The 109,646-nt window shown below is 43.5% G+C and overlaps 3 protein-coding genes across 8 annotated transcripts; 2 read left to right on the top strand and 1 right to left on the bottom strand.

The window, feature by feature from the left end:
* The first annotated feature begins 575 nt into the window (after window positions 1–575).
* Window positions 576–14,280, top strand: LOC146614215 (protein NLRC3-like). Of its 6 annotated transcripts, none has more exons than XM_085377161.1 (9): window positions 576–664; window positions 749–850; window positions 1,979–2,057; window positions 2,219–2,405; window positions 5,213–7,013; window positions 10,644–10,817; window positions 11,888–12,061; window positions 13,534–13,580; window positions 13,742–14,280. In XM_085377161.1, exons 1-9 carry the CDS (start codon window positions 576–578, stop codon window positions 14,278–14,280), a joined length of 3,192 nt encoding a protein of 1,063 aa, XP_085233287.1. The 6 variants fall into 6 exon arrangements, with proteins under 6 accessions (XP_085233287.1, XP_085233288.1, XP_085233289.1 ...); XM_085377162.1 differs by lacking the exon at window positions 10,644–10,817 and adding an exon at window positions 7,322–7,495; XM_085377163.1 differs by lacking the exons at window positions 10,644–10,817; window positions 13,534–13,580; window positions 13,742–14,280 and adding an exon at window positions 10,255–10,428 and having other exon boundaries at window positions 11,888–12,080.
* Window positions 14,281–31,936: 17,656 nt separating this feature from the next.
* LOC146614214 (uncharacterized) lies at window positions 31,937–48,714 on the top strand. Its single transcript, XM_085378634.1, has 8 exons — window positions 31,937–31,982; window positions 32,959–33,060; window positions 33,222–33,389; window positions 37,802–37,992; window positions 38,455–41,269; window positions 41,420–42,800; window positions 43,974–44,484; window positions 48,628–48,714. Exons 1-8 carry the CDS (start codon window positions 31,937–31,939, stop codon window positions 48,712–48,714), a joined length of 5,301 nt encoding a protein of 1,766 aa, XP_085234760.1.
* A 435-nt stretch (window positions 48,715–49,149) lies between these two features.
* On the bottom strand, window positions 49,150–80,909 carry LOC146614213 (cadherin-12-like). Its single transcript, XM_085378776.1, has 12 exons — window positions 80,601–80,909; window positions 71,042–71,166; window positions 69,398–69,567; window positions 66,150–66,269; window positions 63,717–63,884; window positions 63,396–63,583; window positions 60,123–60,376; window positions 59,530–59,666; window positions 58,007–58,128; window positions 57,484–57,598; window positions 51,526–51,777; window positions 49,150–49,742 (listed from the first exon to the last, which is right to left on the bottom strand). The coding sequence occupies exons 1-12, from the start codon at window positions 80,907–80,909 to the stop codon at window positions 49,150–49,152; spliced, it is 2,553 nt and encodes an 850-aa protein (XP_085234902.1).
* Between the last annotated feature and the right edge of the window lie 28,737 nt (window positions 80,910–109,646).

Raw genomic sequence — 109,646 nt, 5'->3', positions numbered from 1 at the left:
CCAAAAAACCAAGTGCTATATAAAAATGTGCAAGGGAAGACAACAGCTATAAGGAAACCTGGGGCAGGAAGGGAAAACCACACTCTTGTTTGGTCACACACAGAAAACGTCCTCTCGCCACTCGAGAAAACACTCACGAACACACTCCAGGGGAAAAGGCAGGTTCTATTGACATGGAGAACATGGTTAGTAGCCAGGAAAATCACAAGAGACAAGGAATTAACTAGAGAGAGCTGGCATTGCAAAGACGAGTGTCGTACAATGATCCAGCGATGAGAAACACTGAACAGCCATCTTAAATAGTCACTGGTGAGTCAGGATGATGCACAACAGATTGATTGCAGTTGTGTTGGCCAGAGGCGGGAACCCGCAAAGAATTCTGCCACGGCAGATGAGGGTCAAGAGAAAAAGAGACAACAATAGAGCAGCGAACAGGAGACAAGACGGGGAGACATTGGGACAACAACAATATTGGGATGCAGGTTCAATAGATTAACAATGTGCACATGAATGATTTGTGTTTCCTCTGCAGGTGAAGGTAGAAAGTGTGTGTGAGCTGATGTGAATTCAGCAGCATGGATCAGTGTAAGGAAAGAGAGGAGGGAGTCCCTCGCTCTAAAACCACTCTGTGTGGGGAACATGAGAGCCAGACCAAAGCTCAGAGGTGAGATGACCATTTCTAACTGTCCATGACTCTTCTCCATGTCACAGCTCAGCACTCCCATCACTGCTCCATCATTATTCACAGGAACCAACCTGCACCTCCACCCAGCTCTGTGTCCTTACAGAGTGACTGGTCTGAAGACCGGCCCATTGATTTTAAAGTTCATCAGGCGTCTGCTGTGGAGAGGTGAGTTGTTAGGAACATGAACTCTTTGAGAGTTGATTTAACTGCTTGGTGTTGTTGTTGCTGCAATGCAAACATGTCATTACCTCAATCACATTTAAATTGTCTCTTAATAACAAGGCTTAGGTTTCTAAATGACTAGAATCCACTTCAGCAAACAGGAAGTGATCAGTGACAACAAGTGACAAAATTTTCAGAATAGGGCTGTCCCACCACCTGCCAACAACAGAAAACATCCCCATGTTTAATGCACAAAATAAAGACATCAAAAACACACTCTGCATTGAAGTATTTTATTCTAATGTGAACTAATGCAGTGCGTAGTACACTGAAAATGTCTCATTTGGTCCCCTCAAAAGAGGAATTCTGTATAACAAAAATACAACTTAGAAGATATCTGAGATGCCTTTGATGATCTTTAGTAAGAAAACACTATGACAAATATTAGGGTACTCAACTGGAGTGAGGCAAATGGAAAACTGCACATGCAGAAATAAATGTTCACTTGTCGGCAACTATTATAATGGAGGCTGAAGCCTGAACCTAAAGTGAGTGCAGTTCAGCAACCAGATCTGTGAGCTGAACTAAGTGGCAGCAACATAAGCCTGTTTTATATTTTTTCACATTTTTAAGCTATTGTTTAGGAATCATATCTCAAAATGGTGCAATATGAGATTGGTGTGACTGGGTAGGTGCGAGAATGCATCTGGAAAAATAAATGAAATTGCCTAATACAGGGGTGGGGAACTTCCGGTGTCCTCCCGGCTTTAGATGTGTCTTTCATCCAACAAAGGTTATTCAAATGGCTACATTACCTCCTCAACATGTCCTGAAATTTTCCAGAGGCCTGGTAATGAACTAATCATTTGATTCCGGTCTGTTGACCCAGGGTGATATCTAAAACCTGCAGAACACCAGAGTTCCCCACCCCTGGCCTAATATATCTGAGATACCATTTAAAGCTTTACAAACTTGATTGGGATTGCATTTTCTGAGAACTAACACAGAGAAGAAAACTTACTCATCTGTGCTCTGTCCTTGAACTAATTAGATTAGATTAGATAAAACTTTATTAATCCCTCGGGTGTGTTCCTCTGGGAAATTCGGTAATTCTCCTTGATTATGCCACAGAGTGGACCAGGAGAGCTCAGAGGTTCCCAGTGGTCAGTCTGCCCAGGAGCATCAAACACATCTGGACTCCATATTTATGGTCTGTACAAGTACAACAACTACTTTTACATCTATTCTGTTCACAGTCATCTCCATGCTGCTCTTTGTAGACCAGTGGATGGTCAGTGTGTCCAACATGGATCTGATGTTTGGCTCCATGATTTCAGTCTGATTGGCTCATTCATAAATATTCTGTTCCAGCTGCTGGAGGACAACATCATCACTTTTGTGAGGAACGAGCTGAAGAAGATCCAGAAGGTTCTGAGTCCAGATTACCCAGAATGCTTAGAGAGTCAGAGGAGCAGCAGCAGAGAGGCATTTATGAAGATCACAGTGGACTTTCTAAAAAGAATGAAGCAGGATGAGTTAGCTGACCGTCTGCAGAGCAGTAAGAGGATTTAACCTTCTGTGTCATGGTACTTTGTCTATGTCTATGTTTCTGGACTTTACTGGGTTGCTGGGTTATTGGAATATCCTATACCACTAGTTTCATGGTTGTGTTTACCTTATGTATAAAGTTTGCTATGGTTAGTTGTTAGTTAGTTAGTTCTGCTCTTGGTTATCTTAGCATTTTCCTCCCTAGGGATCTATTCTTCTCTTGGGTTTAGTCAGCATTTTCTTCACATTTGGTTTTCCCTTTCTGTCTTACCAGATAGTCTTCTTCTCATGTCTGTTTTTTCCCCTCTCAGTCCCTGTGGAAAGCCTGGTGTGTAAGTCTTTCTCCATAATTCCTGTTTTATTTTGATAGTCTCTTCCTGTTTCCCATCCCCTAGTTTTCCTATGTGTGGGTTTAAGTCCTCAGTCTCCCTTTTCTTGTTGTCCAGTTGGCGGTTTTCCCACATTCTGTTCATCCCTTGCTTCTAGTTTTCTAGCTTTAGCTGTCTATTCTAATTTACAAGGCATAAAGTCAAACATGACTTTTAAAAACACAAGTGTAGGCTTATAAGGCCACGAAGGTAAAAGCTACATTTTCCGCGAAAATTATGTCACTTCCGGTTCCGGGCACGTAATGTCAGACATACGATAGGGCTTTGGAGTTGACGTCACGCCACAATGCATTGTGGGAGCGCCGCGCCATCTTCCTGGGCCACTAATCAAAACAAACACACTATCTTGGAAGGACGATTGCTAGAAACATTCTTAAAGCAGTTTAAAAGAAAAAGGACGGTACAGAGACAGATTGCATCTGGATGCAAAGAGGCAGTACTTGCATAAAATTCCCTACATTGGAAATGTGGACCCGTGGAGTAGAAACCCTGAAGACCTACCGCTATTGACGTAGCCTGATATATTATCGTACCTTGTCTGTGGAGTCAGCGCGTACAAGGGGAACCAGTTTCGCAATTAGAAATTTCTGGAGGGACACATCCAATTCACCAAAGATTGGGTAGGTGTAGTGGGCCGCCCACTACACCTGTATGGCTGGAGTCACGGAGACCTGCACCCCTGTCGCTGCTCTTCTGTTTAATGTAGAACCAACAGTGTTGATCTGTGGCACAAGGACTGTTACAGATGAACCTGCATACTGGGTTTTGCTGGGGAATATGACCAAGATGCAGCCAGAGGTTGGCCCTAAGATGGACTTCTCCTCTTCAGCTGCCCAAAAAAAGGCTCTTGATCAAAACATAAACAGACCATCCGTAGTGACAGGTAAAAGGAGCCGTCCTCAAAAAAAGAAAAATCCCACCTGCTACGGTGGAGGAGTTGTCACCGCTATTGAATACTTTGCTGGAACACAGTAAAGCTGTGGGTTGTGGGAATGACCCATAATGTTTTATCTACTGTCTAGACTTATGCCTGAAGTGCACTGCCATGTAAATAATTTACATTTACTGAATATGTACTGACTGAATACCACTGTTCAAAAGTTGACTAAAGAAACAAACTAATTTTTGCCTTTTTAAAAAAAAATTAAAACCACTTTATAGATCATCATATCAGTTACAATGTAGAATCCATGCCATTTATAGTTTACAAATGACAAAATGTTCACATAAAATCATGACAGCGTTTACATGATAGCACCCACTGCTAACACTACTTAATTTACTGTACTTCTGAAACATTACTGCTATTTATACAGTACAAGACTTAAGAATATTTAACAGGAACAAGTTTCATTTTTCCCTGGTTTTACTACCATACTGTTCACCATCTTATCCAGAAGGGTCACCTCTTCACCCTCACATGGAAGAAGTAATCTGATTGGCATGGTGGTATGTTTGAAGCAGGTCTCTTGTGTAGCGCTGGAACTCAGTCACGATGTGTTTCATCCATTTCATAGGCTGGTTTGCCTGCAATAATGCCAAATAATTAGCAACTCTATAAATAGAGAGTAATTCTGCAAAATCACTCAGTAGGATGTTTGTTGTAATTTGCTATGACCTCAGAGTGCATCGAAAATAAAACTAATAGGCTATAAATAGTGATATGAACATATTTAGAACTTACCGGAATGAAAATGTCTTGAGCACCAACAGATATTTGGAGATGGAAGAGAACTGGATATCAGCTCGTCTCACAGCAGCTATCCAGGCTTGACGTCTTCACTTGGTAACATCCGATACATGAGCTCCCTCATGTTGCTTCCAGGTTGGGAAAGCATAAAAAGATATACCATTCTCAAGCTTATTCCCTTGCCGGTCGTGCGATCGAACATTACAGCCGACCACACAGCAAGTGCGAACCATGGCTGATGTGTGTGCTTTCGCTCCTCTTTTGCTTGAACTTTGTTTGGCCCAGAAAGATGGCACCTCAACCAAAAATCCTGGCCACGCCCCCTTTCGTTACATCACTCTCCAAAGCCCTTTAGTTCACACTGATGTCTATTCCAATGTAGGAAGTGCTATGATCGGATCGGCAAAGCGTGTTTCTGGAATATTGTGTTTTTGTTGCTGCCAGTGATTTTTACGCAAGTTTTGCAAAGCTATATATGGAAAGAAACAGTGACCTAGGACAAGCTGATGGCATAAGATGCAAGTACAACTCCTCCGGTTTCACATGCAAGAAAAAATTATTGCGCTAGCTTATGTGGTTCTACAGGCATTTAAAAATAGTTACGCAAAATGGAGCGTTCCCGCTCCGACTGGTTTTAAAGGATTAAATGTATTCAAACAGTGGTTTCTTTAGAAAATTAAACATGTAATTTGTGATTATTAAAACATAATTAGTTTCTATATATTGCTTTCCATCAAGAACACTTTGCTGCAGTTTGTCAGCATGAACTTAAATCTGCACTGAAGAAGAAGTTCCAGTGTGTGTTTGAGGGGATCGCTAAAGCAGGAAACCCAACCCTTCTGAATCAGATCTACACAGAGCTCTACATCACAGAGGGAGGGACTGCAGAGGTCAATGATGAACATGAGGTCAGACAGATTGAAACAGCATCCAGGAAACCAGACAGACCAGAAACAACCATCAGACAAGAAGACATCTTTAAAGCCTCACCTGGAAGAGATGAACCAATCAGAACAGTGCTGACAAAGGGAGTGGCTGGCATTGGGAAAACAGTCTTAACACAGAAATACAGCCTGGACTGGGCTGAAGACAAAGCCAACCAGGACATCCAGTTCATATTTCCATTCACTTTCAGAGAGCTGAATGTGCTGAAAGAGGAAAAGTTCAGCTTGGTGGGACTTGTTCATCACTTCTTTACTGAAACCAAGGAAGCAGGAATCTGCAGCTTTGAAGACTTCCAGGTTGTGTTCATCTTTGATGGTCTGGATGAGTGTCGTCTTCCTCTGGACTTCCACAAAACAACAATCCTAACTGATCCTAGAAAGTCCACCTCAGTGGATGAGTTGCTGATAAACCTCATCAGGGGGAAACTGCTTCCCTCTGCTCACCTCTGGATAACCACACGACCAGCAGCAGCCAATCAGATCCCTCCTGATTGTGTTGACATGGTGACAGAGGTCAGAGGGTTCACTGACCCACAGAAGGAGGAGTACTTAAGGAAGAGATTCAGAGATGAGGAGCAGGCCAGCAGGATCATCTCCCACATAAAGACATCAGGAAGCCTCCACATCATGTGCCACATCCCAGTCTTCTGCTGGATCACTGCTACAGTTCTGGAGGATGTGCTGAAAACCAGAGAGGGAGGACAGCTGCCCAAGACCCTGACTGAGATGTATACCCACTTCCTGGTGGTTCAGGTCAAAATGAAGATGGTCAAGTATGATGGAGGAGCTAACACAGATCCACACTGGAGTCCCAAGAACAGGAAGATGATTAAGTATCTAGGAAAACTGGCTTTTGATCAGCTGCAGAAAGGAAACCTGATCTTCTATGAATCAGACCTGACAGAGTGTGGCATCGATATCAGAGCAGCCTCAGTGTACTCAGGAGTGTTCACACAGATCTTTAAAGAGGAGAGAGGACTGTACCAGGACAAGGTGTTCTGCTTCATCCATCTGAGTGTTCAAGAGTTTCTGGCTGCTCTTCATGTCCATCGGACCTTCATCATGTCTGGACTCAATCTGCTGGAAGAACAACAAACAACCCTCAAATTCTCTAAATTATTTGACAAACCAAAACTTCAATCTCTCCACCGGAGTGCTGTGAACAAGGCCTTACAGAGTCCAAATGGACACCTGGACTTGTTCCTCCGCTTCCTCCTGGGTCTTTCACTGCAGGCCAGTCAGACTCTCCTGCGAGGCTTCTTGACACAGACAGGAAGTAGCTCACAGACCAATCAGGAAACAGTCCAGTACATTAAAAAAAAGCTCAGTGAGGATATGTCTGCAGAGAGAAGCATCAATCTGTTCCACTGTCTGAATGAACTGAATGATTGTTCTCTAGTGGAGGAGATCCAACAGTCTCTGAGATCAAGAAGTCTCTCTACAGATAAACTGTCTCCTGCTCAGTGGTCAGCTCTGGTCTTCATCTTACTGTCATCAGAAAAAGATCTGGATGTATTTGACCTGAAGAAATACTCTGCTTCAGAGGAGGCTCTTCTGAGGCTGCTGCCAGTGATCAAAGCCTCCAAAAAAGCTCTGTAAGTAAACATGTGACTATACTTTTAGTTTTTAAATATCTATTCTAGTTAAAAAAAACTGTCCTGTGGATTTTAAAGGGAAAAAAAAGAAGAAACTAAAAGCACTATCCCTTGAAATTTTAACGTATTTTAGATAGTATTTACAGTCAAATACAAGATGTTTTTAATGCTTCATAGCAGTAACACTGAACTGCTGCTAATCTATCTATTGTGATTGTGCGGCCCTATGAAATATCTAATAAAAATCCATTCCATTCTCCCAAACGTCTAGGACATGGTGATAAATGTAGGTGATTTTCTTTTTTCAGACTTAATGGCTGTTTCCTCTCAAAGAGAAGTTATGAAGCTCTGTCCTCAGTTCTCAGGTGTCAGTCCTCTAGGCTGAGAGAGCTTGACCTGAGTAACAACAACCTTCAGGATTCCGGTGTGAAACTTCTGTTTGCTGCATTACAAAGTCCACATTGTAAACTGGAAAGTCTGAGGTCGGCTAAATGTATAACTTTCGTTTTTTTACCCAGTCTAATCTGCCATTTTCCCTTGGTTAGGTTTAGGGATTAAATATCTGATCTAAATTATCATATTAAAATTTGGGACACATCGTCAGTAGAGGACCTTGGATTCATCGGCGTTTCGGCCATTATCACTAGACACGCTCATCCAAGGAGGCCCTGCCAGGGTTGATCAGGCCCTTGAGTGTGCCACTGGTTTATGTTAAAATTGTTATTTCTCTTCTTCTTTCTGCTGTTTAGTTTTCTACAGTTTATTCTATCTATTCAATGCACCTGAGAAATACTTACCTCTAAAGGTGAGCGTCATCCTTTTGTTCTTGTGCCTCACTATTTTTTATTATTTCCAAATCTCAGTCAATTGCTATATCTATTTGATTTTCATAAAGTTCAATGACAGTAATTACAGCCTGTTATATATGTGTGTATATATATGTGTACACACACACACACACACACACACACACACATATATATATACATATACAAAAAACACCCAGCACGCCCCTGCGGGCGGTTTATCCTTCAAGCTCGGGTCCTCTACCAGAGGCCTGGGAGCTTGAGGGTCCTGCGCAGTATCTTAGCTGTTCCCAGGACTGCGCTCTTCTGGACAGAGATCTCCGATGTTATTCCCGGGATCTGCTGGAGCCACTCGCCTAGTTTGGGAGTCACCGCACCTAGTGCTCCGATTACCACGGGGACCACCGTTACCTTCACCCTCCACATCCTCTCGAGCTCTTCTCTGAGCCCTTGGTATTTCTCCAGCTTCTCGTGTTCCTTCTTCCTGATATTGCTGTCATTCGGAACCGCTACATCGATCACTACAGCCGTCTTCTTCTGTATGTCTACCACCACTATGTCCGGTTGGTTAGCCACCACCATTTTGTCCGTCTGTATCTGGAAGTCCCACAGGATCTTAGCTCGGTCATTCTCCACCACCCTTGGGGGCATCTCCCATTTTGACCTCGGGACTTCCAGGTTATACTCGGCACAGATGTTCCTGTACACTATGCCGGCCACTTGGTTATGGCGTTCCATGTATGCCTTGCCTGCTAGCATCTTGCACCCTGTTGTTATGTGCTGGATTGTCTCTGGGGCATCTTTACACAGCCTGCACCTGGGGTCTTGCCTGGTGTGATAGACCCCAGCCTCTATGGATCTTGTGCTCAGAGCTTGTTCTTGTGCTGCCATGATTAGTGCCTCTGTGCTGTCTTTCAGTCCAGCTTTGTCCAGCCTCTGGTAGGATTTCTGGATATCAGCCACCTCCTCTATCTGCCGGTGGTACATACCGTGCAGGGGCCTGTCCTTCCATGATGGTTCCTCGTCTCCCTCCTCTTTCTTGGGTTTCTGCTGCCTGAGGTATTCACTGAGCACTTGGTCAGTTGGGGCCATCTTCCCAATGTATTCTTGGATGTTCGTTGTCTCATCCTGGACTGTGGTGCTGACACTCACCAGTCCCCGGCCCCCTTCCTTCCGCTTAGCGTACAGCCTCAGGGTGCTGGACTTGGGGTGAAACCCTCCATGCATGGTAAGGAGCTTTCTTGTCTTTATGTCAGTGGCTTCTATCTCCTCCTTCGGCCAGCCTATTATCCCAGCAGGGTACCTGATCATGGGCAGGGCGTACGTGTTGATGGCCCGGATATGTGTGTATATATATGTGTACACACACACACACACACACACACACACACACACACACACACACACATATATATATATATATATATATATATATATATATATATATATATATATATATATATATATATATATATATATATATATATATATATAGTATGTTGGATGTGCCACGCAATGCTCAATTACATTGGTGGGAACTAGTGTGTCAGCGCAGTTAGCTCGTTAACGTGTTGGCCGTCCAGCCCCATGCACGGGGTGATCCGCGGTAGCTCGTTAATGGAGATTTGCCGTGTTGTGGCTTTAACGTCATTTCAACGAGATTAACACTGACAGCACTAGTGGGAACACATCGAATATGACTGCACATTTACTCCGACAGCATCCTAGTGCAAAGACAAGTGGAAGTAGACAAAAACCAGCAGGCATGCTATAAACTTTACCCGAGTCATTTAGACAGCCGTTAGCACATGATTCTCCTTATGGGGACCTGATATGTTTAATATGCTGCTGAGAATATAGCCCAGAAGAAGCGTATAGTATAGCTTTTATTTTGGAAAGAGCCATTTCTCTGTAATAAACTCTCTTTTCCAAAGATGAGTGATTTCTCGATCAGATAGATTTATTTTTTTATTACTTTGTTGTTTCAGCAACATTAAATTTAAAAACTGTACTTTTGAGTTAAAATATATATTTATAATTTTAATAAATGACAAATTAAAAAGGCATGAACATTTTTTTGTATCGAAAAAATCGAACCAAACCATGAATTTTGTGTATCGTTGCACCCCTAGTATATATGTATATGTATGTATGTGTATATATGTATGTATATATGTATATGCATGTATGTATGTATATATATATATGTAGATAGATAGATATCTATATTTATAGACAAGCTCGGGTCCTCTACCAGAGGTCTGGGAGCTTGTGGGTCCTGTGCATTTTCTTAGCTGTTCCTAGAACTGCGCTCTATGGATGTGTGTGTGTGTGTGTGTGTGTGTGTATAGCCAAATCTAGAACCTCCTCATTGCACCATGAAAGTATTTTGAATCCATGATGTTTGATTTTATTCTTGTGTTCTTTATGTCTAGTTTGAGTAGCTGTTTCCTCTCAGAAAAAAGCTGTGAAGCACTGTCCTCAGTCCTCACCTGCCAAATCTCGAATCTGAGGGAGCTGGACCTGAGTAACAACGACCTACAAAATTCAGGAGTGAGGCTTCTGTCTGCTGCACTGCAGAGTCCACATTGTGCACTGGAAACACTAAGGTCCCATCCAACAATGTTATATTGTTCTTTAAATGACATGATTAACCAGTCTAAAGTAGCTAATAAATTTGAACTTAACATGTTTCTTGTTGTATCTCAGTATTTTTTAATTTCTTCTAAATCACGGGGAATTCCCACATTTCTGATGTGTTTAAAACAAGGCAAAATTTATTCCAGCCAGTCCCCAAACTGTTTTTGTGTTCTTTATTTTCCAGATTGAGTGTCTGTAACCTTTCAGAGAGAAATTGTGAAGCTTTGTCCTTAGTTCTGAGCTCTCAGTCCTCTAGTCTGAAAGAGTTGGACCTGAGTGACAACAACCTAGAAGATTCAGGAGTGAAGCTTCTGTGTGCTGGAGTTGAGAGTCCACAGTGTACACTGGAAAGTCTCAGGTCAGGATTCAACTCTCCATAATGTATAATCAAGCTTACAATTTCTAATAAATGTTTATAAAATTGTCAGGTGCATTTTATTTGCCTTTGGTTTGATTAGTAGACCCTGAATCATTGTCTGAAATATTTCCAAAACATCAGCAGGAATTTTGGACTCTTTTCTCATCGTCTCATGTCTTTTATTGTGTATAAGGAAGATTCAATTCAATTCAATCTTATTTATATAGCACCAAATCACAAAAACAGTCGCCTCAAGGCGCTTTATATTGTACAGTACAATAAGATAAATGTAATACTGGCATCCCCGTTGTGATCAACACCAATAAAATCTAAAACATTCTGATTCTGACTGATGCTGAAAAAACTATGTACATACTGACTAAAAAGGTTTCAGTTGATCTAAAATGCTCCAGCGAGTAGTGACTGTGAATAGAAAGTTAAAAACTGTTATTTCCAAATTGGCTTCTCTTCCTATGTCCCCCATTGAGTCTAGAATTAAAGTGTAAATTCTTGTTCTCAAATACAGTTTTGCCATTTGCAATATTATATGTTTGAGACATCATAGTACCCATATCTAAACAAAGCCAATTACTCTCAGTCTGCAAAGTTGAACTTTTTTAAAATGTTACAACAAACCCTCCCCACTATAATCTATGAATCTCTGAGTTTCTGTATTGAAATATCATTAAAATCACAGTAAAAACTGTTAACCCAGCAGCAGTGCAAAATTCAAAGTTGGAAAAAATCAAGAGGTGCATGGCCAAAGCAACACCAAAGTGAACCAGGGCCCTGTTTGCACTGAGGAGACAGAGACAATCTTTGCTTTTAAGATTACACCTCAAACGTTTTTTGTTTTGTTTTTTAAATTGAATCATATAGTTACAGTTGAATCAACAGTCCCTGAGCCTAGTTCTGTTGGACATCTCTTCCTGTTAAAAGGCAGTTTTTTCTGCCCAATATACCCAAGTAGAACTCCAATAAAATGTCTGTTTTTTCAGGCATTCTCTGTAATGTTGTAGGGTTTACTGCTACATAAATATTTATAGATTGATTGTTTTGTATCTCTGCAGTCTGTCATGCTGTCTGATCACAGAGGAAGGCTGTACATCTCTGGCTTCAGTTCTGAGCTCTAATCCCTCCCATTTGAGAGAGCTGGACCTGAGCTACAATCATCCAGGAGCCTCAGGAATGAAGCTGCTGTTGGCTGGACTAAAGGATCCCCGCTGGAAACTGGACACACTAAGGTATGAAAAGAATGTCTGAAGAAGAGGAAGAGCTGGAAATATCTTCTGTGTTGTTCAATCACTTGCTATTTGATTGATGCAAATGTGACAATGACACATGCCAGAATATTTTCAGAAACACAAATATTAATCAAACGGGATTATAAAGAAATACTAATCAGTGTGGTGTACAAAAAGGACTAATCCAGGACCAATATTCATAACTGGATTTTGCTCACCATTTATTAACCTGTTTGGATAGATGTCTGTATGTTTAATGGCATAGTCTTTTTAAAGAATAATCCCCTCCCTCACTTTTGACTGGATTCAAATTAGATTAATTTCTGTTTAGGGACAGTGCAAGGACTAAGCCTAAATTGATCAAAATGTTAAAAACAAATTATTGGTAAAGTTGTATTTAAGTGGACTGTGTGACAACCTAACAACCACAGGGAAATTATGTTGTGTTGTGAATTTATTATAAAAAAAAAAAAAAATCATGTTCCAGCTGTGGCATCCCACTAGATAATAGTGAAGACAGTGTACCCAGCCACAAGATCACTTGGGGTAAATGGCCCTTATTCACCATGTAACCAAGGGTCCTTGCATCTTGGCAACTAAGTTTAATCTAGATGAAGGGTGTTTGTCTCCTAGTGAAAACTGTTTAAGCATAGCCCCTCTTTTTTTATAAGTGCTGCTGATTTTGCCCTGGAGCATATTCTCTCGTCACAACTAGCCCTATGTGTGTAGTTTTGCTCTAAGAAAATATTTCATTTTTTACTCGGTTTGGACCTTCTTCACTTTTCATTAATTAGGTCCAACACCCACAGGATTTGCTGCCAAACAGCAGGTCAAAAGGAGAAATTCCTGCAGAGGTGTGGTGCACTTCCTAAACTGCAAACAAAAAAGTCAATTGCATTTCTTGTGAATTAATTTATGAATTATGACCTTTGAAGTCTTTTTGAGATGCTCCACCAACCTTTCACTCTGAGGCTGGTAGATGCTGGTCTAAATAAATCTAATGCCAAGTAATTTGTACTGTTCTTTCAGTGTGCAAGACATGAACGAGATGGCCAGTATCTCTTTAGGGATGCTAACTTGGGAGATTACCTGAAACAGTGCCAGCGTCACAGTCTTTGTAAAACTACTGTGCTGCAGCACTGACTCAAGACATCATGTTGATTAATCTTTTAGGACTAATACAAAGATAACCCTGTCTAGAGAAATGGCAGTCTGTCCTGTGCACATCTGATTCGCCTCAGTCATAAAGCAGGATGGGGCCAGACAATAAAGTCTTTAGAGAGGGTCATCTGTGCTGTGTTTCCTCCATCCGGGACCTGTAACAGTCTGGAATGAGGAAATGGGACAAACACATCTCTACAGAATTTCACTTTGATGAACACTATGAATGTTCATGTGTATGAGAGCCATGTAATGTACATGTGTGCATGCTGAAAGAGACTGTGCTGGTCTGACCCCCCTCCTCCTTTCAGGGTGGAGCCTGCTGGAGTCCGATGGTTGAGACCAGGTCTGAGGAAGTGTAAGTGTGTTTTTAATGGGATTCATGAAAACAAAGCAGCACACATTCAACCATCTTCATCATTCACATCTCTGATGTCAGGAGTCATCATCAAAGGGTCAATCAATGAACAGATGATGGATCAATAACTGCAGCTGGATTGTGTTTGTTCTCTCCATCAGATTCCTGTCAACTCACAATCGACACAAACACAGTGAACACAAACCTCCAACTGTCTGACAACAACAGGAAGGTGAAACGTGTGGAGGAGGTTCAATCATATCCTGATCATCCAGACAGATTTGATTACTGGACTCAACTACTGTGTAGAAATGATGTGACTGGTCACTGTTACTGGGAGGTCGAGTGGAGCGGAGACGTTGAGATATCAGTGAGTTACAGAAGCATCAGAAGAAAAGGAGGAGGTGATGGCTGTCTGTTTGGATTTAATGATCAGTCCTGGAGTCTATATTGCACTGATGATGGTCCTCAATTTGTCAGACACAATAACACAGGAACATCCATCTCCTCCTCCTCCTCCTCCTCCTCTGTCTCTAACAGAGTAGCAGTGTATGTGGACTGTCCTGCTGGCACTCTGTCTTTCTACAGAGTTTCCTCTGACACTCTGATCCACCTCCACACCTTCAAGACCACATTCACTCAAACTCTTTATCCTGGGTTTAGGTTCTTGTTTCCAGGTTCCTCAGTGTGTCTGTGCTGAGTTGAGTGTAAAGAGTGTCCTCCTGTTAGAGAAACATGTCATCACGAATGACATCATTAATGACATTAATACATTTGACATATGTTTCACGTATTATAGACCAACAAGGTATTTTTAGCAATTTAAATACAAGTAATCAGTTTTGGGCAAAAACCAGAAATTGGTTTTTGGCAGACGATCATTTTTTGGCACAACACCGGTCATTATTACACATGTAATTTATTATATAAAATATATAAACTAAATGCCATTGAAACTTATAGAATCTAATCTTTTGTTTTCTTTTTGTATATAGCACTTTATCAAACTGTTGTCTGCTACAGAGTTACAAGTATTATACTAGTAGTAATATAGCATCCACCATGTCCTGCTTGCATATTTCTGAAAACATCTTAGTGGTGTGGCAGCCATGGAGTGAGCCAGCCCTGCAAACCTTGTGGATGGACGATGCAGTGGACAGTGGGAGGAAGCATGCTAAAGTTCTTTGCAGACAACCCTGTGAGATTCTACAATCACCGACCAGAAAAGACAAACCGCAGGTCTCAGTTGCAGCACCCCATCTATTTCTGATCTTGCTCCAGCAGATTCAGCAACACTGCCAGAGACTTCCTGTAATCTATTACAGTTGTTACAGAAATGATCCAGGAACAGGTCACTCAGGTTAATCCTGTGTAAACAATGGTAAATATTGTTTTTTCATCTTTACATACTGTGTATTTGAAATATTCTGGTTTAATTGTTGTTATTTATTTTATTGCTATCAAATAAATATCCATGTAATATTGTTCATAGTTAGCGTTATGTTCATCATGTTAAAAATGCCTGTAAATCAAATTGAGTTCAGTATCAATTATTGTTTGTGTTAATCAATTTATTAATAACATAAAACCTTTAAACTAATGCAACACATATAACAATGTAACAAATATATTCAAATACAATACAATACAATACAACTTTATTTGTATAGCACGTTTAAAAGACCGGCGGTACACCAAAGTGCTTTACAATAAAAACAGGAAAATTAATACATTAAATAAAAGACAATTAACAAAGTACCACATATGTCATCAGGTAAAGGACACTAATTATACGGCAATAGAAGGAAATATAAGAACAAAGTACTAAGAACAGATATAGCTGAAAGATAAAGTACATAACTAGGAAATTGAACCAAATATAAAATAGGGACACTAACTAGATGGAAAGGCTATGTTGAATAAATGCGTTTTTAAACGGGATTTAAGAGATAAAACGGAGTCTGACGCACAGGTAGTGATAGGAAGGTTGTTCCACAGATTCGGTGCAACCAGGGCAAAAGCACGGTCACCCCTAGATTTACGTCTAGATCTAGGCTGAGCCAGGAGTAATTGGGCTGAAGAACTGAGGGCTCGCCCAGGGACATATAGACTAAGAAGACTGACAAGATAACGAGGGGCTAAATTATTTATAATTTTAAAGGTGAGCAACAATATTTTAAATTCAATATGATATTTTATGGGTAACCAATACAAATCAGCAAGAACAGGGGTGACAGAGGCATGCTTTCTAGTACCAGTCAGGAGGCGAGCCGCAGCATTCTGGACAAGCTGAAGTCTGTGAAGGAGAGCAGAGTGAAGACCAAAGTAGAGAGAATTACAGTAACCCAATCTAAAAGTTATAAAAGCATGAATGAGTTTACAAGATCTTTATGAGGGACATAGTGCTTAGCCTTAGCAATAAGGCGCAGTTGATTTGATTACTGAAGACACTTGTTTGTTAAATTTGAAAGAGCTATCCAGCAGGACACCTAGGTCACTAACCGAGTCAGAGAAAGAAGTGGCAAAGGAACCAAAGGTATCAGTTAATAGGCCCCTAGGGATATGGTTGCCAAACACTACAATCTCCGTTTTCTTTTCATTCAGGATAAGGGAATTGCCTGAAAGCCATTCTCTAACTTCTCTCGTGCACTCAAGGAAGCAGTGCAACGAAGGAGCAATGTCGTGATAATGATGTATATGTATGATGTAATGTATACTTTATTGAGGGGCCGATGGCGCAATATGGCAGCCTCGCCTCTGTCAGTCTGCCCCAGGGCAGCTGTGGCTACAACTGTAGCTTGCCTTCACCAGTATATGAATGTGAGAGTGAATGAATAGTGGAATTGTAAAGCGCTTTGAGGGTCCCGAAAAGCGCTATATAAATGCAATCCATTATTATTATTATTATTGATCCCCGTGGGGAAATTCTTCTCTGCATTTAACCCATTTACTCAGTGAAGCAGTGGGCAGCCACCAGCGCGGTGCCCGGGGAGCAGTGTGTGGGGACGGTACCTTGCTCACGGGTACCTCAGGTTAGCCGTTCAGGGGATTCGAACCCCCGACCTTCCGATCATGGGTCGTCATCATCTAATTGAAAATATGGCCTTTGAAGTGGGTTGGCCCACTAACCCACTGAACAAGGTTAAAAGAGTCAGTTAAGGTAAGAAAGTCTGTGGCTAAAAGGTCATCCTTACAGCAAATATGAATGTTAAAATCACCAGTAATAAGAACACAGTCCTATTCAACAAAAATAGATCCTAACAGATCAGTAAAATCATGAATAAAGAATTTATTATACTTCGGCGGTCGATAAACCATGGCACACAAGGTTTTAGAAGAATTGACCAGTTCCACTAATTGAACTTCAAAGCTACCATAGGTAGGAGAAGGCTGCTGCCAAGCTTTATGTATATTTTTAAAAAATGAGGCCAAGCCACCACCTCCACCCGTAGCCCGTGAGCTAAAGAAGGAACAGTCAGGAGGAAGAAGTTCCGAGAAGGAGAAGGAGTCATCAGGGCAAATCCATGTCTTTGTCAGGAACAAGATGTCAAGCCCCGAAGAGAGGAAAAAGTAATTTAAAATAAAAGTCTTGTTCACCTGTGACCTTACATTTGGTAGAGCCATCCGCGTCATAGTTGTGTCTCTGCTCGTAGCACGGTGCAGATGACTTAGATTGTTGCGGCACACACCACCTCTGGAAGACGATATCCAGGTCCGAATAGGTAGGCATGCCTCTGGGAGGGTGGGGTAGTCTAAATTATTAAACTACCCCATTTTGGAACTAATCTTTCAAGAAGTGAAAACAGTCTGTCCATCCTCTCCCTGTTCTCCTGCGCTCTCCTCTCCTCAGCCTCTCTTTTCTGCCTCATGTACTCTTTGATGAGGTCTGGCAGTTCATTATTCCTGTCTCTTCTTCTGTTCCTCCCTGTCGTTGGTGGCTGTTTCACTTCCTCATCATTTTCATTTTGGTCACCCACTGCTGCGCTTGGCCCTGGAGTGTCCTCATGGAGAGAGAAAATTAGGACAGGAGGCCTAATGGAAGGCCTTCCTCCCGTGTTGCAATTGTGAGTCTTATTTTGAAAGAAATATTTACACGTTACCATAGCAACCGGGGCGCATTAAGAGGCAGAGAGGAGGATGTTACTCTGATGGCTTATTTTCAGGAGGACGCTTCTAATCAAGTTACACAATTACACAGTGAATTCGCGTTTATTAATATAATTTCAAAATACCAGTTTTTGTCTTGGTCAGATCATTTTATTTTGTTGTATTTTTCAGCGACACCTTAAATAATTTAGATTCTGATCAAGAATCCAATTCAAACTATAATGTAGAACAACATCGTTACAATTTCCAGCCTTCCAGGAAATGAATAATACTGTTAACAATACTTAAAAAAATAAACAGTCTGTTGACATAATTTCACAGATCTGTGAAGCGCTTTCCACCTGACAGCACTGCTACTAGCATCCAGGTCATAAGCGGTCACTGAGCCAATGATGGTTCCTGGGGGAGTGTCCTCGTACACGTCCAAAGAATAGTAAGGCGTGGTGAAGACAGGAGGCTCGTCCACATCCAGTACGTTAATTTCGACTGTCACAGAGTCCTTGAAGGGCCCCAGATGGAGGAAACGGGGATCTAGCTCTGCATTAAATGCTTCCACCTTGAAAGTATAGGACGCTTGGGTTTCATAGTCAAGAGTCTGGAAAACATGGGAAGAAATCCACTGAGATGAAGCAAAAAATTCAGAGCAATCCTTATATTACCTCATGTCTGCAGTGAGAGGACGCCCACAGGCCGTCTACAGTGATTTTAACTAAAATACTTTCTGAAGTATAATTTTAGGACCATCTGGGAACTTTTTAAAAAGATAACTACGGAAATTTTTGTTTTTGCGGTCCAAACAAAAATATCAATCCAGCGCAAAGAAGACTATTACAAAGCAATGCTTCTGTCCTGACATTTGTATGGAATCATTCTGGAGACGATGTCTTATCCGTGTTATTGGTTTTGAACATACCACAGCAAAATTAAATAAAGCTCGACCCACGACTGTTGACGCTTGGAAAACCTTCTCATCCAGAGTTATCTCCTGGAAGAGGCAATAATTGGTTTTAACTTTGTGTTGTTGTGTCTTTTCTTTGCTGTCCCTATGCCTTGTTTGCTAATGTTTGCTTTGCTACTGCAGTTTACAGTTGTACTGTATATGTCTGTACCCCCCCCCCCCCCCAACCCCGTTTTAAATCAATAAAATGTTGATCACAAAAAAAAAAAATCAATCCAGTGTGAAAGTTAAATAAAAATGACATTTTATTCATGTATGTGACTGTGATTGTTTAAAAGGTATTCTGCATGCTTTATTTCACAGTAATTGTGTTGTAAAATGAAACTATATGCCATTAAGAAAATGTTTTTACTTCCCTTTTGCAATGTGAAGTTTTTTATTACGTGTGCTCAAATATGGGAGCACTGAACTTCATTTTGATGGCATCAAAGACGAGTGAAAATCTCTGGCATTTATCTTTAAAATTTAAATTTAACAGTCCAATCAAATTCCTGTATTTTAAACCACAGTATATGTAGAATTAGTCAGTCGGCTGACATGTTTATCATCTCATTGTACAGGACAGAAAAATGCCCCCCCCATCAAGAGACTTATTGGGCTGGACCAGGTGACCCTGAATCCTCCCTTAGTGATGCTGCAACAGCTGTAGGCTGCTGGGGGATTCCCATGATGCATTGAGTGTTTCTTCTTCACTCACTATGTGTTAACAGACCTCTCTGCATTGAATCATATCTGTTATTAACCTCTGTCTCTCTTCCACAGCATGTCTTTATCCTGTCTTCCTTCTCTCACCCCAACCAATCACAGCAGATGGCCCCGCCCCTCCCTGAGCCTGGTTCTGCCGGAGGTTTCTTCCTGTTAAAAGGGAGTTTTTCCTTTCCACTGTCGCCAAAGTGCTTGTTCATAGGGGGTCACATGATTGTTGAGTTTTTCTCTGGATGTATTATTGTAGGGTCAACCTTACAGTATAAAGCTCCTTGAGGCTACTGATGTTGCGATTTGATGCTGTATAAATGTCTTTTTCTCTTTAAGACTCTCCTGTAGTTTAATTTAACTGGTACATGTTATTTTAGAATTTAGAACCACTAATTAGCCAAAACCCACTAACTGCATATCTTTGGATTGTGGAAGGAAGCCAAAGTACTGGGAGAGATCCCAAACAACCGCAGGCATCACATTCAGGCTCCACACAGAAAGACCTTGGCCAGGTAGTAGAGCAGATCAGCTACTGATTGGAAGGTTGGAGGTTCGATCCTTGGCTTCCCCAGTCTGCATGCCAAATATCCTTACTAACCCCAAGTTGCTCTCCGATGCATCCATCAGAGTGTGAATGTTGGTTAGTTTACACTTGAGTTTAGAAGTGGGTGTAAATGAGGCTATACAGCGCTTTGAGTACTCCGGGAGAATAGAAAATGGCTATATAAAAATCAATTCATTTACCAAACGTGGTTCATAGTTCTAAATGCTTTAAATTGTCAGTGAGAATAGAGAAACACTTTTGGCTGACACGAGTATTTGACCAGTCCACACACACCGTTGGCTGCTGCGGCTGCCTGCGTTTACCTGGGAGTACAAAAGGCTGAGGATTCTTCACTCATGTTCGACTCTCTTGAACAGACGTAGGCTGTCCCTCCTGCCTCTGCCTTTGTGCTGCTGCCTTTTGAGCCTCTGTTTTTTGAGTTGTGGCCTTTGAGATGACTCGTGTTCTATTAGTGTTCTTGTGTTATTTGAAAATTTGAGAGTTGTTTTTTTGTTTGAATTGCCTCAGTGCCTAGTGAGTCGTTTCACTATGTGTTTTCAGTTGTGGTAATAAACCTTGTGTTTTTTTAATCTGCCCCCCCTCGTCTCTGGGCTCATTTATGTTACCTCCCCTTGAAAAAGAGCCGAACACAAGCGCTCTGACATTTCCTGTGAGAGATAAAGAAATGGAGGCGTAGACGAAGTCAAAGAAACCAAATTAGAAATGATGCATCTGAGAGGGTAGTTGTTTTTTATGAACACCTGCCTTGACTGGTTGTGGAATAAATACAATGAACACAATGTGAAGAGCTTACAGATAGCTTTTAGGACTTAGGATTATTTAAAAGGGAATCAAAATGGTTCCATCCATAAATGCATGAACAATTTTTTCAATATCACTCTTAGACACCATGTTTTTAATTTTAGCAATATTATGCAGATCAAAAATGCAGTCTTAGACACAAAACAACTTCAAGGTTTCTAATGGTACTATAGATCCAGGTAATGACAACTATGATAAATTGACTGGTTCTTATATACACTAGCACTTCTCTGCTCTACTTAACCACTTTACACACAAGTGTATGTAACCCAGTAGCTTTTGTTGTTATTCTTTCTTGCTTTCTCTTTATTTGTATAAATGTATTTCCACTCTCTTATTTTGAAAAGACAAATTTATTTTGAAAGAAGTGTGATCCTCTATCAAACTTTATTTTTCTTTTTACGGATCACATTGGGTAATGGCCATTTCATTTGTTGGAAGTGGTTTCAGTCCCGCCTTCCAAGCACCGGACCACCATTACACACGAGCTTGGTTTTTCGCACGTGGAAGGTAGACGAGACAGGCTTCGGATGGTCTGTGCGGAATTTTCTGTCATTTTGGCTAGGTGTTCTGTTCGTGTGATAAAGCAACTAAGATTTTGGATTCTCTCCGGATAGAGGTAGCGAGCCTGTGCCCAGACTAAACTAATCTCTCCCTCAAGAGAGGCATAAAAGTGGTAACACACAAACCACAAAACCAAGGAAAAAAGAACTAGACTAGTAAGAAACCCTGACTAGACTAATAAGGAATCCAGACCTGACAAATGACCAGAAATTGAAATATTGAGCTCAGTAGGTTATTTTTGTTATGCCGGCTTATCATTACTATTACTGCTGTTATTGTGGAATTTGTGTCAGATTTACTGGGGCGATCGTGGCTCAAGAGTTGGGAGTTCGCCTTGTAATCGGAAGGTTGCCGGTTTAAGCCCCGGCTTGGACAGTCTCGGTCGTTGTGTCCTTGGGCAAGACACTTCACCCGTTGCCTACTGGTGGTGGTCAGAGGGCCCGGTGGCGCCAGTGTCCGGCAGCCTCGCCTCTGTCAGTGCGCCCCAGGGTGGCTGTGGCTACAATGTAGCTGCCATCACCAGTGTGTGAATGGGTGGATGACTGGATGTGTAAAGCGCTTTGGGGTCCTTAGGGACTAGTAAAGTGCTATACAAATACAGGCCATTTACCATTTAATTTTCAATTCTGTACAAAATAATAACCATTGTTGCTCATTTCCTGTCTCCAGCCATTTCACTCCACGGTCACCTCATTTCCTATTGTAATCCTGCTAAACCTAGTCTGTAGTTTTGGCTGTTCTAAACTATTTAAAGTGAGTCAGGGGTTACATATAATTGCTTTCTATCTAATGTTTTCAATCCATTTCATGTACACATCCATGTCTTTATCTCTCAAAGGAAAGTCAGAGAGTTTGTCCTGCACTCATCACTGTGTAGTCCTGGTCAAATACTCGTGTCAGCCAAATGTGTCTTTTATTCAACAAAATAACAAAATTGTCACCAGAGCACAAAGTACGAAGGAATGAATACAGTACAAAGTACAATAGTCCCTTACATGGTATTACCCCAGTGACAGCAATTACAATGGACCAGACAGTCAGTTAGTGTTTCTCTGTTCTCACTGACAATTTAACACATTTAGAACTATGAACCACATTTAACAATGTGGCTGTGAAGCAGTCTCAGGCTACGTTCACACTGCAGGCGAAAGCGCATCAAATCCGACTTTTTTGACCCTATGCGACCCATCTATCCGATCATGGCACAAATCCAATATTTTCAAATCTGACCTGGGTCACTTTCGTATGTGGTACTGAATCTGACACATATCCGAGGTTGTAGAAAGCGACTGCTGTTTGATGGTCACGTCGCATTAAATCCGTCTTTTACGTCACTGACACTAGACAGACGCCAATTATCAGAAGACAAACGAGAAAGCATGGCGGCCATTGTTAAAGCAAAGGCTCTTTTTTTTCTCAGTGTCTTTTCTTTAATTAATTTGTCAAAATTCTGTCGGTTACGACTGTGCAGAAATTGATCGACTGCTGCAACAACACCTACTAGCTCTGTAGCCGCCATTTTTACTTCTGTAAACAGAGCGTGTTGTGTGTGACGTCTTCTTTTGCGCACGTGTGACGCTTTGAGGGCCGTGAACCGTTCACACTGGAGCGCGTTTGCTGTCACATTTTATTCGTAGTGTGAAAAACAGACAAAAAAAATTTGGATTTGATCAAAAAATCAGAATTGAGCATTAAGACCTGCAGTGTGAACGTGGCCTAATTCATATGATTTAAAGAACTTTGCATCAGCATAAAACAATCTTTCCATCATCAGCTTGAAGACATAAAATAAAGTGCTGTGTGAATGGATCAATGCTTTGCAGCAGGAAGCACTTAGAAAGCAACTAACGTGCACTAAAGGGTGAATTGACCTTTTTCAGAACAATTATCCCTTCTTGACTTTGACCATTACAGATGATGTCAAACATGTTGCCCTCATCTCCTGGAACAATGGCATACTCCACCCGTGCGTTGCTGCCTACATCCAAATCCTGGGCTTGAATTCGTCCCACAGCTGCACCCAATGATGCTGACTCTGGTACATGAAGATTAAAAATACCTTAAAGAGTAAGAAAGATCAGTAAAAAGGGACAACCAATTAAACACATAAAGAGAGTAAAAACAAACCAACAAACGAAAAACAGCACTTTTCGTTATGTATTTAAAAAGTTAAAAAAAATTCCTTTCTAGGAAAATGCTTCCTAGAAAGTAGGTAGTGGTTATTATCCAATTCAAGCTACACTTATACTTTTCCAGCCAAAGGTTAATTATCATTTCTTTAGAATGATCATTATTTTAACTTCTAATTAGAGTTGATTGGGATAAAGTGATCGATAGAGGAAATTCTACTTCAGTGGTTAAACAAAGTGGAGGAAAGGCGTTACACTCAGTAACTATCCAGCAGGTAAATAAAAGAAAATAAGATTTAATGTATAGACTATGGAGCAGTTATCCTGCACAGGTCAAATTATTATGGTGAAGTATTCACAGGGTGATCTACTAGCAGTGTGGTGTAATTTAGACGCAAAGACCCAGCAAGTTCACGTCAGTAATGTACAGTGTTCTGCCAGGAGGAGCCCAAACTAACATCTCAAAACAATGAGCAGACCAGGTAAGGTCGCTGAGGGAGCAAGTAATAACCTATTAACAAAAAAAGGTTTAATTCAATTTGATTCAATTTTTTTATACAGCACCAAACCACAACGACAGTCATCTCAAGGCACTTTATATTGTAAGATCGACCCTACAATAATATAACACAGAAAACCTCAACAATCATATGACGCTATGAGCAAGCGCTTTGGCAACAGTGGGAAGGAAAAACTCGCTTTTACAGTTTTTTACAGTCGCTAACAAGCGTTTGTCCAAACAGTTGTCACATTTGCAAAACTCTAAACACAATTAGCACAGGATCGGTCTGTTGTGGCCATACCATTCACACATTTCATGTCGTGTTCACCCAATATGCAGTCAGTGAACACATTTCCACAATGCTTACATTTTCTTAACAGACAAGTTATACCTCCCAACAAAACTATGGACTGTTCTTGTAGTATCTACGAATGTTAACACACAACATCCCACAATAGCAAAAACAATATTCCAAACCTTAGATACAGTATAAAAACCTCTGCCCCTGCAATGATATCAGTACAAAAACAATATCAATATCAAAAATATATCTCAGCTGTAAACAAACAAACAATTGAATAATTGACACACAGCTGATTTATGTTGGGTAAATTGGGCCAACCACACCTTCTTCCATTCTGGCTTAGACTCAGTGGGGTTCATAAGGCAAGACCTTGAGGAGTGATGTTTTTGGAAACAAAAAAAAGACAAACACTGTAATGTCTGGTCGAGGAGGAGTAAGAGCAAGGGGCCCAGAGAGAAGAGCAGGCCCAAGGAGAGGGCAAGGTATAGGTGTAAGAATGCGTGGTGGTGGCATTCCAAGGGCTGCAAGAACAGTAGTCAGTGATGAAATCCGTGCCACTATCATTGACCATGTAATCAACCATGGTCTTTCACTAAGAGAGGCTGGTGAAAGAGTGCAGCCCAATTTGAGGCGGTCAACAGTTGCCTCCATTATACGCACCTTTCAACAAACCAACAGGTAAGTATTGCATTTTACATGGATTGTTCCTATTCTCACTTGACATGTCAATATGGTCATACAGTAATGCATATGTTGAATTGTCTGTCTTTCTAAAGAATGCAACGTCTTCCACCCTCTGGGGGAAGAGGAAAGCTCCTCAGTAATGATCAGGAGCTTGCCATTGTGGAAATGGTTACTGCAAATAATGCAATAAAACTGCGTGAAATACAAACCAGAATTGTGGCGGACCATGAGATATTCGACAATATCGATAGAATCAGCCTCACAACCATTTCGCGGACATTGTCCAAACATAGAGTGCGGATGAAGCAGCTCTACACTGTTCCCTTTGAGAGGAACAGTGAGAGGGTCAAGGAGCTACGACGACAATATGTCCAGGTACAGTGTATATTCAATCCAATGTCCAGTTCTATAAGCTTTGCACTTTGCAAGTAGGTAACCTACACAATACTAGGTTACAGTACAGTATGGTATACAGTACTAACATGACTTACATAAACTTTGTTTCAGAGAGTTATGGAATTGGAGGCCAACCAGGCCCCTCATGAATTCATATACATCGATGAGGCAGGATTCAATCTGGCCAAAAGGCGTCGACGTGGACGGAATGTAATTGGAAAAAGGGCCACAGTTGATGTGCCAGGACAGAGAGGGGCAAACATTACCATGTGTGCAGCAATTGCAAATGCAGGATTACTCCTTCACAAATGTCAGGTTGGACCCTATAATACAGAGCGCTTGCTTGCCTTTCTCAATGATCTCCACCAGCGCCTGGTTCCAGAGCAGGGTCAGGAGGGTGAAAACATGAGGACCTTTGTAATTACCTGGGACAATGTGGCTTTCCATCACTCGCAAGCAATAACAACATGGTTTGAAGTCCACCCAAGACTGGTGAGTCTCTTCCTTCCACCCTATTCACCTTTCCTCAACCCCATAGAGGAGTTCTTTTCTGCATGGCGGTGGAAGGTTTATGACCATCAGCCACATGACCAGATGTCCCTCCTTGAAGCCATGGATGCTGGCTCCAGGGACATCACAGTTGACGATTGCCAAGGGTGGATCCGACATACCAGGCGGTTTTATCCCAGGTGCATCGACTTGGCTGACATCAGATGTGATGTTGATGAAAACATGTGGCCTAACCCTGAAGATCGCAGAGATTAGATGCAACTTTTTTGCCTTTTTTTAGCCCCCCTCCCCCCCTTTTTATCTTGGCTTTTTGCTGTTGTTTTTTTGTTCAGAATGCTCTTGTGTGTTTCATGGATATTTTGTTCACTGTAAGCAATACTGTAAAACTTTCTCTGTCCTATCATACCGTGTTTCTACTGTACCTCCTGTGGTAAACAGTAAAGAAACAAAAACTTGTTTGCTTTTTACTGGAATGCTTTTGAATGTGAACATTACTGTACATGTGGACATACAGTTACCAACCAAGACATTTCTGGTGTCAATATGGTGGATTGCATGTTTCGCATGCAAATACCTGTGACACTGAAACATAAAAGTCTATGCAGTTTTTGTAATGTCAATAATAGCCAGTATTTTGAAACCTGGTGTACTTTGACTGCATGTACCTTGTGAAGTGAAAACAAGTGTTATTCTTTGACAGACTAATTTCATTTTGAGTCAGATTTATAGTGTTTTTGTACAGTTAGTGTGTGCAGAGAAAGATGTGTTCTAATTTTGAAATGAGGAGTTAGTATATATTTAACAAAGTGTATTTTTGGGAAGGATATTATCCATTTGGCCAATTGTGTTTTGTAGGTGTGGGTCTGTGTTAAGAGTTTAGAAAAAGTATCTGAAGTATGGGTAGGCGCTTGTTAGCGACTGTAAAAAACTGTAACAGGAAAAATCCTCCAGCAGAACCACGCTCTGCCGTCTGCTGCATTTAGTCGGGGATGAGAGGAGGAATTCAGGACAAGACCCAAGGACCATGACAACATTTTGTGTGTGCATGCATTTTTTATTTGTTTGTTGAGGTCTTTTTGCCCAGCTGTCATATTGTAATATTCAGACTTTATGTAGCACATTAACACGGTTTCATTAATATTTGTATTTTGGTTTTTCATGCATGAATATGGAGAAACGGTTTGCTGAAAAGACAAGTTAGTTCAATAAAATTACTCTGTTTCAAAACGGTATTTCTGAAGAACAGAAATGAGTGGGGCTTGGGTATAAACACTCAGCGTAAGGATCAAGTGAAGAATTTTAGGATAGAGCTAACGTTTTGACATCACAGGCATAACTTAATTTTACCTAGAAGCAGCTATCTTAATGACATCAGGCATAAAACATACGCTGCTTTTTTGTCATTGAATTTAGACATTAATTTAACTGTGTATCGCCAGCTTTGTAAACGACATTCTCAGTTACATTGCCTGCCTAAAATATAACAATAAGGACATGGGATAAAGTAAGATGTGTATTTTGTTGTCCTTCTTTTGCACATTATAGTTTCAATTAGGCAGGCATCTGACATTAAATTGTTTGAAGGCTTGTGTAATATCATTTGTAGAACCCTCCTCTTTTTTCCCCTAAGTCCTTAATGATTCCCCTACCCAACCTTGAAGATTTGTCAGGTAAAGGTCAGGTTAGGAAAAGGAGGTACTTCTAAATGCCAAGGAGGAAAGACATAAGCCATATTATGCCACTCCAGCTTATTAATCTGTTAGGTGTGGCTGTGTGCAGGCAGGAATAGGACCCAAGGTGCAGACTCCGGAGACAGACGTGAACTCAAAAAAGGCTTTAATTTAATACTCAAAATATAACATAACTGAAAAAACTCAAAACAAACTTAAACTAGAGAAATGACAGAACACACAGCTAGGAAAACGGTAGATCGCGACACGGACACAGAGAAACACAGGGCTTAAATACACAGAGGGAGCAATCAGGGAATGGGTAACAGGAGGGAAACACAGCTGGGGCAAATCAGAACTGACGAGACCAAAGAAGCGTAACCTGAACACACTGAGAAAAGACGGAGACCTTCAAAGTAAAACAGGAAACACATAACGCAGACTGAACAAAGACACAGACTCACATGCAGGCACTACAAAGGGAACAGAGACGTGGGAACAGGGCAGACACAAACACTGACTGAACACGGGGATATAGGAACTTAAGATACACATAGACGCGAACTAGACAAGGGGATGCAGGTGATAGGGGAGACAGAGCAACTAAAGAAGACAGAGACATAAGCCATAAGACAGAACTCAAAGAAACCAAAAACTAGACAGTATAAATAATATCGTAAACTCAAAAACCCTGGGTCAACGACCCAGGCATCCTAACAGTAACCCCCCCTTAAGGGCTGGCTTCCAGACAGCCCAAACCAAAACATCAAAACCAAAAAAAACAAAAACAACCCAACCAGGGTGGGCGGCGGGGGAAACAGGATGGAGGGCCCGAAACCAAACAAGGAGCCAGAAACAACAAAACAAAAAAAAAAAAAAAAAATGCAAACACTGGAGCCCGGAAAGCAACAGAACAAAAAAAACAGGAACAAAGTCCAAAACAACAGCACCAAGGCCCAGGCAAAGTCCAAAAGCAAACAAACAAAAGAGCTCACGAAAAGCGCAGAGGCCCAGGCAATAGTCTCAAAAAAGTTCAGGGGGCCGGCCCGGAGGCTGACGGCACAACAGTCCAAACCCGGGTAGGTCAGGGGGGCGGCCCGGAGGCTGATGGTCCAAGAGCCCAGAAAACAGTTCAGGAGGCCGGCCGGGCGGGAGGCAGCGACGGCGGCGGCGCAGGTCAGGAGGCCGGCCGGGCGGGAGGCAGCGACGGCGGCGTAATTCAGGGGGCTGTCCATGACGGCAATGACGTCCAGTCATCGGCCGGACAGGACGTGCAGGACGAGCAGGCCGGACAGGATGTGCAGGAACAGACAGCATGGAGACCTCAGGAGCAGACGAAGCTGAACACTCGGAAACTGGACCAGGCGGAGCTGCAGAGGCCGAAGCCGGACCAGGCGTAGCAGAGGCAGAGGCAAAAGTTGGACCAGGCGTAGCAGAGGCAGAGGCAAAAGTTGGACCAGGCGTAGCAGAGGCAGAGGCAAAAGTTGGACCAGGCGTAGCAGAGGCAGAGGCTGGACCAGGCGTAGCAGAGGCAGAGGCAGAGGCTGGACCAGGCGTAGCAGAGGCAGAGGCTGGACCAGGCGAGGCAGAGGCTGGACCAGGCGTAGCAGAGGCAGAGGCTGGACCAGGCGTAGCAGAGGCAGAGGCTGGACCAGGTGTAGCAGAGGCAGAGGCTAATGGCAGCTGGACGGGCTCCTCAGGCCCTCCAGCTGACGTGGCAGAAGGCTGAACAGGCTCCTCGGGCCCTCCAGCTGACGTGGCGTGAGGCTGAACAGGCTCCTCGGGCCCTCCAGCTGACGTGGCGTGAGGCTGAACAGGCTCCTCGGGCCCTCCAGCTGACGTGGCGTGAGGCTGAACAGGCTCCTCGGGCCCTCCAGCTGACGTGGCGTGAGGCTGAACAGGCTCCTCGGGCCCTCCAGCTGACGTGGCGTGAGGCTGAACAGGCTCCTCGGGCCCTCCAGCTGACGTGGCGTGAGGCTGAACAGGCTCCTCGGGCCCTCCAGCTGACGTGGCGTGAGGCTGAACAGGCTCCTCGGGCCCTCCAGCTGACGTGGCGTGAGGCTGAACAGGCTCCTCGGGCCCTCCAGCTGACGTGGCGTGAGGCTGAACAGGCTCCTCGGGCCCTCCAGCTGACGTGGCGTGAGGCTGAACAGGCTCCTCGGGCCCTCCAGCTGACGTGGCGTGAGGCTGAACAGGCTCCTCGGGCCCTCCAGCTGACGTGGCGTGAGGCTGAACAGGCTCCTCGGGCCCTCCAGCTGACGAGGCGTGAGGCTGAACAGGCTCCTCGGGCCCTCCAGCAGGAAGAGACGGCTGAAGCGATTCCTCGGACCCTCCAGCGGAGACAGGTGGCTGAAGCGATTCCTCGGACCCTCCAGCGGAGACAGGTGGCTGAAGCGATCCCTCGGACCCTCCAGCGGAGACAGGTGGCTGAAGCGATCCCTCGGACCCTCCAGCGGAGACAGGTGGCTGAAGCGGTTCCTCGGACCCTCCAGCGGAGACAGGTGGCTGAAGCGGTTCCTCGGACCCTCCAGCGGAGACAGGTGGCTGAAGCGGTTCCTCGAACCCTCCAGCGGAGACAGGTGGCTGAAGCAGTTCCTCGGACCCTCCAGCGGAGACACATGGCTGAAGCGGTTCCTCGGACCCTCCAGCGGAGACAGGTGGCTGAACGGATGACCGAGGAGAGGAGCGACGGTGGCGTCGCTTCCTTTTAGACGAGGGAACAGGAACCAGTGGAGAAACGGAGACCTCCTCCTCATCCTCCGACCACACAGCCGCCAGGAAAAAGGCAGGCGAACGGACAGGCGAACAAGGTCCCAGCTGGCGTGAGGAAGGGGAGGAAGCCTGCAGTGGCGATGAAGCAGAGTGTGCGTTGTCCTGCGGCAGCGGTGGGGAAGATGTAGTGAGGGAGAGAGCAAGCTCACTAGCCCTGACTTGCTCTCTCCAGGCAGTAATGGTGTTCCCCAACTCAGTGTCTCTAGCAAACTGGCTAAGCCGGGGATTATGCCGAATGATGGCCTCCACCGCGCTCAGCCCCACTGCCATGGTCCTTAAATCCGGGGACTGGGCGATGCGGTCGAGCAGGCGCACCAGCCGCTCCATCTCGCCGTTGAACTCAAAGAAAAAGGAGTCTGCAGGGTCCATGTTCTGGTCGCGATCTTCTGTTAGGTGTGGCTGTGTGCAGGCAGGAATAGGACCCAAGGTGCAGACGTGAACTCAAAAAAGGCTTTAATTTAATACTCAAAATACAACATAACTGAAAAAACTCAAAACAAACTTAAACTAGAGAAATGACAGAACACACAGCTAGGAAAACGGTAGATCACGACACGGACACAGAGAAACACAGGGCTTAAATACACAGAGGGAGCAATCAGGGAATGGGTAACAGGAGGGAAACACAGCTGGGGAAAATCAGAACTGACGAGACCAAAGAAGCGTAAACTGAACACACTGAGAAAAGACGGAGACCTTCAAAGTAAAACAGGAAACACATAACGCAGACTGAACAAAGACACAGCCTCACATGCAGGCACTACAAAGGGAACAGAGACGTGGGAACAGGGCAGACACAAACACTGACTGAACACGGGGATATAGGAACTTAAGATACACATAGACGCGAACTAGACAAGGGGATGCAGGTGATAGGGGAGACAGAGCAACTAAAGAAGACAGAGACATAAGCCATAAGACAGAACTCAAAGAAACCAAAAACTAGACAGTATAAATAATATCGTAAACTCAAAAACCCTGGGTCAACGACCCAGGCATCCTAACATAATCAACCATAGAACCAGACAGAATTCTAATTGATTTGAAGTTTGTCTTATCCTTGTTCACCCTTTCATGTATGCCATAGAAACATAACATGTGGCAGCATTCCCTAAAAACCCTCTTTTGTCTGATCATTTCTTAGTAACATTTACATTTACTCTAACAAATTACACAGAAGTGGGGAAAAGTGTTTGTTGCTATGACACTATTCATCAATGGTTGAAGAAAATAAGAACCCCTTAAACAGGCGTTTAGGGTCAGACAAAAATAAAATAAATAAATAAATAAATCTATATTAATAATAAATAAACCTGAAATTCATACACAATTCAAATGCAGATGACAAGCCTAAATGACACACAACAGGAGACAATTGTCATTCATTTAATTTTAGAAATGAACGTAACTGTTTACCCTTTTTTGTTTTGACAGTATTAGATGCTGGATTAAAAGGGTGTGGGACCTGTACTTACGTCATGATTTTGCAAAAGAGCGAACTGCATGTTTGGAATTTACAAAATGTAAACACACCCAGTCTGTTCAGCATATAATTATATATTATGTAGTTCATAACGTAACCATTAATGTAACCCAATCCTGAGCTCACCTGTTCAGTATATAAAGTGTAGGAGTGCTCCTGAGATTTAGTATCACAGTCCAAGGAAACTAATCTGCAGAACTGACCTGTTCATCACAATGAAGCTGACTGCTCTAATTGTCCTTTGGGCACTCTCCAGCACAGGTAACTGCTCTTTTCCTTATCATTCAGGATTTAATTTAAACATTTAAAGTCTAAATTTTACAATAAAAGAAAAAGAAAACCTTAAAGTTTATTTTATATAGATATTAAATGTCCTTTTCCAAGAACATCCAAGCAGTTTACAAGATTAGGTAACTACATGAGCATCACACCAAAAACATAACTAAGTTTTCTCTCAAAGCATTATCAGGAAACCAGATATCTGTCAGCATATATGTAGAGAAAATAGATCAATGAGCGTGATACAGCCAATTAAAAACAAAGAAACCCAAGAGGCTCTGAGAAAGATATGCCATACATTTTGTTTTAGTTTATAAATTCTGTTTCTGAATCTGTTTGGCAAACTGATGTGGAAATCTTTTACTTTCGCCAAATCATTTCACTGAGTGGATAAGTTCTACTTCATGCTGAGCAAAACTGGAAAGTGAACATTTCTTTCAGTGTGGACATCTTGATGGATGGCTTAACACTTTGTTCAGTTTGTGATGTGGATGTCACAACCTGTTATCGCGTGAACTGGTTGTGATTGGGAAAACAGGTTTAACCCAGAGATAACTGGGAGTTAAAGTCCACCTTAATATTTCATATTGGTGATCGCATCTAGTGGTCAGATTCTTTTCTCACACTTTTCTCACACTTTTCTACACATGCCATAAAAATTATAACATTTTAAATATAGTTTCACAAACTGTTAAATGTTGGAAGGTTTTTAGAGCAGGCCTCCATGGTGTAAATTATCCTTAATAGATTAACCTTAAATTAACTTTAATGTAGTGTTTCATGTCGACTTTATTAAAAATATTTATGCACACACATGTTAAAGAGATTAACTGCATTTCATCAATCTGTGTAACAGTGTAAAGAAATCGAAGAGATAAAGATTCTTTAATTATACTGGGATATTTTAAAACCTTTCATTATAACATCAATCCTTTTATTGTTTCTCTCCTGATTGCAGCTGGAGCCCTTCAGTGTCAAACCTGCACAGATCAGACGTGTTCAAGCACACTACCAATTACATGTTCTTCAGAGACCATGTGTGTTACAGCTACTATTTTAGGTAATCTTCTCTTCATATTATGAAATTTCCCCTTGTGGGACTAAAGGTATATCAAATCAAATCAAATCAAATTTTATGTGATAAACTTCAGTAAATTTCAATGACTTTGAAATTATGTGTACTTTCCATCAACATTAACAAAATACACTTTGAATTTGCAGCTACTTCATCTGGAACTACGGCAACACAAATCTACAAGGCATGTGCATCTTCCTCCCTGTGTCCAGTTACGGGCTCTCAGACATTTTCAGTTAACATGGGTGTTCAAAGTGCTCTTGCATCTGCCACGTGCTGCAACACAGATAACTGCAACTCAGCAACTCTGGCTGGTAAGTACAAATCTATAAGTGTTTTATTAAAGACACAATAAGAAACAATATTCTGATGTTTGCTGAAATGTTCTCAGTTCTGAAATGAAATGATGCTCTTTTCTTTTACAGCTCCTGCTCCTCAGTCAAGTAATGGCCGACTATGTAACGTTTGTTCCACCCCTCTGTGCGACACTCCATTACCGTGTCAGGGATTGGAGGACCAATGCTTTCAATCAACGAGTGAGTCTTCATCATGTATACTTTAACAAAGATCATCTTTAAATTGGCTTTTATACCTAAAATAAATTCACAAACATATTATTCTTTTTTTTTTTTAAATTAGTCAGTGGCAACATTATGAAGCATTTCATCAGTATTTGTAAGACATTTTATTTTGTACCTTAAATCTTTGAAGATGAAGGTCAGGATTTGATAATTAGTTCATGAAATTATATATATGTATTAGTTAACAAGTATTCCCATCACCCAGTGTAGGAACACTGTTATGATATTTTGATACCACGGTAAGCATTTACAGGATATTGTTTTATACAGGAAAACTGTTACTCAATATGGCCCATCTACTAGTTGTTTTTCTCTTTCTCTGTGACCCAAGAATTAATGTGTAGGACTCACAAGCTGGTACCCCAAGGTCGAAAACACCACAGAGATGAGACCACTTCCTTACTCCCATCCTCCCTTTTTCTTTATCTCCTGGAAAAGGCTCGTTAAAGGCTAGGTGGTTCGTTTCAGAATTCACTAATGAAAGAACTCTGTATTTTATGTCTAGGAGTGTATTTTGCTGGGATGATCATAAATTATAGCTGAACTGATAAACTACACACAGGATACTTCTTTGCTCACAAGGCAGGAAGACGTTTCCTTATTTAGTCTGTACCGGTTTGAACTGGGAAAGCTGACACACGAACCTTTTTTTTCATCTATATAAACTGCTGTGTATCAAATAAACCTTTGAGTTGATTTGGGAAGGCAACCTGAAGCAGTCTGTGTTTCCTTGTTCTCCCAAGCTGCTCCCGGCGCTGTAACTAACCCAGCTGAACGGCATACCTGAGTGTTACTTTAAATAATTAGGAATCTTAGAAGGAAAGGACAAAACTCTGCTTATCGCTCACGCCACGGAGGAAACCCGGGACGGCAATTTCCTTCAAACACTATTCACTAAAAGGAAATCAGTGGCTTCTGAAATTGTAACTACATGTTTTCATAAACGTGAAAGTCACTATAAAAATTGACTGAAAATCAGGCTCTGTTCTTGTCTCTGATTAAAAAATGTTTACCGGTGGCATTAGAAATGTTAAACAAACAACTACACCCTTTAGTGGTGTTCTCAGGTCACTGCAGTGAGATTTTGAGTTTCAGCAAACAGAACACAAACAGATTTTAGATTACTCTTTATGTGAAAGATATTGAAGATAGGTACAAAGCATTTCCCTAACCATTTGCAAACCAATAATGATGGTCAATGCCCACAACTCTACAGTTGATCTACAGTGTAGCTTCATGATTTTCTTTTGACTGAAAAATAATTAGAAGCTCTAAATAAAATGTAACAGAATATATTTATTAATAAATTGCTGTGACAGGAGTGTTAGTGCATAAAAAAGGAAACCATTTTAATTATAATACTCTGAGTACATGTTTGGATTGTCACAGGCTACTACACAGGCATGTTTGTCTTCTTATACATTTTTTGGTTAGAGTTCACATGTCAACATGAAAGATTCTGAACATCAAATTAACTTCATGCATTATCAGTGTTGTGCACAACAGTTAGAGAGCACAAAAAAGGCTAACTGTAAAACTGCTGTCTGAGTTTCAAGTTTTATTGTCATGTACATATAAACAGTGTAGCCACATTTACCCATAGTGAAATTCTTTGGCTCGTGCTCCTCAGCTTTATATGAACATATATAAGTCTGCAGTTATATTTAAAAAGAAAATAACCACAACAACAGCAATAATAATAATAATGATAATAAAGATAACAAATAACAAAAAACTAAAGTATTAATATTAAGAGAATTTGAGACAGTTGTTCAGAATTTACAGTTTGGTATTTAAAGTTGTGCAAAAAGTATGCAGTGAGGATATAAAGTGGCAGTGTGTAAAGTCTAGTAATTGTAGGGAGTGTGTAATGGTCAGAATCAGAAACTTTATTGTCATGGTCACAGGTACAATGAAATTAAAAATGGTTCCCAATCAATGCATCATCCCTAACAATATCAAAATATAAATAAAACAATAAAATTCAATAATAAAATAAATAGAATACTTAAAGTACTAATAAGAAGTATCAACAAACATTCACATACATTCCCACACACATGCTTCAGTCAGCGCATAGATTAATACAAGAGTGGCGTGATGGACATTTTTTTTGTAGCAGTATTCAGACATGTTATTGCAGTTGGATAAAAGCTGTTTGAGTCTATTAGTCCTTGCTCTGATTGCCCTGTACCGTCTGCCTGGGGGCAACAGTTCAAACAGGGAGTGGCCAGGATGTGAGGTGTCTTTTATGATGTTTTGGGCTTTTTTAAGACAGCGGGTGCAGATCTTCCAGTGTGGGGAGAGGGCAGCCAGTGATCTTTTGGGCGGTGTTAATGATCCCTTGGAGTGCTTTCCTCTGAGCCACTGTGCAGCTAGTGTACCAGATGCATATGCAGTAAGTTAGAACACTCTCAATGGTGGCTCTGTAGAAGGACACCAGCAGTCTCTGTGTGATGTTATTCCTCCTGAGAATTCTCTGGAAGTACAGTCTCTGTTGGGCCTTTCTCAGCAGCTCGGAGGTGTTCACACTCCAGGAAAGGTTCTCCTCTATGTTGACTCCCAGGAAGTGGAAGCTTGCCACCCTTTCTACACAGTCCCCATTAATGAATAGTGGTTGGGTCTCCGCCTTTTTCCTTCTGAAGTCTATTATGAGTTCGTTGGTTGTTGTTGAGGAGGAGGTTCGTCTGCAAATTTGATGATGGTGTTGGAGCTGTGTGTTGGTGTACAGTCGTGGGTGAACAGGGTGTAAGCTGGGGGCTAAGCACGCATCCCTGGGAGGCACCTGTGCTGAGTGTGAGTGTGGATTAGGTGATGCTGCTGATCCCAACCACCTGAGCTCTGTCTGTCAGGAAGTCCAGGATCCAGCTGCACAGGGAGGAGCTGATGTTCAGGTCATGAAGTTTCATGATGAGTCTGGAGGGTATGATGGTGTTGAAGGCAGAGCTATAGTCTATGAACAGCATCCGCACATATGTGTTTTTCTGGTCCAAGTGCGAGAGGGCAGTGTGGAATGCAATTGCTATTGGGTCGTCTGTAGATCTGTTAGGCCTGTAGGCAAACTGGAGGGGATCGAGTGAAGCAGGGAGTAAAGGTGTGATGTGAGCTTTAACTATGCGCTCAAAACACTCACACAATGGATGTGAGTGCTACTGGGTGATAGTTATTTAGGCAGCTCACATTAGTTTTCCTTGGAACAGGGATGATGGTGGTCCTCTTAAAACCTTTTGGGACAACAGACTGGAGCAGGGAAAGGTAAATGTGTGTCTGAACTAGTAAATATGGCTTGGTGGAAAAATTAAATTGGGGGCTTTATTAAAGTAGAAGACAACAATAAATGTATCAGTTGTTTTACCATTTACCATGACTTATGACTTACCAAAAGGCACTAAACCAACATAATAATGGATGTTACTGGTGTAAGATTATTTTTTTATCATATGTTATCCTATCCCTATAATCGAACTGTGTGAATCATTATACTGCTGTAAGCCACACCCTACTCCATATTATAGAGAGTATAATTAGTATGTAGTTTTAATTTGCATTATACCTCTGGATTAAGAAATTGTGAAAATCATTAGATTTATTAGATATGTCTATATTATCCTATACTGTTGATTTACTGTGAATGATTTACACTGTTTCACTGCATGTCATACTGCTGAGTTAAGAAGAGAATATTGTGTGCAGAGGGCCTTTTTTTCTGATAGTGGAGGAGACAGACCACATTCCACAGAAGTTCTACCCCCACCTTTCTCTATGTCAGAAAGACAGGGAGCCAAGGTCATAACACAGGGTCACTGAGAGTTAGAGGGTATGTAAGTTTAGGCTTTTTACGACTAGGTGGGGGTCAACAGAGGCTATAAAAGCTTTGGGTAACGCTCCACCATTTTGAGATTTGCTGTGCCCCTCTGCATGCATGTCTCCCCATCCGGATGGTTTGTGCTCATAAAGTGTTGAATTGTATGGAATAAAGGATTGTTGATTGAGCATTTATACACCAAGTATTGTCCTTCCTTAAGCCCAAAGAATAAAAGAATTGGGAGGATTTAATACTGGATATCAGCAAACTCATTTTTAAGATGTCTTAACTAATGCTTTAAATATGATATGTCATGACAATAAAAATTTTTCATCTGCAGTGACCGACGGCACCAACACTTTCCCAGCTTACGGATGTGCATCTAAGAACCTGTGTGCAGCTCCCTCAAGCTTGAAATCTCTACTGTTCATGCAGAGCATTGGTACCATAACAGCAGGACCAACCTGTAATTCACCCTTGACCACTGCAGCACCAACCACAACCACAGCCAACCCAACTACAACTACAGTGGCAACAACAACAGTTGCTCCAACCACTACAACAGCTGCTCCAACCACAACAACAGTTGCTCCAACAACAACAGCTGCTCCAACCACAACAACTGTGGCACAAACCACAGCAACTGTGGCACCAACAACAACAACAGCTGCTGCAACCACAACAACTGTGGCACAAACCACAACAACTGTGGCACCACCCACAACAACAGCTGCTGCAACTACAACAACAGCTGCTCCAACCGCAACAACAGTTGCTCCAACCACTACAACTGCTGCTCCAACAACAACTGCTTCTCAAACAACAACTGCTGCTCAAACAACAACCACAGCTGCTCCAACCATAACAACAGTTGCTCCAACAACAACAGCTGCTCCAACCACAACAACAGTTGCTCCAACCACTACAACTGCTGCTCCAACAACAACTGCTGCTCAAACAACAACTGCTGCTCAAACAACAACACCAGCTGCTCAAACCACTACAACTGCTGCTCCAACAACAACAGTTGCTCCAACAACAACAACAGCTGCTCCAACCACAACAACAGCTGCTCCAACAACAACAACAGTTGCTCCAACCACAACAACAGCTGCTCCAACCACTACAACTGCTGCTCCAACAACAACTGCTGCTCAAACAACAACCACAGCTGCTCCAACCACAACAACAGCTGCTCCAACCACAACAACAGCTGCTCCAACAACAACATCAGCTGCTCAAACCACTACAACTGCTGCTCCAACCACAACAAGAGTTGCTCCAACAACAACAGCTGCTCCAACCACAACAACTGTGGCACAAACCACAACAACTGTGGCACCACCCACAACAACAGCTGCTGCAACCACTACAACTGCTGCTCCAACCACAACAACAGTTGCTCCAACAACAACAGCTGCTCCAACCACAACAACTGTGGCACAAACCACAACAACTGTGGAACCACCCACAACAACAGCTGCTCCAACAACAGAAACAGCTGTTCAAACCACTACAACTGCTGCTCCAAAAACAACAACAGTTGCTGCAACAACAACAACAGCTGCTCCAACCACAACAACAGCTGCTCCAACCACTACAAATGCCGCTCCAACCACAACAACTGTGGCACCAACCACAACAACAGCTGCTCAAACCACAACAACAGCTGCTCCAACCACAACAACTGCTGCTCCAACAACAACAGTTGCTCCAACCACAACAACTGCTGCTCCGACAACAACAACAACTGCTTCAACCACAACAACAGTTGCTCCAACCACAACAACTGTGGAACAAGCCACAACAACTGTGGCACAAACCACAACAACAGCTGCTGCAACCACAACAACAACTGCTCCAACCACAACAACAGTTGCTCCAACCACTACAACTGCTGCTCCAACAACAACTGCTGCTCAAACAACAGCCACAGCTGCTCCAACCACAACAACAGCTGCGCCAACAACAACACCAGCTGCTCAAACCACTACAACTGCTGCTCCAACCACAACAACAGTTGCTCCAACCACAACAACAGCTGCTCCAACAACAACACCAGCTGCTCCAACCACTACAACTGCATCTCAAACCACAACAACAGTTGCTCCAACCACTACAACTGCTGCTCCAAAAACAACAACAGCTGCTCAAACCACAACAACTGCTGCTCCAACAACAACAACAGTTGCTCCAACCACAACAACAGCTGCTCCAACCACAACAACAGCTGCTCCAACAACAACAACAGTTGCTCCAACCACAACAACAGCTGCTCCAACCACTACAACTGCTGCTCCAACAACAACTGCTGCTCAAACAACAACCACAGCTGCTCCAACCACAACAACAGCTGCTCCAACCACAACAACAGCTGCTCCAACAACAACATCAGCTGCTCAAACCACTACAACTGCTGCTCCAACCACAACAAGAGTTGCTCCAACAACAACAGCTGCTCCAACCACAACAACTGTGGCACAAACCACAACAACTGTGGCACCACCCACAACAACAGCTGCTCCAACCACTACAACTGCTGCTCCAACCACAACAACAGTTGCTCCAACAACAACAGCTGCTCCAACCACAACAACAGCTGCTCCAACAACAGCTGCTCCAACCACAACAACTGTGGCACAAACCACAACAACTGTGGCACCACCCACAGCAACAGCTGCTCCAACAACAACAACAGCTGCTCAAACCACTACAACTGCTGCTCCAACAACAACAACAGCTGCTCCAACCACTACAACAGCTGCTCCAACCACTACAAATGCCGCTCCAACCACAACAACAGCTGCTCCAACAACAACAACAACTGCTCCAACCACAACAACAGCTGCTCCAACCACAACAACTTTGGCACAAACCACAACAACTGTGGCACCAACCACTACAAATGCTGCTCCAACCACCACAACAACAGCTGCTCCAACAACTGCTGCTCCAACAACAACAACAGCTGCGCAAACCACAACAACTGTGGCACCAACCACAACAACAAATGCTCCAACAACAACAACTGCTGCTCCAACAACAGTTGCTCCAACAACAACAACAACAGTTGCTCCAACCACTACAACTGCTGCTCAAACAACAACCACAGCCACTCCAACCACAACAACTGCTGCTCCAACAACAACAACTGCTGATCGAACAACAACAACAGTTGCTCCAACCACTACAACTGCTGCTCTAACAACAACAACAGCTGCTGCAACCACAACAACAGTTTCTCCAACCACTACAACTGCATCTCCAACAACAACCACAGCTGCTCCAACCACAGCAACTGCTGCTGCAACCACAACAACAGTTTCTCCAACCACAACAACTGCCGCTCCAACGACAACCACAGCTGCTCCAACCACAACAACAGCTGCTCCGACCACAACAACGGCTGCTACAACCACAACAACGGCTGCTACAACAACAACCACAGCTGCTCCAATCACTACAACTGCTGCTCCAACAACGACCACAGCTTCTCCAACCACAACCACAGCTGCTCCAACCACCACAACAACGGCTGATACAACAACAAAAACTGCTGCTCCAACAACAACAACAGCTGTGCAAACCACAACAAATGCGGCTCCAACCACAACCACAGCTGCTCCAACAACAACAACAGCTACTCAAGCCACAACAACTGCAGGTCCAACAACAACAACAGCTGCTCCAAAAACAACAGCAGCTGCTCCAACAACAACAGCAGCTGCTCCAACCACAACCACAGCTGGTCCAACCACAACAACTGCTGCTGCAACCACAACAACAGTTGCTACAACCACTACAACTGGTGCTCCAACAACAGTGACACCTGCTCCAACCACAACAACAGCTGCTCCTCCAACAACAACAACAGCTGTTCCAACCACAACTCCAGTGGCAACAACAACAACAAAAACAGCTGCTACAATCACAACAACTGTGGCACCAACCACAACAGCTGCTCATCCAACAACAACTGCTCCTCCAACCACAACCACTGCTGCTCCAACAACAACAACAGCTTCTCCACCCACCACAACAACAGCTGCTCCAACCACCACAACAACAGCTGCTCCAACCACAACAACAGCTGTTACAACCACAACAACAGCTGCTCAGAAAACAACAACGGTTGCTCCAACTACAACAGCAGCAACTCCAACCACAACCACAGCTGCTCCAACCACAACCACTGCTGCTCCAACCACAACTACTGCTGCTCCAACCACAACAACAGCTTCTCCAACTACAATGGCAACAACAACAACAACAGCTGCTCCAACCACAACAACTGTGGCACCAACAACAATAACAGCTACTCAAGCCACAACAACTGCAGGTCCAACAACAACAACAGCTGCTCCAACAACAACAACAGCTGCTCCAACCACAACAACTGCTGTTACAACCACAACAACAGCTGCTCAGAAAACAACAACGGTTGCTCCAACTACAACAGCAGCAACTCCAACCACAACCACAGCTGCTCCAACCACAACCACTGCTGCTCCAACCACAACAACTGTGGCACCAACCACTACAACTGATGCTCCAACAACAACAATAGCTGCTCAAGCCACAACAACTGCAGGTCCAACAACAACAACAGCTGCTACAAAAACAGCAGCTGCTCCAACCACAACAGCAGCTGCTCCAACCACAACTCCAGTTGCAACAACAACAACCACTGCTGCTCCAACAACAACAGCTGCTCCAACCACAACAACTGTGGCACCAACCACAACCACAGCTGCTCCAACCACAACAGCAGCTGCTCCAACAACAACAACAGCAGCTGCTCCAACCATAACAACAACAGCTGCTTCAACCACCACAACAACAGCTGCTCCAACCACAACAACTGCTGTTACAACCACAACAACAGCTGCTCAGAAAACAACAACGGTTGCTCCAACTACAACAGCAGCAACTCCAACCACAACCACAGCTGCTCCAACCACAACCACTGCTGCTCCAACCACAACAACTGTGGCACCAACCACAACCACAGCTGCTCCAACCACAACAGCAGCTGCTCCAACAACAACAACAGCAGCTGCTCCAACCATAACAACAACAGCTGGTCCAACCACAACAACAGCTGTGGCACCAACCACGACAACAGCTGCTCCAACAACAACAACAGCAGCTGCTCCAACAATAACAACAACAGCTGGTCCAACCACAACAACAGCTGTGGCACCAACCACGACAACAGCTGCTCCACCAACCACGACAACAGCTGCTCCAACCACAGCAACAGTGGCAACAACAACAACATCAGCGGCAACTCCAACAACAACAGCTACTCCAACCACTACAACTGATGCTACAACAACATCAGCTGCAGCTCCAGCCACAACAACTGCTACTCCAACCACAACAACTGTGGCACCAACCACAACAACAGCTGCTCCAATCACAACTACAGTGGCAACAACAACAACATCAGCAGCAACTCCAACAGCAACAGCTACTCCAACCTCTACAACTGATGCTACAACAACATCAGCTGCAGCTCCAGCCACAACAACTCTGACACCAACCACAACAACAGTTGCTACAACAACAACTGTTCCAACCACAACAACTGCTGCTACAACAACATCAGCTGCTGCTCCAACAACAACAGCTTCTCCAACCACAATAACAACAGTTGTTCCAACCACAACGACTGCTTCCACAACAACATCAGCTGCAGCTCCAACAACAACAACAACAACAGCTACTTCAACCACAACAACAACTCCTCCAATCACAACTACTGTGGCAACAACCACAACAACAGCTGCTCCAATCACAACTACCGTAGCAACAACCACAACAACTGCTGCTCCAACAACAATAACAACAGTTGCTCCAACCACTACAACTGCTACTACAACAAAAACCACAGCTGCTCCAACCACAACAACTGTGGCACCAACCACAACCACAGCTGCTCCAACCACAACAGCAGCTGCTCCAACAACAACAACAGCAGCTGCTCCAACCACAACAACAACAGCTGCTCCAACCACAACAACAGCTGCGGCACCAACCACGACAACAGCTGTTCCACCAACCACGACAACAGCTGCTCCAACCACAACAACAGTGGCAACAACAACAACGTCAGCGGCAGCTCCAACAACAACAGCTACTCCAACCACAACAACTGTGGCACCAACCACGACAACAGCTGCTCCAATCACAACTACAGTGGCAACAACAACAACATCAGCGGCAGCTCCAACAACAACAGCTACTCCAACCACTACAACTGATGCTACAACAACATCAGCTGCAGCTCCAGCCACAACAACTGTGACACCAACCACAACAACTGTGACACCAACCACAACAACAGTTGCTACAACAACAACTGCTCCAACCACTACAACTGCTGCTCCAATCACAACAACAGTTGTTCCAACAACTATAACTGCTGCTCAAACAACAACCTTTCCAACCACAACAACTGCTGCTACAACAACATCAGCTGCTGCTCCAACAACAACAGCTTCTCCAACCACAACAACAACAGTTGGTCCAACCACAACGACTGCTTCTACAACAACATCAGCTGCAGCTCCAACAACAACAACAACAACAACAACAACAACAACAGCTACTTCAACCACAACAACAACTCCTCCAATCACAACTACCGTGGCAACAACCACAACAACTGCTGCTCCAACAACAATAACAACAGTTGCTCCAACCACTACAACTGCTACTACAACAAAAAACACAGCTGCTCCAACCACAACAACTGTGGCACCAACCACAACCACAGCTGCTCCAACAACAACAGCAGCTGCTCCAACCATAACAACAACAGCTGGTCCAACCACAACAACAGCTGTGGCACCAACCACGACAACAGCTGTTCCACCAACCACGACAACAGCTGCTCCAACCACAACAACAGTGGCAACAACAACAACGTCAGCGGCTGCTCCAACAACAACAGCTACTCCAACCACAACTACTGTGGCACCAACCACGACAACAGCTGCTCCAATCACAACTACAGTGGCAACAACAACAACATCAGCGGCAGCTCCAACAACAACAGCTACTCCAACCACTACAACTGATGCTACAACAACATCAGCTGCAGCTCCAACCACAACAACTGTGACACCAACCACAACAACTGTGACACCAACCACAACAACAGTTGCTACAACAACAACTGCTCCAACCACTACAACTGCTGCTCCAATCACAACAACAGTTGTTCCAACAACTATAACTGCTGCTCAAACAACAACCTTTCCAACCACAACAACTGCTGCTACAACAACATCAGCTGCAGCTCCAACAACAACAGCAACAACAGCTACTTCAACCACAACAACAACTCCTCCAATCACAACTACCGTGGCAACAACCACGACAACAGTTGCTCCAATCACAACTACAGTGGCAACAACAACAACATCAGCTGCAGCTCCAACAACAACAACAGCTACTTCAACCACAACAACAACTGCTCCAATCACAACTACCGTGGCAACAACCACAACAACTGCTCGAACCACTACAACTGCTGGTACAACAGCAACAACAACAACAGTTGCTCCAACCACAACAACTGCTGCCACAACAACAATAACTGCAGCTCCACCACCACCAACAGCTGCTCCAACCATGACAACAGCTGCAACAACAACCACTAAAATGCCTTCAACAGCTATATCATCCACGACAACAACAAGTCACGCATCTTCTGTCAGAATGAATGTAATCCCTCTATTAGTCGCACTCTTTGTCTTTACCATCTATTAAATGGTAAATCATGGAAACCCCATAAAAACACTACAACTGTGAAAGGATTTTTTTTTATGTTACTGTTTACTTCTTCTTTTCTTTTTTAGTTGGGATTTAAGTTAAAAAGTGTAATATCTATTTAATATTTACCCACAAATATATTTATCTATTTATTAAACTCATTATGCAAATGTCTTGAAAAAATGTACTTGGGATTTTTGTTATATGTGATTCAATGACAGCATTTCTTAAACTAGTAACTGTAATTACACCAGAAAAAAAAGCCTAAGGATTACAACTACGACCATGATAAAGTTTTCAACAGACAGTATGACGGGATTTGTTTTTTTGCTTTGGAAATATCCCATTGATGGCAAGGGGAATAAAGAAAGCTATGGCAGTATATTTGTTTTGTATAATGTTATGATTGTCCCGACTGTCACTATTTTCATCATATTGATGGTAACACATGGCCCTACTTTTAACATTTATAAAATTACAGAATATTAACCATATGTTATTTAAGATGAGATACTCTGGTGTCCCCTGAATGTAGACTTTTACTCTCTTCACCCTAATAAAACTATTAATGCAACCAATTGTTTTTCTACATGAATTACCGTACCTATACGATATTTCAAAGTTTCTTTAATGAAGTGATATATTTCACACTATTCAACAATATTTTATTATTAAGAAAGCTAATGTTTTTCGCTGGCTTTTCTAACTACCAGTACATTTCCCTCATAGATATACAAATTTTGATAATTGAAAAGGAAGGGGGATGTGTTGAATTATATATTCTTTTTAAACAAATGTAATCTCTGTTTCTAGTTATCAGGTTTCAATTATAATGTCGTCCTCGGATCTTTAGTGGTTCTAACAGGCACTAACTATTTGTTTCTTTTTATAAAGTCTAAATGGCTTGGAGTGGTTGGTAAGATTGGAAATAAGCTTCCTAAATGCTTATCGATCACATAGTAGTACATATCATGTCACAAGTGTCATGGTTGGCTGTGTGGCAGGCAAGCAGAAGTGGTGGACCCAAAATTGCAGGACTCTTGGAGATGGGAATAAGCTGAAAACGCAGCTTTATTCCTGGAGGAATGATTCACGAAATAAAACTTACAAAAACAAAACTCTACACCGAGGTGCTGGAGGACAGGACATTACAAACACACAGCAAGTTGAGGGTACAACGCGACACTGACACAGAGAAACACAGGGCTTAAATACACAGATGGCAGTAATCAAGGGATGAGAGACAGGAGGGGAACACACCTGGGAGAAATCACAGCTGATGAGACAGGGGAAACGTAAACTGAGCACACTCACATACGACACAGACCTTCACAATAAAACAGGAAACTCAGACACATGGAACCAGACAAGACATTGAACTAAACAGACAGATTCACAAACAGACGGGGTGACACCATAGACCAGGGGTGCTCAATCCCGGTCCTCGAGAGCTACCGTCCTGCAGCTTTTAGATGCATCCTTGTTCCCACACACCCGAATCAAATGAATGGCTTGTTATCAGGCCTTTGCCAAACACGATGGCATGCTGAAGAGGTAATCAAACCATTTTATTCAGCTGTGTTGGAGTAGGGATGCATCTAAAAGCTGCAGGATAGTAGCTCTCGAGGACTGGGATTGGGCAGCCCTGCCATAGACAGACAGATACAGACGCAGACTCAGAGGCAGACCGAATATAACACGTAGAACTCAAACAATAATAATCATGATAATAAATTGGAAAATGATAATAATAAACTTAAAGCGCTGGGTCACCGACCCAGGACGATGACAACAAGAACCAAAATTAATTGTTGTAATGGAAGTAATAACTAATATGAATTTAGGCAGGTTTGCAACCAAGCAGAAAAGTCTTTCAAAATCCCAGATAATAAATATGAAATCACCACACTTGGAGAATGTTCATTTAGCTTTTTTTACTTCAGAATTTGAATGGCTTTCCCCCTTTTAAAATTAAGTACAGAAAACTTTATGTAATGTTACGATATAAATATATATTCTTAATGCTTATTTTCTGATTATATTGTCTTTTGTACTTTGCAATAGAGGCATAAGAAACAACTAGGTCAGAGGGTGACAGGTCGATCTGGCAACAGACTTTAGAAAGGGGAAGTTTAGTGCAGAGCTGCACAGGAAACCAGACACAAAAAAGAGGAACTAAGTAAACGGTGTGTCGGTGTGACGTAGTGCAGAAATATATATATATATATATATATATATATATATATATATATATATATATATATATATGGATTTAGCTGCAGAAAATTCAGACCTGAGCATGTGTGTTCCGTCTCCATTTCCAGAAATGTAAAATAAAGATTTTTTGAGCTTTACCACTCTGAGTTCAGTCTTTCTCTGAAGGGAGGTCAGCAGCTGATGGATGGATGGCTTTGACAAAGAAAAGGTCATTAGCAATAGGCCACAAAGGAGGTGGAACTCTTCTGAATCTGGAGAAGGAAAATTCAGTGATGCAAGCTCTGACAAAGTGTCTGGTGACTTAGGGGCAGACTCCCTAAAAACATTCATAAAACATACAATTTAATGTTAGTAGCTCTTGAAAGGTGTGAGGGACCTAAAACACAGGAAAAAAAATACAATCCTGTCTTTGTGTTTGAAAGGCAAGCACAATCATAGCCCCTCTCATTTGCTGTCATGTTATTAACTGTTATTTTTAACTGCAATTTTTGTTTTATGTTATTTTAAACCAGTAGTTTTGTAAATAAATCACATTTTTCAAATAATAATGAGCACATAGAAGTGGCTTTGGTGGCTGTGGTTCTGACTTTATTTAGGCGCACGATTGAACATTTCATAAAACAATGAAACAAATTAATATGAGTTAATAACACATTTACCTTCCAGTCTGGATTTTTAGCTTACAGGTCACACACATGAACTCATTAGCACTAACCCACTGAGATGCATCTGGAGTTAGATTCAAAGTAACATTTAGCTCTTTTTATAAAATAAATCACCAATCTGGAACATTGTTAAATGGAAAAACATTACTGCTCATTGACGTATGACACTTGAAAGTAACACAAATGGTCGTTTTATAGTAGCTAAAACAAAACCCCACTCTAAACCTGTATGGGTCCTTACTGACCAGTTAAGAGGTTTACTTATATTCACTTTTGCAACCTACTTGCCAGCTTGTCCAAACTAAGGTGAATCCAAAGATGAACCAAACCAGGTTCCACTGGGAGAATGCTTGAAAGCTGAGACTTGAGAGAAGACAGAAGACAGACCCTTGGATGATGTGGAAGCATATAAATACTACCGACGTGAACAAGTTTGGTTTTATCATTCTGACAATTCTTACATCGTTCTAGTGTCTGTCACGTTTAAAAATGTATATTTCAGGCATCTGACGCCTCCTTATTGAGGTTTGCAGGCATGTCCCACAGGGAAGAGCCAGGAAACGCTGGAGAGATCATTGTTCTCAGCTGATCTGGGAACACCCTGGTGTTCCCCTGGACACGCTAGAAGAAGTTGCTGGAGAGAGGGAGGTCTGGGCTTCTCTGCTGGGGCTGAGGCCCCAGATAAGTGGAAGAAACTGGATGGTTGAATATTATGCACACATACACACACATCACCAATTGTTTAACTAAATATATTTCTCAAGGTGCCGTTGACTTGAAATTCCCACCAGATTGCGGCAACAACCCATCCAGTCCACACATGCAGAGAAACAGACGTAATAATGAGAAAATGACATGGGAAAAAAAACTACTTACTGAAATGTAACAACAAGCCTCTGTTGAGATCACAGCTTCAAGACACCTTTTGTATGAAAACGTCAGCAGCACCTTTAGAAATACATTGACAAGTGACATGTTCAATAATATTTGGCCTAACTGAACTAATATTCAGTTCAATTTCCTCTCAGCTCTCGTTAAAGAGAGACGGTGGCTGCTTGTCAAGGATGCTAGCCAGTGTTTTAAATGGCTGCCCCCAGTCGCCAAGTGAGCTAAAATCCCCTAAACTGTCAAGTACAAAAGAGTCCTCTATGGATGAGAGAGAACGCGCCTCTGAGCCATCCCCCTCGTATGCGTAGGTTTCCAGTGAATCAGCAGGTAGGGCCGCATACCCCTGCTGGCTCTCCTTCAGTCGGTGTTCAATGACCTCTCTGATCAATTCAGCATCGCCTTGGGTCGCCCTGCCGCGGCAGAAGAGTGGAGGCTTGTTCCCGGTGGCGATGAAGCTGGCTGTTTGCAGATGGATGTCAGGTGACCTGACATTGTCACAGTGGGTGCTGAGATGCATCAGAATGCCGTCGCCATAGCCATTTTTCTTCTTGTTGGAGATGCTGCTGTGGTCTGTTTTGCACAAGGTGCCCATGTGAAACGCGTCAGTGTCAGCCTCGCCACCTCCCTCGTCGTCATAGTGAATGACATTATCACGGATGTCTTCTTTTGATCTCATCAGCGTGTCTTTCACTTTCTGGGGCCTCTGACTCATGTATAACACTGACATACCTGCAAGGCAGAAAACAGAGAGAAGCACTGGTTACCATGGTGACCACACATACATGATCCTTAAAAATATAAATGTATAAAACATTACATGGTGCAATCAAATCTGCTGGATTTTAGATCAATGTTTGGACAATACTTTAGGAACGTGTTGCAATGCAGTATACCCCACTGAGGTTCAAACACCAGGATGGGCAAGACAGGCACCATAAGGGGTCATCCACCCAGTGTTTTGTCATTTTTCTGCATTTATTGAGTCGTTTACTGTATTGTATCTAGTTTCAGTTTATTGCTTGTGTCCTGTTGTATTCATGCCTCCTATTGTTGTTTATCTTGGTCTCTGTGTTTTGTCCTTTAGTCTCGTGTGTGAAGTAAGTCTTGTGTTTGTTCACGGACCTTCGATCTGGTGTTTCCTGTGGTTATCGTCCCTCTGTGCCTTTGTGTCTCATTTTCCCTGATTTGTTCTCTTGTGTCCCCGATCTCATCCGTCTCTCTGTGCTGTCCTGTCTGGTCCTCCTGTTAAACTAACCATGGTTCCTTGTTCAGACTAGTGGTGTGTTTATTGCGTGTCTCATCATGTTATAGTTTCCAGCTGTATCCCACCCTTTGCATCTTTTGTTGTTATTCTTTCCAGTTTGGATTCAGGAGACAGACACTATCTCTACTTTCAAGATTAGGCTTCAAACTTTCCTTTTTGCTAAAGCATATAGTTAGGGCTGGACCAGGTGACCCTGAATCCTCCCTTAGTTATGATGCAATAGACGTAGGCTGCTGGGGGATTCCCATGATGCACTGGGTGTTTCTTCTTCACTCACTGTGTGTTAACAGACCTCTCTGCATTGAATCATATCTGTTATTAACCTCTGTCTCTCTTCCACAGCATGTCTTTATCCTGTCTTCCCTGAGTCTGGTTCTGTCGGAGGTTTCTTCCTGTTAAAAGGGAGTTTTTTCTTCCCACTGTCGCCAAAGTGCTGCTCATACGGGGTCATATGATTGTTGGGTTTTTCTCTGTATCTATGAAGCGCCTTGAGGCGACTTTTGTTGTGATTTGGCGCTATATAAATAAAATTGAATTGAATTGAATTCTGGTAAGTATATATTGTTCGAGTCGCCCCTTGCTCTCTGTCGTGTGGTCCCTCACACCTTCATGCTGTGTGTCCCGTATGGATCACTGCAGCCCTCCATCCATCATTACATCAAAACTCTTCCACATCCTGCAGGTTTTCTAAACAATGTTTCTTTGCTTTTCAATAACAGTCTTGTAAAAGCAACATTGTATTCAAAGCCATCCAGTTCTGTGTACGCAGTAAAAGTGATGAAGTTCTTTATTTATTCATTTATCTACTTCAGGTTTATTATCAGCCCTAATTTAAAACATCAGATTACCTGAACAGGCTGAGAACCAGAGTAATATGCTCAGGTTCAGCATCAGTTTGTCATCATCAAGCTCAAAACCTTAGAGCTCCTTATATTCATATGGAATTTGCACATTGTATTTTCACCTGTATGTCCAATATAAACAGAATGTTTATAACAAAAAATAAATACATAAATTGATTTGCTTGTGACCTGGTGGGAGGTTAATAAAATATTAACTGGTCTGTTGTGCCAAGAATGATTTTCTTCATTAAACAACATTAAGAAAGATTTTTAGGCTACCTAATGTCAACAGTGCAAAAAGTAAAATTCAGTCAGAACACACTGCACATAAGACTGCAGTTTGCAGTGCTAACCCCAGAGTTTGAGTGTTTATACATGACACAACATTATAGCGAGACTAGCTTACCAATCAGCAGAGCAATGCTCAGAAGAATAGCCAACAAAGCTTGAGCACTGAGCTCAGCGGGCAGGAACATGGCCACTGGTGAGCAGGTCAGAGGTGAGCCCACAGTCTCACAGGAACACACTCTGATGGTCAGGGTAGCTGTGCTGCTCTGAGCGGGGTAACCGCTGTCCTCAACTACAACAGGAAGGATGTAGACATCCTGCAGCCGCCGCTGGAAAGCTGAATGTCGAGTCACAATCCCAGCAGTGTTGTCTGTAAGATCAACAGGGATGCTGCGTTATTATTACATTACATACAACAACTATGTACAACATCATGCATAGTAACATAATAATTACTGCTAATTAATAATTGGACTGGTCAGGTAATAATTGGTATGTAAGCCAGGTATAAACACTCTCAGGCTTGCTTTCATTGAAATGAAACAAGTAAGTTGGCAGTTTGGCTTAAATTAGTCCTAAAAGCAAAGCATAAGAGGGACCAGAGGGACAACTGGGACCTCTGGTATCATTTAGCATTTATACAGACAGTAGATAAAATGTTATACTGTTATACTGCATGCTGGTCGACATGCAGAATTTACAATAAGTAACAGTACGCAGCAGTAACAGCAGATGGAGATTTGTGATTTCAAGGCAACATTAAATAATCACAGGACAGCATTACAACTGATATTATTCATACATTTTTAATGTAAATACATATTAGCCGTCAATTTTAATCCTTCTGGTGATTACAGACTCTGGAATGTAGTTCATATGTTTTTTTGCTCATTACCAACTTCTTGCCTTTTATACAAGTTGGTAATATAATTTGAAGTAACGCAACTTCTGTATGTGTGTCCACTTCACACTTTGAAGAGGCACACGGTGGACAGGCATGTTTTCCTGTGAGACGGGGCTACTGTCCTTAACATCAGTTTCAATGTGGTCTCATGCACCATTATTCACAGGGCCCATGATTTGACACACTGTATTTCTGTAACACAAGTTTTGTTTTTAGACATTAAAGAAACTTCTTCAGTTCTAAGAGTCAAATGGTGGAGAGTCCCAGATTTAAAACGCAGTGGGAGTTTCCCCCCAAAGAGGGACAAAGGACCCCCTGATGATCACATGAGCTAAGGTGTGAAAATGGGTGTGGGTCCCAATCAGGCAGGATTTCAGGTGAGCTCATTGTGAAACCTGGCCCCACCCTGTTTGGTCTCTCCGATGTAGAGGTCTGGGCATTCCTCGCTACACTGTACAGCATACACCACATTGTTAAGTTTGTGTTTTGGAGTTTTGTCTTTCGGGTGAACCAGTTTCTGTCTGAGCGTGTTGCTGGGTCTGAAGTACACTGGGATGTCGTGCTTGGCGAAAACTCCTGAGTTTCTCTGATACACCGGCTACATAGGGGATGACAATGTTGTTGGGTCTGTCTTTCTTATTCTCCCTCGCTGGTGTCTGGTCTTCTTTTCTGTGCCTCTTTGCTGACTTTATAAACTCTCAGTTAGGATAACTACATGTTTTGAGTGCTTCCTTTACATGTGTGTGTTCCTTCTTTCTCCCTTCAGGCTTAGAGGGAACATGTTCAGGGAACTGAAGAAGCTTCTTGGATGAGAGGTGAAACGTCTTCAAGCAACTCAAAGAAGTCCAGACGCTTTTTTTTCCAAGCTCCTTAGACTACGATGACCTGGATGACTGAGAACCTTCACAGACATATTTAGACATTAAAGTGTTATTTAGGTTGACACGCGTTTTGTTCCAAACCACACTGGTATCTCACTAAGGGGGAAGTGCCCTCTGGCGTGAACAATCACAGAAGCTCAACTACCACCATGCCTGTCCAAGACAGACCAATCACTTCACAGACACAGGGTCCCTCCTTTTCCAGGAGTGGGAGTGGTGTTTGCGAGTGGTGGTGGGCCCAAAAATCGATTCTTTCCTTTCCCATCGATGTAGGAAAATCCCAGTGGCAAATTCGGCAAAGCCACTGCTTGCTAGGGGGAAATGGTCAAGGACCTGGAGGCGGAGTTTACTCCTCTCTTCAATCTGCCCCTTGACTTTAAATATCTGGTTGAAGAGAGGAGAAAACCTCTTGAACTGGAAAAAAAGAATTAAGATGAGGAAGAGGATGTTAATATGGATATCCTTGGAGATGAAAACAAGCAGGACAAAGTTAATGCCGTTCTGCCTTCTACCCAGGCATCGCAGCCTGGCAGCTCCACCGGTGGGGAAACTGAGGTCGATTTACATGAGATAGGTGTCATGGTCCTGGGCCATGTGGGCCCAGTATTCTTAGTTTCTTGTATTTTTGTATTTCATTCCTTATTTAGGCCATGTTTCCTAAGTTGTCCTGTTGTGTTGTTCCTTATTTGACTTCCCCTTGTGACTTTTATCCCCTGTGTGCCCCTCTATGTATCTGTGAGCCCTCATCTCCCCTCCTTGTTTCATTCCATGTTTCCCCAGCCCACTATGCCCGCGCTCTCTCTGTCCTCCTGTGCTTTTTCATCTCATGAACCTGATATAGTGGAGTGTACTGGGTTGCCCTTTTGTGGGCCCAGCTATGAAGAAACTGGTGCCAAAGACTGCTCTACCATTAATCATGATTTCATAGACACCCATGCTGTGACTGACCTAACTCTAGTTACGAATGAGGGCCAGTCAGAGCAGTGTTGTGATAATGAAAGGACTGTGTGTAACTGTTTTGAAAAACCACACAACGAAACCACAGACAACGTTCTTGACCCTGTAGAATCCAGGACTTTTTCTAGTGTTGCTCCCATAGCCGCACCACATGGAGCAAAGGTTCATGAGACAGCGAAAGGGATTCACACGTCGACTGTACAGTCTGCTTCTGAGCCTGCTAGGAATGGCGTGAGCTTTCTCTCCGCCTCAGACTGTTATCTACTGCAGCAAACTCGTACAGCCGAGACGGAGTGTTACCCCCGCGTGCAGATCGTAGTGGAGTCTAGTACCGTATTCCCTGATGGTGGGATTGCAGACAGTGCTCAAGACCAAATGCACAGGAACGTGAGCTCTGATGCTACTGCTTCTCAGTCGCAGACTGTTAGGCCAGCCATAAGCATGCCTGCCAACTCCACAGGGAGTTGGCATCTACTACTCGAGTTACCGAAAGTGTTCATGACCTGAGAAATTATGTTTTCAAAGCTTGTCATGCTAACAGTGTTCTATGTGCTGCCTCACCAGTCGCTTCTGAGCTTAAGACTCTCCCCAGGGCCTCCTCAGATGCCACGTCAGCTGGAGGGTCCGAGGGGCCCGTTCAGCCTCCCGTCTCCGCTGGAGGGTCCGAGGGGCCCGTTCAGCCTCCCGTCTCCGCTGGAGGGTCCGAGGGGCCCGTTCAGCCTCATGCCACGTCAGCTGGGGGGCCCGAGGAGCCCGTCCAGTCCCACGCCAGCTGGAGGGTCCGAGGGGCCCATTCAGCCGCCTGTCTCCGCTGGAGGGTCCGAGGGGCCCGTTCAGCCGCCTGTCTCCGCTGGAGGGTCCGAGGGGCCCGTTCAGCCGCATGCCACGTCAGCTGGAGGGCCCGAGGAGCCCGTCCAGCACCATGCCACGTCAGCTGGGGGGCCCGAGGAGCCCGTCCAGCACCATGCCACGTCAGCTGGGGGGCCCGAGGAGCCCGTCCAGCACCATGCCACGTCAGCTGGAGGGCCCGAGGAGCCCGTCCAGCCACCTCCTGCTTCACCGTCGCCTGGTCCAGCTTCGACTCCGGCTTCAGCCTCATCTTCGCCTGGCCCAGCCTCAGAGTCATCGTCCTCGTCTGGCTCAGCCTCAGAGTCATCGTCCTCGTCTGGCCCAGCCTCAGAGTCTTCGTCCTCGTCTGGCCCAGCCTCGTCTGGCCCAGCCTCGTCTGGTCCTGCCTCGTCTGGTCCTGTGCCCACCGGGCCATGGCCAGCACGCCTAACACTGGAGAGCCGCCGCTGCCTTCCGCGCGGCCGGCCTCCTGAACTGCTCCGTCGTCTCCTTCGCCGCCGCCGCCGCTGCCTTCCGCGCGGCCGGCCTCCTGAACTGCTCCGTCTCCTTCGCCGCCGCCGCCTTCCGCGCGGCCGGCCTCCTGAACTGCTCCGTCGTCTCCTTCGTCGCCGCCGTTGCCTTGAGCACGGCCGGCCCCCTGAACTGTTTCCACGTCGTCGCCGTTGCCTTGTGCACGGCCGGCCTCCTGAACTGCTCCGTCTCCGTCTCCTTCGCCGCCGCCGCCTTCCGCGCGGCCGGCCTCCTGAACTGCTCCGTCGTCTCCTTCGTCGCCGCCGTTGCCTTGAGCACGGCCGGCCCCCTGAACTGTTTCCACGTCGTCGCCGTTGCCTTGTGCACGGCCGGCCTCCTGAACTGCTCCGTCTCCTTCGCCGCCGCCGCCTTCCGCGCGGCCGGCCTCCTGAACTGCTCCGTCGTCTCCTTCGTCGCCGCCGTTGCCTTGAGCACGGCCGGCCCCCTGAACTGTTTCCACGTCGTCGCCGTTGCCTTGTGCACGGCCGGCCCCCTGAACTGAGCCGTGCTTTCCTTTTTGTTTTCTGTTCCGAGCCCTCCGTCCTGGGCCCCCGCCGCCCGCCCTGGGTCGTTTTCTGTTTGGTTTTTTGTTTTCCTGTGTTTGGGCTGTCTGGAGCCAGCCCTTGAGGGGGGGGTGATGTCATGGTCCTGGGCCATGTGGGCCCAGTATTCTTAGTTTCTTGTATTTTTGTATTTCATTCCTTATTTAGGCCATGTTTCCTAAGTTGTCCTGTTGTGTTGTTCCTTATTTGACTTCCCCTTGTGACTTTTATCCCCTGTGTGCCCCTCTATGTATCTGTGAGCCCTCATCTCCCCTCCTTGTTTCATTCCATGTTTCCCCAGCCCACTATGCCCGTGCTCTCTCTCTCCTCCTGTTTGCACCTGTGTACTTCCTGTTTTACTTTGACAGTCTCCCGTCAGTGTTGTTTACTCCTGCCATGTCTTGTTATGTTTATCTGTGTCAGCTGTGTTCCCATGTGTGGCCACTTCCCCTGATCATCCCTCTTGTGTATTTAGTCTCTGTGTTTCATGTAGTCTGTGTCGCGTCGTCTGTGTTCTCACCCCCATGTTTTCACGATCAGTCTTTTGTGATCATCTTCGTCTCAGAGTTCTCTTAGTTTGTCACAGTATTAGTTTTCCCAGTTTAGTTATAGTTTAGCCACGCTATCCCTGCTGTGTTTGTATTCCTGGTCTTCAGTCATATTAAAGGCTCGCTTTCTGTTAAACTCACTCCCGTCTACTCACTTGTGTACGCTCCTGGGTCCATTACACACACCACCGCACGACCTGCCTCTGCAGACCGTGACAATAGGTAATCGTGCAGCAGCCACGCTGTCCATTAGACGGCCTGCAGCGCAGAATGACAGGGGGGAGGAGAGGGATCTGTCTGACAGGAAAATATTGCCTGCTTGTCAGACACTCTCCAGTCCTCCACCAAGCGGCTGATTCCTGCTGTCGTGGCATGTATGCAGGAAATGAGGGGTTACTGGGATAAAACCTTTCACCACAGAGTTTCCATCAAGTCTTACTCTGGTCTGGAGATCGCTGACGGTAAAATTTTGGGGCTCGCTGAACTCCCGGCGGTGGAGCAGCTCGTGCATTTCATCCCCACCAAACCGCCCACACTCACCTGGGTGGGTCTAACCCTCCCAGGTGAGACGGAGCCTTTCACAGCCTCCATGTATCAAAATGTTTATAAATCAGCAGCTCAGTCAATAAAAATTCTGACACGGTCACACTGGACATGAGCCATCTGCTTGATAAGGTACCCTGAGTCCTACTGTTTGCAAGGAGAAGTGTATCATCGCTGATATATCTGACTGAAGACTCTCTGCACCATAAACATGTCACAGGTACAAAGAGCACTACAAATGGGAAAAACTCTGTTTATGGTTGATCTCAGAGATGCATGTGCATCTCCCACACAACACAAAAGCTGTAGTTACTCTTTAGTAGCCGCTACTCTTTGACTTACTTCCATAATCTCTAACAGTGAAGTTTCTGTTTCGGAGCTCCTTGGAGGACTTGAAGAAGAACCTCTGGCCTACAGGGGGCTGGTCCTCGTCCACAGCGCCAACTGTCTGGATCACCTGCTCAGCAAAACAGGAAGATTGTGTGCTAAACACACTCAAGAAAAACACAGAACAACTTGTGAACTGAAAATATCTGGATTCACCACACGGGTTTAGTCTGTGCTGATGCAGTGCACACCTACTCCCGATGACAACCTCACACTACCCCCACGAAACAGAAATATTCTCAGTTGAGTAAAAACAATTGTTGTCATCACGTAGTTACAGGACAAGGTTGCTGAGTGCTGAAGCCGGTGCTCAGTTCCAAACCTCCTCTTACACCAACATCAGCACAAACACTGCATGGGGAGCTTCATGTCAAGGATTTCCATGGCTGAGCTATGGAAATCCTTGACTATTGCCCAGTTAATGTATTTAACAAATACCTGTGATGAAGATCTTTGTATGTGCTGTAGCTCAGCATACCTGTCCAGCTCTGGAGTTCTCACAGACGAATGTATCTGAAGGAGCAGTGAGCTGAGGAGGGAACTCATTCACATCCAGGACGTTGACCTTCACTAACACTTCTGCAGACAGCGAAGGATTATCTGTGAGGGTCAGCATGAAGCCGTGTATAATTAGTGTGACAGCCAAATATATTCATCACAGCCAGTGTGACCCGAACATCCTGTGGGCTTCAAACTACCATTAGCTTGGCTCTGATTTTTGAGTAGGTCACCTGCAAAGAATACATTAGGTAACAATTGTGGGCGTGTCCTGCAAACGTTTCTTTACTTCCAGCTCCACATTTTTTACTCAACTCTAATCAAGTAACTCTGCATGAATCACAATGTTGCATATATGTGCAACAGCACAGGGAACCGCAGAGAAAAGGCAAACATCGAAAAGCTATTCACTGATTTGATAAAGATTATCGAGTAGCAGCCCACTTTAATGATATGAAACATGATGCAGCATCATCACAGTTTTGTGCCATTGAACATGTTCCAGTGCCTCCAACAGTGGAAACCATGACTTATCATTGAAGAGAGGCATTCTGGGTATTCACCTTACAGACGCTGTCATCTAAAGGACTGAATCATGAACTTGTTCTCAGTGTTATGTTCTAGTTTCTACATGATCTTATTTTTTTCAATACATGACAGTGATTTTTATAAGCTGTGATGACTGCGGTTTTTAATAAGTAGTAATTTATGGATGTTTTCGATGGTCCGGTTCTATACAAAAATACACAAAAAGAGAAAATGAGGAACCCTTTTCCCACATCACTGTATGTAAAGTGTGAATCGTGAGGGGATAGTGTTCTGTTTTGTTCACACTGCATTTGTTTCTTGTCACTTAATACAGTGAAGACAAATATATAACACGCAAAACACTTATTGGCTAGAAGAAACAATTATTGGTACATTTCTGTTGCAGGGCTAACTCAGTGAGAAATACCAAGAATCTAGAATAACCAATGAACCCATCTCCACTAACTGCATGTCTTTGGAGTGCAGAGTCAAAGTGAACCCATGCAGCCACACGGAGAACATGCAGACGATACATTAAACGTCCCGATGGTGGATTTAAACCTGGGACCTTATAGCTGTGAGGCAGCAGTGCTAAGAACAAGCTTTGAAAAAAGAAAAAAGGAAGGATTCATGTTTTTTACGTTTGTGAGGTCTGAAAAGTAAATTAAATTTGTATATTATACTAAATCCCTCATTCTAAATCGACTCCTGGGTCCTCGCAAAGCAGGATTTTCTATATAAGAAAATGCAGTCTTGGTGAATAGTGTGCCCCCTGATAAGAACACTTTTCTTATACGAGTTTTCTCCCATTGATAACTTATCACTCAACATTTATGTTGGAATTTCTAACTAACATTTGTTTAGTTGATGAGATGGTTATGAGATGACCTGTTTGCACAGTTAGTGTCTGTACAGTTTCTGACACACAAGTATACTGTTGGTGGTTGTGTGTAGTTATTGGTGTGGAATACTTACTAAGTTTGGTTGCCACCACAGTGATATTGTGCTGAACAGCTGTCTCTCTGTCCAAGTATTCATTAGTGGATATGATTCCTTCCACCGTCTCAATGTCAAAAAAGCTGTCAGAGCCAGTCTGCCACTCCAGAGAATACCTGCACACATCAGACAGTCCATGGACTTTAACTTCATTTTACATTTTTATAGAAATTTAATTTGGTCAACCAGACATAAAAACTAATTGCATGTATAAACTCATCAGTCAAATAAAAAAGAACTTTTAAAAATATTACTGACTGGTTTTAAAAGCTTTTTCTGCCTGAAAGTTATACGTCTGCAGTGATCTGTCAGTTAGTGGTAATTAATCAATAGTTTCACTTCAGAGTTCTTAACGTGCTTTTTATATGGAATCATATTTGATTATTTAACAAATTAACTCTCTTAATTGGTTAAACTGTTACTTGGTGAACAAGAATCCAATTCAAACTATAATGTAGAACAACATCGTTACAATTTCCAGCCTTCCAGGAAATGAATAATACTGTTAACAATACTTAAAAAAATAAACAGTCTGTTGACATAATTTCACAGATCTGTGAAGCGCTTTCCACCTGACAGCACTGCTACTAGCATCCAGGTCATAAGCGGTCACTGAGCCAATGATGGTTCCTGGGGGAGTGTCCTCGTACACGTCCAAAGAATAGTAAGGCGTGGTGAAGACAGGAGGCTCGTCCACATCCAGTACGTTAATTTCGACTGTCACAGAGTCCTTGAAGGGCCCCAGATGGAGGAAACGGGGATCTAGCTCTGCATTAAATGCTTCCACCTTGAAAGTATAGGACGCTTGGGTTTCATAGTCAAGAGTCTGGAAAACATGGGAAGAAATCCACTGAGATGAAGCAAAAAATTCAGAGCAATCCTTATATTACCTCATGTCTGCAGTGAGAGGACGCCCACAGGCCGTCTACAGTGATTTTAACTAAAATACTTTCTGAAGTATAATTTTAGGACCATCTGGGAACTTTTTAAAAAGATAACTACGGAAATTTTTGTTTTTGCGGTCCAAACAAAAATATCAATCCAGCGCAAAGAAGACTATTACAAAGCAATGCTTCTGTCCTGACATTTGTATGGAATCATTCTGGAGACGATGTCTTATCCGTGTTATTGGTTTTGAACATACCACAGCAAAATTAAATAAAGCTCGACCCACGACTGTTGACGCTTGGAAAACCTTCTCATCCAGAGTTATCTCCTGGAAGAGGCAATAATTGGTTTTAACTTTGTGTTGTTGTGTCTTTTCTTTGCTGTCCCTATGCCTTGTTTGCTAATGTTTGCTTTGCTACTGCAGTTTACAGTTGTACTGTATATGTCTGTACCCCCCCCCCCCCCAAACCCCGTTTTAAATCAATAAAATGTTGATCACAAAAAAAAAAAATCAATCCAGTGTGAAAGTTAAATAAAAATGACATTTTATTCATGTATGTGACTGTGATTGTTTAAAAGGTATTCTGCATGCTTTATTTCACAGTAATTGTGTTGTAAAATGAAACTATATGCCATTAAGAAAATGTTTTTACTTCCCTTTTGCAATGTGAAGTTTTTTATTACGTGTGCTCAAATATGGGAGCACTGAACTTCATTTTGATGGCATCAAAGACGAGTGAAAATCTCTGGCATTTATCTTTAAAATTTAAATTTAACAGTCCAATCAAATTCCTGTATTTTAAACCACAGTATATGTAGAATTAGTCAGTCGGCTGACATGTTTATCATCTCATTGTAAAAAAAAAAAATTGTCAGTGAGAATAGAGAAACGCTTTTGGCTGACACGAGTATTTGACCAGTCCACACACACCGTTGGCTGCTGCGGCTGCCTGCGTTTACCTGGGAGTACAAAAGGCTGAGGATTCTTCACTCATGTTCGACTCTCTTGAACAGACGTAGGCTGTCCCTCCTGCCTCTGCCTTTGTGCTGCTGCCTTTTGAGCCTCTGTTTTTTGAGTTGTGGCCTTTGAGATGACTCGTGTTCTATTAGTGTTCTTGTGTTATTTGAAAATTTGAGAGTTGTTTTTTTGTTTGAATTGCCTCAGTGCCTAGTGAGTCGTTTCACTATGTGTTTTCAGTTGTGGTAATAAACCTTGTGTTTTTTTAATCTGCCCCCCCGTCTCTGGGCTCATTTATGTTACCTCCCCTTGAAAAAGAGCCGAACACAAGCGCTCTGACATTTCCTGTGAGAGATAAAGAAATGGAGGCGTATACGAAGTCAAAGAAACCAAATTAGAAATGATGCATCTGAGAGGGTAGTTGTTTTTTATGAACACCTGCCTTGACTGGTTGTGGAATAAATACAATGAACACAATGTGAAAGGTTTACAGATAGCTTTTAGGACTTAGGATTATTTAAAAGGGAATCAAAATGGTTCCATCCATTAATGCATGAAGAATTTTTTTCAATATCACTCTTAGACACCATGTTTTTAATTTTAGCAATATTATGCAGATCAAAAATGCAGTCTTAGACACAAAACAACTTCAAGGTTTCTAATGGTACTATAGATCCAGGTAATGACAACTATGCCTCTGTCAGTGCGCCCCAGGGTAGCTGTGGCTACTTAGGGACTAGTAAAGTGCTATACAAATACAGGCCATTTACCATTTAATTTTCAATTCTGTACAAAATAATAACCATTGTTGCTCATTTCCTGTCTCCAGCCATTTCACTCCACGGTCACCTCATTTCCTATTGTAATCCTGCTAAACCTAGTCTGTAGTTTTGGCTGTTCTAAACTATTTAAAGTGAGTCAGGGGTTACATATAATTGCTTTCTATCTAATGTTTTCAATCCATTTCATGTACACATCCATGTCTTTATCTCTCACAGGAAAGTCAGAGAGTTTGTCCTGCACTCATCACTGTGATGATAGTCCTGGTCAAATACTCGTGTCAGCCAAATGTGTCTTTTATTCAACAAAATAACAAAATTGTCACCAGAGCACAAAGTATGAAGGAATGAATACAGTACAAAGTACAATAGTCCCTTACATGGTATTACCCCAGTGACAGCAATTACAATGGACCAGACAGTCAGTTAGTGTTTCTCTGTTCTCACTGACAATTTAACACATTTAGAACTATGAACCACATTTAACAATGTGGCTGTGAAGCAGTCTCAGGCTACGTTCACACTGCAGGCGAAAGCGCATCAAATCCGACTTTTTTGACCCTATGCGACCCATCTATCCGATCATGGCACAAATCCAATATTTTCAAATCTGACCTGGGTCACTTTCGTATGTGGTACTGAATCTGATACATATCCGATGTTGTAGAAAGCGACTGCTGTTTGATGGTCACGTCGCATTAAATCCGTCTTTTACGTCACTGACACTAGACAGACGCCAATTATCAGAAGACAAACGAGAAAGCATGGCGGCCATTGTTAAAGCAAAGGCTCTTTTTTTTCTCAGTGTCTTTTCTTTAATTAATTTGTCAAAATTCTGTCGGTTACGACTGTGCAGAAATTGATCGACTGCTGCAACAACACCTACTAGCTCTGTAGCCGCCATTTTTACTTCTGTTGTGTGTGACGCTTTGAGGGCCGTGAACCGTTCACACTGGAGCGCGTTTGCTGTCACATTTTATTCGTAGTGTGAAAAACAGACAAAAAAAATTTGGATTTGATCAAAAAATCAGAATTGAGCATTAAGACCTGCAGTGTGAACGTGGCCTAATTCATATGATTTAAAGAACTTTGCATCAGCATAAAACAATCTTTCCATCATCAGCTTGAAGACATAAAATAAAGTGCTGTGTGAATGGATCAATGCTTTGCAGCAGGAAGCACTTAGAAAGCAACTAATGTGCACTAAAGGGTGAATTGACCTTTTTCAGAACAATTATCCCTTCTTGACTTTGACCATTACAGATGATGTCAAACACGTTGCCCTCATCTCCTGGAACAATGGCATACTCCACCCGTGCGTTGCTGCCTACATCCAAATCCTGGGCTTGAATTCGTCCCACAGCTGCACCCAATGATGCTGACTCTGGTACATGAAGATTAAAAATACCTTAAAGAGTAAGAAAGATCAGTAAAAAGAGACAACCAATTAAACACTATTATTAGTCCAACGTAACTGAATGAATGAATGAGTAGATTTTTTTAAACAATGAGCAAATTAGACATTGCTAAGAGTTTGTTACTCTTAGTGAAGCGTGGAGGGTTGTCATTGACATCAGTCAGGGTGATATTGATGATGGTGGTGGAGGCCAGTCCCCCCAGTTGACCACCCATATCCTTGGCCTGGAGAAGAACCTGGTATTCCTCTTTCACCTCACGGTCCATGTTGGCCAGAGCTGTCCGAATTATACCTGAAAGGATTTGATTTAACATTTTAGACCTCACTATAACAAAGAAGAAAGACAAAGATGAATCTGGCTTTAGTCTACACACGCTGTATGCCTATGCCTAATTTTGCCTCAGTGTATCTAAGTGCTTCCCACATTTGAATATTTTTTGTATATTTGTCACAAAAAATGTAAATATTAGACAGAGATGATGCAAGTAAACACAAAATGCAGTTTCTAAATGAAGGTGTTTATTATTAAGGGGGGGGAAAGCCAAAATGGCCCTGTGTGAAAAAGTGATCCCCCTCCCCCATAAAACTGCTACAGGCATCCCCAGACGAGTTACAAACAACAGTGACGTCTCTAACTGGTGAAAAGTTTGAATCCACCATTACAAGACCAAAACCAGTTGCTCCTGCACTGAACGATGACCTTGAAAACCGCTCACAGAGAGTTAATCTCTGTATACTAAACATTCCTGAAGGGAGCAAACATGGCAGGGACCCTCTAAAGTTTATGTTGGAGGTATCAATGCAGGCAATGGGCCCCAGTCTTCCCTACGTCATCTGAACTGGAAAGAGTCCAACAAACCCCGACCGACCTCCAGATCCAGTGAAAGGTCATAACCCCCACACTATCCTGGTCAGCTTCTCCGTATTCCCACAGAAAGAAGCTGCACTGCGCTGGGCCACAAACTACAAGCTTAAACATCAAGGTACCACTAAAAGGGTCTATCAAGACATCAGTGCACTGTTCAAAGCAAGCCCTGTATCAGAGAAATGTTAGACTCCACCCAGCATGGCTGCGTGTGATGTGACCTGATAGGCTCAGATGTTTCATGACCAGAGGATCAGTAAATAGTAAGACTACATGTATGGCACTCTGATTTAAACAGCCTGAAGATGATTAATCATCTAAGCTTGAGTATGTGCTCGTTTTCATCCTTTCATAGTAATCAGTGAAACTCAAGATCCGGACACTCATTAACGTTATTGTTGGGTTATTCAGCATCATCCTACATGCAGGTGCGTACATAATATAATAAGGTTGTATACCTTATTATATTTGACTTTTGATCTAAAACAAGGCAAAACATAAAATTATATATAATTATATATACAAATACTCTGTCTACTTGGAAGGCTTTCTTAAATTAATAGAAGGCAAGAAGAGTGCTGGCTATGAGTGATTTTGTGAGCTATCTAATTTAAAGTTAACAGTTCATGTGTATAATGTCTGTTTCTTTACAGTAGATGTTTGCTGTGGTGGATGAAGCAGCTACAAAGTTTGCTTTTCTTCACACATGAGTTTAACCTGGACCAGGTGACCCTGAATCCTCCCTTAGTTATGCTGCAATAGACGTAGGCTGCCGGGGGATTCCCATGATGCATTGAGTTTTTCCTTTCCAGTCACCTTTCTCACTCACTATGTGTTAACAGACCTCTCTGCACTGAATCATATCTGTTATTAATCTCTGTCTCTCTTCCACAGCATGTCTTTATCCTGTCTTCCTTCTCTCACCCCAACCAATCACAGCAGATGGCCCCGCCCCTCCCTGAGCCTGGTTCTGCCAGAGGTTTCTTCCTGTTAAAAGGGAGTTTTTCCTTCCCACTGTCGCCAAAGTGCTTGCTCATAGGGGGTCATATGATTGTTGGGTTTTTCTCTGGATGTATTATTGTAGGGTCAACCTTACAGTATAAAGCTCCTTGAGGCGACTGATGTTGCAATTTGATGCTGTATAAATGTCTTTTTCTCTTTAAGACTCTCCTGTAATTTAATTTAACTGGTACGTGTTATTTTAGAATTTAGAATCAGTGCTTGCTCATAGGGGGTCATATGATTGTTGGGTTTTTCTCTGTATCTACTGCACAATATAAAGCGCCTTGAGGTGACTTTTGTTGTGATTTGGCGCTATATAAATAAAATTGAATTGAAATTGAATTGAATGAGTTTAACGTGCGGTTTGATGAAGGACGCCCGGCAGCTTTTTCCCAATAAAGGTCTTTACAGGAACAAAAGCTGCTGTTTTTTCACTATATGTGTTCTCCTATGTTTCTATTGCAGGTCTATGTTTACATTGACCTGCAATAGAAACAGTCACAACGTAAAGCTCATGTTTCCATGGTAACTTGTCTTTGTGGTGCTTGTTTTATCAGGGGTAGGACTGGGGAGTAACTCGTGAGGTATCATGAAGTGAACTGAATTCATGCGACGTCTGAGTTCTGTTAGTACAACTGTATCAATTATTCTTGCTTTGTAACAGAAACGTTCCAGCTGCTGTCCTGTCACCTGTTTTGGGGTCCACAGAGAAGTAGGGCTGGCCGTGAAGGATGCTGTAGACAACGCGAGCACTGTTGCCATACGTGGGGTCATCTGCATCTGTGGCAGTCACCTGTGTCACGTAGGTTCCTAAACAAACACAAACATGTTTGCACAGATTATGTTAATACAGATTACGTTTCTCTCTAGAAACTGAAAAGCAGCGACGTCTGCGTGCTACACACCTGCTGACCGTGCTCTGTGACTTTACTTGGCCTGTCACTTTGTGGCTGAGCTGTTGTCACTCCTACTCTCTTCCACATCGTTATAATACCACTAATCACTAACTGTGGAATATTAAGTGGTGATAAAATTTCACAGCTTAACTTGTTGCACAGATGGCATCCTATCATGGTACCTCGCTGGAATTCACTGAGCTCCAGAGAATGACCCAATATTTCACAAATGTTTGCAGCCTGTTTGATTTTATGCGTCTGTGGCCGTGGAAGTGAACCACTACTGAGGTTCACCATATGTAAGAAGACAATACTGACATTTTTTTTTAAATTCTCCTATAAAGGAAACAGAATGTGGGAAAAATGGGCACAACTTTGCCATCACTGAGTTCACTGACGTAGTTCAATAATGCAGTAATTCCTTGGTGGCCCCAGGGGTGGGTGACATTTGCCACGAGTTCCTGAATATTGTAAGGCTGTTCTGGTTCACACACTTCTGCAACATCACATGGAGATCTAAACACTCCTTAGCCTCCCTGGGAAGGTCTGCCCTTTGTCACTGATTCGGTTCATAATCTTTACAGACAGGATCCAACCAAGTGGTGGAAGGCTTCCAACTTGGTAGCCTCAGAATGTTATATCTGCCCTGTAGGCTTCATCATGCTGTGGCCTCCAGCTTGCAGTGAAGTGACGTGATTGAAAATTAGCATCTCCATGTCTGAGGCCATGGTCCTCAGCTGGAAAAGGGTGAAGTGTCCTCCCAGGGTCAGGGTAGAGTTGCTGCCCCAGTTGTTAGAGGAATTTTACAGGGAGATTGTAAGATGGGGTCGTGGGTACAGTGAGGAGGACAGTATACCATTGTAGTCATTTGAGATGGGCTCAAAGTAGAGCCACTACTCCTCCACATCAAAAGGAGCCAGAGTTGGTTTGAGCATCTGACTAGGATGCCTTCTGGGTGACCTCTGGCTAAGGTGTTCTTGGCATGTCTCCACGAGGCCCCAGGATAGGAATGGAGAGATCATATCACTCTGCTGGCCTGGGAACACCCCAGTGTTCTCCCAGATATACTGAATGTGATGGCTGGGGAGCAGAGGGTTTTCTGGGTTAAGCTGCCCATGACCTGGTTCGGATAAGCAGAAGAAAATAGATGGATGGATGGATGGAGGATGGATGGATGTATGCCAAGACTTTGGAGAACAAAAAAAGAAAGATCAGATAATTTGATCTTGTAAACACACCCTAAGAAAGCAGTCTTACATATTTGCTTAATATGTGCGTTGAAGGACATGTCCTGGTCAAAAATGACTCCAAGGTTCCTCACAGCGTTACTGGAGGCCAAGGTAATGCCATCCAGAGTAAGAATCTGCTTAGATACCATATTTCTTAGATTTTCAGGGCCGAGTACAATAACCTCAGTTTTATCTGAATTAAGAAGCAGAAAGTTAGCGGCCATCCAGGTCTTTATGTCTTTAAGACATTCCTGCAGTTTAACTCATTGGTGTGTGTTATCTGGCTTCATGGACAGATAGAGCTGGGTGTCATCTGCATAGCAGTGTAAATGTATGCTATGTCTTCTAATGATGCTGCCTAAGGGAAGCATGTATAATGTAAACAGAATTGGTCCTAGCACTGAACCCTGTGGAACTCCATAATTAACCTCAGTGTGTGAAGAGGACTCTCCATTTACATGCACAAACTGGAGTCTATTAGATAGATATGATAGAAACCACTGCAGCGCAGTACCTGTAATACCTACAGCATGTTCTAATCGCTCTAATAGGATATTATGGTCGACAGTATCGAACGCTGCACTGAGGTCTAGCAGGACAAGCACAGAGATGAGTCCACTGTCAGAGGCCATAAGAAGATCATTTGTAACCTTCACTAAAGCTGTTTCTGTGCTGTGATGAGCTCTGAAACCTAAAATCTGATAAATAGGTTGATCATAGCCTGAAGAAGTAATTAATTTTAGGACGTCTTATAAGAATGGGTTCTAAAAGACACAATGATGGTTTGGGGGAAGTAATTACTGAAGTTAATTTAGAAAGATGGAGAAAAAGAGTCTAAATGAATATCAATGGTGCTGAAAGTAGCTAAACATAAATCTAAGTCTGTGAGATGGTTATGAATGGTTCAAATTTTATTTGTGAAGACTTTTACAAGATAAGGTTAAATGAATGCTTGGTTCAACAGAGGTCTGACTTTTTGCGAGCCCTGCTACAGTGCTGAAGAGGAACCTGGGGTTGTTCTTATTTTCTTCGATCAGTGATGGATACTAAAACGTTCTAGCTTTGCAGAAGTTTTTTTCTGTAGAGCAGCAAACTGTTTTTTTCAGGCTAAATGATGATCTTCTAAATAAGATCCCAGTTTCTCTCCAGTTTACAAGTTTTCTGTGTTAAGGTGCATGTTTGACGGTTACACCAGGGAATCAAGAATTTCTGATTTCGGGCTTTCTTTTTCAGAGGCGCTACAGTAGTGGTACGCAGGGAAGATGTAGAATTATTAAGCTCTGTGGGAGTAGGTAACCGCTCTGCATTGTTTTGGCACATGGCACTGAAGAAGAAAACAGTAGAGAGACAGTGGCGCTGTCACTTGGTGTTTGCTCTCTGCAGCAGAGTATTGCTTCCTGTTCCACAGTGTGTAGCTTATCTGTGGAGCCAGTTGATTTAAAAACTTCACCTGCTAATTACATTCACAGTATTCACTATCCCCTACCTTATCGGACCAGGGGTGACATATTCAGCTGCACCTGAGCCAGCCAGCAATCTAAGGAGATCTCCTTAGATTGCTGGCTGGCTCAGTTGTGTCTAAAACACAATGTAGATAACTGGAAAGGTTTCTGGGAAAACCTGGTCTTGTTACGAGAGACTGTCCTGTCTAAAAAATTGGTTTCATTTTTAATATATTTTTGTGCACTGTGTATTTTTTTATACCTAAAATATATTTTCCTTGATAAGGAGTGTACACTTTCATTTATCTTTATGAGTTCTGCTATCTAAATTCTTCATCCACCTACTGCATCCGAGCCTGTAGCTGTCTTACCTGTTGGGGACATCTCTGGGACGCTGGCGCTGTAGGGTCCATCTGGGAACTGAGGTTCATTGTCATTAATATCCTGCACCTTGATGATAAACTCAGACTCTGGCTCAAGAGGGATGCCTGTATGAACGTCAACAGCCTGGGCCTTCAGCGTATAGTACGATTTTTTCTCCCTGCAAAACATCAAGTATTAAATTTACACACACTGAATTCACTGGCACATACTCAACTGATATGATTATGTGTTCAGGCTATGAGTCTCATGGTGTCTCAGCATTGATTCCGTGTCAGGCTGCACTCATGCTGCCAAACAGACTGTTAAAGAAAATGGAAATATTAGATGTGCTGTAGATCAAGTAGTGACTCAATTTTGGGACAGGAAAGTGTTTTGTCCATAGAAATGCTCGTCTATTGATGCAAATGCATGAATAAAGGTAGACTTTTATTGGCATAGTCACAGTTTTATACTTACGGGGGTTGTTCATGTGCAAAGCTTAGTTTATCATTTTAGTTAGTTTATCATCATATCAAAGAGGAACTTTCTTTTATGATATGATTTTCTGAATTTTAATGTGACATTAAGATATCCAACAATATCTTATTTATTTAATTGTGGAGGGGTGTGGTTTATGGCTCAGCTGCAGGGGAGGGGTGGAGCAGTGGGTTCAGGGTGTGGTGTCGGGGGAGGCGGACCTGCCCATGCCTTTCCTATTTCAGTCAGATGCGGGGACCTGACGAGAGAGCTGCGTGTGGTGCAGAGCCGATGAGGACAGCTGGAAAGCTGCCCCACTGTTAATAAAAGATCACTGCACTAGCAACGCAGCTACAAAAGTAAACATGTGATAAAAACCTGCAATTGCAAAAAAGCAACAACAACAAAACAACTGCCACTGTTGAATGTGTCCTGTTTAGGTGGAATGGGTTCTCTCTCTTACACACACACACACACACACACACACACACACACACACACGCACACACACGCGCACGCTCGCACGCACACACACACTCTTTAGAGCGTGCTGATTTTGTATAGAATCAATATATAAATTTGACAGTTTTACTGTGTATTGTATGCAACGAATGACTGCAACACAATGTGATAGCAGCATGTGAATATTATCAAGCCCTCGAGCCGCAACGGTAGAAACTCTGAAGGCAGATGCTACTCATGATTGGTCTTTTTTTCAACGACTCCCAAAGTCTCCAAACAACAGGGCTGGCCGCCCGCAGTGACAGTTCAAGAGAAAGCTGTAATAACACATCTGCAGTTTTAAAGGTAATGCATATGTTCAGTGATGTTTTCTGAGGTCAGCAGCTGTTTCAGGTCTTGAACATCAAACATTCTTGCTCAGGTGACTCAGCTGAAGTTGATCAAGCCTCAGCCTGTTTTGTGGAAAAAAAAAATCGCCTTGAATCTTTTGTGCGTTTTTAAAAAAATCTCAGCCAAAGTCAGCATCTCTGTGGACACAATCATCTCTCTGACAGAAAAAGGTTGATTCTGATTTGTCCAAGTCTCACTTCCCCGTCCATTGCAACTCCTGAGAAAAACAGTTTGGGAGGATGTGCCTTCTCTAGGTTCCTACTTAGATATTACTGTTTTCAGGTGCTTAGTCAGTTTAGACAATATTATTGGGAGGTACTGACCTGTCAAGCACCACCTGTGCATGTATATCTCCTGTCATTTGGTCAATGGTGAAGACAGACCCCACTCCCTCTCCTGAGAGTGTATATTTCACTGCATTATCTCCCTGGTCCATCTCAGTGTGGAGCTGCAGAGGAAATTATGTGTCAGAAAAGCATCACAAATACTGTATTGTTTTCTTATTTAGGAGATGATATGCACATTAACTGCATCAGTCTTCATTTGTTGTCTATGAGAACGATATGAATACACTGACTAGCTCCTGCATTCGGTACACCTGTTCAGCTGCTTGTTAATGCAAGTATCTAATCAGCATGACATAGTGTGTAATGTGTATCTGTTTGTAAGCATGTAGACTTGGTCAGTATAAGCTGCTGAAGTGGAACAAGAGTGATCTAAGTGACTATGAAGGTGGCATAGTTTGGGAGTGAGGTGGGCTGGGCTTATTTCAGAAGCAGCTATCTGCTGCAGGCCTCGAGGGCCGGAGTTTGAAACCCTGATCTGCTGGGAGTTTCCTGCACACGTTGATGCCAGAGGTCAGTGTAGAATAGTCAGACTGCTCTAACTTTGGTTAATGTTTTTTGTTTGCAAATGAAATCATCATTTAAAACAGTTTTTTTTTTCATTTTTTTGGGTTTATTTGGGTCATCTTTGTCAAATATACATTTTTCACTAACATGCCATTTTTAGTCCAAATCCCATGCTAACTAGAAACATTTGGGTTTAACACTGTAACAGATGAATGAGTTCAGTGTTAACAAGCGTTAACTGTGATTAATTAATTTGAAAAATATAACGCATAAAAAAATAACGCATTTAATAACACTGGCTTGACATATTTGCATTCCAAGCAAAGAGGAACGTTTGTCAATGCACCATTTCCTGGTAGACGGATTACACTGATGCACACATCAGAGCTACAAAGAATAGTGATGGGATTTCCGGCTCTTTCAGCTCCGAACCGGCTCTTCAGGTTGTTTTGTTGCTTTAACTAATTTATTTTTAACAATAATATAAAATTATGCAAAAAAGGAATTACTAATGTAAAAAAAGTCTTTTTATTTATATATGTTTATATATAAATATATACGGTGGCCCCTAGAGACAAAGCACGTACAAACTCCAAAACACATTTCTAGCATGAACTGAACTTCCAAAACAGAGCTACTAGATCACTTAAATTACACAATTGAAAGCATATTCAATTATCTTGTTTGTGTATTTATACACAAGCACTCACATATATTCAAATAATTAAAAAAAAATGTTTATTTACCTGTTACTACCACACACCAAATCCGGTCGTTGGTACTTGCTGGCTTGTGTAGCCACCAGGTAACACTGCGCCTAGCGTCCTGGAGCACTTCTGTTGTGTTTTGTACGTGCTTTGTCTCTAGCGGCCACCGTAAATATACTTTTATTTATTCACTCCACATAAAATGTAATAAATAAATCATATAATACAAAAACCAACTATTCACATTTGAACTTTTAACTATTTCAATTTTCAGCTTTTTCCTTTTAAACAAATTTAAAGTGAAACAACACAAAACACTGCAAACCACAACACAATTAAATATAAATTATAATATGAAAACAAAAAGAACATGCACATTCTCTGTCATATGGACCTGCATGAATCCTTTATTATCTGCAACCGAAAATAGTTGTGGATGATTACTATACCTTTCTAATGTGACGTTGTTGTCCCTGGCTCTCTCTCTCTCTCCCTCCCGCTCTGTTCCTGTGCTACTGAGTGTAACTACCGCCCCTCCCCCCTCTGCCCAGCACAAAGCACAAGGCTCACGTGCGGAGTAAAGCGGAAAAAAGTGCGAGAGAGAGAGGCTGAGAGAGAGAGAGAGAGAGAGAAAGGAAAAAAAACCCATGGCTCCCAATAAGGAGCCGGCTCATGTCACCTCAGACTGATCAGAGGCTAATTTGATTTCTAAAGACTATCCAATGGAACCTTGATAAAAGCGTGGTTATGTGCAAACTGTGCAAAAAGGAGTTTGCATACCACCGAAGCACTTCAACCTTACGGCATCATCTAAATGCAAAACATGTTGCAGTGAGTACAGAAACTGTGGGAGCTGTTAGCGCTAGCAGTCCCAGTAACAAGAAAAGGTGTCAGCAGCCGAAACGTGATGAAATACCTGGCATCAGGACCAAAATTAGCAAGTCAACATCGGACAAACTTACAAATTCTCTCACAAAATGGATTGCTCTGTCTGTAGACCACTATCAGTGGGAGAAGATAGCGGGTTAGAAAATGTGCTACAGTTGGCGTCAGGTGATCCAACTTTCCAGCTGCCTATTTCAAGTAAAGTTCAACAGCTTTATGACACTGAAAAGCAAACAACATGAGATTACAGACAGCCCTGCTAATATGGAGGAACTACACCAGGAGCAAACAAGACTGGGGCAACACAAAGAGCCACTTGAGCCATGCAGGTAAATAAAACCATTTTTTACTTATTGTTACTGTTTCTTCAAAAAGCTCTACAGTTGACAGTTATTGTGTAGATAATAATTACTTTGTTGAACTGTCTACTACAGGTTCGTGACTGAGCTTCTTGGAGGTGAGACGTCTGTCTGATGTTCAGTGGTGTTACCTGCTTTCTGCCACCTGCATTACAACATGGAGGTCTCTGATGATGACCCAAACTACATGGTGAAGTTTAAGACTGCCTTCACAAAGGTGTAGCTACACTCAACCATCAGTGAGCTACACACCAGATAGCTGCTGTGCTTGACCCACTTTAAGGATTTAAAGTGTCCTGCAAGGAGAGAGCGAGAGGTGGTTTGGAGCAGCCTTGAGGTCCTGCTGCAGGAACAGTGTGAAGATGGCACCACAAAGGAGCCAGCAGAGACAAAGAGCCTCCTCCTCCCCTCTGATGAGGAAGAGTTTGCACAGAGCAGAATCCACCATCAGCCAGACAGACTGCCCGCTGCAGTGGTGGTCCAGTCGAGCAGGGACCCACCCACAGCTGTCTGTGATTGGTCCTGCCACTTCTGTCCCATGTGACAGACTGTTCTCACCTGCAGGTCACATAGTAACAAAAAGCTGCTCTGAACACGTGAACAGGCTAGTTTGTAACTGGCTGAAAGAGACGGACAGTAAATAAGCATGGAGGTACTGTGAGTAAATGGACTGGTTCTTATTTAGTGGTTTTCTACTCTGAGCATCAAAGCGCTTTATACAACTAATTCATTCACCCAATCACACAAGCACTTTTTCTAAGCTGTTAGTGCCTATCTAACATTAACATACAATGGATGAGCAACAGGGGGTTAGTATCTTTCCCAAGGATATTTGGCATGAAGACTAGGAGGAAGCCAGGAATCGAACCACCAACCTTCCAATCATTAGATGCTCTACCGCCGGAGCTACATGTTTTATGTTCACTGTTTTAGCCTAATGTACAAAATAATGTTGGCTCAGGTTACTCAGAGTTTAAAGGTGAAGCTGCTCAAATAACCTTTTATGTTTATTTTTTTAAGAAGATTAAACTTCACTCATGTTGAAATTATTATTATTATTTAAAAACAAAGCCATTTTGAAAATATACTTAAAGTACTTAAAACAGCGCTTCATTTTTAAGCCTGCCCAGGGATTTTTTTTCCAGAAATGTAAAGAGCTTGAGTTTCCAATATTCATGTCCATGTTTATTATTTGATTCTGTCACCCACTAAAACCCTTTTAAATTAAAAAAAAAAACATTTGCACTTTGAGGAATATTTTCTTGTGCGATTAAATGTGATTAACCGAGATGATTAATTACAAAGCCTCTAATTAATTAGATTATTTGTTTTAATTGAGTCCCACGCCTAATAATAATACAATGTATTAATCAAACAACATAATTTCTCATTCAACAGAATAATCTCTTGTTTGTAGAATATATACTACAATTACTATACTAACTAACACTATTTCCAAATAAATCATCCATAATAAATATAAAGTCAACAAATATTTTCAAAACAAGCTCTACTGTGCAGGGCATTACACTTATCTAAAAGGGGTTCAATATATGAAATATGAAAGTCAACAACTAACTGACCAGTGGGCTCCAAACATTGCAATGAGGATCTATTTAGACCTTTTGTAGTTTAATTAATAACCAGTCGGCTAAGATGTTGGCGTAATAAACTGTAATAAGTTGCAACCATTGCAACAAGTCAGTTTGTGAAATGAAGTCCCTCCTAGATATTCAACGATCAGCTGCAGGTGATTTTTAGCAGTAGAAATGTGACGATGTTACAGAGCGGGGGTAGACCAGTACTGAGGCACACGTTCCAAACACTGATCACTGTGTCAGACAAAAACAGTTCATGCATGAAACTCAGAGCAACACGAGCTAATAAACCAACCACTTACAACCACATGTCCAAAAAAGTTGTAAAATGTAAATCAACCGAATGCAATGATAAAAACATGATATGTTTATCTGTGAATTGTTTCTTCTCTCAACAGGAAAACATATACAATATTTATAATGAGACAATTATAAGAAATCATAAGTAATGATGGACAGAAGTGAACCAATCTGAAATAATTCTGCCTAAAAGTTATTTTTGAATCATTTAAAATAGACATCAAAGACGTTAAAAATCTCATCATCTACCGTACAAAATGACATAAAGAGTCCAAGAATCTTGACGAGGCTAAAAACCAATACTGAAAGCCGTCAGGCCATCAGCACGATTCCAGCATCAGTTATGAACACAGTTTGCTGTTTAAAGCTCTGCTGTGGTATCAAGAAGTCAGAGATCAACATTATCCAGAAATACCATCGTCTGCTCTGGTACAAAGCTTATGTGGAAAATAGTTCAGTGATCAGACAAATTCAAATTCTCTTTGGAAAACTACAAAGGAGAGGGACTATTCGGCTTAATACCCAGTGGTGGTGTTGATGGGGGGGCGGGGGGAGCTGGTGCGCATCAACGCCTATGTAACTGACAACTATAAGTGCTGACAGGTATATACAAGAGCAAAGAACACTACTTTTTCAGGGAAGGCCTCACATTTTCTCCTCTTACAGGAGCCTGGATTTTTAGAGGAGAGCTCCAAATCAGTGCTCACCAATTTCGAACATTTGATGCACTGAAATGAAGAATATGACCAAAAATCCGTAGAACAACTAGAATCCAGTTGTTTTTTGTTTTTTAGGCAAGGCCTTGTGTATTTCAGCAAGGACAATTAAATTAATATTAACTCAGGTTTGTATAACCCCTGTCAAGAACCTCAAAGATGCTTCACCAAAAAGTATAAATAAATGAAAGTATATAAATAAACACAAAGGTAAACAACTCCAAAGGGAAGCAGAGTAATACAAACTGATGACCAGAGTCCACTGACATCTGCTGCTAAACAACACACTTAGTGCACACCCTCCCCAATGGGAGTAACACGACAATCAGTAGTGTTCTTACACACACACACACACAGTGTGAACACTGCCCAACAGCCCTATTTGCTCCCCTCTTCTTCTTCTTTAAAACCCGCAAAGCTGATTATGAGGGGAGACACCTGCTGTCACTGGGAGGAGCACAAATCCTCCAGAAGAAGGAATGCGCGCACACACACACACACACAGACACACACACAGCACTACAGCTTTAACTACATACAGTGGGGCAAAAAAGTATTTAGTCAGCCACCGATTGTGCAAGTTCCCTCACCTAAAATGATGACAGAGGTCAGTAATTTGCACCAGAGGTACACTTCAACTGTGAGAGACAGAATGTGAAAAAAAATCCATGAATCCACATGGTAGGATTTGTAACAATTTATTCGTAAATCAGGGTGGAAAATAAGTATTTGGTCAATAACAAAAATACAACTCAATACTTTGTAACATAACCTTTGTTGGCAACAACAGAGGTCAAACGTTTACTATAGGTCTTTACCAGGTTTGCACACACAGTAGCTGGTATTTTGGCCCATTCCTCCATGCAGATCTTCTCGAGAGCAGTGATGTTTTGGGGCTGTCGCCGAGCAACACGGACTTTCAACTCCCGCCACAGATTTTCTATGGGGTTGAGGTCTGGAGACTGGCTAGGCCACTCCAGGACTTTCAAATGCTTCTTACGGAGCCACTCCTTTGTTGCCCGGGCGGTGTGTTTTGGATCATTGTCATGTTGGAAGACCCAGCCTTGTTTCATCTTCAAAGTTCTCATTGATGGAAGGAGGTTTTGGCTCAAAATCTCACGATACATGGCCCCATTCATTCTGTCCTTAACACGGATCAGTCGTCCTGTCCCCTTGGCAGAAAAGCAGCCCCATAGCATGATGTTTCCACCCCCATGCTTCACAGTAGGTATGGTGTTCTTGGGATGCAACTCAGTATTCTTCTTCCTCCAAACACGACGAGTTGACTTTATACCAAAAAGTTCTACTTTGGTTTCATCTGACCACATGACATTCTCCCAATCCTCTGCTGTATCATCCATGTGCTCTCTGGCAAACTTCAGACGGGCCTGGACATGCACTGGCTTCAGCAGCGGAACACGTCTGGCACTGCGGGATTTGATTCCCTGCCGTTGTAGTGTGTTACTGATGGTGACCTTTGTTACTTTGGTCCCAGCTCTCTGCAGGTCATTCACCAGGTCCCCCCGTGTGGTTCTGGGATCTTTGCTCACCGTTCTCATTATCATTTTGACCCCACGGGATGAGATGTTGCGTGGAGCCCCAGATCGAGGGAGATTATCAGTGTTCTTGTATGTCTTCCATTTTCTGATGATTGCTCCCACAGTTGATTTTTTCACACCAAGCTGCTTGCCTATTGTAGATTCACTCTTCCCAGTCTGGTGCAGGTCTACAATACTTTTCCTGGTGTCCTTCGAAAGCTCTTTGGTCTTGGCCATGGCGGAGTTTGGAGTCTGACTGTTTGAGGCTGTGGACAGGTGTCTTTTATACAGATGATGAGTTCAAACAGGTGCCATTCATACAGGTAACGAGTGGGGGACAGAAAAGCTTCTTACAGAAGACGTTACAGGTCTGTGAGAGCCAGAGATTTTCCTTGTTTGAGGTGACCAAATACTTATTTTCCACCCTAATTTACAAATAAATTCTTTACAAATCCTACCATGTGGATTCATGGATTTTTTTTTCACATTCTGTCTCTCACAGTTGAAGTGTACCTCTGGTGCAAATTACTGACCTCTGTCATCATTTTAAGTGGGGGAACTTGCACAATCGGTGGCTGACTAAATACTTTTTTGCCCCACTGTATCAGCCAATAGCTGGTTAGCCAGAACTGTAATCTAAACAATCTGTATTCAAATCCTATGTGCGAAGTGGCTGGATTTATCTTGATGAATAAATACATAAAAGTATGTGTGTGTGTATATACACGCACACACATATATATACACACACACACACACACATATATATATACACACACACACACATATATATATATATATATATATATATGGTAAATGGCCTGTATTTGTATAGCACTTTACTTAGTCCCTATAGACCCCAAAGCGCTTTACACTACATCCAGTCATCCACCCACTCACACACACTCACACACTGGTGATGAAGTTACATTTAGCCACAGCCACTCTGGGGCTCACTGACAGAGGCGAGGCTGCCGGACACTGGTGCCACCAGACCCTCTGACCACCACCAGTAGGCAACGGGTGAAGTGTCTTGCCCAAGGACACAACGACCGAGACTGTCCGAGCCGGGGCTCGAACCGGCAACCTTGCGATTACAAGGCGAACTCCCAACTCTTGAGCCACAATTAACAGGCTGGTGTGAAAGATTGCTGCCACACCTCCCCCTCGGCCTGTGCTTCGAGGTTTCTGGTAATTAGAATGACTCGGGGGTGTTGATTCATTTAAACTAACATAATCATCCTGCTGCAACCAGGTTTCTGTGAGGCAGAGTAAATCAATTTGTTGATCAATTATTAAGTCATGTACTAACAGAGACTTGGAGGAGAGAGACCTAATATTTAATAATCCACATCTCACTGTGTAACTCTTTGGTTCAGATGTGGATACTGTATTGTTCTTTCTTTGTAATTGTTTAAGTTGTTTGTTGCTGGTTTTTAGTTTGTTTTTTGTCTGTTTGGAAGCTGACACAGTCTCTATGGAGATGGGTTTTTGGGGGGGTAGCAGGAGGAGAGAAGCTGCAGAGAGGCGTGTAAGACTGCAACTCTGCTTCCTGGTCCCAACTCTGGATAGTCATATTTTGGGGGGGTTAATAAATTTGTCCATGTTTCTAGAAATGAGAGCTGCTCCATCCAAAGTGGGATGGATGCCGTCTCTCCTAACAAGACCAGGTTTCCTCCAGAAGGTTTCACATGTCTGAGAACAGAATCACCAATTACCAGAGTTTGACCCCCGGCGGGTGTGTCACCGAGTGGGGAAAAACAGACACATGGTTGGTGGTGTACCTGGGGCTTCTGTTTAAGACTACGCTTCCTCCTCACCATCACCCAGCCGCCCTCTTTCCCCAGCTGCTCAGGACAGTCTGCCGGGGAACAGCTAGCGGGGCCTACGCTGTCTTCAGCTGCACCGTTACCAAACAAGGCTTAGAAATGGGCAAATTTCATTTAGACAAGAAATGGTGCAACCTTTTGATACTATTATGTTGTAATGAAGCAATGTGTTAAAATCAGCTTATTCTATTGGTAACCAGAGTGATGCACTCAGCCACAGAGGACCATCTCCATTAAAGGAAAGAAAAAGACAGAGAGATGGAGATCATCTGTCATAATGTTCTGTGTAAGTAAAGTTGGGCTGCCCAGCTCTGTAGTAGTAGTTATAAAGTAGCAGGAGTATAACAAATCTCCAAATACATGGTTTAATTATCTTCTTGGTTTTTCACACGTTTACCCCTGATGTGGACTTCAAGTCAACAAGGAAGGGTGTTCATCATCTGTACTGGCTTCTATTGTGCATCACCAGGTTGTCTTCATTATGTTTAAATACTTACATGTATTCAGTTTCTTCCATGTGATTTGCTGATTAGATAGAATTTGAACAGGTGCAACAGCAAAGAGTTTTTTGGTATTTGTTTTTTTTTTTTAGTAGTACTGGAGTAGTAGCATAGCTTATCTTAGCTTAGCTTAGCCATCTGCTCTCATTTTTAAGTATCTTACTGTGTTATAGTACAAAGTTTGGGAGTTTGTACACTTTAGTTTTATCTGATTTGATAGTTTTCCTCTGATATTTTTAGAGTTCTGTGAGATTTTTTAGTTTTCATGCCTTTTTGTTTTCTTCTTATTTCAAATAAAACATCTCAAAGCATTTGAAATGAAAGCATATATTTTAGCCTTATCTGGATATTTTCTAAAGATTTCATCCAAATCCACTTCCTGGTACAAGCGAGCTCCAAGCAGAAAAATGTAAAAATGAAGCAACATGGACGAGCTAAAAACATCAGGTCTTTTCTGTTAAAATTAACAGAAGGTAAAGAGTCAGTAATGTTGGTAAAGTTGCTGTTTAAAGACAAGTACAGAGTACACACAAGCTCTCTCAAAATAATCTGGTAACAGCATATATAACGATCGTATATAACGATTTTGTTTCGCTTACCTTTCCAACATACTGAGGTTCAGATCCCATGTACTCCTCCAGGACAAAGAACTGGTTCCACACCCATCCTCTCTTAATCCGGTGAGTTCCCAACCTACCCTGCCTCCGCCATCTCCTCTTGCCCTCCACTGATGGAACTTCCCCCAAAGAAGGCCTCAAACTCAGATTTTTCCTCCCTCCACCAGAAAATGTAATGGCACCCCTGCTAGTTCTGTTGTGGAGGGAAGTCTGCAAAGGGATTTGGGAGGAGTGGTCCAATAACAAGCAGGATCCCACCAGGAATATAGTGACATATCTCTTTGTTATCATCAGTGAATGTGTTTGTCAAAAAAAGGGAAAGCAATGTTAAAAACAAACTGGGTTAGTTTGAGGTTGAGAATGAACGTCCAAAGCTGGATTTGACCTGCTGGCACGGACTGGGCAAGAATTCCACTGTATTCCCAGATAATTCATATACTGTCATTGCTCAATCAGGCAAATCTCTGAAGGTCATTGTTGGTTGGCCTGGGTTTGTTGGACCATGAGTTTCGTCCTGTTCTGTGACTGCAGAAGAACCACCTCGTGTTCTCCTCAGTTCCTCAGCAGAGACACCTGGAAGAACAGGTTTAAATAGCAGCATTATAATGTAGACTTGAACAAAACAGTTCAGCTACAAAGTCTCACTTTTGTTACTTACATTTACTTATAAACTTTAAATCTATTAATGCTTTATTACATTTGAAGCTTTAGTGGAGACAAAGTCAGAGAACAAACTATTATCCCACCTGTAATCCTGACACTGCTCTGCAGCGCTGATTGGACAGGTAGTGGAGTACCTGCTGTGACACAGATCCACTGGCACAAGGACATACAGGAAATCTTAATCACACATCAGGATCACTGGTACTGTCATTTTAATGTTTTATTGCCAATTTAAATTGTGTTTGCTTTGTTTTGCATTAAAAGAAGAAAATGGATAGATGGGTGGTCTCAGCATACATTTTTACTTATCTTATTAAAACTTAAGTACTATTACTTAAGTGGGATTATGAACTTTTTTTTATGTAAGCATAATTTTTTTCCCTTCCTTCCTGTCTCAATGGTTTTCTAAAGCAGTTCATTTTGCCTTGTTTGAACCATTAAATACAAGCGGGAGGTGATGTTAATACCTGATTAGTCTTGTCATGCACCTGCTTCACAGACTTACAGTGAATACATAACAACACCTACGCTCACATTGTTGTACTCTCCGTCAGAGGGGCAGTGTCTGAACGGCTGCCATCACTGTGACATAGGGCCAAGGACCTGGTATGGACCCCCCCATGATTCAGTGACTGAATCATCATTGTTCTTATGATGGGGTTGATGATTTTCTCTCACGTGTTTTTAAATAATTCTTACTGAACTTTTTTGTCTACACACTGTCAGACTGCACGTGTAAAGGCTTCCACAAAAATCACTCACAATCTTCTGGCAGTGCTCTGTCATTTTGATTATTATTATAATAATCTGGGCAATGAGAAAAATGATGAGTACTGAATTACTAAAAGAAACAGCTGACTACTGAAAACTGGGGCATGCTTGATTTTGAAAGTTGCTTATACGAATATAAGTTACGTCATATCTAAAGTTGAATGACGTTTCATTATGAGGGCGACTCATCCTTAACTGTTGTCACGGTCCCCGTGTCTCTCTGGTTGGCCCACGCTGGCTACAGGTTTTGTTGTTGTTAGTTTTAGTTTTTTGTCTCTCCTCCTCCTCTCTGCCTGGGTGGAGCTCATTACGGGCTCTCACTCTTGGCCCACGCACCCCTGTGGATGGTGTCCACCTGCGGCTGATCTGGCTGATTTCCCCAGCTGCTATTTAAGGCAGTGGCACAGAGCAGCTCACCGCTGGAACGTCGAACCACCTGAGTTCGTGCTCGCGGCATATTCAAAGAAGAATCGCTTACACGTGTTTTATGTTGTGGAACTAACCTTTGACCTTCTGTCTGTAGATTCTGGACCGAATCACCGGACCTGTCCAAGTGGGGCAGTGTGTGGAGTGTTGGAGCGAGTGCGGCTGAAGAGGAGTGCGTGTGTGCGGAGGAGCGGTGGCGGTGACTGAGTGGAAGAGGAAGCGTGTGTGTGGATTCCCCCCCCCTTCTCTCCCTGGAGCCCTGGACCCCCTCCCAACTCACTGTACATATATTTTGCACTAAGGTGATCCCTATTGTAAATAAATCCCCTTTTGTTTCCTTGAAAGAACTGTCTGCGCGTGGGTCCGTTCAGTAGCCATGACAGAACGTTCCAGCCAGAATATGGACCCAGCAGACCTTGACCCAGTCCAGCGAGCCCTTGCGTCACAGGAGACGGTGCTGGTCCGCCACGAGGCGATGTTCTCACACCTGCTTGGCCAGATTGCGTCCCTCACCCAGGCAGTGGCTCGGCTTACACCGCTGGAAGGAACGCCCTCGGCGGCTCACCCCGCCCCGCAAGGCGCCGAAGCCCAAGCTGTGGAGCCGGCAGCAGCTGAAGTAACAGCCCCCTCTGCTCTGGAGCCAGGCACCGCAGGACTCCGTCTACCTGCCCCTGAGCCCTTCTCTGGTGAGCTGTCAAAATGTGCAGGATTTTTGACGCAGTGCTCTTTGGTTTTCCGCCAACAGAGACGTTTGTTTGAAGATGATGGAGCAAGAATCGCATTCTTTGTACAGCTGTTACGTGACCGCGCGCTGCTGTGGGCACAGGCAGCGCTTAAAGCCAATCCAGACATAACCTATGCTGTTTTTCTCTCGAAATTTAAAAATGTTTTTGAGAAGGGATCCGGCGCCGAAGCAGCAGCTCATCGGTTGCTGAACCTGAAGCAGGGGAAGCGGAGTATGGCAGACTACTCCATTGACTTCCAGATTCTGGCTGAGGAGACCGGCTGGGGTGAGGATGCATTATGTTGTACCCTGCTAAATAACCTTTGTGAGGAGTTAAAAGATGAATTAGCCATGCGGGAATTGCCCTCCTCGCTAGATGCTTTAATGAGTTTGTGTGTGAAAGTAGACGGCCGCCTGCGTGCACGACGGAGTTCCCGGCTCCACCCCTTTCATGAGCCTTCGGGGCAGCCCAAGACGGTGCCCGGAGGAGCCCAGGCAGAGCTCCGTGAGCGAAGGGAGGAGTTGGACCAGGAGGAACCCATGCAGTTGGGGCACTCCCGGGTTAGCGCCACTGAGCGCCATCGCCGTTTGGTTTCGGGTGAGTGCTTGTTTTGTGGCAAGACAGGCCATTTCGTGGCAACCTGCCCGTTGCGATCAAAAGGGCGCGCCCGCCAGTAAAGGCAGGAATACTGGTGGGCGGGCTCTCTCAAGATTCTCCTCCACGTCTTCTGCTGCCAGCCAAGATAACTAAGCAAACCATGACACACTCTCTCTCCGCTTTAATAGACTCTGGCGCCGAACAAAACTTCATTGACTCACACCTCGCCAAACGCTTAAACTTGGTCTCCGACCCGTTGCCACACCCCCTTCGTGTTTCTGCTTTGTCGGGGCAGCGCCTACCAGACATCACTCATGTTACGGAGCCGGTTACCCTCACGTTATCTGGCAATCATTCTGAGACAATCAGCCTTTTTGTGTTTCAGGCTCCGCACGCCCCCCTGGTTTTGGGCCACCCCTGGTTGCAGCAACACAATCCGCGCATAAATTGGAAGAGGGGGTGCGTGTCTGGGTGGGGGGAGGAGTGTCATATGAACTGTCTTAGATCAGCCCCTCCCCTCGCCTCTACTGTCGAACCGCCCCCGGCTTTGGAACCACCGGACCTCTCCTCTGTGCCGCCAGTTTATCACGACTTGGCCGAGGTGTTTTGCAAAGACAGGGCGAGGTCGTTACCCCCCCACCGGCCGTACGACTGCGCCATTGAATTGCTTCCTGGGGCTCCGTTACCTACGAGCCGCTTGTACAGCATCTCGCGGCCTGAGCGGGAAGCAATGGAGACGTACATCTCAGAATCCTTGGCTGCTGGCATAATACGCCCTTCCTCGTCCCCGGTAGGGGCTGGTTTTTTCTTTGTTGAGAAGAAGGACAAATCGCTACGTCCTTGCATTGATTACCGGGGGCTGAACAAAATTACAGTCAGGAATAAATATCCTCTCCCGCTTCTCTCATCTGCATTCGAACTCCTTCACGGGGCCACCATGTTCAGCAAACTGGACCTCCGAAATGCATATCACCTGGTCAGACTCCGAGACGGCGATGAGTGGAAAACCGCTTTTAACACACACCTCGGTCATTTCGAGTACCTGGTGATGCCTTTCGGGCTAACCAACGCCCCAGCCATCTTCCAAGCGTTGGTTAACGACGTGCTCCGTGATTTCCTAGATCGGTTCGTTTTCGTCTATCTGGACGACATCCTGATTTTCTCTAAGACTGAAACCGAACATGTAACCCATGTAAAACAGGTCCTGCAGCGGCTGCTGGAGAACAGACTCTTTGTAAAGGGGGAGAAATGTGAATTCCACGTTCAAACAGTGGCGTTCCTGGGTTACATAATTGACCAGGGTAACCTCAAACCGGATCCGGCCAAGATCAAAGCTGTTGTGGAATGGCCGGAACCAACTGATCGCCGTCAGCTTCAGCAGTTCTTCGGCTTTGCCAACTTTTATCGCCGGTTCATTAGGGACTTCAGTAAAATCGCTCTGCCTTTGACCCGCTTAACCTCTCCTAAGTTCTCTTTTCAGTGGGATCAGGCGGCCCAAAAGGCCTTCACACAGCTCAAGGACCGATTCACCACCGCACCCATCCTGGCTCAGCCTGACTTGCGACTCCAATTCATTGTGGAGGTGGATGCCTCCGACTCGGGGGTCGGCGCGGTGCTCTCACAACAGCGAGAGGGTAAGCTACGGCCCTGTGCCTTCTTCTCTCGCCGCCTCTCCCCAGCCGAACGCAACTATGACGTGGGAGACCGGGAGCTCTTGGCTATAAAACTGGCCTTGGAGGAATGGAGGCACTGGTTGGAGGGCACGGCTCAGCCATTCATTGTATGGACGGACCACAAAAACCTGGCTTACCTGCAAACAGCAAAACGTCTCAACGCTCGACAGGCCAGGTGGGCTCTTTTTTTCACCCGTTTCAACTTTTCAATCTCTTACAGACCGGGCTCGCGGAATGTGAAGCCGGATGCCCTATCACGGCAGTTCTCGGTGCCTGAGGAGAGGCAGGACCCTGAGCCCATCCTGCCAGCGACTTGTGCCGTTGGTACAATAACATGGGAAATCGAGTCGGCCATTCGTGAGGCTCAGCGGGCTGAACCAGATCCAGGAGGAGGACCAGCGGGGCGGCTCTTTGTTCCATCGGCCACTCGGTCTCAGGTACTGCATTGGGCTCACACTGCCCGCTTCACATGTCACCCAGGAGTACACAGAATGATCACCTTCCTTCAGCGCTACTTCTGGTGGCCCACATTATTTATTATTATTATTAACCTTTATTTAACCAGGAAAAGTCCCATTGAGATTAAAAACCTCTTTTGCAAGGGAGTCCTGGCCAAGAGGCGACAACACGTTGAAATTACAAAGTTACATACATATTATAAATAACAATTACATTTTAAAAACATTTTTCTCTGGCTCTCTCAATCTGGACTTAAAAGCATTTAATGAAATAAGATCTGCTATCTTCCAGTCTTTTTGCATCATGTTCCATGTGAAAGGGGCAGCATAAGTAAAAGCCCTCTTTCCCAGTTCAGTTCTGGCAAATGGAACATTGAGCAATAAAAGATCGCTTGAACGCAGGCTGTAAGAAACAGTACTTCTCCGTGTGAGCAGATCGCAAATGTAGGTGGGCATTTGTCCAAGCAGGGCCTTATAAATAAAGATGCACCACGAGACGTTCGGGAGTATGTCTCTGCCTGTTCAACCTGCGCCTGCAACAAGCTGGGACATCAACCTCCGGCCGGCTTGCTGCTACCTTTACCCACACCGTCTCGGCCGTGGTCCCATATCGCGGTGGATTTTGTTACCGGCCTCCCACAGTCAGCAGGTAACACCACTATAATGACTATTGTTGACCGCTTTTCAAAGGCTGCGCATTTTGTTGCACTCCCCAAGCTCCCGACGGCCCTGGAGACGGCTCGGCATCTCACGCATCATGTGTTCCGCCTCCATGGCATCCCGGAGGACGTGGTCTCGGATCGTGGGCCGCAATTCACCTCTCGTGTGTGGAAGGAGTTCTGCTCGGCGCTAGGAGCCCAGGTCAGTCTCTCCTCTGGTTACCACCCACAGAGCAACGGACAAACTGAGCGCACTAACCAGGAGCTGGAGACCGCTCTGCGCTGCATAGTTGCTTCCAACCAAACCATCTGGAGCGACCAACTGCCCTGGGTGGAATATGCCCACAACAGCCTGACGTCTTCAGCTACAGGGCAATCTCCGTTTGAGGCCTCCCTGGGGTATCAGCCTCCTCTGTTCCCTGCTCTGGAAGGTGAGCACTTTGTCCCTTCGGTCCAGTTTCACCTTCGTAGGTGTCGCCGGGTTTGGAGGGCCACCCGTGCGGCCTTGCTGCGCACGAAAGAACGATACAAACGTCTGGCTGACCGGCGCCGCACTCACGCTCCTGAGTACACCATCGGTCAAAAGGTTTGGTTGTCCACACGCTTCGTTCCTGTTCATGCCGAATCGAAGAAGCTCACCTCAACCTTCATCGGGCCTTTTGAAATTGCTGCTTTGATAAACCCTGTTTCTGTTCGCCTTAAGTTGCCGCGCAACATGAAGATACACAATGTCTTCCATGTGTCTCAGATTAAGCCGTGTCTCTCCAGTCCATTGTGCCCTCCTTCCAGGCCCCCTCCGCCCGCTCGGGTCATTGGTGGCCTCCCTGCCTACACGATCTCCCGCATCATGGACTCTCGCCGTCGCGGGAGGGGTCTTCACTATCTGGTGGACTGGGAGGGTTATGGCCTTGAGGAACGTTGCTGGGTTCCCCGCTCCGCTGTGTTGGATCCCGGGATGGTTGCCGACTTTCATCGCCTTCATCCGGATAAGCCTGGTGGGTCGCCGGGAGGCTCCCGTTAAGGGGGGGGTACTGTCACGGTCCCCGTGTCTCTCTGGTTGGCCCACGCTGGCTACAGGTTTTGTTGTTGTTAGTTTTAGTTTTTTGTCTCTCCTCCTCCTCTCTGCCTGGGTGGAGCTCATTACGGGCTCTCACTCTTGGCCCACGCACCCCTGTGGATGGTGTCCACCTGCGGCTGATCTGGCTGATTTCCCCAGCTGCTATTTAAGGCAGTGGCACAGAGCAGCTCACCGCTGGAACGTCGAACCACCTGAGTTCGTGCTCGCGGCATATTCAAAGAAGAATCGCTTACACGTGTTTTATGTTGTGGAACTAACCTTTGACCTTCTGTCTGTAGATTCTGGACCGAATCACCGGACCTGTCCAAGTGGGGCAGTGTGTGGAGTGTTGGAGCGAGTGCGGCTGAAGAGGAGTGCGTGTGTGCGGAGGAGCGGTGGCGGTGACTGAGTGGAAGAGGAAGCGTGTGTGTGGATTCCCCCCCCCCCCCCCCCCCTTCTCTCCCTGGAGCCCTGGACCCCCTCCCAACTCACTGTACATATATTTTGCACTAAGGTGATCCCTATTGTAAATAAATCCCCTTTTGTTTCCTTGAAAGAACTGTCTGCGCGTGGGTCCGTTCAGTAGCCATGACAACTGTTGTGCTGAGCACAGCAACTAAATATCTCCAAACATTTGTACTTCTGATGCCCGAGCTGGACTAAGTTTTTGGTTGTTTATTATTTGTTTTTCTTAAATTTATTACAAGAAACAGTCAAATAAAGGTTCCATTTAAAAAAAAGAAATCACTTTTAAGTAATTGTAGAACGACCCTCTTTCATCTTTAATTATTCATTTATTTTTTCTTGTTCAGTGACAGAAATCGAATTCATTTTGGGCTGAACGCAGTGTCTTAAAGTCCCATTCAGTCACTGAGAGAGGATCTGCATCCAGACTCTTCTTCATCACAGAGGATGTTTGTTCACACACAGTCCCGATCAAACGTTTAAACCAAAGTTAACTTTCGAACATTTGTTGCCACCATAAAAAAGTCAAACCCATCTATATCTTGTTCAGGCAATTGATTAGGTTTTTTTTCATGATGTTGTTTATGTTTTCATTAATTGAATTCATTTATCCACTTGATGGCTGCTCGTTCTCGTCAGAATGCTGTTTTTTGGTAAACAAACACACACTGAGGTTTTAGTCATTGTACCTCATGTAACACAACTATAACCAGTAACAATCTAACATTAGCATTTAATATTTTAGTGTACCAGAACTGCAACAGTGATGCCACCCTCACAGTACACCAGTATTTAAGTTCAAATGTGAAAGCTGTCCAACCCTTTTTAACTGAATATTGTGGCAGAATAATCCACTCATAAAACCAGTCGGTGTTATAACTCTGATTGGAGCACTCTCCAGCACCCCACCCTGTGACTAACAACACTTGGCACTCTGTCATTTGGCCCATAGGCACAAATAACAGCCAGAGCCTGTTCCAACCTGAAGATGCAGGGAAGCAACTCTTTTGTCCACTGGGGAAAGCCAAGGGGCTGCAGGTATACCTAACCCTGGACAACTGCACAGTGCAAGAGAGTCTAACTGCTCTCCACCAAACTGGAGCTTTGTGTTGAGGTGAGCCAGACTATATCTAGTCAGCATCTTCCAACCTTGTGCACCAGCTCGAGCTCCTTCTGCACCAGGGGACACTACATGTACCATAAGCTAGTTTTGAGAGTGCCAGAACCTCTGCCTCTGACTGCTAAGTCTACTAAGCACCAAACTACGGCCTCTTCTGTGGGTGGTGGGCCCACAGGAGGACAGAGCTGTGCCACTTTTTTGCACCCGGCCCCGTGGGCTACGGCCGGCCACCAGAAGCTGAGACTCTACCCTCGGCTAAGTTACCCTTTTGTCTGAGTCCTGATTTTGTGTCCTCATCCTCACCATGACACACCACAAACATACAGTTTGCAAACTCCCCCTGTTTTGCTGCAGTCATTGCTGATATATAAAACAATATATTAATGTAAAGCTGATGTTTAGTCACTCAATACCATTCTTCAGATTTGTCTATTTAAACTGAATTCAACAGATGCCTCATCAAGATAAATCAAAGCAAAAAGATGATAAAGGGACGAGGAACACTGTAAACAGCTGACCAGCCAGTTCTGTTATTCTCCGGGGAATCTCAGACAGTTTGCATGGAGCTGACTGTGAGCTATGGCTGGGTTTGTTCGCTTCCTCCTTGCATGAAGGCATTGGCCCCGAGGCACAGTCGATGCCTTTCCACAGTCCTGTTCTGCTTTCCTCATGTCATAGCCTATCCCCTGGTATCTCTACCGCACTCTTGAGGCAGTGCTTGGAGACAGACCAAACCTTCTTGCAACTGCATCTATGGACGTGCCGTCCTGGTAGAGCCAGACTACCTGTGCACCGTTTCACAGTTAACCTAAACTTTACCTGAAATTAACTGCACTCAGAGTCAAACATATCTTTGCTGTTCAAGCATCTCTAGGTGCCTGAATCATCAGGGAAACTTGCCACATTCAGTGTGACTCTAAATTTAGGGTTTAATGTTTTTAATTTTCATTTCTGTTTTTAATGGCTCATTAAAAACCTTTTTGAATAAGTTATTCTTTTTTAATATCAAATTGTTAGGGTTTGTTTTTTGTTGTGGTCTATTTGTTAGTAATAATTAAAAAATTAGGGCACAGTAATTTAGTGTCCTAATTGCTTAGGAGTTGTCACTATAAAGTAAAATCTCACCATTCTCTAATATATACTACTGGTGAAGTTTTAGAACATCCTAATTTTTCCAGTTATTTGTTGCATTTTAAGTCCTATGAATAGCTTGAAATTGTACAAATTTAAGTGGTGAAATGCCAGAGGTTAAAAACAAAGAATAAATAAGGTACATTTCAGAATTAGACAAAAAGACTTTTTCGGGGAACACAGCGTGGGTTAACAACCTAAAGCTGTTCTGCAGCGATGGAGGCTGAGCAAGCCTTGAAAGCTGGTGCTACTCAATCCTACAGCTGTTTCAACTTCTCTGGATTTTCTGCATTACTTCCAACCCCCTCTGTCTGCATAAAGCAGTGTTGGAACACACTGTGGTACCCTCGTCAGCATCAGTTGAACAGTACTGTACTGCTGAGAGTAGTGTGTTGGTACAAAATCGTGAGATTAACAGTGGAAGAGAGACAGACCAACATAACACTTATAAATGTCGGTCTGTCCTACAGAGAAACTGCAAAGAAAGTCAAAGTGTCAGTGAGTCCAGTTTCCTTCAGCATCCAAAGGCTCACAAACTGTGACAGGAAGACGTCTGCAGACCCAAAGACATGACTGAATCAGAGGACAAGTTTCTGAGAGGTAACAGCTGTGTGATGGCGGCTCACAGGACAACAGCTTCAAGCAGCTTCATAGTGGTCGTAGTGAGAAAGTCTCAGTTCCAGCTGTGAAGAGAAAACTTTGAGCTGCAGGTTTGACAGGACGAGTTGCAGAAAGAAAGCCAGACGTCAGAATAAGACAGAGGTTTGTCTGGGCCATGAAACACCGACACGGGACGACTGAAGACTGGAAGAAGGTATTATGGACCAGAGATGGACAGTAATGCAATCGGATTACTTATTTCATTTAAGGAGTGATGTAAGGGATTACTATTGCAAAAAAAAAAGTAATTCGATTACTGTTACTTTCCTGTAGTCACGCTGCGTTACTGCGTTACTAAACCGTGATTTTGTTTGTGAGAGTGTCTCATGACAATGACGTACGAGTGTGCGACGTCCGTGGCAACAGCTGTGTGGAGATCAACAATGGATCATATGGAGTGATGGAGAGAGTACGACCATGCAGCGTTTAAAGTGTGGAAGTAATCACATTACTTTGAGTTTGATTCTGTAAAAAGTGACAAAAACATTAGTGTCCGGTGTTCACTCTGCGTGGGAAGAAAACTTCTTTTTACAGCGAAAAATGAAACTTGAAATCTGAGCGAGCAGCGAGCGCGCTGCCACAGGAACGTGACATTCACCAAGAAACCCCCGGATCCTCCCACTGACATGACCACTGTGGGCAAACCTCCACCCGCCCCACTCCTGATAAACACAGACAATAGATTTAAGAGCTGCTGAGTCTTTGATTTTATTTTATTTTTTTTACTTGCATCTACTTAAAACATGATTTGACTTTATCTGCTGGAATGTGCAGAAAATAGCTTTAAATGTTGAACACAAGTCAGAGAATGTTGCATATGATTAAATTCTTGCTCGATGCAATGTGCTCAAAGTTCAAAGATTAAAACTAATAAAACATTTTTTAGGAAGAGGCTTTCTGTTGGATTACATCTTATATGATGGATTATGCAGAAAAGTAGAATTGGGCTGAAAGGTCTGTTGCTTTACTACATATTCAGGTTGTGCATCATGTTTTTAAAAGTAACTATTACGTTTGAAAATAAGTAATCAGCAATGTAATGGGATTACTTTTTTGGAGAATAAGTAACTAATTACTTTTTTGAAGTAACTTGAAGAACACTGTTATGGACTGATAAATCAAAATTTGATATCTTCGGGTCATCAGACAGGATCTTTGTACACCGTCGAGTGGGTGAAAGGACGGTTCCATAGTGTGTGGACTGTCAAACACGGAGGAGGAAGTGTGATGGTCTGGAGTCAGCTCTTTCAATATTCACACCATTAGTATCTACTTGATGTGATCTGTAACAAACTATATTATAATTACAATACCGTTTTCTGGCTACTGTAAAAGGCTGAATCCATCTTAGAATACATGGAAAAATTATACACGTCATATGCACAAAGATGAACATTAGATTACTGTCATTTCTAAACCCAGTTACTAGTTTAATAAAAGTATTTTGACTTAAATTATGGAATAAAAGTACAAGATTTTGTTTTACATTAAATTTCATAATAAAACCCAATAACAGCGCATTTCTGCAATATTAGGTTTATGTAAATGTAAAGAACTGTGTTTGACCATATTATTAGTCATTTCATTGTTTCAACTTTATTTACTATATAAAATCTCTTAAAATACACAATATTTTGTGTAAATTTAAAACTAAAACAACCATATTTAAATTATTATGACATGAGGACATTTACTGTAATTTAATTATGGAAACTTTCTTTACTTTGATGTGATGGTACATTTCTGGCACTTGAATATTACTGTTTTTGTTTGTCTGTTTGCTTTTTGGTTTTCTGATGGGGGGGGGGGGGGGTCTTTGGGGGGGGGGGGGGGGTCTTTGCATTATTGCATGGTCTTTATTTTACAATATGAAGTATCTTGAGGTGACCGCTGCTGTGATTTGGCACTACATAAACCTGATTGAAATGAAAAACGCTGCTCGGGTTTGTGTGCGTTCAGTTGTCCACAGCTTACCTGAGGTCCTGACACATCATGCCAGCTGGGTTGAAGTTTAGACTTTGGCTTGATTCTTTTCTCTTTTTAGCCATTTGCTGTAGATTTGCAGGCATGCTTGGGATCATTGTCCTACTGCATGACCCGATTTGGGAAAAGCTTAAGCTGACGGACAGATGGCCGCAGAATTAACTCCAGAATACTTTGATACACAGAGGAGCTCCTTGACAAACTAATACTAATTAAAGGTTCAGGACGAAGCTTTTACACTAATAAGGCTATGGCAGTACAGTGGTGCAGCGGTTAGCATCATCGCCTCACAGGAGAACGGTCCTGGGTTTGAAGCTACTCTGTGTTCTCCCAGTGTCTTATGGATTCTCTCTGAGTGAACACATTTTTTAAATAAAAGGGACATAAATGGAGGGCTGCCTTGGACATTACAACAATTGTGTAACTTTTCAACATTTAAATGAGATTTAAAGTGCAGCTCAAGTTGCTTTCATTTTTAATGCCCTGAATTTTTCAAATATGACATCTACTAATTGGAAGGTTGTTGGTTTGATCCCTGTTCAGTCCATGCTCCAGTCTGCATGCCTAATATCCTTGGGCATGATACTAAACCCAAGCTGCTGTCCGATGGACCCATCGGGGTGTGAATGTGTGTGAGTTTTAGATAGACAGTAGAACAAACATCCTGTGTAAATGAGGGAAGCAGTCTGAGTGCTCAGGTATAATGAAAAAGCTCTTTAGAAGAACCAGGCCAAATAAATATCATGTCAGGTGAAAGAGGTTAATCACACAGATGCTGTTAGCTGCTGGGAATGTGGTTCACAGGGTTTTTGTGTGTCTATTATTATTGTTTTACTCTTAATGCCACAATTGAAGCTTCTTTTTTAACAGTCCACATTCGGCAAACGAGTCATGTTGAAAGAATATGATGCACTCTCAAACTATTATAACGTGTATGAATGCAACAGTGCAACAATGCTTGCAGTGCAGTGCAGAAAGTGAACATGTGTTCCTGTGTGGGAAAGCACAACACGGCCTTGTTGCAGCTCCCGTTACTGCAGCTGACACTTCTTGAACTGATTTAAGACAGAGCCTGGAAGCTCCCCCCCCCCCCCCCCCCCCCCCGACTTACTGCTTACCTCTCACGCTAAAGCTTGCTAACCTTGATGCTTGTTGACACATAGAAATAAAAGCTTTGTTAAGAAATCACAGAAACTTCCATTTAATTTCCGTGTGCAGAGTCAGCACCCCGTGGTACTTGCAGTGCATTTACCTCACAGAAGCCTTCCAGTGTCCCTCCACGCTGCTGGAAGTTAAGTCCAAATATTTCTCCCTCTGTGGCGAGCTCCTCTGTCAGTTCACTCCACTGAACTAAAACCATGCTCCATGTGCACTCACCCCCTGCCTCCCTCTGTATCCTCCAATCTCTCTGTCTCTTTCCTTCTAAATCCCTCCCTCCTTCTCATCGTACTCTTGACCCGCTCGCTTTCTCTTGCTTTTGTTTCAGTTCAGTTCAGTTGTTCCATATTGATATAATAGTTTTTTAAACCATAATGCCATAGCATGAAAATACAATTTAATTAACCCTTTTACACCTAACATAGAACAAATCCACCAGAGTTTCTTTCACATTTTTACATGCTGTTGTGGCATTTTTGGAACATTTCAAGTTTCAAACACTATGCATCAGTACAAGCATTATATCCCAAATTTTAAAAAACTGTATAATATGTATGTATTCAGTCCACATGTAAGTATTAAGTGTCACAATTTTCTAGTTACAGAAATGTCAAACATACATCCCTCAAAAAAGCTGTTATATTAATTTTTATAAACTGCAGCAAAAATGAAAATAGATATTACTGTGCACCATTTTCAAAAAAGGGAAATGTATCTGTCATTTATGCTGACGTGACATAACATATACGATGGTAACGTCAGGTTTGTAGTGCTTTGTTGCTTGGTCTAAGTATTTGTTGATGTTGATATTGTTAGTGTTGTTTTAAAGAGATGAAACACTGCAGCACAGGCTGACTTACATCATGTAGCTGGCACAGAAGTAACTCTGTATATGTATAGATTCAATGAATTCATTAAAAACTGCATTAAATCATTAATTAAATGTTCCATTAATTAATTAGGATTGGAATTAATTGATTAAATAAATATTTCAATAATTCATTGAATGTCCATTCGTTTCATTTAAAAAATGAATAAGTGATTTCTTTATTTCCAATTGTATTTAATTAATAACACATTTAATTAATTATTTAATGGCGTATTTATTTAATTCATTCTGGCACTCCTGGCGCTGCGGCTGTGGTAATTAATTAATGTTATCAAAGTCAGGGGGGCGGGGTTAACGCTGCCACTGCAGCTTGTCTAACACCTGATTGGTTACCGTGCAAACTAAGCCAAGACAGTTGATCCCGGATAATCGATGGCTTTGAACTGTTGGTGGTGTGGACCAGTGTGGATAAAATCAGATTAGCATCAGATTTGTGTGGGGTGTTGGTGTTTCGGTCATGTTACGTTTAACCATGAAACACATCGTGCAGACTTCTGGATGTTAGAAGAAAACTAATGAGTCCTTCATAACTAAACGTGTTAATAGCACCTTTAGATTCATATCATAGTTTGCTTGTATTTCAGTAATAACCTATTTATTTCAGTAGTGGTGCACAGTTCTTACCTGTTTGTCCTGTTCGGCTGTCAGTGAAGGCTGATCGCAGATCTCATTAAATCAGTAAACTGTGTAAAATGGTCTGTATTTGTATAGCGCTTTACACATCCAGTCATCCACCCATTCACACACTGGTGATGGCAGCTACGTTGCAGCCACAGCCACCCTGGGGCGCACTGACAGAGGCGAGGCTGCCGGACACTGGCGCCACCGGGCCCTCTGACCACCACCAGTAGGCAACGGGTCAAGTGTCTCGCCCAAGGACACAACGACCGAGACTGTGACTGGGGCTCGAACCGGCAACCTTCCGATTACAACCCTTTCGCCCACGTATGATCTTCAGTTTCTGTCCCTGTCAGGCTATCTGAATAATTAGGTTGTGCTTTGAACAGAAATAATGAGAGGAACTGGGAGTAATTTCTTTGATGGAGAAGGACAAAAAGGCAAAAGCCACTAAGTACAGTATCTGTGACCACCAGGAGAACAATTTCAACTGTGACAGTGAGTCACAAACCATAAGAAACTGTTCTGATGCAACATTTGACATGCTTACAAAAAGTCCAACAATACCTTTTCTTTCATTCTTTTTTAATTGTTTGCTTGTTTTACAAAAGCAGTCATAAAGCATCAATAAATATTTGGTCTTCATTCAGAATGAATTAAAGTATTATCTCCTCCCTGTCTTAGTGCCATGACATTGCATGCACTGGTGCGGCTGATCCCAACACTCAGGGACTAAAGCTCTGTGGTTTACAAGAGCCAGCAGCTCTTCGTTCCCGGACATTCAAAGGTTGTAAGTAAAGTTGTAAACAAGGTTGTAAAAAAGATATATTTTTACTAATGGTATCTGTTTCTTATGAACTCAGGAACCCCACATTTATTGTGTGAGCATCACTGCATCAGTTAATTTGGTTATTTGCATTGTTAATGTTATTGTAAACCATGTTGTATTTAATGCATTTGCAGGTGGATGCAGACGTCCTGCTGTTTGTGCTGGGCCCTGACTTCAGTGAAGGAAGGCTGACAGACGACAGCGGGAGATGCGTGTCATCAGTTTTCTTCTTACAGAAGTTGGAAGATGACGGCAACAGTACTCCATACCACAACTGTTTCACAATCTTGAACACCTTTACCTGACATTTTATACAGTTTATTTATTTCTACTTGGTGTGTCCTTTGGTTAAAAAATGCAGGGATGGTCAGATCAGCTTGTTTCTTGCAACAATTTTTAAATAAGTTCAAACTGTTTAGACAAGGAAGAATGGCTGCCAGAACAGGATAAAAATCAGTCATTATATATACACACATTTTGTTTTCTTTGAAGAGCATCCTCACACAAAACATCACATCCTGGTATACGGATATCTGTGTTCAGGACCAAAAAGCTCTTCAGAGAGTGATCTGTGTGTCAAGACGCTGCTGCAGGTCTGTTCTCCCGTTCCTACAGGACATTTACACCAGGAGATGCTGGTCCAGAGCAGCTCAGATGTTAAAGGACTCGTCCCATCCAGGTAACAAACTGCTTCAGCTTCTGCAATCAGGCAGAAGGTTCCACACTATCAGGGTCAAATCAGAAACGCTATGTACGTGACAAATAAAGTATCTTGAAAATATATATTAATTAATATTTTCTTTTTAAACTTCCCAACCTTTGATTCCACCCATCACTTGTTTTAATGTGTAAGCTGACTAAAGAAAATCACAAAGAACTGCAGTAAGTTGAAGGCATTTTTACAGTACGACAATATTTTAAATTTCTATTAAACGTTCTGGTGACAAACTGGCAACCTGTCCAGAAAATATCAGACTTAAGAGAAGAGTGGTTCATCTAAAAAAGCATTTTATTTCTAGAGTCGAGTGTTTGCAACGGAGATTACAGTCATGGCCACATTTATTTTGTCAGTGAGACAAATTGTTTTATGCACTTTGTTTCTTCAATTTTTATTTTTGGTAAAGAATCATAAGTCAATCATAAATATTTCCAAAGTTTTGAAGCCAAACATTGGCAAACTATTTTAATGTTTGACAGTTGTGGCACTCCCAACCTCTGGATGTGTGTTACATGTTTTCATGGACAAAAGTGACCCCAACAACGAATTACCGTCATTTGAGAACTTCCTTCCAGCAGTGACTGTTGAAATCATGCATAGAGATGTTTAAGCACCAGGCACTGATGTAAAAAAAACAAAACAAAAAACGCTACTGCCATCTACTGGCAAAAACACTGACATCTTTATGAGCTTGGTGAGAAGAGTTTGACCTTTGATTATAAACACTTTTTCCAGACATAAACCTTCCTCGCTCTGTTCCACGGGCAGTAAACATGTATTTAAACATGTATCAGGCTATTTGAACATTCTCCCTGATGCCCTCTGACCCTCTCGTGCACACACAGTCCAAAGGATAAAACGTCGACTTTCTCACAGTTTGTCTGAGTTCAGTCATGGCCAAAGGTTTCTGCATGAATTTTATGTTTCATACACTTTGCCACTTCATTTTTATTGAGATTATTATTCACGTTTGTATTTAGTGATGATCTATCGTCAGTATGTCGCACAGTTCAAAGACTTAGATGCTAGTGGTGATACTGCCAAAACCTTTGTGCATGACTGTAAATGCTTACAAAATGTACAAATGCCAATACAATCATGTAGAATTATATTTTTAAGGTGAACTTGTGCAAACTAAGTATATCTTTAACAGAAGACTTCAAGCTGAGCAGTTAGAAGAAAGGTGGTGTGATTGCAGTGTTGTAAATGACAGGTGGTGCAATCCAGGACGTGTTAGCGTGAAGGAAGGACTCAGCTCGTCAGACACTGGACTTTTAGCTGTGAGTGTGCGCCCATGTTATTTACCACAGGTATTCTCCACTATATTAACTAGTGTTTACTTCCACCATCAGCATTTCAGCTAAACTTTGTATTTTGATGCTAGTCTGGAGAGTTTGCCGTATGACCAGCTTCTGAGGTTGATGTCTTCTGCAGCAGATTCAAAGCTATGCGTCAGAAGAACTGCAAAGAATATTACAGATAGGGTGGATGCAAGGGTGTAGCCCTGACATAGCCAAACACAACACTACCCTTCATGTCTTCATAAGAAGACCTGATGATGCTGAAGAGCCTTGGAGGACATTCAATCTTCTTTCATATCTGTAAGAGCTATGAAGGCTATGAACAGGCACCATTGTTCCCTGCCTTTTGTCCCTGTTCTCCTGCAGCTGTCACCATGTGGACCTGTTGGCACAGAGTCCAAACGGCAGCTGTGGGTAGACTCTCTCTGCCAACACAATTATGGCTTTTCAGAGAAACTTGTGTAAAGAGATGGTGAGGAGAGAAATATTGCAGTTGCTCCCGTCATCTTTGTTATGTCAGAGTGTGACTATGTTGGCATTTATCATATCTTGCAGCACAGAACCGTCCCTCCAACAGAGGCAAAGGATTTCACGCAGTTTGATGATGATAGTCCCTTTGCAGCACTCTCAGACCTCAGCAGGAATGTCATGTTTCCCAGGTTCTCTGCCAGACGCGAGACAGTCCAGGGTTTTGCTGAGTTCTTTTAGATGAGGGTTTGTCCAGCTGCTTTAGCACATGCAGTCAGTGGTGTTCAGGGCTTCTTCAGTTACAACGTTCTCCCTGACATACAGCTCAGAGTAGTGCTCTACTCAGCCTCCATCTGTTGTGCTTAATCCTGGATTAACTTGCCTGTTGTGAACTTTAGAGGTGTGGTTCTCTTCTGTATGGAGCCCACAGCCTGCCTGATTCAGTCCTAGCCTGTGTCAGCTGTATGTCAGAGCAGAGCTAGAACCAGTACTCGTTGTCACCTGGCAATCTGCTGCAGGTTGCTCAGAGGACCAGAAGTGGCTGGTTTTGTGTGGGTGGGGTTTTCTCTTCTCCTCCATGACAGGTGTCATTTTCTCAGAGTATTCCTCAAACCACACTGCAGACCTGCTGGTCTTCTCATAATATACATTCTGCAAAAACGAGCAATAAGGATAATATATAAAACCACTGGTTTGGTTGACGTCAGAACTGCACTAAGACTGTGCAAAGCAGCAAATAAATCTGTGTGGGCTACCAGCAGCCTTTGATTAGATGATCTCAGGCTGCAAAGAGGGAACGTGGGGTTCTAAAAGATCACAGACTCAGACAGGAGCGTCCCGAGTCAGAGCTTTAAAAGTCAGTAATACGATTTCAAAATGAATTCTATAATGTTCAGATTACAGCTTGGTGATAAAGTGGTAAAAGTAGGGTAACAAGGAGGGAAACAAGAACGTAATAATTCTAAGTTTCTAAGTACCACTCAATTACCTATGGTAGTTCTGTGTAATCAGGGGATTACCACAAACCCCAGCCCCAGACAGGGTGCAGGAAATGGGCGTGTAAGACCACTTCCCCGCTTGTCTGTGTTAAAAGTAGCCCATTGGGTGCATGTGTTGGTGTATATGGGTGTATGGGGTGTAAATAGTGAGAATGACTGGGTGAAAACTAAAATGCTATTAAAATTGAAAGGACAGATATGACACAAGCACAGTATATATATGGCTAAATACAGGGAGTGCAGAATTATTAGGCAAGTTGTATTTTTGAGGAATAATTTTATTATTGAACAACAACCATGTTCTCAATGAACCCAAAAAACTCATTAATATCAAAGCTGAATGTTTGTGGAAGTAGTTTTTAGTTTGTTTTTAGTTTTAGCTATTTTAGGGGGATATCTGTGTGTGCAGGTGACTATTACTGTGCATAATTATTAGGCAACTTAACAAAAACAAATATATACCCATTTCAATTATTTATTTTTACCAGTGAAACCAATATAACATCTCCACATTCACAAATATGCATTTCTGACATTCAAAAACAAAACAAAAACAAATCAGCGACCAATATAGCCACCTTTCTTTGCAAGGACACTCAAAAGCCTGCCATCCATGGATTCTGTCAGTGTTTTGATCTGTTCACCATCAACATTGCGTGCAGCAGCAACCACAGCCTCCCAGACACTGTTCAGAGAGGTGTACTGTTTTCCCTCCTTGTAAATCTCACATTTGATGATGGACCACAGGTTCTCAATGGGGTTCAGATCAGGTGAACAAGGAGGCCATGTCATTAGTTTTTCTTCTTTTATACCCTTTCTTGCAGCCACGCTGTGGAGTACTTGGACGCGTGTGATGGAGCATTGTCCTGCATGAAAATCATGTTTTTCTTGAAGGATGCAGACTTCTTCCTGTACCACTGCTTGAAGGTGTCTTCCAGAAACTGGCAGTAGGACTGGGAGTTGAGCTTGACTCCATCCTCAACCCGAAAAGGCCCCACAAGCTCATCTTTGATGATACCAGCCCAAACCAGTACTCCACCTCCACCTTGCTGGCGTCTGAGTGGGACTGGAGCTCTCTGCCCTTTACCAATCCAGCCACGGGCCCATCCATCTGGCCCATCAAGACTCACTCTCATTTCATCAGTCCATAAAACCTTAGAAAAACCAGTCTTGAGATATTTCTTGGCCCAGTCTTGACGTTTCAGCTTGTGTGTCTTGTTCAGTGGTGGTCGTCTTTCAGCCTTTCTTACCTTGGCCATGTCTCTGAGTATTGCACACCTTGTGCTTTTGGGCACTCCAGTGATGTTGCAGCTCTGAAATATGGCCAAACTGGTGGCAAGTGGCATCTTGGCAGCTGCACGCTTGACTTTTCTCAGTTCATGGGCAGTTATTTTGCGCCTGTTTTTCCACACGCTTCTTGCGACCCTGTTGACTATTTTGAATGAAACGCTTGATTGTTCGATGATCACGCTTCAGAAGCTTTGCAATTTTGAGACTGCTGCATCCCTCTGCAAGATATCTCACTATTTTTGACTTTTCTGAGCCTGTCAAGTCCTTCTTTTGACCCATTTTGCCAAAGGAAAGGACGTTGCCTAATAATTATGCACACCTGATATAGGGTGTTGATGTCATTAGACCACACCCCTTCTCATTACAGAGATGCACATCACCTAATATGCTTAATTGGTAGTAGGCTTTAGAGCCTACACAGCTTGGAGTAAGACAACATGCATGAAGAGGATGATGTGGACAAAATACTCATTTGCCTAATAATTCTGCACTCCCTGTATCTGTCGACTGCAAACCCAAGTGCTGAAGGTCCTCGTGTTTATATCAATGAAAAGGGGACAGAACCAGGTACTGCTGCTCTTTCCACATATGTCACCTTTTAGCCATTTACTCCTGACTGTGTAGGTCCGCTAATGTGCGCTCCCACACACTTCTCCGAGGCTATTCCACTTTCAAAATCAAAGCATTTTTTCTCAGTTTTTATTTCGCCAAAGTCCATTCAAACTGACCAAGGATTCAGATTCATATCTAAAATGTTCAGTCCTAAAAGTCACGATCATCCATCAAGCATCAACAATCCAGTGAGTCACAGAATCCATCCTGAGGCACTTGAGCATTTTTGTCAAATGCTTCAAAAGTCCATGATGAGGAAATTTTGCCTTGAGATAAGAAGAGAGTGGGATGAGGGGTTGCCAATTGTCTTCCCAATGCTGTGAGAAAGGTCCACAGGTTTCAGTGCAGCAGAGCTGGTGTTTAGACCTCTGTGGCGGGGTGTGGTTTGTGGCATAGCTACAGGGCAGGGGTGGAGCAGTGGGTTCAGGATGTGGTGTGTAGCTGAAAATCTGCTGCAAGGAGAAATTGTGCAGATAAAAGTTCATTCATCTTGCAACACTATCTGCAAGGTTCCTTGTTCTATCACAGTGGTGCCAAAACAGTGCCGTGCCATGGTATGGTGGACCCTCAACCGGCCCAGCCAGTTGAGGCGCTGGGCCAGATGGTGGCCAAGCTGTAGGCCATGCAGTGGCAGCAGGCAGTGGTCCATCACTGCCACGGCAGCTCTCCAATGGCTCATAGCAGCAAGGAGCAGCTTTGAAGATGTCCGCTGAGCAGTAGTGGACTGCTTAGACTCCGGGACGGAGGATGATCACCAGCATTGATTGAGAACTGGACGTTTGCCTATGACAAGCGGCTCTTTGACACAACAACATGGTGGCTACAACATGACCCCACTGAAGGCTCACATCACTGGAGCAGGTGGTGAACAAACAATTCATTGGGGAACCCCCTCAGACACCACAGAGTGGGTCCACTGCCACCAATAGGCCAGCTTGGACATGATGCGGGCCATGGATTACCTGTCGGCGCGCCCAGGGAGGCATCAGAGCACCTATGACCAACGGCTGGGAGGCAGCTAGTTCCAGCTCTGTGGAGTCTGCTCCAGGACGCTTCACCACTGTGTGCCATCATCATGGAGCATCAGCCACTGGCTTTAGAGTGGGTGGAGTTGAGGTGTGTATAGGGACATGGGGATAGACAAGTACACATACACAAATATCCCATAGAGCCACTACAAATGAAATAGAATGGCAAAACGCATCAAGTACAAGCTGCAGTGAGCTCCCACCTGAAGCATCCTTTGATTGTGGGGACAGATTTTTATGGTCCTGCAGTCATATATATATATATATATATATATATATATATATATATATATATATATATATATATATATATATATATATATATATATATATAGAGAGAGAGAGAGAGAGAGAGAGAGAGAGAGAGAGAGAGATTTGTCCAAATGCAAGGTGACAATGTGCAGCAATACAAATCCCTCTTCAAGACATTTCCAAAGACATGGCGAAAGATTTTCAGAAGCATGTGATGAACAGAAACACTGTTGTGTCCACTTCATCAGCTGAGGAGCTTTTCTTGCAGTTCCAAATGTTTATCAGGAGCTACTGTCCAACAGGCCGAGTGGAGAGGCAGTTCTAGCTTTGATAAGTGATGTGAGGCTGCAATTCAAGGCAGCGATGAAGTGAAAAATACACACTTTACAACGAGGCACTCTTTTGGCGTTAATACATGTTTATTAGTCATAATAATAATAATATATATAATAATAATATTAGTCATAATAACATCTCAGAAAGATGCTAGATGGCGCCGAGTATGGCAGCCTCGTCGCGAGCTGCCATACTGCAACAGCTGTTTTTTGTGTCTAATTTTCCTTTTCCTTTATTTTTTCACGAGTAGCACATGTCTCCTTGTGTACGACTGACAAACCTTACTGGACATAAGAGATGGACTTTCTCATCATTTTCCGGAGTTCAAGTTTTGCAACACGGACCCTCCGTTTGCAGACCCCCCCCCATTCATCTCACCTGAGACGCCTTTGTTCTCTGGCCCTGGAGGCCACAAACGCCAATGCAGAGGGAGAAGACCTGGTACCGGACTCCGCAATACAACTGCCGGGGTTCTCTGTGCACCGCGCGGACAGGTCACAGGATCTTACTGGGAAAAGCAGAGGCGGTGGTGTGTGTTTCATGATCAACAACAGCTGGTGTGATTATGCGAACGTGCACCCGGTCAAATCCTTCTGCTCACCGGACCTGGAGTACCTGATGATTAAGTGCCGGCCATTCTGGCTACCGAGGGAATTTACAGCAGTGATTATTACGGCTGTTTACATTCCCCCACAAGCCGACACTGACCGAGCACTCAGGGAACTGTACAGCGCGATCAGCAGCGAGGAAACCGCACACCCAGAGGCAGCGTTTATCACAGCCGGAGACTTTAATAAGGGAAACCTGAAGAAAGTCTCACCAAAACTCCACCAACACATCCATTTTAACACTCGTGGAGACCGGCTACTTGACCACTGCTACACCTCTTTCCGGGATGCATACAAAGCCCTCCCCCGCGCCCCATTCGGCCAATCAGATCACTGCTCCATCCTGCTCCTGCCCGCCTACAGGCAGAAGCTGAAACAGGAAGCTCCAACCCGGAGGGCGGTGCACTGTTGGACGGACCAATCGGAGTCTGCGCTGCGGGACTGTTTTGATCACGCGGACTGGGAAATGTTTCACGTGGCCGCCAGAGACATTGATGAATACACAGACTCAGTCTGTGGATTCATCAGGAAATGCGTGGAAGATGTCGTCCCATCCAGAACAGTCAAATCCTTCCCAAATCAAAAACCCTGGATTAACAGAGATGTTCGCGCGGCACGGAGCACCGCCTTTGCCTCCGTGAACACATCGGACTACAAACACGCACATTACCAACTCCAGAAGACGATCAAAGCAGCCAAACGTGAGTACAGGGACAGGGTGGAACAACAGTTTGACAACCCTCGGAGTATGTGGCAGGGACTAAACACGATCACAGACTTTAGAGGGAAAACCAGCACACCGCAGACCACGGCCTCTCTCTGTACGGGATTCCCGGCCGCGTCCTCAAGTCATGCGCGGCTCAGCTGGCTGGAGTGTTCACGCACATCTTCAACCTTTCCCTCTCTCTGTCTGTAGTCCCAGCCTGCTTCAAAATGGCCACCATCGTCCCTGTACCCAAATCCTCCACCATCTCCTCATTGAACGACTGGCGACCTGTAGCCCTGACCCCCATCGTGAGCAAATGCTTCGAGAAGCTGGTCAGGGACTTCATCTGCTCTGCACTACCCGACTCACTGGACCCTCTACAGTTTGCATACCGCCACAACAGGTCCACTGATGATGCCATAGCCCTGACACTACACACTGCCCTGTCACACCTGGAGAAGAGAGACACGTATGTGAGGATGCTGTTTGTAGATTACAGCTCAGCATTCAATACCATCGTTCCCTCGAAGCTGGACAGGAAACTGCAGGATCTAGGACTGAGCAGCTCCCTCTGCAGCTGGATCCTTAGCTTCCTGTCTGACAGACGCCAGGTGGTCAGACTGGGCAGCATCACCTCATCCCCCATCACACTGAACACTGGTGCTCCACAGGGGTGTGTACTGAGCCCTCTCCTGTACTCACTCTACACCTACGACTGCACAGCCACTAACAGCTCCAACATCATTGTGAAGTTTGCGGACGACACTACAGTGGTGGGTCTTATCACCAACGGTGATGAGACGGCTTACAGGGAGGAGGTCAGCGCCCTGACCCACTGGTGTCAAGACAACCATCTCACCCTCAACGTCGCAAAGACAAAGGAGTTGATAGTGGACTTCCGGAGGTGCAGAGAAGTACACACCCCCATCACCATCAACGGCGCTGCTGTGGAGAGAGTGAGCAGCTTCCGGTTCCTTGGAGTACATCTGGCTGAGGATCTTACGTGGTCAGTACACACAAACAAAACAGTGAAGAAGGCGCAGCAGCGCCTCTTCTTTCTCAGGAGACTGAAAAGATTCGGCATGAGCCCCCGCATCCTCAGGACCTTCTATCACTGTGCCATTGAGAGCATCCTCACTGGATGCATCACCACCTGGTATGGCAACAGCACCGCCTACAACTGCAAAGCTCTCCAGAGAGTAGTGCGGTGGGTCGAACGGATAATTGGAGGTGAGCTTCCCTCCCTCCAGGACATCTACAGGAAGCGGTGCCTGAGGAAAGCGGGGAGGATCATCAAGGACTCCAGTCACCCCAGCCATAAACTGTTCAGACTACTTCCATCAGGAAGGAGGTTCTGCAGCATCCGGTCCCGTACCAGCAGACTGAGAGACAGCTTCTTCCACCAGGCCATCAGACTGCTGAACACGTCATAGACACCTCAGCTTCACTACTGGAACTTTAACATTATGCACTCCATACTGTACAGTAACGCCACTGTTTTGCACATGTCTCACTCTGTATATTTTATATATTTTATTTTATTGTTTACTCTATTTAATTTGTAAAATATGTGTACACACACACACACACATACACACAAGTAGATATACGTATTTAGTAAATTTCAAATTCAAATTCAAATTCAAATTTTATTTGTCACGTACACAGTCATACACAGTACGATATGTAGTGAAATGCTTGGACAACTGCTCGTGACCTAAAGAAAACAAAAAAGGAAAAGGCTATGAATAAGATAGGAAATAAATATGAAAAATTAAAAAGGGTAAATTTAACTAGGAAGGAATAAAATATAAATTAAGGTTAAAAATGAAATAACTGTACAACACAAATTAGAATGAAGGGTAAATTTAACTGGGAAGAATAAGATAAAGATAAATATATAAATTAAAGTTGAAAATAAAATAACTGTACAACAAAATACACAATATAGAACTATATAAGAATGTATGAAGAAATCTAAATATAAATAAATATATACACAATAACAGCAGCTGTACAAGTATTAACCGGAAATGAAGAACATAGTGACCAGTGTTGTGCAAAACAAATGTCCAGAAAGTCCAGTGTGTGTGTAAGAACTGTATGTGTGGGTCAGTACTGTGTGGTGGTGTGATTGAGAGACCGTATCGCCTGCAGGAAGAAGCTCCTCCTCAGTCTCTCTGTGTTGGTCTTCAGGGAGCGGAATCGCTTTCCTGACCTCAACAGAGAGAACAGTCTGTTGTTGGGATGGCTGAGGTCCTTCACCATCTTCCTGGCCTTGGTCCAGCACCGCCTGCTGTAGATTGAGTGCAGGTCAGGGAGCTCGGAGCGGATGGTGCGCTCAGCTGACCGCACAACCCTCTGTAGAGCTCGTCTGTCCTGCATGGTGCTGTTCCCGAACCAGGTTGAGATGTTTCCCGTCAGGATGCTCTCTATGGTGCACGAGTAAAAGTTCCTGAGCACCTTGGAGGGCAGTTGGAAGTCTCTCAAGCGTCTGAGGTGGTAAAGACGCTGACGGGCCTTTTTCACCACAGTGTTGATGTGACAGGACCATGACAGGTCCTGCGTGATGTGAACTCCGAGGTATTTGAAGCTGTCCACTCTCTCCACTGGGCACTCGTTGATGACGGGGGTCTGGTAGTTCCTCTCCTGCTTAGTGCTGAAGTCCACTATCAGCTCCTTTGTCTTACTGACGTTTAGAAGGAGGTTGTTCCTCTGGCACCAGTTCTCCAGATTCCTAATCTCCTTCAGGTAGGCCGTCTCGTTGTTATCAGAGATCAGGCCCACCACGACGGTGTCGTCAGCAAACTTGATGATGGTGGTGGAGCTGGTAGTGGCCACACAGTCATATGTGTACAAAGAGTACAGCAGGGGGCTCAGAACACACCCCTGGGGGGCTCCAGTGCTGAGAGTGGTGGAGGCTGAGACATGTCCGCCCATCCTTACTGCCTGTGGTCTGCCAGTTAGGAAGTTGGAGATCCACTGACACATAGATGAGCTGAGTCCCAGATGCTCCAGCTTGGTGGTGAGTGTGGAGGGAATTATGGTGTTAAATGCAGAGCTGTAGTCTATGAAGAGCATTTTAACATAATTCCCCCTTCTAGTGTCCAAGTGAGTGAGTGATGTGTGGAGGAGATGAGAGATGGCATCGTCTGTGGAACGATTTGGACGGTAAGCGAACTGTAGTGGGTCCAGTGTGTCTGGTAGTGAAATGATGAAGTCTCTGACCAGGCGTTCAAAGCACTTCATCACTACTGAGGTGAGGGCTACAGGGCGATAGTCATTGAGAGAAGCAGGGTGGGGTTTCTTCGGGACAGGAACAATGATGGACTCTTTGAAGCATGTGGGGATCACCGACTGAGATAAAGAGATGTTGAATATCTCAGTGAACACAGGAGCTAGCTGGTATGCGCAGTCTCTTAGGATACGACCTGGGATGCCGTCTGGTCCTGCTGCTTTCCTGGTGTTCACTCTCTTGAAGGCTCTCCTTACTTCATGCTCGGAGATGACGAGCACGTTTCCAGTGCTGGCAGTATCTTCCTGTCTGCAGCCGTTAGCGCCGCTAACACTAGCATCGTTGGAGACCTTAGCTGCAGCCTCGAAGCGAGCATAGAAAGTGTTCAGCTCGTCTGCCAGAGTCACGGCCGCGTTCGTCATACCGGTTGTTGGTGCTTTATAGTCCGTTATTGTCCTTAGTCCCCGCCACAGGCTCCTAGAGTCACTCTGTTGGAGTTGTGACTCTAGTTTCCTCCCGTAGCGCTGCTTCGCCTCTTTCACCGCCCTCCGCACGTTATATGACGCGGCTTTGTACGGGTCCATGTCCCCCGTCATGAGTCCCGTGTTGTAGGCAGCGGTGCGGGATCTCAGAGCGTCGCGGATGGTTTTATCCACCCACGGCTTCTGGTTGGGAAACGTTGCGATAGTCTTTGTCTCCACGGTATCATCCGCTAGTTTCCCGATGAATCCCACAACCGCTTCCGTAAACACGTTGACGTCATCGTCGGAGCTGTTTCTGAACATGCCCCAGTCTGCGTCATCGAGTGCGTCCTGTAACGCGGCCACCGATTGATCCGTCCAGCGCGCGACCTTCCTCTGAACCGGAACTTCCTGTTTCAGCCTTTGTTTGTATTTTGGCATGAGGAAGATGGCGGCGTGATCAGATTTGCCAAACGGGGGGCGGGATTGTGCCTTGTAGCCGTCCTTGACCGTAAACACATCCAGTAATGCATACACTCTTATATTGTACATATATTTATTACTCTCAGATTTAGCCAATCTTATATTTTTGCTTGTTTTATGTTATTGTATTTTTTGCACACCTCTGTTGCTGTGAAGCTCGCACTCAAGAATTTCACTCACATGTACTGTACCAGTGTACCTGCACATGTGATGTGACAATAAAAGTGATTTAATTTGATTTAATAAAAGGTATAATGTTTCACACGTTACACACTTTACAACATAGCTCCCTTTGATAGTTCTGGATATTTATATGGCAGTGATAAAGTATATGCTAAAAAAATATGTTGAAAAATGCTTATTGCGCCTAGAAGGTAGTAGCTTACTCTGAAATGTTTAATATAGCAACTCTAGATGAAGTACATAGGTGAACAGATTCGGTTCACTATTTGGCAAGAAACTAGTCAGATTTTTCTATCTTTTGCCCTTAAATAATGAATAGTAAACACTTATGAAAAACTGTTTGCAGATTCATTAATAACATATATATAAACTATTTATTAGCTTTCTATAACAGGAGTCCTACTGTAAAGTGAGACCATATGTCCTATTAAGAATGTCTCATAAATGTCATCAGCATCGTGGGCTGT

The sequence above is a fragment of the Diplotaxodon limnothrissa genome, linkage group LG18 (assembly GCF_057381915.1).
Source record: "Diplotaxodon limnothrissa isolate DT_005_m linkage group LG18, D_limnothrissa_male_GT1.1, whole genome shotgun sequence".
NCBI classification, from domain to species: domain Eukaryota; kingdom Metazoa; phylum Chordata; class Actinopteri; order Cichliformes; family Cichlidae; genus Diplotaxodon; species Diplotaxodon limnothrissa.
The sequence above is the reverse complement of the archived record's forward strand: the minus strand, read 5'-3'. Positions and strand labels throughout refer to the sequence as shown.

Bases quoted from the DNA above. Each gene is read 5' to 3' on its own strand.
- LOC146614213 (XM_085378776.1), bottom strand. From the start codon at position 80,909: ATGATAACAAAGAGATATGTCACTATATTCCTGGTGGGATCCTGCTTG. The intron at 71,167-80,600 runs GTAAGCGAAACA...TTTCCTCTGCAG, and splicing joins AACCTCAGTATGTTGGAAAG to CTCCACACTGAGATGGACCA. The intron at 58,129-59,529 runs GTAAGTATTCCA...TGACCCTCACAG, and splicing joins TGTGGTGGCAACCAAACTTA to ATAATCCTTCGCTGTCTGCA.
- LOC146614214 (XM_085378634.1), top strand. From the start codon at position 31,937: ATGAAGCTGACTGCTCTAATTGTCCTTTGGGCACTCTCCAGCACAG. The intron at 31,983-32,958 runs GTAACTGCTCTT...TCCTGATTGCAG, and splicing joins TTGGGCACTCTCCAGCACAG to CTGGAGCCCTTCAGTGTCAA. The intron at 44,485-48,627 runs GCAACAACAACA...TGTATATTTCAG, and splicing joins CTCCAATCACAACTACAGTG to GCATCTGACGCCTCCTTATT.
- LOC146614215 (XM_085377161.1), top strand. From the start codon at position 576: ATGGATCAGTGTAAGGAAAGAGAGGAGGGAGTCCCTCGCTCTAAAACC. The intron at 2,406-5,212 runs GTAAGAGGATTT...CTTTCCATCAAG, and splicing joins AGCTGACCGTCTGCAGAGCA to AACACTTTGCTGCAGTTTGT. The intron at 12,062-13,533 runs GTATGAAAAGAA...TCCTCCTTTCAG, and splicing joins TGGAAACTGGACACACTAAG to GGTGGAGCCTGCTGGAGTCC.